General features: G+C 45.3%; 3 protein-coding genes, 1 long non-coding RNA gene and 2 other non-coding genes across 25 annotated transcripts in view; 5 read left to right on the forward strand and 1 right to left on the reverse strand.

Moving 5' to 3' along the window:
• Window positions 1–8,689: 8,689 nt before the first annotated feature.
• BRCA1 (BRCA1 DNA repair associated) lies at window positions 8,690–72,179 on the reverse strand. 6 transcript variants are annotated; one of them, XM_036095502.2, is made up of 23 exons: window positions 72,046–72,179; window positions 70,508–70,593; window positions 60,347–60,400; window positions 52,993–53,070; window positions 51,338–51,426; window positions 50,619–50,758; window positions 49,319–49,421; window positions 48,322–48,367; window positions 47,292–47,368; window positions 42,729–46,172; window positions 42,237–42,325; window positions 37,957–38,128; window positions 31,509–31,632; window positions 29,344–29,534; window positions 27,665–27,975; window positions 24,645–24,732; window positions 21,718–21,795; window positions 21,182–21,222; window positions 18,504–18,587; window positions 13,308–13,362; window positions 11,645–11,718; window positions 11,203–11,263; window positions 8,690–9,913 (listed from the first exon to the last, which is right to left on the reverse strand). In XM_036095502.2, the coding sequence occupies exons 1-23, from the start codon at window positions 72,118–72,120 to the stop codon at window positions 9,768–9,770; spliced, it is 5,706 nt and encodes a 1,901-aa protein (XP_035951395.2). In that variant the 5' UTR covers window positions 72,121–72,179; the 3' UTR covers window positions 8,690–9,767. The 6 variants fall into 6 exon arrangements, with proteins under 6 accessions (XP_035951395.2, XP_035951393.2, XP_035951403.2 ...); XM_036095500.2 differs by having other exon boundaries at window positions 31,509–31,635; XM_036095510.2 differs by having other exon boundaries at window positions 46,059–46,172; window positions 49,319–49,424.
• A 73-nt stretch (window positions 72,180–72,252) lies between these two features.
• Window positions 72,253–102,181, forward strand: NBR1 (NBR1 autophagy cargo receptor). Of its 6 annotated transcripts, none has more exons than XM_078065785.1 (21): window positions 72,253–72,392; window positions 76,645–76,755; window positions 79,519–79,581; window positions 80,306–80,324; window positions 81,552–81,574; window positions 86,018–86,191; window positions 86,630–86,752; window positions 87,228–87,442; window positions 87,953–88,120; window positions 88,402–88,611; window positions 90,179–90,338; window positions 90,429–90,719; window positions 91,427–91,576; window positions 92,055–92,130; window positions 92,769–92,879; window positions 93,123–93,287; window positions 94,824–95,229; window positions 95,865–95,959; window positions 96,635–96,692; window positions 97,537–97,645; window positions 100,414–102,181. In XM_078065785.1, the coding sequence occupies exons 2-21, from the start codon at window positions 76,654–76,656 to the stop codon at window positions 100,585–100,587; spliced, it is 2,892 nt and encodes a 963-aa protein (XP_077921911.1). In that variant the 5' UTR covers window positions 72,253–72,392; window positions 76,645–76,653; the 3' UTR covers window positions 100,588–102,181. The 6 variants fall into 6 exon arrangements, with proteins under 6 accessions (XP_077921911.1, XP_077921913.1, XP_077921910.1 ...); XM_078065784.1 differs by lacking the exon at window positions 72,253–72,392 and adding an exon at window positions 72,604–72,747; XM_036095511.2 differs by lacking the exon at window positions 72,253–72,392 and adding an exon at window positions 72,604–72,747 and having other exon boundaries at window positions 86,675–86,752.
• Window positions 102,182–102,316: 135 nt separating this feature from the next.
• Window positions 102,317–109,139, forward strand: TMEM106A (transmembrane protein 106A). Of its 7 annotated transcripts, none has more exons than XM_078065792.1 (8): window positions 102,317–103,531; window positions 103,687–103,913; window positions 104,454–104,517; window positions 105,646–105,799; window positions 106,325–106,465; window positions 106,573–106,616; window positions 107,123–107,176; window positions 107,540–109,139. In XM_078065792.1, the coding sequence occupies exons 2-8, from the start codon at window positions 103,703–103,705 to the stop codon at window positions 107,658–107,660; spliced, it is 789 nt and encodes a 262-aa protein (XP_077921918.1). In that variant the 5' UTR covers window positions 102,317–103,531; window positions 103,687–103,702; the 3' UTR covers window positions 107,661–109,139. The 7 variants fall into 7 exon arrangements, with proteins under 7 accessions (XP_077921918.1, XP_077921917.1, XP_077921920.1 ...); XM_078065791.1 differs by having other exon boundaries at window positions 102,317–102,870; window positions 103,467–103,913; XM_078065794.1 differs by having other exon boundaries at window positions 102,317–102,870.
• Window positions 109,140–129,447: 20,308 nt separating this feature from the next.
• Window positions 129,448–141,224, forward strand: part of LOC118537781 (uncharacterized) — a 24,778-nt gene continuing 13,001 nt past the window's right edge. For 2 of the 4 annotated variants that reach the window (XR_013445117.1, XR_013445114.1), the window contains exons 1-2: window positions 129,448–131,819; window positions 137,542–137,810. This is a non-coding gene — a long non-coding RNA (uncharacterized LOC118537781). The remainder of the gene's footprint in view (window positions 131,820–137,541; window positions 137,811–141,224) is intronic. The other 2 variants (XR_013445118.1, XR_013445115.1) reach the window with 2 other exon arrangements.
• Window positions 130,362–130,552, forward strand: LOC118537802 (U2 spliceosomal RNA). Its single transcript, XR_004918289.2, has one exon. It is a non-coding gene; the product is annotated as a U2 spliceosomal RNA (small nuclear RNA).
• On the forward strand, window positions 137,065–137,255 carry LOC144381223 (U2 spliceosomal RNA). Its single transcript, XR_013446117.1, has one exon. It is a non-coding gene; the product is annotated as a U2 spliceosomal RNA (small nuclear RNA).

Below are 141,224 nucleotides of genomic sequence, written 5' to 3' on the forward strand. Positions count from 1 at the left end.
GAGAACACCACGTTGCCATGGTGACCTCACCCCAGATAGGCTCAGACTGGTCCTGCAGGCTGAGGGAGGTGGGGGGAAGGGGTCATGTCCCTGAGGTTCCCAGTGGTCACCAGGACCCTAGCAGGCAATCCTGATAGAGCGGTCTCTGCCTCCACACTGGCTTCCCCAAGAAAGGGGTTTGGCTCTTCTGTGGTGTCCCCCCCTCCTTTTGCTCTCTGCCAACAGAAAAGTTCCTTCTACACAGTGCAGCCCCTCTCCCACCTTCCTCCTTCCAGCCGAGTCTGTCTCCTTCTCTAGTAAATCCCCGACGCCCTCTCCTCGTGGGTGGGAGTGAGGGTCAGAGAGAGGGGAGGCTCCCCAGCAGCTGCCCACCCCAGCAGCAGAAGGAACAAGGGGCCTGTGCGGGAGCGCCCCTCCCCCCACGAAAATGCCTTTGCTGTTGATTCCTAAATAACAGATGTCTGTCTGCATATTAATGAGATTGGACGAATAATTGGTGAGTTTTTCATTCAGTGTCAGAATGAACCCGGAGGCCTTATGTTCATGCACACAGACACCCACTCACACCCCCCGCCCCCCGCCCAACTCTCCCCTTCCCCCAGAGCACAATGAGACAGAAGCAGATGCTGGTGAGTTTGACCCACAAAGGGGAGGGGCAGACAGGGAGCTGGGGTGGCAGCAGGAGGGAGACCTCGAGGGCCTGGGGCTAGGCTTGTCAGTTTCTCCCTCTTGATCATGGTCTCCCCGGATCCCCCGGGGGCCTAAGCTTGCATTTGTGAGACTTCACCACCAGGCAAAAGGGGCCCATAAGAAGGTGGGAGCCAGAAGGTAGAGAGGGTTGTGGGGAAAGGCAGGTGCAGCCTGGGGGGGCAACGAAGCAAGGGGCCTCCTTCAGCGAGGTTGTGCCACCCAGGAGCCCAGAATCAGTGGGCCCCATACCCCGCTTTAGCCCCTATGCCAGCGTGTGGGGTGGAAGAGCAGGGACTCTTGAGTTAGCTATCATTTGCCTGCTGGGTGTTCTCCAGCGTGTTTCCCAACCTCTTTGAGCCTCTCCTACTCTCTCAGCTCCAAGAATACCTACCTGGCAAGACTGAAAAGATGAAATGAGATAAACTATGTCAAATGTCTGTCCTAGTGCCTGGTTTATAATAGGCCCAACACATAGCAGTTCTCCCCCCACTGATCCCCCAAACACACCAAGACAGTTTCAAAATCACTGCCTCTCGGGTGGCTCAGTTGGTTAAGCGACCTTTGGCTCAAGTCATGATCCTGGAGTCCCAGGATCGAATCCCGCATCGGGCTCCCTGCTCAGTGGGGAGTCTGCTTCACCCTCTGACCGTCTCCCCTCCCATGCTCTCTCAAATAAATAAATAAAATCTTAAAAAAAAAACAAAATCACTGTCTCTCCTGCCAACCCCACCCGCGTCAGGGCAGGGGTTAATTAGAAGTTTAGTAATTACCCCAGCTGCCTGGAAATCGGGAGGGAAAGAGACAAGACGGAGAGGGGCAGGAAGAGAGAGTCGAGATGGACAAGGGAGAGGGAACTGATGGAAGCCCAGGCGTGGAAGAGAAGGAAAGAGACCAGGGCGACCCTGAACCACCAGGTGGGGATGGCGCAGGTGCTGCAGGCAAGTGGGGTGAGCCCTTAACGAGAGGCTAGATTTCCAACCCCCAGTTCTGCCGTGAGCTCGGCCTCGGAAGTCTCCTCCCCTCCTACCACCTCAGTCTCCCCATCTGTAAAATGAGGGACTTGCTTACTCTCTAAGGTCCCTGCTCTGCGTGTGAGAGCGTGAGAGTCCCAGAGGCCCCAGGCAGCAGGGGAGGGGAGGCGGCTGCCCCCACACCTACCCCCTCTCTAGGGCCCAGCAGTCACTCTTGCTCGCCTCCTCTCTCCCTCGGTAAATGGATCTGCTGCACAGCACACAACTGTCCATTGTGTCCTAATGAGGGACGAGCAGAGAAAACCAATCACTTATGATGCAAATGAGCGGCGGCTGCAGCCTCCCGGCTCTCCCTGAGGGCCTCTCTTCTGCCCAGACCCTGGCGCTGCCCCCGTTGGGCCTTTCTCCCTAGCCCCCAGTTCCCATCTGGTCCTGGAGAACGGGGGTGGTGGGCAGACCGGCCTTCCCATGGTCGCTCACTGCCGCTCCCTGCAAGGAGCCTCAGCCCTCACGGCGGCCCAGCTTCTCTCCGTACCCCAGAGGGTAACCAGGGCAGCTCAGTTTTTGTTTTTAACTGGGGTGAAATGCATATAGCATACAATTAACCATTTCGAGGTGTACAATTCCATGGCATTGAGCGCAGTCACCAAGTTGTGCGGCCGCCACCTCTCTGGGCTCGGGTGTCGTCCCCCTCTGCCCCTCTCTGCTCCCCCGCCTCCAGGGGCACGGGGAAGCCGCTGAGGCCTCAGCGGAGTCCAGGAGTAATGGAGGCTGGTGTTGGGCTAAAGGCCGAGCAAAGCCCAGAGCCGGCCTGGGATTGAAGGGGGACAAGCCCTGTGCTTTAGGATGGAGCCAGAGAAGAAGACAGGAGAGATCGTCACTGCTTTCCCCCAGCACTGCCCTGGGACCCTATCTTTAGGAAATGGCCTCTTGAATTTAAAAAAAAAAAAAAAATTCTTTTTCTTCTTAATTTCTCTGGCATTTGGTTAGAAACCAGAGGAAGCTCTGGCACAAATCTTCGTTCCCATGACTTTCAGAGCCCCTGTGGGCTTGGGGATGATCCCACCAGCAGGCTTCTTACTTTGGCAGCTGCGGAGGGCCCTGAGACAGCCCCCAGGAGCCCTCAGCCCCCAGGAGAGGCCTCCCCTCCACCGGCCCCAGGGACAGGCTTCACCAAGGAAAGATTTTACACCTTTGTGGCCCAGTTTATCCCACAGACCTACAGCTTAACAGCTGGGAAGACTCCCAGAAGTTGCAGTTTGAGTTCCTCTTGCTAATATGCGCTACCATTTGCTTTTATGTCGTTTTCAGGAGAAGACAGCAAACATCTGCTTACCTGTGTGTCTGTGTTACCTTCAGATTCACCCTTCCCCCCCTTCCCTAATCTAGGACAGGTAGTCATGTTTTAAAACAAAACAGAACAAGATTCTTCTGGAATTAACCAGTGCCAACTGCCGCAGCATTGCAGAGAAACTTTACAGGGCCACAAACTTTCTTTTATCTTCTCCGGCCCCTGTCCCCATTCAACCGGGGTCCACACTCCCCCTCTCCCAAACAAACACAGCCCAGACAACATAATGAGGGTATTTTCATCTGTGTTCTAATGAATAGGGGGTCCCGGGCTAGTTAGTTCTGGCTCTGCCACCAATTCACTGGGTGACTTTTGACAAGGACCTCAGTTTTATCACCTATAAAGTGGGGATAACAATTTTTACCCTGGCCATCTCCCAGGGAACAAGTGAGAAATAATAGTTGTGCCGGTGCTTTGAACTTGCAAAGAGATTATCATGAACATCATAATTATCTCTCCAGTGACGGCGGCAGCCGTTTATCGGTCTTGAGTATCCAGCCTGGAGGGGGCCTTGCTGGAAGACACAGGGATAGGGGAAATGGATGTCCTCCATCTGTGTGGGTGTTGGCTTGATTAATCACAAAGGAGTAGGCTTCATGGCAGGCAAGAGGGAATCGAGGAGGAAATCTGTAGGTGTGGGCTGAGAAGAGGAAGTAATTCTTGGACACTTAGATCTCTTACGCTGTTTTTGGAGTAAATCAGGGCCCTAGAAAAGTGGGTGGGAAGGACTGAAGGGAATTGGCACTCCCAGGGGCAGAATGTGGCTGGTTTTCCAGGGACTAGTGTTCCTGGGGTGGGGTGGGGCAGTTGGATAAGCCCTTCACTCAGTGCGTCCATTCGTTCATCCTTGAACTCATCCATTCAACAAATCCTCATTGGGTACCCAACAAAGTATCTGTCAGGTACTGAGGCTGGGTTCCAAACAAAGATAAAATGATACTAATCCTGCCCCTAAAGACGTTCTGGTCAAATGGAGAAAAGAGAGTATACACACAAATAACTTATCGATGGAAGAAAGTGTCATTAAATAAAGCAAACTTCTGGGGTTCTGTCGGCGGGAGAGAGTCTGGCCTGGAAGACGGGTGTAGGTTCTCTGCAGGAGGTGTCGTGGGCAGGGCCTGTGGGGCTGGCAGAGCAGGATGCGCTGAGGACAAGTGTGAGCAAAACCTGCGGGTGCCCATGTTTGGTGGCCAGGGTGCCTGAGAGGACGCAGCAGGTGAGGCACTGGAGAGACAGGGTTTCAGCCTGGGATGGCCAGTTGGGGAACACCGGGGTGGGGGGGGAGCGGTCAGAGAAATGTATCTGCAGAAGACTTTCCCAACTCTTTCTGGATCAGGTGCTCCTTCCCCCAGTTCCCCCAGGTGCAGGGGTTCTCACTTGGGCCTTCTGGAATCTGCTGGCTTCCTTTTCACCAGCCAAATCCTACCCAAGCTCCAAGGGTCAGCTTGAGATGCTTCACCCAGAGGTGCCGCCCCACAGCCCCCAGAGGGCTTCTGGACCAGAAGGCACAACTCTGTAAGGGTTTCCCGTGGCTTTCTTGCCTCCCGCATTGAATAGTAAGCAATCTGAAGGCCAGAAATGGATCTTCTCTCCCTCCCTTTCACAACCGCGGCGCATACAAAGGCTACCAGGGACTGGGCATGTAGTCTCCCGCAATCACTAACCCGATTGTTACTCACCGCCTCCTAGGATTGGTTCCCAGCACAGTTTAGCCCCGCACAAATCTTTCCCCGAGCAAGGCTTTGCCACCTCCTTTTGTTGTGTGACCTCGGGCAAGTTGCTTGACCTCTCGAAGTGTCCTGTTCCTCATTTGTAGTTGGGAATAGTGCATTGCACTTAGTAGGAATGTGGCAAATGATAGTCATTAACGATTACTCTTGCTGTTGCCCCTGAGAGCTGGCAAGATCAGATGGTCCACGGAACCCAGGGCTGGCCTTCCATTTTTCTTCGCTTCTAATTTAGTCATCTTCTCCTCCCATCTGCCTCCTTCTGTTTTGTCCTCCTTGGGTCTTTCCTGTCCCCACTCATGAGTCTTGCCTGCCTTTCTCCCTCCAGGCCAGCTGTCTCTTCTCCCCTCAGAGAGCCCGCTGATGGCGGGTGGCGGCTCTCTCGCTAGGTGAGGGTTGTCTATTCGCCTTGCTCTCCATCAGTCAATAAAGATAAATTACAAAGTCATTTGTTTTATTTGTTCTTGTTACCTCGCGGGCTGTCTGAAATTGCCTTTCTTTAGAAAGCTCCATTTGCATATCTCTATGCTGGAGTCAAAGGCTGCAGCTGTGGTTTCCCTGCAATTTAAATATTAATAAAATCTCTAGCTGTTTTTTTAGGCAGTCTGGCCCTTCTGCTCCTAGGCTGCTAATATAATTTAATCTTTATCCTTTGCTTTGTATTTATTTAAAGGGCCATTTTAGTCAACTGAAACCAGCTGCTGCAATCTTGTAGATAAGAACCACTAACCAGCCCACAAACTTTAGTTTTCCTTAAGAGGTCCCAGAGCCACCTCTCCTGGAGACAAAATAGACCTCAGGTAACAGTTTATACCAATCAGCAGCCCCTTAGGCTAAGCCAGTGGTTCTCAAACATGAGCTTGCTTCGGCCCCCACTCCTGGTTTCAGATGCAGTATGTGGGGAGCGAGGCCCGGAATCTGCTTAGCTAAGTTCCTAGTGGTGGTGTTATTCCCCCCTCAGTCCCCATCAGGGGATCGTGGTTTGAGAATCCCTGCACTAAGCTACTTGTGAAACTACCTTATCATTCTGGGTCCCTGAAACTAGGTCTCCAAAGTTCATCTGTGCCAGTCCCCATAAGGTGGGGGGAGACTCTCCAGTTCTCCATTGCTCCAGACCCTCCCACCATTGCTTCGATTTTCCTGATCATTCGGACTCATCTCAGGACCCACCCCCCCCCAACCCAGCCACCCCCGCGCCGCATGTCCCCAAGCCCGGCTCTCTACAGGAGCTGGCTGTCTCCAGTTCTCCTTTTCTATTTGCCCAGATTCATTTCTTTAATTTTCTCCTTGTTATGGGCAGATTTACAGGCTGTCTGAGCATCACTGAAGTACGGTAAAGGGGCCTCCGGCTCAGCCAGTCTACAGCCTTTGATAAGCAAGCTCCCCGGGTCCCTGGCTAGCAAGCCCTATTCTCTTGGGTTTCTGTGGGGAGATCTGCCTGTCCCCCTCACGCTGCCCTTCTCCCGGTGCTGCCCGCCTCTGGGGCCCTCTTATCTGCTCCTCGCAGCCTTCACAGGATACATTCTGGGCAGCTCGGCTTCTTCCACTCCAACCACCCCAACACTGATTCCTTTCTTTTTCTTCTGCATGTTTCTGAGCCGATACTTTGTTGATGATTCTGGTTGCGTTTTTTAGGAGGGAGATAATCTACAGGGCTCTTCTCTAGGCCCCCCTCCCTGCACCTGCATGATAATCGCTCTTCTTCTGCCTTTCCAGCTCCTTTGCAGAAGTTCATTTGCCAGATAAGGACACACAGGAACTGGTTCCCCAAATGCTGCCGTGCCCAGAGGGCTAGACTGCAGGATGGAAAAGTGTGAGGACGTCTTAAAGCCGGAGGTCAAAGGAGCAAATAGATTTACTTCATCATCAGATAAGCCTCTAAAACCCAGCCAAGCATCATGAGGCCAGGGACAGAAGCTGACTTCCGGGAAGGGTTATGCAGAGCTCGAAAAATAGGGTGGATATTTGTTGGAAGACCTCGAGAGATAATTACAGAAACTTTATGTGTCTCAGTCATCCCCGCTTTCACCCAAGATTCCTGGGAAGGCTGAGGCCTGGCTCACCCCCAGGGGCCAGCAAGCCATGACTTGTCACTGTGCCCGAAGCACTTACTTCAAGCCCACCTGCCATTACTGTTCCCACCAAGACCCATGGACTCCTTGCTGGGTAGACAGTGGCCTGGCATGAGCCTGGGAGAGATGATGCCGTAGGCGAGGCTGAACTGGATTTTTTTTTTTTTAAAGATTTTATTATTTATTTGACAGCGAGAGAGACAGTGAGAGAGGGAACACAAGCAGGGGGAGTGGGAGAGGGGAGAGGCAGGCCTCCCGCTGAGCAGGGAGCCCGATGCGGGGCTCGATCCCAGGACCCCAGGATCATGACCTGAGCCGAAGGCAGACGCTTAACGACTGAGCCACCCAGGTGCCCCAGGATTTTTTTTTTTTTAAGAGTCTACTCTCAAGTAATCTCCATACCAAGCCTGGGGCTTGAACTCACAACCCGGAGATCAACAGGCGCATGCTCTGACTGAGCCCGCCAGGCGCCCCGGACTGGAAGGCTTTGATCTCTGAAAGATAAGCAACCATAATCCGGAGGCTGGATGGAGGTGGAAACCGGCAGCTGTGGGCCAATCCTGTCAGTCTGCTGAGGGCAAAGGAGGGCTGCTTTCCTCGGGGAGAGCTGCTGCTGGGAGGCAGGAACATTCTACTGCCTCCCACTGTGGCCCACAGAAGAGCCGAGAGTGCTAGTTCCCCTCACAACCCACTCCTCTCCCCACGTTCCCCTGAGGCTTGGGCCAGGGCCTCTGACCCGGGTCCGTGACCGATACGGGGGGGAAGCTCCGTGATGGGGCAGAAAGGGCGTGGGTTTAGATTTCCAGGTTGTCACTTACTAGCTGTGCAAACTCTGAGCAAAATCTCTTTCCCATTCTCCTTTATTCAAATGAGGTGCCAAATACCCACTGCCTAGGGCTGTGACGACGACCCCGAGACAAACGTGATGCCAGTTCCATTTTCTCCACTCTTCCCTCACCCACCCACCCTCCTTACAAACGTGGCAGCGCTGAATTGTGTGGGCATTTACTCCTCTTTGCCTCTAAGAGGACTCTAATCTCTGAACATGTGAAGACCAAAAAATGATGATACAGATTCTTATCTGTGGATTAAGTATGTTAAATGGGAGTGGTTGTCAGAAATCTCGAGATACCCTCCCCAGATTCTGTCCCCTGGTTATTCAATTAAACACTAATCTGGGTCCTGCTGCGAAGGGGCTCTGCAGCTGTAGTTCAGGTTATGGACGTTAGGACAGGGAGAGCACCCTGGATTACCTGGTGGGCACAGTCTAATCACCTGAGCCCTTAAAAACAGAAATTTCTCTGGCAGGAGCTAGATCCGGCAGTCAGAGAGATGAGGAAGGGGAAGTCAGAGAGACTCCGAACATGAGAAAAGCTTTTGACCAGGGTTGCTTGCTGCCTTTGAAGATGCAGCTAGGGGTTCATGAGCCTAGGAATGTGGGAGAGGCTAAGGATGACCTCTGGCCAACAGCCAGTAAGGAAACGGGGATTCTCAGGCCCACAACTGTGAGGAACAATCTGGCCAACAACATGAAATGAGCTTGGAAGCGGATTCATCCCCTGAGCCTGTGGAAAGGAACACAGCCCTGCGGCCTTGATTTTGGTCTTGTGAAACCCGACACAAAGAAACCACCAGTTGAGCCAACTTGGCCTTCTGACCTACAGAACTGTGAGATAATAAATGGATGTTGTTTTAAGCCATTAGGTTTGTGACAATTTGCTATGGCAGCAATAGCAAATCAAGGAGGTACTGAAGTCTCCTCGGTTAATGCTCGGAGTCGGTACTCTTGTTACCCCCATTTTACAGATGAGGAGACTGAAGTGCACTGAAAGGGTCTGAGCAGGTCTGCAGCTGTAAGCCCCAAGAAGCCATGCTCGGTGGAAGTGTTTGCTACCAAGTTTATTTGCAGGTGAACAGCACAACATTTACAAAACATTTTGTGCAATGAGGTCTGTACTGCCCTCACTCACTGGGGGACTAAGGAAGACCTAGTCCTTCCAACAGCTATAAGCAGTCCTGGGTAATGAGTTGATGAAAAACACTTTCTCTTCCTTCGGCAAACAAAATTATTTACGAAGCTCTACAGTTCAGCAAGAGGAGGCACAGAGAAAAACATTACCTCAAGGAGAGCAACAGCTCCTTTCCTGGTGGGATCCGTCATTTTACAGACATGAAATATCCATATCAGAGATCTTATGTTTCAAGAGGAATGGGTGACATATCAGAGCTACAACAACAAACGCTGTATTTATTTCTAAGGGGAATTAGAAGACTCTCTTTGGACACCAGTTCTTGAAGAGATTCTATTTCAGAGCACATCAGTGCTAAGAAATTCCTTAGAAATCCAGTGACTATAGCACAGACTTCTGGAGATCAGGGCCAGTGTGACTCCCCTCTCCTCTAACCGTCAGGGTTCATATTTACATCTATTACCTGCCTCTGAATCCCTCCGGCCCCCACCCCTGCTCCACTCCAACATTTGAGAGCCGCCCGAGGACTATTCTGATTTTAAGTCACGTCACAGATTCCCCAAGTACTCGCTTTCCACTGAAGGGTCTGACTCTGGGGTTTTAGAGGAGCAAACTCAGGGAGCCCAGCTACTCTCCGGAGGCCAGCGTCCTGTGCCTCCAGCTCTAAGCCAACATCCCCAGTATGAGGAATAGGGCTAATAAATAATGAATCAGCATCTTGCTAAATTGGTGGGGTTTAAATGGTTTTAAATTCTTTTCAAGTGAAAAATTAGGACAATTTTGTGCTCATGGTAGATTTCAAAGGGCGACTTGAAGCAGAAAATCTTTAAGGGACCCTTGCATAGCCAGAATTTCTTCTCAGGCTAATGTACATAAAATATTCAGTAACCGGGACTGTGGAAGGACTGAAGAAGAGCTCCTGGAGCCTGGAAAAAGGCTGCTTCTTAAGATCATTCTTGGGGTCCTATGGAGACAGGCTCCAGACGCTACACGCATGGCTGGCTGGAGTGAGTAGCAGCGCAGGGAATCTGTGGGATCAGGTAGGTGTCCAGCTCCTGGCACTGGTAGAGGGCTACACTGTCCAATACCCACTCTCGGGTCACCACAGGTGCCTCACACATCTGCCCAATCGCTGGGGACAGAGAACACAAGCAGAAATTAGTGTCACTTCACGTTTTCCCAGACCAGACTCCTGTCAATCTACTCCGGGGACCTGGTTGTAGGAGTTCAGAGGGTCACTTGGGTGAGTGCAAAACTGCTGATCTTAAATAATGCTTCAGGACACAGGACCTCATTCAGAAGCCTGAGGAGCGACTGCTGGTGAAAGCCTACAGCCTCTAGCAACTTTACTAATAGGAGCTCCAATCTGTTAAAGGAAAAGTCACCAGGGGCGCCTGGGTGGCTCAGTCGGTTGAGCAACCAACTCTTGGTTTCAGCTCAGATCGTGATCTCAGGATCCTGGGTTCCAGCCCTGCGTTGAGCCCTGTGCTCAGTGTGGAGTCTGCTGGAGATTATCTCTCTCTCCCTCTGCCCCTCCCCTGCTCTCTCTCTCAAATAAAAATAAATAAAATCTTAAAAAAAAAAAAAAAGTCACCAGAGAGCACAAAACAGCACTGCAATTTAATGATATTGCAACCTCTTAGGTGAGAAAGCAAAACAGTATGATGAGCGTGATCACATTTGTGTAAAATATATGCGTGTACATATATATGCACACATGCCTGGAAGAATTTTACCATCACCATCTCTAAGTGGTGGGATTACTAAAATTATTTCATTGTGTTTGTGCTCATTTATAATATATATATATTTTTAAAGACTTTATTTATTTCTTTGACAGAGAGAGACACAGCGAGAGAGGGAACACAAGCAGGGGGAGTGGGAGAGGGAGAAGCAGGCTTCCCACTGAGCAGGGAGCCTGATGCGGGGCTCTATCCCAGGACCCTGGGATCATGATCTGAGCCGAAGGCAGAAACCTAATGACTAAGCCACCCAGGTGTCCCTATGCTCATTTATATTTTATGTGATGAACATTAATTAATATTTAACCGCCACCAATGGAAATAACTCACGCATTTCTTTTATAAATGCAAAATGAGCAAACCACTGTTTTAAAAGGACATTTTAGCCATTCATTCATTCCTTCATTTATTCATTCAAATGTTCACTGAGCACCTAGAAGGTCATGAGAACTGTGTTAATCAAACACTGGGTGATCTGTGGTGAACCAAACTCATCACATAGGACCCCATATGTCACAGGCACATACCCATGGCCTTCTGAAGCCCCATACAGGTGCACCATCTACTCCAGTTGATTGAAACAGGACATTTAGGCCTAAAATCAGCACAGTCATCTACAGACTTCATCTGGGCCCTGCCACCCATACTTCTCTGGACAAAGGCTTACAGCAAGACTTACCATGGAAGCCACTGTCCTCTGCCCAGGCGTCCGGCTGCACGACCACCACTGGGTGAGTACCCTGCATCCCCAGGAAGGAAACAGCACGGAGGGCATCAGAGCTGGACTTCTGCAACAGTCACTTCACCATTTCCTGATGGTGTGCTGAAGCAGACTACTTTAGGTGCCACCACAGAAAGGAGGGCGAAGGGCACGAGGCAAAAAGGACGCGTTGGAGGGAGAACCTTCCCTTAATAAATTAAATACTTAGAGAACTCAAGTCCTTACTGACCCTCCGCACGTGGGAGTTCTCTGGCACTGCCACGTGATCAGAGAAGGCTCGGGCCAAGAGGGGCTTTTGAGGCCCCCTGGCAGGGTTCACAGGGACTGACGGGTACCAGCCTTGCTCAGTCATAGGACAGATTTCGTGTTGTCCCCCTCTGACAGGGCATCAAACACTTACCTCGCTGAGAGTGAATAACGAAGGCTCCTTCACCACAGAAGCCCCACAGAGGTGCACCATCCACTCCAGTTGATCTAAATAGCACAGAGAGACCTAAGATCACCACAGTACTCTACACACTTAACCTGGGCCCTCTACCCCACACTCCTCTGGATGAAGGCTTACAGCAAGACTTCAAAGTGGGAGAGTCTCTATCCCTGCTCCAAAAGGACAAAGAGGCCTTGAACTAGAATCTATACCAGGTATGGATTCTAAGTTTGCCACCGATATGCTACCTACCCTGGTTATCGGTCCCCAGAAGGCCCCTTGGTAGATAAGGTTTGACAGTCTCTCAAATAAAACACTTTGGAAGAAAAGAATCCAAGATCCAATTTCCCTAATTTGCTAAATTGCTGGCTAAGATACTGTGAAAAAAAACCCGCTTGCTTTCCCTCCCTCCCTGCCGAATTCCGTGTGGTAATTGATAATCACGGCCACTGAGGACACCATACTTGGTGGTAATTACTGTTAAGTGTCAAGAGACAGGAAGATAATTCATTCAGTCAAAAAAAATACACATCATCCTGAACGGAGACTCAGTACATCAGTGGGGAAGGGCTCCGTGCTCAGCTGGAATCGACACACTCAGGGGAACAGAAATCAAAAGGGACTGTAGAGATGTTCCACCTGCACCTGGAAAATCAGCAGAATGGACCAATGAATGGCTTCTGGGCCTCTCTGGGTGCTCTTTTTTCATCAGTCCGTTTCTGGGGATTGTGGAGGTGGCTCCTGTTTGTCTTAAAGAACTGAGATCAACTGACTCATCTCCAAAACGATACCTGTTAGAGACCTGGTTTTCATTACACCAAAGAACAAAAACACTGAGAAATCCCCAAGTGGCACTTGGAAATTTCATAAAAATCCAATCAATAACCAACAAAGAAGACAGAAGTAAAATTACTTTGCCGGGCTCTCTTGCTGCCACTCATCTGTCCCTGACCAGATGCCAAGGCCATCTTTTGAGGAGTAAGAGAACCTGATCCCTGGGGAGGAAGTGGGCGCAGAAGCAAAGGTGGGTGGACTTTGTTTCGAAAAGAACAAACCAAATCTATACACACGCCAGGGCCTCAGTGCCACACAACTCCAGAGTTGAGCCCCATAGCACTCCTAAACATAACATCACATTCAATGTCAGAGTTAATTAGAAAATGTTCATCAAGAGTCCTTCCCTGCTTGCTCTGGGCCTGTGTGGGGCCCCAGGCCCATAGGGCTTATGTAGCTGCCGTGCTTGTTTCTCAGTATCAAATGAAAATGATTTAGGAAGAGCAGAATTCTTTCTTAACATTTACAAACCTGAAAGGTATCTTCTCCCCACCTTATTCTTTCCCTCCTTTCTTAAACCAAAGGGCAGTAAGGGCAGCTCTACCCCATCTGAGCATAGAACACTGCATCCTAGAAGCTAAATTTTCACGGCCTTCTAGCTCTTGAGAAAGGGCACAGGGCTGGTTTTTTGACATAGGGTAACGTTTAGGTGCAGTTTTGTCTGACAGATGGTAGAGAAACAGAATGAGCTCTGGAGCACCTCACCAATCTGAGGAGCCCTGTTAAGACAGTCTCTCCTGTAACACTCCACCGTGTAAGAGAAAGGCTGGCGATGGACTCTGCACTTCTCCCAGTCTCTTACCTGTGGGCATGTTGGTAAAGGGCCCATAGCAACAGACTTCTAGGCCCCTGAAGATCTGGGAGAAGAGTGGGACAGAGGGACAGAGGGATGGAGAGAAAGAAACACTAATTATAAAAGAGTATGGATTTTATAAAAAACAATATAAACACACTCTCCAAAATGAAGTACTTTCTTTTTTCTTTACCACCTGATAATTTCTTTTCTTTTTTTATTTATTTGATAGAGAGACACAGCAAGAGAGGGAACACAAGCAGGAGGAGTGGGAGAGGGAGAAGCAGGCTTCCCACTGAGCAGGGAGCCCGATGCAGGGCTCGATCCCAGGACCCTGGGATCATGACCTGAGCTGAAGGCAGACGCTTAATGACTGAGCCACCCAGGCACCCCTACCACCTGATAATTTCTGCTACTTCCTGGAGACGATGAGTCCAATGTCAGAACACTGATGGATTTTAGAAGACTTCTAAAAAAAGTGAGTATGTAGTTGACCCACTCTACAGTCATTCTTTGTTATTCAGAGGCTGAGCATCTCGCTTTGCCACCAATCAGGCACAGGCTCCTTCCCAGTGACTTCACTTCTTGTTGAGACAAAAAAACCCCGGGCCTTCTTTATATTTAATAAGAGGTTTGGATGGCAAGAAATTCAAGCTATAGGCTGCAGTTTGTTTATCCAGACTTGGTACGTCAATCCTAACCATCACCCTAACTGGCAGAGAAGTCTATGTTGATTTTACATGCTCCTTTTCTCCTCTTTCCTCTGGCCTCCGGACATCTGTTCCTTCCTCCACACTGCTCTAAGACTGGCCCTTGTTCCTTCAGGCAACCTAAACTGTTTTTTGTTTTTGTTTTTAATCTAGAAGTTAATCTAATCTAGAAGTGAAGCCTGGTTCTGCCTCTTCTCATTGAGCTGACCTGACTGCCTGGTTTCCAGGAGACACAGATTATCCTGCACCTCCAAGGTGCCCCTTCCGCTTACATACACTGCTCGCTAGCACCGTCCACAAGAACTTTCTGGGGGCGCCTAGCTGGCTCAGTCGGTGGAGTATGCGGCTCTTGATCTCAGGGTCGTGGGTTTGAGCCCCATGTTGGGTGCAGAGATTACTTAAATAAGTAAATAAACTTTAAAAAACAAAAGAACTTTCTGTGATGACGGAAATGTTCTATATTGGTGTTAATAAGGTGGCCACAAGTCACATGCAGCTACCAAGCTCTTGAAATGTCGTTACGGTGAGTGAGGAACGAAACTTCATATTTCATTTAATTTAGTTATCTAGAATTTAAACAGCCTTGTGTGGCTCATGTTATAGGCAGATTCTTACACTGGTGCAGGTTCTTAGGCAAGCGCTAGGGAATCATTTTTATTTTTTTAAAGATTTATTTATTTATTTGAGAGAGAGAGAGAGCACACACACGCACATGCACAAGCACCAGTGGGGAGAGGGGCAGAGGGAGAGGGAGAGAGAACCTTTCAAGCAGACTCCCCGCTGAGTGCAGAGCCCAACGTGGGGCTTGATCCCACAATCCATGAGATCACGACCTGAGCCAAAACCAAGAGTCGGACGTTTAAACGACTGCGCCACCCAGGTGCCCCACTAGGGTACCATTTAAAAGAAATGTAAAGTTGTATAGTTGGCTGGATGTATATCATTTGGGTAACCATCATTCTCTTGATGCTCTTTCTCCCCATTCCACAAAAAAAGAAAATTGCCTAGGCCTGGAACTCACCTCCTTTCAAATAAGAGAAACTGGGGTACAGAAAAATCAGGAGCTAAAAACTCATAATGGCCTTTAGGAAATGAGCCTCCCCACTCTCATCTCAACTACAACCACAGGAATAAGAAAGAGCAGCAGGTTGGGGGGCCTGGGTGGCTCAGTTGGTTAAGTGTCTGCCTCTGGCTCAGGTTGTGGTCTCGGGGTCCTGGGAGAGAGCCCCACCTCAGGCTCCCTGCTTGGCAGGGAGCTCGCCTCTCCCTCTCCTCCCCTTTTGTGCTCCCTCTTGCCATCTCTCAATCTCGCTCTCAAATAAATAAAGTCTTTAAACAAAACAAAAAACAAAAACAAGAGCAGCAGAACAAGTCTGTTTCTGTTGTGGCAGCATCCATATATGCCATTCTTAGTATCTGTATGAATAAACTGCATCCCAACCTGTTGACAGGATCTAGATACTCATAATGCTAAAAGCTCTCCCCAGGCAGCTCGCTGGAGCCAAATGTTGCTGTGAAAAGTATAAAAGATTAGGAATTTTTATACCCAAGCTGACACTCACTGATGAGGATGTCTAGTTATGAGATAAGAAATCTGAAGTTTCAACTCTACAAATACATTTCTCTTCCACAGGAAAATACTATGGTGTCATTTAGTATCTTCAGAATGTCATTACTTTGACCAGGCACTTTGCATCATTGCCATCCCGAAACTGGGAAAAATCCCCAAACACTGGAATTTCCTTTGAAGGAGGAAGAATCTGGTGCTAATTCTGCCTTGCATACAGTGGAATAAAAACAAATGGCTGGCTCACACAGAACTCCCCTGGGGTGAAGGCAGAAGCAGAAAAAGGGCCAACAGCTTTTCTTGGCATCTGGAAGTTACTTGACAGGCTCAGAGGGTGGGGGTGGGCTGACCCCAAGGGTTCAGAGCTCTCCCAAAGCAGTTTTCTCTAGAAAATCACTTCTACTGGTTCTTGCTCAAGTTCTATAAAGGGACAGACAGTGCTCCGTATGGGACTGTTCTGAAATGCTCAGTGGTGCACATTTAAAAAAAGAAGAAACGCTGACTAGGCACATAAGTGCTCAGTCAGTGACCTGAGAAAGCAGCCAGTTCAGGCCTGACAGGAAGGTGTGAAATCTTGCCTGGACTTCTCCCTGAGAGGGCGACATTGCTTTGGCTCCATCATCTGCTACGGTATGACCTGGGGAAAATCACAGAGTCTTCCTGGGCCTCTAGTCCTTCATTTGTAAAGTTGTTAGAATAATCTACTTTTTTCCTCTGTGAAATCTTCTATACCTTTCCAAGAAACTATGGTATTACTATTATATTATTTTTAAATATTTTATTTATTAGAGAGAGAGACAGCGAGAGAGGGAACACAAGCAGGGGGAATGGGAGAGGGAGAAGCAGGCTTCCCGCTGAGCAGGGAGCCCGATATGGGGCTCGATCCCAGGACCCTGGGATCATGAGTTGAGCCGAAGTCAGATGCTCAATGACTGAGCCACCCAGGTGCCTGATGGTATTATTTTTTTAAGATTTTTTAATTAAAGTTTTAATTTATTTGAGTAATCTCTACACCCAACATGGGGCTCTAACTCACAACCCTAAGATAAAGAGTCGCATGCTCTTCTGAGTGAGCCAACCAGATGCCCCTAGTATTGTTTTGTTAAAATTTTTTTTTCTCAAGTAACCTCTACACCTGATGTGGGGCTCAAACCTACAACCCTGCGATCAAGAGTTGCATGCTCCACTGACTGAGCCAGCCATATGCCCTAAGAAACTCTGATATTGTTAAAAGCTCATATTCTGGAGCTTGACTACATGTGTTCAACTAGTCATGGGTTCCCAACTAGCTGTGTGAGCTTGGGCAATTTACTCAACCTCTCTGAGCTTTCATTTGCTCATCTATAAAATAGGTATAACTAGGGGCACCTGGGTGGCTCAGTCGGTTAAGTGTCTGACTTCAGCTCAGGTCGTGATCTCAGAATCCTGGAATCAAGCCCTATGTTGGGCTTCCCGCTCAGCAGGGAGTCCGCTTCTCCCTCTCCCTCTGCACCTACCCCCTCTCATGCTCTCTCTCTCTCAAATAAATAAATAAAATCTTAAAACTAAATAGGTATAATTATAGTACACACCTTATAGAGCTGCTGTAAAAAAATTTTTTTTAAAGATTTTATTTATTTGTAGGGTGCCTAGGTGGCTTAGTCAGTTAAGCGTTTGCTTTTGGCTCAGGTCATGATCCCAGGGTTCTGAGATAGAGCCCATGCCGGGCTCTCTACTCAGCAGGGAGCCTGCTTCTCCCTCTCCCTCTGCCTGTCGCTCCCCCTGCTTGTGCTTGCTCCCTCTCTCTGTCAAATAAATAGATACATAAATAATCTTTAAAAATTTTTTTTTATTTATTTGAGAGAGATACAGCACGAGGGAGCAGGGAGAGGCAGAGGGAGAGGGAGAGACAGACACCCCCTGAGCAGGGAGCCCAACGTGGGGCTTGATTCCAGGACCCTGAGATCATCACTTGAGCCAAAGGTAGACACTTAACTGACTGAGCCACCCAGGCACCCCAAGCTGCTGTAAAATTGTGAGTTAATATGATCGCGTGTTTAGAGCAGACCCTGGCATATAGTATACATTATAAAGATGTTCGCTGTTGATTTATCGATCACTTTCTCTTCTGTGCTTCCACAGACAGCACTGGGTACATCTCCCTCGCAGCAATGACCACACTACTTTACAGAAAGACGCCACGGTGAAGTGGAAACAGCAAAGGCCTTAGATTCACATCTGTTTCAAATCCTAGCTCTGCCACTTATCAGCTGAGATTTGAACCCCAGACTGGAGTCCAAAGTACATAGCTTCTCTACACCTCTAAGTTCCCTCATTCATAAAACGGAGAGAACACTTATTTACCTTGTTGGGCTAGGAGAACGAGAAAAGAACCTAGGGGTGCCTGGGTGGTGCAGTCAGTTAAGCGCCTGACACTTGGTTTTGGCTCAGGTTGTGATCTCAGGGTTGTGGGACTGAGCCCTATGTTGGGCTCCAGACTCAGAGCAGAGTCTGCTTGATATTCTCTCTTCCTCTCCCTCTGCCCCTCCTGCTCATGCTCTCTCTTCTAAAATAAATAAATAAATCTTTTTAAAAAATTTAAAAAGGGGCGCCTGGGTGGCTCAGTCGGTTAAGTGTCTGTGTTTGGCTCAGGTCATGATCTCAGAGTCCTGGGACTGAGCCCCGAGTTGGGCTCCCCACTTGGCGGGGAGTCTGCTTGTTCCTCTCCCTCTGCCCCTCCCCCTGCTTGTGTTTTGTCTCTCAAATAAATAAAACCTTAAAATAAACAAACAAACAAATAAATAAATAAGAACCTCTATGGAAGCACCCAGCTAGTGCTCTAGCAGTATGTGATGCCCCTTACAGGTGCATGAGACCATCTCCACGAAAGGGATTGGAATGCAGTGGGGCGGGTGGGGTTTTTGTCAACATGGCAGAGTGGGGCTTTACCTTTCTGTCGCGGGATTCTCTTGCTCGCTTCGGACCCTGGTGGTTTCTTCCATTCACAACATCTCCTCTGACTTCAAAATCATGCTGGAAGAAACCCAAGGCAAACCACAGGGATCAGAGAAAGAGAAGCCTCCTTCAATGGAAGTAGAGTAGATACATCCTATTAAAGAATTCAGTACTGCAGAGCAGAATTTTGACAACCCCACCCCTGCCCGAAAAAAATCATTCTTTTTGGTGGACTGAATGAAATGACCAGCATCTCAGCTGCTGAAATCAATTGACTGAAGCAAATCTTTGTGGGCAGAAATGAACAATTGGCTTTTCACCTCATCGGGACTTAATGTATTTTAATTTTCAACATCTGTCTCTTCTCAAAACATTCACTTAGCATTGAGATTAAACTGCTAATACTGTGCTGTTATAAAGGAAACTGGAGAATTCCTGATCTTTTAAATCAATTGTGTGTTACCATCTAAAGAAATAAGGGCTTCTCAGATTTCCATTGAGAGATTTACAATTAATGAGACCAAATGATAAAATATACATTTAACACATTAAAGAAAGTTAGAGCTTTTTCAAAATCACTGGTTCTGACTGGTCAAGGATGAGGAAATAAAGAATAATGGGATTGCGGAGATTAGAGCTTTTGGGAGAATTTTGGGGAAGAATGCTTAGAAACAATTCTGACCGAAATGTAGGGAGGACAGCGTCATGAATGTCAGACCACAGGCTGTTATTAGAGGAAAGAACACTTAACATTTCGTAGCCACTTGAGTGAGAAAAGTCTAGTGCTAAAAATGTCATCTGTTTGAAGCTGACCCTCAAATTCCTTGTTCTGATTATACCCCCGTGCCGACTTAAGCTCTCTACCTGAAAGTCTAATATAAATCCCCAAATTCACACATCTAAAACAGAGCTCTTGATTCTGCTCCTGCCTCCTGTTCTGCCCCCCTCTCAGGATGCTCCTCCTCTGTGTCTTCCTTACCTGATTTACTATTACTAACATCCACTATTGTTCAGGCCAAAAACCCAAGCCTTCTCTCCTCAATGCCTCCCTTTACCTCATCCTCCAAATTTAACCCTTTAGCAGGTCCTATCTCCAAACATAACTAACCAATTTCTTCTTACCATCTCCATGCCACCAATTACCCTAGAAATAAAATTCAAATTCCTTACCATGACTTCCACCAAATCCTACCTGATCTAGCCCTTGTCTGTGACCTTCTCCAACCCCTGGTCCAACCTCTGCTCCCTACATGTAATTCACCAATTACTACTCTCCAGCTACACTGGCCTATTTTTCTTTAATAAACCAAATTCATTCCTACCTCAAGACATTTATGCTTGCTGTTCTTCTGCCTGTTAACATTTGTTCCCTACATTTTTCTAGACCAATTCTGGGTCTTTTAGGTCTCAGCTCAAGGTTTTCAGAAAGCCTTCCCTGGTGTCCTTAAGTAGTCAATCTCTGTCCCCATTCAGTTGCTATTCTGTTCTGTGTATTTCTCCTCCACAGTTAAGTATGTATGTATTTATTTATTTTTAATTATCTGGCTACTATCATTCTTTTTTTTAAAGTTTTTATTCCATAGTATTTATTGGGTTTGGTTGGTTTTTTTAAGTAGGCTCTATGCTCAGTGTGGAGCTCAGCACGGGGCTCGAACTCATGACCCTGAGATCAAGACCTGAGCTGAGATCAAGACTCAGATTTTTTTTTTTAAGATTTTATTTATTTGACAGAGAGAGACACAGCGAGAGAGGGAACACAAACAGGGGGAGTAGGAGAGGGAGAAGCAGGCTTCCCCGTGGAGCAGGGAACCTGATGCGGGGCTCGATCCCAGGACTCTGGGATCATGACCTGAGCCGAAGGCAGATGCTTAACGACTGAGCCACCCAGGCGCCCCAAGACTCAGATGTTTAACTAACTGAGCCACCTGGGTGCCTCTATTTATTGGTATTTTAAATGCATCTTTATTTATTATATATCTCCCCTCAGTAGAACATGGATCCCAGCAGAGCAGGGACCCATCACTCTTACTTGCAGCAGTATTCCTGCTGCCCAGGACATAGTAGGCTCCCAATCATATTCAGTCACGGAATCAAAGTTAAAACCAACAAAAACATCATTTGATTAATTATGAATATGCTGAATAGCGCATAGTGGTTTAAAACTGCTTTTGCTAATTTTATTTTGCCTGATCTGTTGTCACTGGCAGCTCTTAGATGGCTCTGTTCTAAAATTATTCCTCCTCCTACACTCTGTCTTATTTACCTCACTGTTCTCAGGATCATAAAAGTAACATCTCTTTGAAGGCATCTGAGTTTTAAGCAGATACATTTGCATATTAATACGAAGGGTTTTTCTTCAAAGACAGTGGACAACCAGTTTTCTACAAAGGTCTATGCATGTGAGATCAGGTGGGCCTGTTTCTTAGGCTTATGAATCTTTTCTTTCTGCTTTATAAATTCCTTCTCCTTCCTCTGAGGAAAGATTGTCTCTACTGAAACTTGAACTGAGAACACAGAATTTCCTGGGTTGCTTTGCGCAATTCTTGATGATCCACATCACCAGGGAAAGTCTTTGGAAAGGAGTACAAACAAGGAAGCAGACAAGTGTTCAGTGATTTTGTGACTCAATGGCACCAAGTCTTTCTGATTCGTTTGTAACATCAAGTACCTACCTCATCTAGCATCTTTCTTTCTGTAATAGACTGGGTCACCCCTAAAGAGATGACAGAAAAGACAGGTCACACGAAGGCAGAAGAACGTGCTTTTTTCATGGAGGTGGATGGTGAAGCGATTCGTGTAACAGCGCAGAGGGCAGAACACTGAGTAGAGGTCCTCCCTCTATAAAGCCACGGCTCCCTAATAGATTTTCTTCTGGAGACACGGCAGTGGCTTAAATTAAACATTATAAAAGTGCCTGCTGCACATGGATTTCTGCCTGGTATTAAATAAATCCTTAGTTATATGCTAACTTTGCTAGAAGCAGATTAAGTCCTATTAGTTATAAAAAGAAATCCATTTTCCCCAACATCACCAGCTTATCCATACAAAGAGATACGCATTCAAGATAAAGCTAGTTTAGTGTTACCATTAAAGACCTTTTGGTAATTCAGATTCAGCATCAGCAAAAAACCTTAGGCGTTAAAAAAGTTAGGTGTTAAAATGCAATTCTGAGGTGTTAAAGGGAGGAGGGGAGACATATTGTACTTACAGAAATAGCTAACTACCCATTTTCCTCCTGCAATACCCAGAAAATATTTTAGTGTCCGTTCGCACACAAATTCAGCATCTGTAGGATGAAAAACATCCAAAGGATTAGAAGGGGAAAACAAAAATCAGGAAGTTCTGCTGTAAGAAGCTAAAGTGCCCCTAGCTCCTTATGCCACTTGAGATCAATCTGGATTGATGATTCCAACAGCCCTGGTGGTAGACTCAGAGGCTGGAATCATCCCTAATTATAACCAGCAGGTGTGCATCTTTGGAAGTCTGGAAGAGGCTGATACGAGGTTAAGACCACAGGAAAGGTCTGCTCTATCTTCTAGGTGCTCAAGATGTCTGTCACAGTGTTCAAGAAATTCCCCATGTGTACTGATACATGTGTACTGATACATGTGGATGGGGAAGGTCTATTTCACTGGATGGCAAAATGTGAAAGGACATGAATATGCGAAATGCTGAATTTGAAATGTCCATGTAAGCGACAAAGTTTCACCCCCAGAACGTCTCCCTGGGCAGTCCTAACCCCTTAATTCCTAATTCCCCTGAGAGGGCCAAGAAAATAGACTATATTCACAGCTTTTCTCTTTTCTATGTATTTCAGAAAGCAATAGCTGAAGAATCAGTTCTGGTTTTTCGTACTGTTTCAAAGGTCCCCTTTGAAGAACTAAGCAAAATGAGAAAAGAACACTTAGTTTTAAACAGGAGAAATGGGGGCGCCTGGGTGGCTCGGTTGGTTAAGCGACTGCCTTCGGCTCAGGTCATGATCCTGGAGTCCCGGGATCGAGTCCCACATCGGGCTCCCTGCTCAGCAGGGAGTCTGCTTCTCCCTCTGACCCTTCTCCCTCTCATGCTGTCTCTCATTCTCTCTCTCACAAATAAATAAAATCTTAAAAAAATAAATAACTAAATAAACAGAAGAAATGGATTTAACTAAATCCTAAACACAGTAGGCCATCTGCCAGTGGAACAACAGCCATTTTCTCTCCCAGAATTCTTCACAAATTAAAAAATGTTTTTCCTGGGGCGCCTGGGTGGCTCAGTCGGTTAAGCGGCTGCCTTCGGCTCAGGTCATGATCCCAGGGTCCTGGGATCAAGCCCCACATCAGGCTCCTTGCTCTGCGGGAAGCCTGCTTCTCCCTCTCCCTCTGCCTGCCGCTCCCCATGCTTGTGCTCTCTCTCTCTTACTATCTCTCTCTCTGAGGCAAATAAATAAATAAGTAATCTTTAAAAAAAAAAGTTTTTCTTTCTTCAATTTTTAAAGCTTTTTGAACTGTTGTAAAAGTTGATTGAGTAATAGGCTTTAAACTCAGAATTCTATTTTGGTTCATTTTTAGTTTAAAAGTAGCAAATGTTGTATTCCCTTTGTTTAAAGACCGAACTACTTTATTTAATTTTATTTTTTTAAAGATTTTATTTATTTGACAGAGAGAGACACAGAGAGAGGGAACACAAGCAAGGGGAGTGGGAGAGGGAGAAGCAGGCTTCCTGCAGAGCAGTGAGCCCAATGTGGGGCTCAATCCCAGGACCCTGGGATCATGACCTGAGCCGAAGGCAGACGCTTAACGACTGAGCCACCCAGGCGCCCCAAGACCGAACTACTTTAAATTTAATTTGCATTTTAAAGTTTTCTTTTCACCTTTCAGCAGCTCTGATCCAAAACTATAGCTTAAGTTATATTAAACTTTAATGACATTCATCTCTAAAATAGTACTTAGTTCAAAGTACCTTGTCCTGGCACCTGATTCCTGTAAGCATTATCCTCTGACCCTGTGGTACAGCCTCTGCACCTTAGAAACCTAAGATCTTTGAGGTTCTAAGGCACTGTGTCCCTGCCAAGGAGCCTGGACCCTTATGTTCAAGTGCCAACAGCTATACGACAGAAACATCCTGGAGAGGGCCACCATATTTCTAGAGTCACTTCTGTTCGGAAGGTTTCAAGACTTGACCTACAGTCTGCATCTTCTGGGTGCTGTGTGCACTGCTCTTTGCTTTCTGGAACCCAACAAGTGAGTTCATCTCCTCTTCCAGAAAGCAGCTCTATGAATATTGGAAGACAGCTGGCTTGTTGCCTTCAGTCTTTCCATTCTTTCCTCTGTTCTTCAAATAATACTGCTTTGTTTTCCTTTCCCCCATCCTCATCATCTACCTCTGGAGAAACACTCTAGGTGGTCAGTGACCAGCTTAAAAAGAAAGCATGGTGCTCGAAGCAGAGCACATTATCTTTCAGGCAGTCCCTCCCACAGAAGAGGCAGTGCAGGGGTCCGAATCTACACTTCACTTGCTCTGGACACGAGGCTTATGTTCATAAGGCCCAACTTCAAATGAGCTTTTTCAGCAGCGCTGAAATGTTTACTTAGATTTAGCTAAAAGCCTCTGAAGTCTCCGTTATCACACAAGCCATAATGAAGATTCAAAAAGAGGAAGGTGTAGGACAAGTGAATTTTCCCCTTCTCTTTTTCCTGGTTCATACGCTAGGCTACCTCAGAGCTGATAGTGGACTTGCTTCCTGAAAAACTGTCAAGCACACTCAATCCGGGTGTGTGAGTGGAGCTAGGACATGGAGTGGACACGGAGTGAGCGTTTCCAAATGCCCGGAGTTTGAGTGCGAACTCGCTTCATTCCTCTCTTTGCCCCACGTGTTCTTCCAGGACTTGGGCTCTGCCTTATCAGAGAGCCCCTCACACAGGGTGGTTGAGGCACGGTGGACAAGAAGTGGCTCACCGTTCTGGCTCACTACTCTCCAAATCTTAACCCAAACCAAAGGGGGTCAGGACAGAGCAAAACTATTATTTTTCTTTTATAAATAACTGATTGACTGATGGAAGACTGTCATCCATGCTTTTGCTTAAGAAATTCTCCCATTTTTTCATGTAGTTTTATGCAACAGATGCAACATGCTCTGTAAGGCTCTTGGTATACCTGTTTTCATGATGACATGAGTAGTCTCTTCAGAAATTTGATTAGTTAAAGTGATGTGGTGTTTTCTGGCAAACTTGTGCACAAGCATCTGAAATCAAATCAAATATTACATTATAATCAATTACCTCTAGTACACAGCTTAGACTGTTACCCTAGCTTTGACTCTCCATTTTCCTCACAAAAGGTACATCCCTTTTATTCGAACATGCCTGAAATCCCAAAATAAGTAGTAATTTAATAAAAATTATGTAGAAATCAGAGGAAAAAATTCTAAAATAGTCTGTGCTCACAGACACGGAATTACAACCCAGGATTCAAAATAATAATTTTTCCCTTTAATAGCAGATATCATTTGATTCCCTAAGACCGTTTCTCTGCCGAGTGATACTCTACTATAATTTAGGTTTATCAGCCTACACTTTATAAGTCAAGAGGTAACCAGCCTATTCAGAAAGTTATGCCACAGATATGTGGCTGAAAAACAAGGTTCAACCCTCTGATAGTTACAAAACATTCAAGTCAAGACGCTTCTAAAGGTCAGTGCAAAAGCTATCAATTCCTCTTCTTTTTTTTTTTAAAGATTTTATTTATTCATTAGAGACACAGAGATACGGAGAGAGAGAGAGCATGAGCAGGGGGGAGACAGAGGGAGAGGGAGAAGCAGGCTCCCTGCTGAGCAGAAAGCCCGATGCGGGGTTCGATCCCAGGACCCTGGAATCATGACCTGAGCCGAAGGCAGACGCCCAACCATCTGAGCCACCCAGGCGCCCCACTATCAATTCCTCTTAAGGATAAGGATTGGAGGAGACTCAGATGCTTCCCAAAAGAAAGCTCCAGCCTTCTAGCTATTATCTATCAACCAAATAAGAATCAATAGGCAGTAAAAGGGATTAACCAGTTCCATTGTGGACAGTTGACATAATCAGTAGCTACTGTTTGGTAAACAACTTTGCTTCCCAAAGGCCATCATGTACTAGTCATGGCCCCCCATGCCAATATTTCTGCGCTGTGCAATACTGCAACGGGAAGCAGGCATCTTTCTTTCAAGCTGCCTTGTTCCCTACTGCCACAGGCCACTGCAAAAGGGAGGCTAGAGAAGCTAATGACATCCTCCCCCTTTTGCCACTGCCCTCTGCCAGGTTCATTAGCAATTCTGAACTGATTAATTGCTGAAATCCCAGCCTTGAAACAGTGTTCAGTTAGAAGAGCAACTGCTGAAAAGATCATCTTAATATGGGCTTTGGAATTAATCATGTGTACTACAGTCAGCAGCTTTCATAATAAATTTACCACACTTCAGCAAGTCTGAATGGAGCTGAAAAGTTTTCTCCTTGGCTTGCCTAAAGACAACACGTACCCAAGTCACTTATAGTCTAATCTGCAGCTCCGAGCTGTCCATGGCAAGAAAAGATTAGATCATTTTAGCCTCTCTGAAAAGCTGAACTCACGAAACAAAGGAAAGGGGAATGCTAATTTTCAATGAATAAATGGGAATTCTAGATGTATAGGCAAATGATCAAGAGCAATATAAGCAGACAAAGGTATGAATTTTCAGAACAAACAGCTGATCTGGGCGCATGGTCTTGAGATGGGAATTCTAGCATTATTGATGAAAATTTATTTACTGTATCTACTAGGGCAGACACAGGTTACTCTGCCCTTTTAGTAGGGGGATACATTTGGCCCCTGAGCCACTACCTATAGAGAGGACAAGAAATGATTCTAGGAAGGCTATATTAAGAAAAGCTTAAAGGAAGCCTAGGAAGGATATATTAAGAAGGATACTTAAGAATGACCTGGTCATCTCTCAGAGTGCAATAAATGGCACCCGCTATTGCAACCATCTGATAAGCTGGTGTGTTATCTTATGATTTTAAAGAAATATTCATTCAGCTACTTTATTATGAAAGGATACCAATGGTGATTAATTACCAGGGAGGTCAATTTCCTATGATGTCTGAAATCTACACTCAGCCCAAGCAGAAACAAAATTTTTAGTGGTCTTAATATTTTAATGGATATTTTTCTCTATAATCTGAAACAATTCCTATTTCTGATACCAGGGGCCCAAGGACATGTCAAATCCTAACAGGGAAGGGGTGCTGTAGGGCAGAAATGAAAGAGCGGGGGGCGCCTGGGTGGCTCAGTCGTTAAGCGTCTGCCTTCGGCTCAGGTCATGATCCCAGGGTCCTGGGATCGAGCCCCGCATCAAGCTCCCGGCTCGGTGGGAAGCCTGCTTCTCCCTCTCCCACTCCCCCTGCTTGTGTTCCCTCTCTCGCTGTGTCTCTCTCTGTCAAATAAATAAACAAAATCTTAAAAAAAAAAAAAAAAAGAAATGAAAGAGTGGGCTATTGAATAACTGTATTACAAGCCAGGATAAAGACAAACACCGGAGAAATGCCACTATCTGTCCGTTTGCTTGGAAGTTGGATTTAGTTAATTATGCTCATAAGTTCACTCAGATATAACCAGGGTGTTTCCTCTGGGGATTAAAACTATACTTACTTGTGGGCGCCTGGGTGGCTCAGTTGGTTAAGCGACTGCCTTCGGCTCAGGTCATGATCCTGGAGTCCCGGAATCGAGTCCCACATCGGGCTCCCTGCTCAGCAGGGAGTCTGCTTCTCTCTCTGACCCTCCCCCCTCTCATGCTCTCTCTCTCTATCTCATTCTTTCTCTCAAATAAATAAATAAAATCTTTAAAAAATAAATAAATAAAACTATACTTACTTGTTTTTTTAGATAAAAAAAATTAAAATTAAAAAGCTCTATATTATACCCAAAACTATAACCTTTCTGCTAATACTTAATAATTATTTTCTTAAATATATACAAAATAGTCCATGCTACAGCTTTATCTAGGTCCCAATCTTCAGAAATTAGCAAGGGAAATTAGATTACATAGAATCGTTCTTGGTTCCTAGATTTCTCCCTATAGGTTATTCATTGCTAGTACCTATTTAAAACTATTTGCAATATGTTAAGAAGTCTCTGTCATTAGGGAGATATATAAATACACTCACAAATTCTTTTGGTGTTAAGCCTGATGCCACCATAGATATTCTTCTGTTGACTCTTTTTGTTGAAGATATAACTTTTGGCTTCTCCCTGTCCACACTGTCTTCCCTCTTATTATACCCAGCAGTATTAGCAGTATGGACAGTAGCTGTACTCTTGGCTGATTCTTCAGCTTGAAATTGGGGTAATTTCAATGCAGAGGTTGAAGTTGGCATGCTGCTGATATGAGCTGGCTCTGGGGCTCTGTCCGTAGAGGGATCAGACTCAGGGTCAGCAGAGAAGAGGCTGATTCCAGACTTGAGGTAAGGGGTTCCCTCTGAAAGGCACAGGGGAAGAAGTTTAACCCACATGATGATGAATCTTGAATTACAAATAGTCTTCATGATTCTGTATTTTAAAAATAAAAAGTTTAGGGGCGCCTGGGTGGCTCAGTCGGTTAAGCGACTGCCTTCGGCTCAGGTCATGATCCTGGAGTCCCGGGATCGAGTCCCGCATCAGGCTCCCTGCTCAGCGGGGAGTCTGCTTCTCCCTCTGACCCTCCTCCCTCTGGTGCTCTCTGTCTCTCATTCTCTCTCTCGCAATTAAATAAATAAAATCTTTAAAAAAATAAATAAATAAATAAAAAATAAAAATAAAAATAAAAAGTTTAAGTCAACTGACTAAAAAAATATGGCAGCATTTTATTGCTAATGACAGCAATACAAGTAACTTTAAATATTCTTTTCAAATTTTTTATTACCTATATTCTCCAACTTTTTAACAATGACCATAAAGAGCATGATACTTTTGTAAGGAAGGAGAACAATTTTGAAAAATTAGACAAATACTTGATTTTTCTTTATCCATTATATCATTGTCTTTCTGACCTAATAAATCATCAGATATCATTACCAAATTAAAAATAGAAGACCATTCCTGAAACGCTTCAGAAAATGTCACTCCATCAGGAAGTAAGCATAGCTAAAGAGAACACGTGAGATTCCTAAAATGACCTTAATGTACGTGGCCAAATACAACATTTAGGTGCCAAAGAGCACCTTTTATGATAATATGTTTTTGAGGACTAATTTAAAACTTTCTTTACTGATTAAAACTTTGATTTATAAGCCATAAAACACACCATTCATTTAAAGTGATTTATAAGGCATAAAATACATAATCATTTATATTCATTAATTCATAAAATAAGAGCTTACTTTGGAGATTTGACTCATTTTTCAATAAAGGACAGGCTGAAAACTTTTTTCTAGGGCCCTAGAATTCTTTATTTTTTTACCTTTTTTTTTCTTTTTAAGTAATCTCTATGCCCAGTGAGGGGCTCAAACTCACGATCCCAAGATCAAGAGTTGCATCCTCTACTGACTAAGCCAGCCAGGCACCCCTAGGGCCCTAGAATTCTTACTTAACAGTTGAAATAAAATACTTAGAGCACACAAGACTCCCATCCTCAAAACTGTTAGAGTTAAACCAATAAAGACAGATCAAGAGCTGCAATAATTTTCATGTCAATTTGGATAAATATTCAAGCTATTTTTCTAAAATGGGTTTAAGTATAAGAAAAGCATTCATTATAGATAGACTAGACATGCTAGACATCTGAAAAGTTCGTTAACCAAAATATCTTTAGGTCAGATTCAAAGTAAAACAGACGTTGTTTTCTCCATTAGAACAGATGAAACAGTACCCAGATCTGGTCTTGGCAAATCAGACTGCTCCATGAAATTTCGCGCCTCTGACTTGGTCAGTTGTTGCTCCTCCACACTGACAACCTTAACAAGCTCCTCTTGAGCAGGGCAGTTTGTGTTCTCAAGACTCCTTGGGTTGCTGTGCACATACCACTTAGTATCTAACAACCGGGATTGAGAAGGGGAAGACCTAGAAGGATGAAGGGAGAAACACACCACCACAGTTTGTGAAAGGACTCATCATACTTCCCGGGCAGCGGACACACAAGTGGAACAGCTCACTGTCAGGGAGATGGGGAATGACTAGCGAAAAAAGAACCCAAGTGACTGCCCAGAAGTCTAGATTCATGAAGCCTGCCAATGTGTCAGGGCTGACATATAACAGCTCCCCTTACGGCCTGGGCTGAGGCAGGGTATCTCTCAGCTGTTTAAAAGCGTGTCAGCAAATTTCACCAAATTCTCCACTCCCACTCACTCAATCAAATTCTATACGCTATTCCACTTGAGTCCAAATGGATGTATTAGAATCAGATCTCTCATGAAAATAGAAAGCTGATTAATCTTGACATTTCTACACTCATTCTTTCTACCCAATTTTAGCAGAATTCACAGAATCATCCCTACCTCCTGTCTTTTCAATGTCCAAAGCCATTCTCAAAACAAAAGCCAGCTATAAAGTACTGTGCACCCAGTGATTCTGTCCTCCACTCTTTCAGCTGCTTAGGGCTTTGCGGAATAAGATACTTAGCAACAGATTTAAACGATACTTAAGAGATTTGAGGAATTCATCCTCAAATGCATTATTAAGAGTTTCCTTTAAATAACTCTGGTTATTAAATAATCAAATAATAAAATTATTATAATATATAATCTATTATAATGGGTTATAGAAGATATTATAACATAATAATGTTAATAACTAAAATACATTAAATAATTGTCTATTAAACAGTTATTGGGTGTTTACTACAAGTCAGGCAATAAAAGTAGGCCTTGTGCATTAAAGATGAGCAAAACCCGAATTGCCGCTCTCAGGTACTCTAGTAGAGAGAGGACATTCAATCAATGTGTAGGTATTTTTTCTTTTTTTTCCATATATATATATGAAATATATATGAAATATATATTCAATATATGTTTTATGTAGGCTCCGCCCCAGCATGGAGCCCAATGTGGGGCTTGAACTCACAACCCTGAGATCAAGACCTGGGCTGAGATCAAGAATTGGACCCTTAACTGTCTAAGCCACCCAGGTGCCCCAATGCGTAGGTTCTTTAATAGAAGTCTCTGTAGGGTACACTGAGGAGGAGGAGGAGGTACAGGGATATTTAGTGTAAATATTAAATGGATGGTTAGCTCAATTGATTAAAACATGGCAATGAAGTCATTCCCTCTAAACATGGGCTAGCGCCTGTGGAGGCCAGATCTTTGCATTCTCTGTCACAGCCACAATGTCAGTCTCCCAGCCTCAAAAATATATCCTAGTTCAAGAGGCTTGAAAGATAGTATGATTAGATTATCGACAACTTGTCACTATTTTCAGGAAGACAAATAAAAAATAAAAGTATACTGACACACAGTAGGAACTCAATAAATATGAATTCCTTTTCCTTCCTAGAGTGGTAAGATGCAGGTTCTGTCCTGTACTATCAAATAGGAAGAACAGTCCCTACTTGTTCTTTTACCCTCACAGTATTGTAAAGATCCAATGAGGAAGCAGATATAGTACTTTTGAAAATATGAAGTGCTACACAGTCTTATCTCAATAATGATTTGCATAGACATCCCTGAAAGATATTCTGAATTTTTGTGGGGTAAATCAATAGCTAAACTTTTTCTAGAGAGGCCAAAACTTCAATCAGGGCCAAGGGCTGCTGGTCTACCTCAGCTCCCAGGCTTGTTTAGGTTTCAGTTCTATATTTTATTCTGCCCTTCAAAAGGAACAGATCTACTGTGCATTTCTGACCTCGTAGCTCATGCCCTGTATAGATCCAGAAAACCTACGTGCAATTAAACAAAAGAAGTGTCCTGGGGCAATGAGAGGTTAGAAATGGTTCTTTACAAAAAAACAGAAAAAGGATGGTGAAAAAAATTTAATAATAAGAGTTCAATATAAGTAAAGATGTTACTTAGATACTACAACTTGACATTTATTACTTCTTACCTTCTCGTTCCTGGTTCTTTATTTTTACTGGTGGAACTATCCAGAGATACTTGAAATTTGTCAGCAGAAAGGCTTTCGGGATTCTGGCTTATAGGATAGTCACTACTTTTCTCTGAAGTTAATACTGCTTTAAATGGAATGAGAAAACAAAGAAATCTACTTTACTGCTTTGTCCTGATGGTGGTAATTCAGGTGAGGATATCGATTTTTTCAAAAGCAGCAACCTGTGACAATCAAATTGGTTTTTAAACAAGTATATCAGACAGAATTTGTAAACGTAAGTGATGCAGCACCAGATGAAACTAAATGACTCAAAAATAGTAGGGACAATGAAAGGAAACACTTTAGGATGGAGTAAATGAAGATACCTGGCTGAGACGAGGCTGGAAAAAAACATACATTTTTTGGCCCTGAATGATAAGGAAACAAGAATAGGAAATTAATTTTTAATCTCTGCAGCAAAATAAATTATCCTGAAGTTTCCTTAGATAACAGGGAAGAGAAAGTACTGGAAAGCACAAAGCACATTCTCTACTGCCTCCACATCAAAGACTGTAGAGGATGAGGGTTTGAGCTTGTTTACTGTGGGTAAACAGGGGAGAGGTCGGAAGGAAAAAACAGGTGACATTTTGCTTCCCTTTTTCAATGACTAAGAAAAAAAGCAAACCAAAAAACCAACACACACAAAATCCAAGGTGCTGACTGATAAGGAACTTTGAAGTAATCTATGGAACTGCTGATGAAATGGCACAGGAAAAGGAAAACACACACAACAGACCCAAGGCAAAGTTCTGGCATCTTAGTGCGTCCTTTTTATTTATTAATTCCTCCAAATGTATTATTGTGCCACTGCTTTCTAGGAAATGCCTTCAAGGCAGAAATCTTTTAAAAAGCAAAAACAAACACTTAAAATTACAAATGTCTTCTACCCATTAAAAAATCACTGACGACTGTAATTTATTTTGAGCTTCTATTAGAAAAGCTCAAATACATAAATCAAGGTAGAAAAATTTAAACAAAAGGCTATATTTATTAAATTGTTTTTTTGTTTGTTTTTTAAAGATTTTATTTATTTGACACAAAGAGAGAGACAGCTAGAGAGGGAACACAAGCAGGGGGAGTGGGAGAGGGAGAAGCAGGCTCCCGACTGAGCAGGGAGCCCTATGCGGGGCTCGATCACAGGACCCTGGGATCATGACCTGAGCCGAAGGCAGATGCCCAACGACTGAGCCACCCAGGTGCCCCTAAATTGTTTTTTAAGTCACTGGGTAGCTTGGGGGGAAATAACCATTGATCTCCCAAGTTATTCCTCAAATGCATTATTTCTAGTTTGCTTTATGTCTATCTTTTCTGGACGTGTGCCTTTCTAGGAACACAGGAACTCCTAACTGCTGAAAGCAAGCAGTCTTACAGTGAACCAGCAGGTTTTTCTTTCAACTGTGTATCATTTCCCCCCAAATACAGGGTGATAATTGATAAAAGGTAATGTGTAGGGATGCCTGGGTGGCTCAGTCGTTAAGCGTCTGCCTTTGGCTCAGGTCATGATCCCAGGGTCCTGGGATGGAGCCCCACATCGGGCTCCCTGCTGAGCAGGGAGTCTGCTTCTCCCTCTCCCTGCTGCTTCCCCTGATTGTACACTGTCTCTGTCAAAAATAAATAAAATCTTTAAAAAAAAAAAAAAAGGGTCATGTGTAGTGTCTAAGGAATCACACCAAACAATTAAACACTGGAAAGGGTTAAAAAAAAAAAAAGTGAAAGGGTACGGGGGGTGGAGGGGAGAGCCTCAGACACAAACACAGATATTACAGTCATTCCATGGTCTAAACATTTGGCATATGAGTTGCTCTTTTTTTTCTTTTTAAGATTTATTTATTTGAGAGAGAGAGAGCATGCACAAGAACTCAAGAGCAGGGTTGGGGGCAGACAGGGAGGGAGAGAATCCCAAGCAGACTCCTAGCTGAGCACAGAGCCCCATGGAGCTCAATCCTAGGACCCTGAGGCCACAACCTGAACCGAAACCAAGTGTCAGACGCTTAACTGACTGAGCCACTCAGGTGCCCCACTCTTTTCAATACAATAAGGCTCAAACTACAAAGAAATTAAACTAACCTGAGTTGGATTCGATAACTCAATAGTATACAAAAAACCCAGGACAAAAGTTTTCTGCTCTTCTTCCTTAATCCTTATTTCATAAAGCAGAACCCAGAGCCTAAGTCCTGGAACAGTCTCTCTTAAATCACCCCCTCTTCTGGGGGTCTTAACCTATTATATTCTTCATGGGTAGGGAATATGGGCTAGACCAAACATTTAATAAACTTACTGCCTATTATGTACTAAGAATTATGCAAAGTATTGGGGGGGATCAAAGGAAAAAACATCAGGGAAGAATGAAAGATACTAAGAAATGATAAACTACAAAATACAGACCTAAAATGAAATTCAGTTCTAAGAAATGATAAACTAGGGCACCTGGGTGGCTCAGTTGTTAAGTGTCTGCCTTTGGCTCAGGTCATGATCCCAGGGTCCTGGGATTGAGTCCCACATCGGGCTCCCTGCTCCACAGGAAGCCTGCTTCTCCCTCTCCCACTCCCCCTGCTTGTGTTCCTGCTCTCACTATCTCTCTGTCAAATAAATAAATAAAATCTTAAAAAAAAAAAAAAGAAATGATAAACTTAGGGGCGCCTGGGTGGCTCAGTCGTTAAGCGCCTGCCTTCAGCTCAGGTCATGATCCCAGGGTCCTGGGATTGAGCCCCGCATCGGGCTCCCTGTTCCACGGGAAGCCTGCTTCTCCCTTTCCCACTCCCCCTGCTTGTGTTCCCTCTCTCCCGGTCTCTCTCTGTCAAATAAATAAATAAAATTAAAAAGAAAAAAAAAAAAAGAAATGATAAACTACAAAGTACAGGACCTACAATGAAATTCAGTTTTAAAACGTACATAACCCACCCACCCCAACTGATTCAGAATTTCCAGGGCAGAAGCCTGGGAATTTTTAACAAGTGCTTCCAGGAATGAACATACTGCGGGACAGAAAAGCTCAGATGCGTCTGAAAATCACTTCCACTGTAACGGACTGTGATCTTACAAATGCTAACGTTTGCTTCATGAATGACAGGTAATCCAGGAGGGAAAAAACCCAACAAAGTGCTTGATATGAAACAGCTTTACCTGTAGAGGGAAGTACACATAATTTATAATGGGTAAGGACACACATTTGCACAAAAATATGCAGGCTTGGGAATGACCCCTAGATAAACCCCAGGACAGATTTATGCTAAGGGCAGAACATTTGATGTAAAGACTCTAGTAAAAGGGCTTTCATCATTTTAAGAATATTGGATCGGGCACATGGGTGGCTCAGTTAGTTAAGCATCTGCCTTTGGCTCAGATCATGATCCCGAGGTCCTGGGATCCAGCCCCCGAGCCCTGCCCCCGCACCAGCAGGCTCCCTGCTCAGTGGGGACTCTGCTTCTGCCTCTGCCCCTCTCCCTGCTTGTGCTCTCTCTCAAATAATAAAATCTTTATTTTATTTTTTTTAAGATGGTATTTATTTGCCAGAGAGGGAGAGAGCACAAGCAGAGGGAGCATCAGGCAGAGGGCGAAGCAGGCTCTCCCCTGAGTAGGGAGCCCAATATGGGACTTGATCCCATGGCCCCAGGATAATGACCTGAGCCAAAGGCAGATGCTTAACCAACTGAGCTACCCAAGTGTCCTTCAAATAATAAAATCTTAAAAAAAAAGAAAAAAAGAATAATGGATCTTAAATACCCATAATCCTGCCATCCAGAGATTAAAAAATATATACATATAATTTATATTTATATATAGGATCTTAAATTATAGATTTTATATATAGATAAATATATAGGATCTTAAAAATAAAAACTGGTGAAATCCAAATAAGTCTACAGTTTTATTCGTTACTAGTAATGTACCAATGTTAGTTTTTTGGGTCTGACAAAAGCACCATGGTAATGTAGGATAATATTAGGGAAACCAAAACTAGATAAGGGGTAGAATTCCGGCAGGAACTCTCTGTACTAACATTGCTACTTTTCTGTAAATCTAAAATTATCCAAAAATAAAAGGCGCATTAAAAAATATGTCCATACAGCTGAAGGTAAACAAAACTACCCTTCCTAGATCAAGAAGTTTGCTTAAGGGGCGCCCGGGTGGCTCAGTCAGTTAAGCATCTGCCTTCGGCTCAGGTCATGATCCTGGGGCCATGGGATCAAGTCCCACATTAGGCTCCCTACTCAGGAGAAAGCCTGCTTCTCCCTCTGCTTCAACATTTACCCACCTACCTCAGAAATCTGAGGATGCTATAATTTCATGAGAAAGAAGACTGTGAATAAGTTTACTATAAAGGATAGAATAAAAGCTCCTGACAAAAATGTTACACAGAGATTCAGAAGAAATTTCCAAAAAGGTTTTCAAATCCGTAGTAAAGCATAATGTATAAAAATATAGCACTTATGAAATTTTAAAATGAAAGAAAGCCACAAGAAACACGTTGTCTGCAGATCTTCAGGAAAAAATAAATGTGCACACACAACACTCCAAAGAGGAGACAGTAGATTTATACACATATTCAAAGCCAGACAATAACATTTTCTATGTTGTGTATTAACATGGAAAGTCTAGTCTGTTTTTAGACTGAAGATGCTGAAAGCACCCCAAAGAAGAGAACTGTGCTGGGGACGAGACTTTGGGCTTCATTATCTGGGAGATGACTAAATGAAGGTACGGTTACAAAGAATGCATTTAAGGAAATACATTTTGAACCACTGCCATAGCAACAGAGTCCCCAGCTTCTCATGCATGAGCTACTGTTTCTCCCTGAACACAAAAATACTGCAAGGCACATTCTGGGACCAGGGCCACATTATTCTGGAGAATTAAGACTTGAATTCCTAGAAAGACGAAAAGGCAGGCCCTAAGGCCCCCAGCAGGGCTGTGGAAGGGAGCAACGAAGAAGGAACCTTCACACTAAGTTAGCTGGGTAGGTATCATGGAGACAGCAGTGAAGAACACTTTGGGAGGGCTCACCACACCTGCCTGTCCCTAAGCAGCAGCTCCCCTGTGGAATCCGTGCCTGTGCACAGCCTCTCACCCATGTGTCTGCTGATCTGCCCCTGTTTACAACCTGCCTGATGTGCTGTTTCCACAAGGGTCTGTCCAATTAAAGACTCAAACTTCTAGATCACTTTCCTTCATTTATGCCACGTTATTCCTCAGCTCAGTGCTTACTTTTTTTTTTTTTTAATTTTATTTATTTATTTGACTGAGAGACACAGCGAGAGAGGGAACACAAGCAGGGGGAGTGGGAGAGGGAGAAGCAGGCTTCCCGCCGAGCAGGGAGCCCAATGTGGGGCTCGATCCCAGGACCCTGGGATCATGACCTGAGCCAAAGGCAGGTGCTTAATGACAGAGCCACCCAGGTGCCCCCAGTGCTCACTTCTGATCAATTCCAAGCTGCCTGGTTACTCCAAATGCCTTCTCTCAGAGGTCCATCTGGTCTTGTTGATAACCACAATGCTGTTATAAAGCGCCTGCCTCTCCCGCATAACTGGACTTTTTGTGGATCATGGTGCAATTCCTGACACCTAGGACAGCTCTCTCTCAAAACCAGAACACACATTAAATAGGGCTTTCGGGGAGCCTGGGTGGCTCAGTCGTTGAGTGTCTGCCTTCGGCTCAGGTCATGGTCCCAGGGTCCTGGGATCGAGCCCCGCATTGGGCTCCCCGCTCAGCCGGAAGCCTGCTTCTCCCTCTCCCACTCCCCCTGCTTGTGTTCCCTCTCTCGCTGTCTCTCTCTCTGTCAAATAAATAAATAAAATCTTAAAAAAAAAAAAAAAATAGGGCTTTCGGACCTGACACCACTGTTAAAAGACTAAGTCTGAGTGTTGTTTTTTTCTAAGCTTTCTAGAATGAAGGGTTGTCTATTTCCAGTCTCCCCCATCACACTCACTTTCCTATGGGCTCCCCATAGCATCTCCTCATTGTGGGTACTCAGTCAGACGATGACATTTCGTGACTGTCTTGGTTACTCTATAAGGTAAATTAGGTGTGAGCAGGGACCAGAGGCAAGGCTCTAAATAAAATTACCCATAGAGTGACTCAGCAAACCTATGCTGAGCAAAGAACATAAAATGTTGGAGTTAGGCCCACACTTTTTTTTTTTTTTTTAAGATTTTATTTATTTATTTGAGAGAGCGAGAGCGAGACAGCGTGAGCATGAGCAGGGGGAGGAGCAGAAGGAGAGGGACAAGCGGACTCTGCGCTGAGCACGGAGCCAGCTGTGGGGCTTGATCCCAGGACCCTGAGCCGAAATCAAGAGTCAGATGCTTAACTGACTGAGCCCCCCAGGCCCACTCCTTTTAGAAAGATAAAGGCTTAGGGAGGAGAAGAATTCTGCTTAACATACCAGAGCTTGGCCAATATGACAAACCTCTTTCTGATGTGTTTTGTTCCGGATTGAGCAGCTCCTCGGGGGCACAAGAGTCTGCTAGGAGGGGAGGGGAGCTGTGAGAAGGCTGGCTCCCATGCTGCTCTAACACAGCTTCCAGTTCGGCCATTTCCTGCTGGAGCTTTATCAGGTTATCTTGCATGGTATCCCTCTGCTGTAAACACAAGAAATGACACCAGGAAAGTCACACTCTTTTAGCAACTTGCCAGAGAGCAAGAATATGTCACACCAATTAATTTTAGCACGGGAACCAAAACCACCTCATATGGAATTATGAGTTCTGGCTGAACACCTTTTAATCCAACCATATTCCTGCAATTAATGCCCATGAAATTATTTCAGAATAATGTTAGGGTGGGGAAAAAAAAAAAAAAACTCTTCAAACTCTCCCAAATAGACTTGGCTTTATTGTGATGTCCTTTCAAAGCTGGTTATTTTCTTTTCAAGCTAGGGAGCAAAAAAAAAAAAAACTACAATGAAGGTACTCAAACACGATATTTAAAATTAGCATGATTCTGTTAACATTTTACACAGGCTGTGTTTCACAGATTTGGGACAGTGGGACTCATAAGAGATTTGGATTAGTCCATATAATAACGTCTGATTTCTGGCTGCTGAGGACTCTTCTTCTGGGATTCTTTGACCATTTAGTTTCTAAAAGAGAGAGAGCAAAGAGCTAATCCACTGATTTATCTATTTGTTCAACAACTATTCGCTGACCATCTATTATATGCGAGGCACGTTCTAGTTCTGGGGATTATAGCCCTCATGGTGTTGCCGTTCTGCATCCGGAGAGGGTACCTAGAGATCACCTGCTGGAGGGAAGGATCTAGCAGAAAGAGCCCTGGGAAATCCTGTAAGGACAGTTATTGTTTTCAATTCAAGATAATGGGCTCTTCTTGCTTATGGGGCTTCTAATGTTTATTTCTCCATTTAAGGAAGAAATCTGCTAAGCCTTAGGTTTTTGGTAAGTAAAGAGCTTTCCAAAACATACATTTCTTCATCACTGTTAAAAGGAACATCAACGGTTGCCGGCGAACCCCAGGGAAACAGACTGTTTCACCCTCCGTTGCTTCTGATCCTTGCAAACGACTTTGCCCTCTACTAAAAACAAGCCATCTACTTTCTCCCACAACACTGAGTTCACAGTTTTCAGGTTTTCATGACCAGAAAACGTATTCCCAGCGTCACAAAGGCTTCTGCTGCTGCCCTGAGACCGCCCTGTGGCCAGCGTCTGCGGCAGCGCCATCGCCACCACGTGGTGCTTGTGGGTAGTTCTGTTGCTGATCACAGCCTGGCCCTGGAGCCGCCTCAGTAAATCTGGAAGGAAACCGAGTGCACAGCTATCTGATAAGCTTCTGAAGCCCTATTAGTCACTTCTGGCATGACCATCACATCTGAACCTCTCTGTGGCCATTAAATAGGTTAGAAAATCAGGAAAAATAGTAACAGGAGAACTGTAATTAGAGAACTTTCCTTTGGGTTTTCCCAAAGGAATTACTTTATAACCTAAATTCCCTTGCAGGTAATTGCCCAGATACATTTGGGAGACCAAAACCAAATTGCTTACTGAGGCTTTTTTTTTTTCTAATTCTTAAGTGTTTCTGGAATTGGCCCTATTCTTCTTTTCTATTCCCAACATGCTACTCTGATCTCTTTTAATACAGCTGCATTACTGTGGAAGTTCTTTAAAAGCCATGTTTATCATGTCTCTTTCTTCCATAAGGACCTTAGTGGTATACCACTGCTCAGGTAAGTTAATACTTTCTGAACACCATATAATTATTACTCATACTGCCCTCAGGATGAAGTCCAAATTCCTAAGCACAGCATTCAAAAGGCCTTTCACACCCTGATCTTTTATTTCTTCCCTAAACTACCCATGTGCCCTGTTTTCCAGTCACAGGAAAACTGTGCTTTCTGGACATTTCATGCCTCGGTGTCTTTGCCTCGATTGCTGCCTCCCTTCTCTTTCTACCTGGAAAAACTCTTCTCCTCTTGCGAGGTCCAGCTCAAATGGCTCCTTTGGAAGTCCCCACCATCTACATCTACTATCAGGAACGATCCCCCACTACCTCAGTCATACTGCTAATGCATTAGTATATCGAAGTGGAATACTGGACCCTTCCTGATGGGAGGAATCGTTCCTTAATCATTTTTGTGTTCCCGATGCCTAACAGGTAGTAAGTACTCAGTCAATGTTTAATGCAGAAATGAATGAATGAATGAATGAATGAATACAGTTAATCAGTCTTTGATTAAAAACAGATACTAATGGTACCAAATTAGGGTTTCTCTATCTCCTATATACTTCTCCTTAATTCAGTTTTTAAACAGATAGAGGGAAAAGATCCTGCTTCAATCATTTTGCCTGTCTGTGCTACTGTAGATTTAAGTTAGCCAGGAAATCTGACCTTAAGTCTGTTTTGGGGTAAATGCTTGATAAAAACACTTTGCAAAATGAATCTTGAAGAAATAGACATATCTCTGGGAATAAGATCGGGAATATGAAAAACAAGGAGGTTGGACAGAATCAGAAATTGAGACCTACAACCTTAAAACACAAGGGACAAAAAGGTGAAAGGCACTGGTGAAAGGTCAACAGAGCCCCAAATCCACACCCACAAAGGATCATAGGAGTTGCAGAGAAAAGGTCTGCTTAGTCTTTTTGTTCATTAGTCACCATGGCAATCCCGTAGACGGGGAGAACACTGGTGACAACTCAGTACGGAACAGGTTTCTTCCTGACTTCCTGACCAGGTTTAAATCCTAGAGGGATCTGCTCTGTACAGAAAACAGGCAAAGACAAGCCCTTTCTTTCTGTAGTCCTCACAGCAATGCCAAGAATTAGAAGATTTTAAAACCGGATACCACCTGTGTTGGCAAAGATACAGGGAAATGGGAATCATCAAGTACCACAGGGGCTGGAAGAATACACATTTGTTCAGTCCTTCTGAAGAACAATGTAACAATATGTATCAAAGACCAAACATTCCAGTCCTAGGAATTTATACTAAAGAAATCATTGGGAACATGGGCAAATATTTAGCTATCAAGATACTATTACAGGAGCGCCTGACTGGCTCAGTCAGTAGAGCACGCAACTCTTGATCTTGGGGTCGTGAGTTTAAGCCCCATGTTGGGTGTAGAGTTTACTTAAAAAATAAAAAATAAAAGATATTACCATAGTGCTGTACATAATAGCAAACTGTGCCTCTTACCCTGCAACCCTCATATTCAGCAACAGGTCGAATAAATCATGGCTTACCCAAAAGACAGAATACTCTATGTAATTAAAAATGAATCACTGAAGAAAACTTAATGACAGAAAAAACAACATTACAATGTAAGTACATGGAGTAGGATATAAATATTTTTTAAAGGTAAGGTGTACACATCCTCTTGTGCACATACAGAAAGAAGAATGAAGAATATGTATCAATAAGTTAATAATAATAATTACTGGGTAACCCACAGAATTTAGTATTTTAAATAACTAATGTACGCACATGGTATAAAACTCAAGGCACAAAAGGATATTCGGGGAAAAGTAGGGCTTCCTCCTCCTCCTCCCAGTCTTCTACTTCCCCGCTCCGAAGGCAACTACTATTACCTGTTCTGTGAAGATGATGGTGTTATCTTTAAACGCTGTGATAGAGTGCTTTTTCGAGACTGTTCTTTCTGTCATACTGGAACATTCATGTTATCAAATGCCGCAGATATGACAAGGCTCTTATCCCATTCATAAGTAACCCCAATATTGGTCTTGACCATGAGATACAGGAAGTAAAATTGTGTACTTTCTTTTTTAAAGAAAAAAGAGGACTTACAGGCACCAAAGAACAAACAACTACCAGATTAGAAGAGAAAGAACAAAAAGAAATCTCCACGAAACAACGAAAGGCTAGATCGTCTCTAACAGAAAGAGAATTCTGTAGGTTCCAATTTGGTCCCGAGAATAAACACACCCCTCTCTTTCATACAGTAGTGCTTTCATAGATATTTTTTCTATAGGGAGAATTCGTTTTGAAGGTTTAGCTTATTCATTAAATTCAGGATTGAGTGTTCTCAGCCAGCTAGTATATATGTGTGTGTGTACGAAACAAAAGGCAGCATGAGTTCCGTTCAGATGCTTACAATCTACTTTGAGGAGACAAGGTACCATGAATTCTAAAAGATGATACAAGCAAATGTCAGAATGTGGGATGCACGCTACCAAACGCTGAGGACACAACACACACACACCCACACAAGCTTTTTACCTGAGTGGTTAAAATATCACTCTGAGAGGACAACCCTGAATAGTCTTCAGAGAGGCTTGTTTCACTCTTGTACCCAGATGCCACTTCACCTTAAATGATGACAAAAATAGGCTCAGATGTAAAAACAGACAGCACATACTGCAACTTGCTGTACCCATGTCTTCCCATTGGCAGGACAAACTTCACTTTCGGGTTATGCAAAATGATTATTACACTCCTTGTTTTGGGACACCTGGATTTCCTCTTGGAAATCATAACAACGAAAACCAGAAACAAGTCCACCAACAATTAGATCTCACACAAAGAAGATGTGCTAGTTGGGTAAAGGACTTCTAAGGAAAGGCACCTTAGGAGGAACATGTGTAAAGTTTAAGAAGCAGTGACTTTAGTTGCACTTGGAAACTTGTAAAACGTGCTCCCCCACAAGGCATCAACAGTTAGCTCATTTCTAGAATACGGACGGGGGCAAACACAAAAACCTGGTTCCAATACCTAAGTCTGAATCCACACTCTGCTCTTCTTCGTGATTATCTTCTTCGAGGCCAAGTTCCCTTTCATCATCATCTGAAACCAATTCCTTGTCACTCAGAACGTCCAGGTTTTCAGACTGATGCCTCACTTGTTTGGAAGGAGGATCAAACATCAAGAAAGGATCCTGGGTATTTGTATTAACAGTCAAGTCTTCCAATGCACTGGACTGTGAAGAAAATAAGCTACCAGAACACCTCGCTTCCTCACTAAGGTGATGTTCCTGGGATGCCTTTGCTGATGGCACTTGGTTACTGAGGTCACTTAAACTACTCTTCAGTGAGTCTAGGTTCTCCTCTGTTTTCTTAGACAGACCCTCTGTGGCAACAGCATTGTGACTGGTAGACTGAGAAGGTGTGTTGGTTACTTTACCAAATAGTAAGTGTTGGAAGCAGGGAAGCTCTTCCTCCTCACTAGATGTGTTCTCTTCTGAGGACTCTAATTTCCTGGCCCCTCTTTGGTGACCCTGGGCCAAATGTGTATCATCTAAAGGGCTAGGGCTCCTTCTGAATTCTCCTTTCTGGACACTTTTGCTAAAGACAGCAGATCTTTCCTTAATGTCACTTTCAGCAAAGCTGATTTTTCCCTTTACTTTGTCACCATTTAATAGATCATCGGGTGTCTCCGAACAAACCTGAGAAGCACAACTACTTCCCATAGGTTGTTCGGGGTTATCTAAAATTAGACATGGAGAGAAATCTGCATTAACAGACAGAACTACGCCTTCATTTTCTCCTTGCCTTTTCATTTCCGGATGTTTACAGTTATTTACAGGAAGGCTTTGCTTATAGACTTCAGGTTGCATAAGACCTAATCTGAGCATAGCATTTAATTTAGGTCCTCGGTTTCCACCTAGCTCTGCCTGAATGTTTTCACCACTGGAACCTACTTCATTAATACTAGAGCCTACTTCATTAGTACTGGAACCTACTTCATTAACACTGCTTGAGCTGACTTCTTTAAAGGTGCTTTCTCTGATGTTATTTTGGCTAATTGTGCTCACTGTACTTTGAATGACGCTCTCATTTCCCATTGCTCTTTCAGGTGACATTGAATGTTGCTCAAACCTTTCCTCTGACGGGTTTTTCTTACATAGAGTTTTAACAGATGATCTGATGGGAGAAAGTGGTGGTATATGATAAGGGTTTTGGGAAATTCCATGGTTATTTGCAATAAGGAGTTCAGTTTCCTTGCCTCTGAACTGAGATGACTGACAAAGCCTAGCACCTCCTTTTATGCTACATTTGGCATCATTGCCTGGCTTCTTAGCTTTCTGACCAACTGCAGAAAAGCCTGCAGTTGCATGAACTGCCTGCACATACTTGATTTCAGACTCTTTCTTTCCCTGATTTTCTTCTCTCTGTCCACATTCAAGAGTGACTTTTGGACTTTGTTTCCTTAAGGCCCCAGAGTGGGCACAGACCGTTGCACAGTCCTTGTCTGGATCTCCTGGATTTGAAAACAGAGCAAATGACTGACGCTTTGAAACCCTGAACATATTGAGTACATACTGTACATCAAGTTCACTCTCTTCCATTTCTATGCTTGTCTCCTGAGTGTGGTTATCTTCGCATGTCAATGGATCTGCAAAACCCTCTGTGTCATTTCTAGCATCTTTAGAACAACCGTGGATAGGTTCCTTGGGGTTTTCAATTGCTGCGCACAGACTCGCACGTTGATTTGGTGCTGTTTTTGCCTTCCTTATTAGGGTGTCAGCTCCCAGTAACGAGATACTGTCCTGAGTGCTGTCATCAGTGTCAGGTACCAATGAAATATTGGTACTCTCTACAGATCTTTCAGTTTGCAAACCTCGTCCTCCACTCAATAGCAGCTCTTTGGGATCTCTGGTACTATCAGACACTTGAATCGTTCCTCGGCTCTCTTCTATTTCTTCTCTTCGAAGGCTAGGATTGACAAACTCTTGAGGTTTATTAGAACTTGAACAGTTAGGGAAAAACCCAGGTACGTTTGTTAAATTTAGCTCTGGAAAAGCATGACTGGCAAGTCTCTTATTTATCTGTTCACCTGGCTTACTACCCTTCTTGGCTCCAGTTGCAGGTTCTTTATCTTCCATGAGCTGAAGCGTTTTGCTGTGTCGGACTGGCATTTGGTCCAGATGTTGTTTCTTCATCTCTTCACTGCTAGAACAACTATCGATCTGTAGTTCGCTATGATCAGGTGGGCTTGGATTTCTATTGACTACGAATTCAAGCACACAAGCGTGCCTGGTGGAGGACTTCCTCCTCAGCCTGTTCTTCTTAGGGGCTTTCAAACTGGAGCTATTTAATTCCAGTTCCATAGTGCTTATACTGCTGCTTATCGGTTCAGCTTTGCTTCTAAAAGCAGATTCTTTTTCCAATGATTCTGTTGGGTTAGCATTTTTCTCATTCTGAACATAATCACCTTTTGTTTCATTCTCAGGACCATTATTTATAATATTCATCACATGACCATTTCGCTCGATTTGGTCAGTTCCCTCAACTAGCTCTTCAGGAGTCTTTGGAACAATGGCCAAATCTACTTTCTTGATAAAATCCTCAGGATGAAGGCCTGATGTAGTTCTCCTTTTACGCTTTACTTTATTCGTGAGGGGATGGGCTCGTGTTGTCTGAGGTTCTATAGCACATGCTCCTATAATTGGATCTTCATTCGTGTGGCTCACGTTAGGGAGGCTTGCCTTCCTCCGGTAGGTTTTCCCAAATATTTTATCTTCGATATTACTCTCTACTGACTTGGTGTGGACTCTTTCACTTTCACATATCAAAGCATCCTGAGGATCACTGGCCATTAAGTCTATTTTCTCAGAAGAACCAGAATATCCGTCCACTTCATTTGGAACTTCTATTGCACCAGCTACTTCACTATTCAATTCAGATCCCCCGTCATGTGAGTCATCGGGAGTTAACATTTCATCACTTCTGGAAAACCACTCATTAACTTTCTGTATGCTACTATTCAGTGTTATCCAAGGAACATCTTGGGAATCTCTAGGACTGTCAGAGCATGGAGGTTTCTGTTTCTTCAGTTCTTTTCTCCCACACAGGGGATCAGCATTCAGAAGTACCTTTTTCTCTGTGCTGGGAGTCTGCCTATCATTACATGTTTCCTTACTTTCAGCCCATCTGCTCTGTTGGCTCCTTCCTAAGCCAGGCTGTTTGTTTTTATTACAGAATTCAGCCTTCTCTACATTCATTCTGTCTTTAGTGAGTAATAAACTGCTGTTCCCATGCCATAATGAGCTGGCATGAGTATTTGTGCCACATGGCTCCACATGCAAGTTTGAAACAGAAATACCCTGATACTTTTCTGGATGCTTCTCAGTTGCATGCTTCTCAGTGGTGGTCAAATCTTTATTACCGGATTGATGATGTTCAATATTTGTTATGTCCTCAGAAATTTCACAAGCAGCTGAAAGTATACAAAAACAACAAGGTGCTTAAAAATTGCATTACCATGAAAAAATATGTACACTTAATATGTACACTTAATACAACTTGGAAATAAAGCACCTGGCTATTTTTAGAGAAACTAACCTCACAAACCACCAAGTATACTGAAGATGTAGCTCATGCACTTTCAGAGAATTCCTATTTATCTAGATTCTCATTATTTCCACTCATGATACTTAAAACTTTAACTTCAGAATTCTCCCTGTTCATAAACCACACCTCCTATTTCCCTAACCTCTGACAGTGAACTAAAAGCAGACTGGGTATCAGATATACAGTGCTCTGTTCTATCTTCCGACTCATACTCCCTATATTTAAATACCAGTGTACAGGAAGGGAAAAATGAAGGGGGGGAAATCGGAGGGGGAGATGAACCATGAGAGACTATGGACTCTGAGAAACAAACTGAGGATTCTAGAGGGGAGGGAGGTGGGGGGATGGGTTAGCCTGGTGATGGGTATTAAAGAGGGTACGTACTGCATGGAGCACTGGGTGTTACACACAATGAATCATGGAACACTACATCAAAAACTAATGATGTAGGGCGCCTGGGTGGCTCAGTTGGTTAAGCGACTGCCTTCAGCTCAGGTCATGATCCTGGAGTCCCGGGATCGAGTCCCGCATCGGGCTCCCTGCTCAGCAGGGAGTCTGCTTCTCCCTCTGACCCTCCTCCCTCTCATGCTCTCTGTCTCTCATTCTCTCCCTCGCAAATAAATAAAATCTTAAAAAAAAAAAAACAAAAAACTAATGATGTAATGTATGGTGATTAACATAACATAATAATTAAAAAAAATAAAAATAAAAGAATGCTAAAAAAAAAAAAAAAGATGAAACACAAACCCGTCAATTAAAAGGCAACAACCAGTTACATAGGGTACTATTATAATCACATCAGCCTCGTGCCATTGAAACAGATCAGCCTGTACCATGACATTTGAGAAAGAAGGACATTCGAACTCTGCAAAGAGATGTTGTGAATTATAAATGTCCCAAATGGTCTTCAGAATAATCTGATTACAGTACAGGATCTACCCATTCTCTCTTCAATGCCCGTTAAGTTGGGAAGACTTATCATTACCCTTTTTTGCAGAATTCAAACTGGCTTCAGCCCTGGCTCCTTGAGGGGTGATTTGTAACAACTCGTCACCTTCCACACTACAGAGAAAAGACAGAAGCCTTAATGAGAAACACTAGTTATATGCTCAAAGAGCTGTCAAATAAGCAAGATCAAGTATTTTAGCTCCTCTAGGTATGGTTGCAGTAAGCTGATCAATTTGATTCACTTTTTGAAGTTTGCACTCTGCTTTAGAAACTTCCAGTCAAAATGAAATGGTCAAAGACTGAGGAAAAACAGTCACAAAAATCAGAGTAGTCGCATAGATACATTGCTTTATGGACGGGCAAAAGAGAACTAAAATTTAAATGGTAGCCAAACAATACCCAAAGATAGTAAAGGAAAAAAAAAAAAAACCAACATAATTTAAAAGTATATCTTAATGAGAAAGCAAGAGCAAAGATACTTAAACAAAGGGCGCGCTGGGATAGAGCAGACATTCTAATAAAACACAACGCTGCCTCTGTGCTTCTCTTCCAGCTAAAAAACATTTTCTCCCAATGAGAGATTAGGAAAAAGTCATTTGCAAACAAGATCTGACTGGCAATGGTACCACCATAGTTCAGACAAGCCATCACAGATCTTAGGGTTAAGCAATAATTCCTAAGGAAAGCAATTTGACAGGTAACCCAGTTGGGGGGTGGTGGCTTGTAGATTATTGTATAATTCATATAGACAAAGCTTGAGAGATAGATGGAATTAAGGAACAAAAAAAGAATTGAAAATGAAGCCCTTTAATATTTTCATGAGCCAAAATGCTACTGTGCGTGAGGAACTAAGTCAGACACAACTGTCTGCTGGAAGCAAGTCTGAGCAGGATTCTGTTATTTTATACTCTTCTGGACTCCACTAAGAGGTTTTCTCACCTATAAAAAGTAAACTACCTTTAAGGTCTGTTCCAATGCCATGATTCTAACCTAAAAACCAATCCTTAATATTAATTAACTAAATACAAAAATGCCAACTACACAGACACAGGCTCTCTTTAACTCACCTGCAATAAGTTGCCTTATTAACTGTATCTTCAGAAGAATCAGATCCTAAAAAAATTCCCCAGATAACAAATCAATAAAAGGATTTTTATTGAAAGAGTTAATAAATGTACTCGTTGCACAACAGATATTCATTCAAGAAATATTACTGCACACTCACTATATATAAAATCTTCAGACATAATGAAACATATGGCAAGTCACACAGAAGTCCCAAGTCTGAATCACAGCTCTGCCACTTGCCAGCTTTGTTTTCTTGGCAAAATGTCTCAACCTCCGTGTGCCTTTTTTTGCTCATGTGTAAAGTAAGTATAATAACATTAACAACCTCATGGGTTTGCCAAGGATCTTAAATGAGTTTTGCAAGTAAGGCCCACTAGTGCCTGGACCGTGGTAAGTGCTCCTAAATATTCGCTATTATAGTTATTTTGATTATTTTTATGACACAACACCTGTTGTCTTGGGACTTATGATCTTTAAGAGGGGAAAAGACATACAGGTAATTTCAAAAGAATCTGGTAAGTGCTATGGTAGACATATGGTGGTGCTTGGGAACCCAAAGAGGGTCACTCTTTCCAATTATAAATACATTCTAAAAGATAAGACAATTAGAGAGACCTGTTTGAATGGAGCTCTGCTCTTCTTAAAAGTCTTCCTAGTCTAGTACAATGTATCCTGGATCCCTCCAAATGCTCTAGCCATCCCATCATGTTATTTCTTATCCCTACTCTCCATCTTCCCAAAGCGTGTTTACACATGCTATAATCAAGACAGCCTTCCTTTGTTCTCTTTATAAAATAAGGGTCTTATTTTATAAAAAGGTGAGCACTACATCTTTTACACTATCTGTAACACACCATAAGGCTAGAAAAATAAAATTATTTTATTTCCACTTCCCAAAGTTCCCTGTCATTGTATAAATTATGAGGCTTTTGGTATAACTGTAAGACAATAATACAGCAACTATTATTCTAAACTTACAAAATCTGTGTCTCTTACCCAATTCAATGTAGACAGACTTATTCTGAGGCTGTATCTGCTGCTTTGTCCTCAGAGATCTCACAAGTCCAAGGTCAGAGAGTTGAACACTAAGATTGGTTTCCTGCTAAGCAGTACAGTAAAGAATGATCAACTAATTATTGGCCGGTTCTGTGTTTCTTTTCTTGAAGAGAAACTCCAGGCCATGGACAAAACAGACCATCATAATTAGCTAAAATTTGACACCTGGAAAAAACACTTGGCAAACTACAAATCAAAATGTATGAGTTATATGTGGTTTGAATATTTTTTCCTCTCTCTGTTGTTTTAAGCTTTTCTAAACTGAATATGTATTATCTATGTAATTTTTTGAAGAAAAGCGTATTTTGAAGCTAATACTTTGTGTTATACTATAGAAAGGGAATGAAATTCATTTAGTACACATTTCCAATCACATCTGATAACAGGGTTATGAATAAAAACCCAGCAGTCCTAAAAACATTCAGTATAGGAAAGAATATTTAAAAATCCTACATTACTTTGATGAAACTTTCCTTCTTTTTGAGTCCTTCAACATCTACTGAAAAATGAATGCTGGTACGATGAGAACTATTATTTTTAAGATCTGCATTATTCATTCATATGCAAGTAACAACAGAGCAAATCACTGCATTTTCTTTGACAATTACACCTCTTAAGTTGAAGCAATTCTCAAATGGTAAAAACTGACTTTTTTCCCAGGCAACTTTTCAAAGAAAATAAATTAGAAGATACTTCCTCATGCCTGAAGAATTGCCGTGAGATGGTTATTTTAAAAACCAGCAAGCTCAAACCTTAAAGACATCAGTGACCTCATGGCTATTTTAGACAAGCATCAGAATGGATAAAGCACTAAAGCAGGGGATGGACCCAGGTCTCTCTTGCCCACACTAGGTACATGGACCTTCTCTCAGCTCTTCTAACTCTTGACCAACCACTTAATTTACTATCTTACCTTGTTTACTGCCTTTTTTTTAAAAAAGAAGTTTTTATTTTTTTAAAGATTTTATTTATTAGAGAGACAGCGATTGAGCAGGAGGGAGAGGGAAAGATAATCTGAAGCAGACTCTGCATTGAGCACAGAGCCCGATGTGGGGCTTGATCCCATGACCCCCAGATCATGACCTGAGCTGAAACCAAGAGTAGGATGCTTAACCGACTGAGCCACCCAGGTGCCCTATGTTTACTGACTTTTTACATAAAGCCATGAGCATCTAGCACCTTCACTAATTCACAATGCTCAATAAAGAGATGTTACCAAAATAAATGAAAATGGCTTTACCAAGGCAGGGTTTTCAGGTTCACTCTGTCGAAGTCTTTTGGCACGGTTTCGATAGCCCATACTTTGGATAATAGAAACTTCCTCCTTTAGATGCTCAGGAGAGTTATTTTCCTTTTTTGAAAAGTTATAGCTGTTTGCAACTATGAATCACAAAGGGAAATGTTATTGTTGTAGTTAGAAACAATATCGTAACTGTATCAAAGAACCAAACGAAATCCTGTGTATGCTCTCTCTGGTTTGTGAAGACAATGCATTAAAGCTTACCTAACATTTTTTTAATCTACCTTGGAAATTCTACTCCTAAGAAACACACAGACTGTCAAAGTTATTTCTAATCTTTTTTTTCCCCACCTCAATACTAACAAATTTGCCTATTAATACCATATTTCATTGAATCCAAGATATCAATGATGCAAGACGCACCATTATTTTCTACGCCACTTAGAGAGAAAACACACTAAATTAACAATGGCACGCCACAGGTGGTAAATTGCTCCCAATTTTGGAGATGCTAAAATGTGAAAAATGTGCATCTTAGGACCTATAAAATGAGGTGTGAGACCAGCGGGAATGATTTAAAAAATAAATCACAGAGAAAGAGTTAAAATTAGCATAGACCAAAAGGTGCTATTGCCTATTCACAGAATAACTGTGAAAACTTCCTGAGTTTTAGTGGCCAGCCGCTTGAGAGCTGGCCCCCGGGGCTATGCAACACTTACACTGCAATCCTGTGTCAAGCTCAAAAGCATGAATGATTTTCAACAGCTCTTCAACAAGTTGACTAAATCTTGTACTTTCTTGTAGGCTTCTGAAATTAAATTGTTTGAGAAACACTCAGCAAAGGATTATCAACTTTTTAAGGACACTAAAATAAGGAAAGATGTGTAGACAAAAAACAGATGTAGCAACAGTAAAAAAATTCTATTTAGAGAACAGAGCTATGAGTGGCATTAAATCAAAACATCATCAACATCAGAACAAACTGTGTGTCAGGATGGGTTGTTTTCATTTTTTTTTTTTTTTTTGCCATTCAAGCCTACCAAAAGCCTATTATCTAAAATAACAGTACTCTGAATCCATAGTAGATATAAATCCACTGCATAGAGAATTTACCATTCTTAACACCTGAACCCCATCCACCCAACCTCCTAATCTGAGCTCTCAGGGATTTCTGTGAAATGATGATTTTGTTACTTCAAAAGCAGATAGACTGATGTAGGAAAGATGTTAGGGTTCGAAGCCAAGAATTCTTGAGACGTCTTTGGTGCAAAAAGGTGGTTTTATTAAAGCACGGGGACTGGACCCGTGGGCAGGAAGAGCTACAATGGGGTCATGAGGAGTGGCCCATTATATACTTTCAAGTCGGGAGGGAGTTAGGGATAGCGTAAGTCTCTAAGGAATTTTGTAAGCAAGGTTTCCAGGACCTTGAGGGGGCTAGTTATTGTTAGGAAAAGGTCATTTATTCCTGTCTAATAAAACCTTAGTCATAGAATGGTGATTAACATAACATAATAAAATAAAAAATAAAAAAAAAACCTTAGTCATGAGACCCTTCAGATGTATATCGGTGGGTCATATGCTTGGGGGATGATTGCCAACATTATCTTGGGGGTTAGAGATAAAGGAATTTTTATACGTTAAAGTAGACTTACAAGATCCTGGAGGGTCAGGCTAAGATTGCCATTTGCCCTGGGCAAAGTGTCAACATGGAGGCAGTTGAGTCCCTAGAGGAATGTCACTCTGCCCGTTTCAAGGACTTGTCAATGGGCTGTAAGTAGTAAGGAAGTTTAATAATTTTTCTTCTGCCTTTGTTTCCCACATCATAGATGATAATGTCAAAAGAGAGATTTCGGTTTAGGAAAAGTTGTAGGACAATGTAATTCATTTATTCCTTTAAATATCTGAGTGAATACTATGTGCCAAACATTGAAAAAACAGCATTGACTGAGACAGAAAAAGCCAGTGCCCTAAGAGAACTTACGTCCTGGTGGGAGGGACCCACAATGTATAAACACGCTGTGTGTGTATAAATAATTACGTAGAAATAAGCGCAAGAAAGAAAAAGAAAAGCAGGACCTGAAGACAATGGGGGCAGAATGGTACAGTCCCACTTTAGATAAGACTGCACGTTTTTGCGCCATTCAGAAGCGTTAGAAAGAGGCAATGAATTGCTAATACCTTTATAAGACAGATCTACCATAAAACTTTCAAGAAAATGACTTCAGAAATAATTTACTCCGTTAGCCTAACACTCATTTATACATTTTTCTACTGATGAATAGTTTGAGAGGAACACCGGCTCTGTTATTAAGGAATTTCTACTTTTCCCTGCTGTTGATGTGTCCAACCTCCGATCACTACCCAAATTAGATACCTTTTGGTTATATCGTTCTTACACAAAGGACACTGTGAAGGTCCTTTCCTCTGGTTGAGAAGTTTCAGCATACAAAATCTATAAATTATAAAGAACGAAAAGAACAATTCAAGTTACTTTTTTTTTTGGTAGACAGTATTCAAAAGGCAAATAGCCATGAAAAGATAATCTCACGACTGCCCTTAAGAGCCATTTTAAACGTAATGGCAGGTGAATTACAACCAATGGCTTTAACTGTTTTTAGATGCTGCATAAGCAGAAAACCAAACTACATAAGCAATGATCTAAGAAAACTGAACTTACATGCATAGGGCTGACTGTTATGATCAAATAAAACTAATTAAAAAGTTAATATGGCATATTTAATGATATATTCATAATTATTTCACATTGCATAATCAGATATAAATGGTAAATAGTTTAAGTAAAACGATTATAATTAGTTTAAAAATTCAGCACGTCACTACAAAGCTATAGTAAATCAAGACAGTGTGGTGTTGGCATAAAGACAGACCTATACATCGACAAAACAGAACTGACAGTACAGAAAAACCCATATATCTAAAGGTCAGTTGATTTTATTTATTTATTTATTTATTTATTTATTTATTTATTTATTTTTAAAGATTTTATTTATTTATTTGAGAGAGAGAATGAGATAGAGACAGAGAGAGCATGAGAGGGGGGAGCGTCAGAGGGAGAAGCAGACTTCCTGCTGAGCAGGGAGCCCGATGTGGGACTCGATCCCGGGACTCCAGGATCATGACCTGAGCTGAAGGCAGTCGCTTAACCAACTGAGCCACCCAGGCGCCCGGTCAGTTGATTTTAAACAATGACACCAAGATAATTAAATAGAAAAAGAATAGTCTACCAACAAATAGTGTTGGGACAACCAAATGGTCACATGCAAAAAGAAGAAGCTAGAATCCTCACACAATCCAAAAAAGTTAACTCAAAATGGATCACAGAATTAAATGTGAGAACTAAAACTATAAACCTTTTGACCTTGGGTTAAGCAATGATTTCTTAAATACACAAACAACCAAAGAAAAAATAGATACATTGGTCTAAATCAAACTTAAGAACTTTTGTGCTACAAATAATACCATGAAGAAAGTGAACGGCCAGGGACACCTGGGTGGCTCAGTCGGTTAGTGTCTGCCTTCGGCTCAGATCATAATTTCACGGTCCTGGGATTGAGCCCTGTGTCAGGCTCCCTGCTCGGCGGGGAGTCTGCTCCCCCCCTCCCTCTGCTCCTCCCCACCTCCCTGACTCATGCTTGTTTGCTCTCTCTCTCTCAAATAAATAAAATCTTAAAGAAAGAAAGAAAGGGAAGGGCCAGTCCACAGAATGGGAGAGAACATTTGCAAATCATACACCTGGTAAGAGACTTGTATCCAGAATATATAAATAACTCTTACAACTCAATAATAAACAGAGAAATAAACCAACTAAAAAATAGGCAAAGGATTTGAATTTTCTCCAAAGGAGATATACAAATGGTCAATAAGCACATAAAAAGATGCTCAATATCATTAGCCATCAGGAAAATGCAAACCAAAGCCATGATGAGATGCTACTTTACATCTACTGGGATGGCCATAATTTAAAACATGTATTGCAGAAGATGTGGAGAAACTGAAATCCTCATTCATTGCTGGTGGGAATATAAAACAATGCAGCAACTTTGGAAAACAGTTTGGCAGCTCCTCAAAATGTTAAATACAGAGTTACCATATGACTCTGGAAGTCTGCTCCTAAAGTTAATGAAAACCTAAGTCCACACAAAACTTGTACACAAATGTTCATGGCAGCACTATCCATTACAGCCAAAAAGCAGAACAATCCAAACGTCCATCAACTACTGAATGAATAGACTAAATGTGGTATATCCACACAATGGAATATTATTCAGCCATAAAAAAGAACAAAGTATTGATATGCTACAATATGAACTTTGAAAACATCATGTTCAGTGAAAGAAATCAGACACAAAAGTCATACATTATATGATTCCACTTATATGAAATATCCAGAATAGACAAATCTATAGAGACAAAAAATAGATTTGTGGTTGCAAAACAGGAAATGGAGGGGAAATGGGGAGTAGCTGCTAATGGGTACAGGGTTTTTTTGGGGGGTGATGAAAATGTTCTAAACTTGGGGTGCCTGGATGGCTCAGTCAGTTAGATGTCTGCCTTTGGCTCAGGTCGTGATCCCAGAGTCCCAGGATCGAGCCCTGAGTCCAGCTGCTCGCTCAGTGGGGAGTCTGCTTCTCCCTCTGACCCTCCTCCCTTTCGTGCTCTCTCTCTCACTCTCTCTCAAATAAATAAAATCTTAAAAAAAAATTCTAAACTTAGATTGTAGTGATGGTTGCACAATTGTGAATATACTAAAAAACAACCCAAAAAAACAAAACAAAAAAAAAACCCTACAACCCTGAACTATACATTTAAAATGGGTGAATTTTATAGCATATAAATTATATTTCAATAAAAATGTTTAAAAAAAAAGCTCGGGGCGCCTGGGTGGCTCAGTTGGTTAAGCGACTGCCTTCAGCTCAGGTCATGATCCTGGAGTCCCTGGATCGAGTCCCGCATCGGGCTCCCTGCTCGGCGGGGAGTCTGCTTCTCCCTCTGACCCTCCCCCCTCTCATGTGCTCTCTCTGTCTCATTCTCTCTCTCTCTCAAATAAAAATAAATAAAATCTTTAAAAAAAAAAAAAATAAAAAAATAAAAAAAATAAAAAAAAAGCTCAAGGCAGGGAGAAAATGTACTCATTTTCATATTCACAGTGTGTGCTGTGATAGCTGGCATAACCAAGTCACTCACTAGAAGTCTAAGGAATGAAGAAGGTTCCACCCTTCTGGAACAGGTGGGCTTTTAGAGCATCTCTGGGTGGAGAACAATTTTGGTGGTTATCTCAGACAGCAAATATGCCTAAGAAGACATGAAGGACACATGCAACATATTCTAATAAGTCTGCTTCCTTAAAAAAAAAAAAAAATACTATTCCTACTGACTGGTGGTGTCTATAAAGATCAATGTTCCCTTAGGAAGAAGACAAAAGACTCTGAGAAAAGACAGGTAGAAAGGGAAAAAGGGAAGAGAGCAGTAGAGACAGCTGTGGAGACAATCATCATAAACAGGGATTCAGTCATACCACCAATCTTTACTACATGTCCAGTACTGTTCTAGATGCAGGGGATTCAGCGGAAAAGCAAAATAAAATCCCTGCCATCATAAAGAACAGAATATTCTGGCGAGGGAGGTGACTGGGGAAGGGAGCAGGGAGCGGACATTGGCAGTGAAAAGAACCACGAAAGAAAAGAGGGAGTTGAAAAGGCGGCGGGAATGGTGAGCCAGCAGACGCAGAGAGTACTTTTAACTGACCCAGTTCTCAAACACACAGTGCCCTCTCTTATTCTACACAACAACCCTGATGTATTTGTCTTCATTTTACAATACAGAGGGCCCCAGGGATGGTCAAGGAGACTAGAGTCCTTCTTCACCTATACAGATGCTCCATGACCATGCTGTACTCAACAACAGTTCTACAGTGTAGGGGACAGGGGTGTCAAAAAGCTACCTGCATTGTATATAATCCCCTTTAAAGAGCCACAGACGAGGCTACCACTCCTTGAGAAGACGCAAATCCTACCTATACTATACCATAATGGCCCTAGGAGGCACCAGTGCATTACACTGGCAAATGGTATAATTACACATTTCATAGGAGGGATAGGGAGGGAATCTCCTGAACAGAGCACTGCAGCATATAGTAGCTAAGCCACAGAGTGACAAGCTACATTACAGAGTGTTGTAGCCCATACAATAATTACACAAATAATGCAGGGGAGCTAGGTAAGTAGAAATCAACCAAGACATAGGTTCCAATCTTTCCTTATACTAGAAAAAGAACAGATGCCTCAAGGTTGTTAACTAAACTCAAAAGAGAAAATGAACTTGTACATCACTTGAAAAGACTAAGCTAAGGAACGTACCAACAGACCAACAGAACATTGGTATATCCTTCACGGCTGAGAAGAATTTGTTAAATTCTGTTTTAGAGCTCTGGGGAATCCATGTGATGCACCAATTAAATGAGAACACACATATATATAAGTTCTATACGAGGTTCTCAGTAAAAACGTGAGTCTTCTTTTTCTTAAGATTGTATTTTTTTTTTAAGATTTTATTTATTTATTTGTGAGAGAGAGAGAGAGAGCATGAGCAGGGGGAGCAGCAGGCAGAGGGAGAGGGAGAAGCAGGCTCCCCGCCGAGCAGGGAGCCCGATGCGGGACTTGATCCCAGGACCCTGGGATCATGACCTGAGCCGAAGGCAGACGCTTAACCAACTGAGCCACCCAGGCGTCCCTAAGATTGTATTTTTTTAGTAATCTCCACACCCAATGTGGGGCTCAAACTTACAACCCCGAGACCAAGAGTCACGTGCCAGCCAGGCACCCCAAGTTTTCAGCCTCTTCAATTTCTAAAGCCCAATGTTTAAGGAAAAACAATGTATTTTTTAAGCCAATGTAGTATGTTTTCTTAAGAGTGGTGTCAGATTTTTAAAGCTGATAAGAAACAGTAAAATCACAGTGACAAACTAATTTGGGGGGACTTTCAGAGTACTCATTTCTGGGCACGTCTATAATTAATAATGTTATGGAAACTCATTTAATTTTGAGCTGTTGGTCCAAATCTATCCCAGCAGGAAGCAATAAATTAATAGTTCTAAGTCTGGGCAAAATAAAGGCAGGATGACTTTTGGCTTCCTACAATTACACTGGGTGCACTTTGGATTCCTGCCAACAGATCATGAACCAATGCAGTCCCTAGTTAAAGGAAATAAAGACCTTGAGAGCTCCATAGCTTAGCACGTCAGTGTCCATTTGTGTTGCTGGTCCCACCACACCTTGTCAGTTTTGATAACAGGGCTCTTTCTTCTCGATCAAACCTCTTATTTGTACTTAGTCCCAATCATTAAGAATCTATCTTGAGCTCTTCATCTGGAAGATAGTGCCTAGGTTCCTTGCCCAGTATCCCAGTCCTGCGGTCAAAATTCTTGTCTCTTAGGGACAGGAATCTTTACCCTAGCCCTCAGCCTCCTATAGTTGGATCCCTGCCACATCTCTTCCCTTATAACCACCACCCTACACTTGTGTTCATTTTTGCTCCTAGACTCCTGAGAGACTATGTTCAATCTATTTGCTAGATTATCCTTGTCTTGCCTATTTCTACATCTCTGATGTACCAACCCAATCTGCTAAATTCCAGAATTCCCTGATATCATGATCTAATGTATCTAGCCATCAACCCTCCCTGACACTGACTCACCACTTACCTGGATTGCGGAGATCACAACCACAGTCAAAGTCAGGCACTTAACTGACTGAGCCACCCAGGCGCCCCCCAACACAACTCCTATATATGTATGCAGTTAGTTTCTTTTCCCTGGACAGTCTACTTTCTTCTCTTCATACCTTTGCTCATATTATTTACTCTGCCTGTAATTTCCTTCTTCCACAAGCTCTCAAAGCAACGAATGTTCACAATGCAATCTCTTCTTTACTCGCTATAATATTATGTATTCATTACTCAAGGTGACAGGAAAGCATACAGTACATTTCAGAAAGATTCTCATGAAGAAACAGTGAAAGTCCCAGCATTTAAAAGGTTAATTTTCATCTATCTATAACTTTTTAAATACTGGGACTTTTATTTATTTTTTAAGAGAGAGAGCAGAGCCAGAGAGAGAGAGAGAGAGAGAGCATGAGTGGGGGAAGGGGCAGAGGAAGAGGGAGAAGCAGGCTCCCTACTGAGCAGGGAGCAGGACGCAGGGCTTGATCCGAGGACCCCAGGATCATGATCTGAGCTGAAGGCAGACACTTAACCGACTGAGCCACCCAGGTGTCCCAATACTTGGACTTTTAAATTTTGTTTTACGAAAGTATCGATCTCAAAGAAACCAGTTCTATACCACAATAGTTTGAGAAGCTTCCCTCCAGGGGCCACAAAACTAAAAATTCTTAAAGCAGAGTGATAAAGCTGTGCTGCCTTGGCACCTGACAGGGAGAAGGGCCTCAGGAATCAGAAGGAAAGTTGTGGGAGCAGATCTAGGACCGTGAGGTGGCACGGGAAAGGGGTGAGAGGCAGTGGGAATGGGCTCTGGATCCTTGTTGGGACAGATGAATGGGAAGAATAAGGTAGAATTCAGAGGAAGTAAGGGTCCAGCTAGCTGGTAGACCTGCGTTCGGCTATCCCTCAGGAGGGAACAGGTTTCCTTCAGCTTCAACCAGGCTCATTATCCTTATCACAGAAGTCTTCATGTTTCTTAGGTTATGGAAACATTCTAAGAATCTGATGAAAATTATGGGCTTTCTTTCCCAGGAAACTGCACATGCCTATAGCTTTTAATACAATTAAATTTAAAACTGAATATAATTCTAGGACATTCATGAAAACCATTCACAGATCCCAACTTAAGAACTCCTGAATTAAAAATTCCTAAAAAAAAAAAAAAAAAAGTTCCTGAGGGAGCTCCTGGCTGGTTTAGTCAGTACAGCATGCGACTCTTGATCTCAGGGTTGTAAGTTTGAGCCCCACATTGGGTGTAGAGATGGAGGGAAGAGAAAGGCAGGGGTTGGAGGTAGAAGGGAAACATGCTCTGCATCATATAACCTTTTGTGCTAGTTAAACTCATTACCATAGACATGGCTTTCATTTCCGATTAAAAATATCTAAAAACAAATTAGTTGGCATTCAGGGCCAGTCTCAGTCACAGCTTTACATCAGGGAGGAGAGAACCCCCTTGTTCCACCAAATCACCTACCAAATGTTTTCCCAAATTCTTTCACCAAGAAACATTTTCAAAAGACAAGATCCTTAAAAATGTAAATATAACTTGAATCATTGGTATGAATGAATTTCACCCTAAACATAAACTGGTATCAGATCCTTTCCTATCTTCACAAGGATTATGAAGCATGCAAACATTGAACCTTAGAAGGGAGAAAGCAGAGTGATGAACAGAAATAACAGAAAGGAGAAACTGGGAAATTGCTTACTGCACAATTGCTTGTAACCTGCTTTCACCCAGGGACACAAAAACAAACAGCTATTCGGAATGATTTCATATCCCACTAGATAAATATGCCAACATTTTCCCAGGAACCATGGTTACAACCAACTTCCAAAGGTTTTGTAAGTACTCCGAGGCAGAATGAAACAGAGTTAGATTTTTCTTTTTCACTTAACTCAAGTAGCTAAAGCTTCTATAAAGTTATTTCCAATGTTGTGAAGAATAAGCACAAAAGCTAAACGATGGAGCCACATGAAACATTCAAACTTACTTGCAAAATATGTGATCACACTTTGTGGAAACAGGCTCTTTGATCAACTCCAGACTAGAAGGATAGAAAAAAAAAAAAAAAAAGAAAAGAAAAGAAAGAAAGAAGGCTCAATAATTCATTTCAATATAAATAAATTCTTGGTATAGAAGTACAACTTTAAGCTGCTGTAACTGAGTCATTTAAGTTATTAAATGCTTTAAGTTCATTTAATAAGTATTTATTAAATGTCTGTTGTGCTAGGAGCCAAAAATACAACAGAGAATTATGATCCTTACCTTCCTGAGCTTTCAGCTATCAAAACAATATATTACTCTTTTCAATACTGTTATCTTTAGCATTTAAAAGATTGGCTGACATTACTCCATTATTTATTAGTTTTCACTGATACATTTTTCAAGCTAAATTTGGGAGGAACATCCTGTATCTTAACTAAACTTTAAGCTCCATGAAGACAACAAACTTCTTGTATTTCTTTTGGATCCCCTCACAGCACTTTTTTTTTTGCATGTGACTGCCTTTTTATTTTTTATTTTATTTTATTTTTTTAAGATTTTATTTATTTATTTGACAGAGAGAGACACAGCAAGAGAGGGAACACAAGCAGGGGGAGTGGGAGAAGCAGGCTTCCCGTGGAGCAGGGAGCCTGATGCGGGGCTCGATCTGAGGACCCTGGGCTCATGACCTGAGCCGAAGGCAGATGCTTAACGACTGAGCCACCCAGGCACCCCTGCCTTTTTATTTTAAATTTCTTTTTCTTTTTTTTTTAAGTAATCAATACATCCAATGTGGGGATCGAACTCACCACCCTGAGATGAACAGTCACATGCTCAATGGACTGAGCAGCCAGGCATCCCTTAAATTTCTTTTTTTAATGTTTTTAATTTATTTTTATTTTTTATTTGACAGAGAGAGACACAGTGAGAGAGGGAACACAAGCAGGGGGAGTGGGAGAGGGAGAAGCAGGCTTCCTGCCAAGCAGGGAGCCCAACATGGGGCTCGATCCCACGACCCTGGGATCACAACCTGAGCCGAAGGCAGACACTTAATGACTGAGCCACCCAGGCACCCCTTAAATTTCCTAATATGGAAATTTTCAAGCATTTACACAAATAAAATAGTAAAATGAACTCCATGTACCACCACTCAGTTACAGTTATCAACTCAAAGCCAGTCTTACTACATCCATACGAACACCAACCCAAAGCCCAGATTATTTTAAAATAAATCCCAGGAGTCATTCATTTCATCTATAAATATTTCTGATATATTTAGAAGACAAAGATCTTTTTAGGGTGACCATGAAACCATTATTACTCTCAAAAAATAATTTTCTTTAGGGGCGCCTGGGTGGCACAGGTTAAATGTCTGATTCTTGGTTTCAGCTCAGGCCCTGATCTCAGGGTCATGAGATCGGGCCCCGCGTCAGGCTCTGTGCTCAGCGTGGAGTCTGCTTAAAACTCTTTCTCCCTCTGTCCCTCCCTGCCACATTCTCTCTCTCTCGAATAAATAAATGAATCTTTAAAAAACAGTAATTCCTTTATATCATCTAATATATAATATTCTAATTTCCCTGTCTCTTAAAATTTAATAATTCAATCTATTTAGGGGCACCTGGGTGGCTCAGTCGTTGAGCGTCTGCCTTCAGCTCAGGTCATGATCCCGGTGTCCTGGGATCGAGCCCAGCATCCGGCTCCCTGCTCTGCGGGAAGCCTGCTTCTCCCTCCCCCGCTTCCCCTGCTGTGTTCCTTCTCTCACTGTGTCTCTCTCTGTCAAATAAATAAATAAAATTTTAAAAAATAATAATAATAAAATCTATTTAGATCAGGATTCAAAGAAGATCCATGCATTGCATTTGGTTGATATGTCTCAGGTGTCTTTTAATCTATAGATTTCGCCTCCCTTTCCCCCCTTGTCATTTATTTTATTTATTTTTAAAGATTTTATTTATTTATTTGACAGAGAGAGATAGCGAGAGAGGGAACACAAGCAGGGGGAGTGGGAGAGGGAGAAGCAGGCTTCTGCTGAGCAGGATGCCCGATGCGGGGCTCGATCCCAGGACCCCGGGATCATGACCTGAGCCGAAGGCAGACGCTTAACACCTGAGCCACCCAGGCGCCCCTGTCATTTATTTTAAAAAGTAGGTCATTTGATCTGTACCATTTTTTATTTTTTTATTTATTTTTTATTTTTATTTATTTATTTTTAAAGATTTTATTTATATTTTGACAGACAGAGACACAGTGAGAGAGGGAACACAAGCAGGGGGAGTGGGAGAGGGAGAAGCAGGCTTCCCGCTGAGCAGGGAGCCCAACATGGGGCTCGATCCCAGGACCCTGGGATCATGACCTGAGCCGAAGGCAGGCGCTTAACGACTGAGCCACCCAGGCGCCCCTGATCTGTACCATTTTTTAAAAAAGATTTTATTTATTTATTTGAGAGAGAGAGAGCAGGGGGAGGGGCAGAGGGAAAGGGAGAAGCAGACTCCCCACTGAGCAGGGACCCCGATGCAGGGTTCGATCCCAAGACCCCAGGATCATGACCTGAGCTGAAGGCAGATGCTTAACCGATTGAGCCACCCAGGTGCCCCCAATCTGTACCATTTCCCATATTCTGGATTTTACTGATTGTAACCCTATAATGTGGTTTAACATGTTCCTCTAGCCTCTAGTTCCTATAAACTAGACCTACAGGCTCGATCAAATTCAGATTCCATTTTTTGGTAAGAACACTTTACTAGTGGTACTGTGTGCTAGGACTTTTATTATGTCACTTCAGGAGGTACATGATGCTTGGCTTGTGATTACTTTGTAAAAAACAACGTAATAAATACCAAAGAAAATATAGAAAATAAAAAAATAAAATAGAAAACTATTAATATTTTGAGAAAAGAAAATTCGTCACTCAAATTCCCATCCCTACCGGCCTATTCACAAAATCTTAGTATCTTCCTGAGATTATTTCATTTACTAATAGAACAAGGAATTATTGGGCAGCTCCTATACACAAGTACTGCTCCTGGAGATGGAGGCACAGCAGTAGACAAAACAAAGTCTGTCCTCACAGAACTTTCACTCTAGTTGCAGTAAGACAGTTAACTGAGAATTAAACAAGAACATATGGGAATAAGGGCTAAAAATAAAAATAAAGCCCGGTAACAGGGATGGAGAGTGCCGTGTGTGTGTGTGTGGGGGGTGTATACAGAAAGGCCTCACTGAGGGGACATTGGCAAACAGTGGCATAATGTGAGGAAATAGGCTGTGCAACAATTGGGGGAAGAACATTCCAGCAGAGGGAGCAGAGAAGGCAGACTGAGCAAGCCCCTGCTGGTGTTTCTGAGGGTCAGCGAGCAGGCCATGGGGGAAGCACTAGTAGAAGAGGTCAGACAGGCAGCTGGGAGCCTGAGCAGGTAGGAACCTATAGGCGATTTTAAGTCTTTATCTTTTATTCTGAAAGAGAGCTTCAGCAACGGATTTTTGGTACGGTTCAGCCAGGACATCAAACAGGCCACCTGTGTATGGCAGGAATGTGGGTCTTTTCTTTACGTGTTTCACTTTTTAAAAAGGATCCCAAGAGGGGAGCCTGGGTGGCTCAGTCAAGCGTCTGTCTTCGGCTCGGGTCATGGTCCCAGGGTCCTGGGATCGAGCCCCGCATCAAGCCCCGCATCGGGCCCCGCATCAGGCCCCGCACTTCTCCCTCTCCCGCTCCCCCTGCTTGTGTTCCCTCTCTCGCTATGTCTCTCTCTGTCAAATAAATAAATAAATAAATATAATCTTAAAAAAAAAAAAAAGGATCCCAAGAAAACCTGGGGGACAATAGCCTCGTTGTGAAAGGTTTGGTAACACAACTCTTATGATCACAGGGCTTCTGACGCAGCACAGGTAACAGAGAGGAAAATACCACACGAAGTCAGAAGGCCAGGTTTCTACTACCAGTTCTTTTTTATTAGCAGAGTGACGTCAGGCCAAGCCCTCAACCTGAACCCCGAGTTCCTTCTCCGTCACCCACTCTACCACTCTCTTCAGGTTATTGTCAGAATAAAATTAAATGTTACTTAAGAAAATGTTCACAACCTGAGATGACTTGTACAAATGAGAGAATTATTATCCGACTAGACCTAATGTGATTTTAAAAAGAAAAATCACCGAAAAAGAGAACTCTGATTTGCTACTAAATCACAATTCCTCAGATAAGCTACATATCAAAGAAATTCTCAGTAAAGGCAAAATTGGATTTAGCTATGATACCAGATGGCTTTCATTCTCACCACTGACTCAACTCTGAAATAATTATGTTTCAGTATGGTAATTATAAGCCGAGCTATACAAACATACTGTAAACACAAACTTTAAACGGATGAAAACTTCAATATGTAAAAAGGTAAGGACTGTTGAAAAAAAGCTTGAAGACAGAATGGGAAAAGGGGCGTCTGGGTGGCTCAGTTGCTTAAGCATCTGCCTTCGGCTCAGGTCATGATCCCAGGGTCCTGGGGTTAAGTGGGATTAAGTCCCGCATCGCATTGGGCTCCCTGCTCATCGGGAAGCCTGCTTCTCCCTCTGCCTGCTGCTCCCCACCCCACCCTGCCCCTGTTCTCTCACTCAAATAAATAAATAAAATCTTAAAAAAAAAAAAAAGAGGGAATGGGAATGAAAAAAGTTAGACAGTCCTCTTCTAGGTCCTGATGAAAGTAAATGTTCGCTGTGAAAGTGATTCAAATATTTTTTTTTTTTAAAGATTTTTTATTTATTTATCTGAGAGAGAGAATGGGAGACAGAGAGCATGAGAGGGGGAGGATCAGAGGGAGAAGCAGACTCCCCACTGAGCAGGGAGTCCGATGCGAGACTCGATCCCGGGACTCCAGGATCATGACCTGAGCCGAAGGCAGTTGCTTAACCAACTGAGCCACCCAGGCACCCCTTGATTCAAATATTTTAAATACTTTTTGGGTCAGGCAATATTTTAGACTTACTGTGTATTTGCATTTTGGGCTTCCAACATGGGTATAAGTGATTGGAAAGAGAAGCTGGGTTAGGTTTGAAAAACCACCACCACCTACCAGGATACACATTTTAGCAAACTCTTCTGAAAGTCAAAAATTTTATAGAGTCATGTGCAAAAAGTTAGAAAGAACTACCGATTATCAGAAATAAACACCAATGGTAATTTAAATAGAGGCAACAGAAGGTATTTTAGCTCAAGAGACCTCAAAGAAGCTGGAAGCCTACCCTCTAGCTACCGTAACACTGTTTCCAGTCATAATCAGGAATCATTTTTTAAGACACGATTGCAAATTATCTGGGCACTGTTTTTTTGTTTAAATTATTTATTTATTTATTTATTTGAGAGAGTGAGAGAGAGAGTTCGGGAGCACGAGTGGGGGGGAGGGGCAGAGGGAGAAACAGACTCCCCGCTGAGCAGGGACAAGGTCATTCCCATGACCCTGGGATCATGATCAGAGCAGATGTCAGATGCTCAACTGACTGAGCCACCCAGGCGACCCAAGGGGACTGTTAAACAAATAAACAAAAAGTAGAGTAGGTATGATCCCACCCTAGAACTTTCCATTTGAATGAGTTTAAGGTTTAGTAACGAAGAGAATGAAAAGTTGTAGTTTAAAAACTTAAGTCTAGGGGCGCCTGGGTGGCTCAGATGGTTAAGCATCTGCCTTCGGCTCAGGTCATGATCCCAGGGTCCTGGGATCGAGCCCCACATCAGGCTCCCTGCTTGGCGGGGAGCCTGCTTCTCCCTCACCCTCCTACTCTTCCCCCAGCTTGTGCTCTCTTGCTCTCTCTGTCAAATAAATAAATAAAATCTTAAAAAAAAAAAAAGACTTTCTTTTAAAAAAAATAAATAAAAACCTAAGTCTATTGTTAATAGAAAATAGATTTTAAAAAATTAGGGAGCTGGAAAACATACAACAGCTAACTGAAAATGAAAATTTAGCATTAACTTTCATTCTTGCATCTGCACTTTTTACGTATCTGTGTTTTTTAATTGATGGCTTAATTTGCCAGAATGAGAAAGAACATTACATTTTTATGACTGAGTCTTGTGGAAATGTAAAATAAATGGACCCCGATGCCACACTATTGAGGACTTTTTTTTTTTTTTTAAGATTTTATTTATTTGACAGAGAGAGACACAGTGAGAGAGGGAACGCAAGCAGGGGGAGTGGGAGAGGGAGAAGCAGGGAGCCGGATGTGGGGTTCGATCCCAGGACTCTGGGACCATGACCTGAGCCGAAGGCAGACACTCAACGACTGAGCCACCCAGGCGCCCCACTATTGAGGACTTTTTGATCACTCTTTGTAATTATCGCGAGTAAGTTTTATGCTGTTTCAAAAGCAATTTTTTTTTCCAGTTGTCATTTCCTGCTTCTTTGGCTCTGATGATTCATAAAGTAGGCTATAAATCTCATTTAGCTCTTGTTTTTATTTAGCTGAAATGTTGAGGGGCAAGGGAGAGGAAGGCTACGTATAAATCTTGTATCTCTCTGGAAACACAACTTGCATTTTCTTTAATCTTATTTACTTGACTCCAAATATGAAAAACAACTTTGAAGCACAAAGAGAAATTTACTTGAATTTACTCTCCTTTAGTGAAGGTAAGGGGCAATAGGCGCAGCTTTCTAATTTACTTTTTGAATATTACCCACCACTAACCATCACCATATTAAAAACCATTAAACTACGGAAGAACCAAATTAGCTTATTATTTAATACCTTCAACAAATGTTTAGTGAGTGGCTACTATGTCCCAGGTGCACTGCTCTAATTACTAAGGATACGGAAGTAAACAAAACAAATAAAAACCCCTGCCTTCATGGAGTTTAAATCCTGTAAGGGTAAAGAAAAAGAATAAACAAATTATACAGAATGTTAGATAATAATAAGACCTATGACGGAAAAAAAACAGGAAAGGGAAATAAAGAGTGTGTTGGGGGTAATGGTGTTATCATTTTAAATAGGGTTGTCTGGAAATGCCTCTTTGAAAAGACGGTATTTTAATCAAGATCTGTAAGCCATGCAATTATCAAGGGTAGAACATTCCAGGCAGAGGGAACAGCAAGCATAAAAGCTCAGAGGCAGAAGAATATGTTGTATGTCTGAAGAAGAATTAAGAGGCCAGAATGACCAAGGGTGCCTGGGTGGCTCAGTCAGGTAAGCATCCAACTCTTTTTTTTTTTTTAAGATTTTATTTATTTGTTTGAGAGAGAGAGAGCATGAGAAGGGGGGTGGGGGGAGAAGCAGAGGGAGAGAGAGAAGCAGATTCCCCACTGAGCAAGGAACCCGATGTGGGACTTGATCCCAGGACCCTGGCATCATGACCTGAGCTGAAGGCAGCCACTTAACCGACTGAGCCACCCAGGAGCCCAGCATCCCAACCCTTGATCTCAGCTCTTTTTTTTTCTTTTTTAAATATTTTATTTATTTGACAGAGAGAGACACAGCAAGAGAGGGAACACAAGCAGGGGGAGTGGGAGAAGCAGGCTTCCCGCGGAGCAGGGAGCCCGATGCGGGGCTCGATCCCAGGACCCTGGGACCATGACCTGATCCAAAGGCAGATGCTTAATGACTGAGCCACCCAGGCGCCCCTCAGCTCAGGTCTTGATCTCAGGGTTGTGAGTTAAAGCCCGGTACTGGGCTCCATGCTGGGTGTGGAGCCTACTTAAAAACAAACAAAAAACAAAAAAACCCAAGAGGCCAGATTGACCAGGGTAAAAGGAATAAGATGGAAGAGGACAGGCAACAATTCTTCTAAGGTTCCTTTCTGGCTTTTCACCAAGACATTCTGAGGTATAGTTTTTAATTATTTTGTAGATTTAGCAAATGCCATAGATATCACCTAGTGACTGCCTGAGGTTCATAACCTTTGTTGTGCCATAGACTCCCTTTGGCAGCTGGTGAAGCCCATAAACACCCTTCTCAGAGTAATGCTTTGAAGTGCATAAAATAAAAAATATAAAATTATACAAGAAACTAACTATATTGGGGCGCCTGGGTGGCTCAGTCGTTAAGGGTCTGCCTTCGGCTCAGGTCATGATCCCGGGGTCCTGGGATCGAGCCCCACATAGGGCTCCCTGCTCAGTGGGAAGCCTGTTTCTCCCTCTCCTCCATTTGTGTTCCCTCTCTCGCTGTGTCTCTGTCAAATAAATGAATAAAAGTTTTAAAAAAAAAAAAAAAAAGAGGGGCACCTGGGTGGCTCAGTCGTTAAGCGTCTGCCTTCGGCTCAGGTCATGATCCCAGGGTCCTGGGATCGAGCCCCGCATCGGGCTCCCTGCTCAGCGGGAAGCCTGCTTCTCTCTCTCCCACTCCCCCTGCTTGTGTTCCCTCTCTCACTGTGTCTCTCTCTGTCAAATAAATAAATAAAATCTTTAAAAAAAAAAAAAAGAAAAGAAAAGAAACTAATCATATTGAAATAAAGTTCTAGCCATAGGCCTCCAAGGGTCAAGGAGGGTCAGCAAATTAAGAGCTCCTGAATGAGAACTTCCTGGGGTGATAAAACTGTTATACATCTTGACTGGTTTACACAGATACATATATATATATACACTTGTCAAAACTCATTGACTTGCACACTTAAGATCTATGCATTTCACTGTACGTAAATTATGCCTCAAGGATTAAAAAAAAAAAAAAAATCCTTGAGGGGCCCCTGAGTGGCTTAGTCAGTTTAGCGGCTACCTTCAGCTCAGGTCATGATCCCAGGGTCCTGGGATCAAGCCCCGCATCGGGCTCCCCACTCAGTGGAGAGCCTGTTTCTCCCTCTCCCTCTGTCTCCCGGCTTGTGCTCTCACTCTCTCTCTCTGTCAAATAAATAAATAAAATCTTAAAAAACAACAACAACAACAACAAAAAGCTTGACTATTCTAGCCCCCTCTTTATAGATGAAGAAAAACAAAGGCTCACTCAAAAAGTCAGAGACTTGCCAGAGGTTTTGATGATTTGCAGTATTCCTTTTTTAAAAGATTTTATTTTTAAGTGATCTCTACACCCAATACGGAGCTCAAACTCACAACCCTGAGATCAAGAGTCACATGCTCTGCCAACTGAGCCAGGCAGGTGCCCCAGTATTCTTATTTATTTATTTTTTTTTTATTTTATTTTATTTTTTTTAATTTATTTATTTGAGAGAGAGAGAATGAGAGAGAGCAAGCACATGAGAGGGGGGAGGGTCAGAGGGAGAAGCAGACTCCCTGCCGAGCAGGGAGCCCGATGCGGGACTCGATCCAGGGACTCCAAGATCATGACCTGAGCCGAAGGCAGTCGCTTAACCAACTGAGCCACCCAGGCGCCCTCTTATTTATTTTTTTAAAGATTTTATTTATTTGAGAGAGAGAGAGAAAACACCAGTGGAGGGAGGGGCAGAGGGAGAGGGAAAAGCAGACTCCCCAGTGAGCAAGAAGCCCAGCTTGGGCCTTGATCCCAGGACCCCAGGATCATGACCTGAGTGGGAGGCAGATGCTAAACCAACTGAGCCACCCAGGCGCCCCCCCCCCAATACTCTTATTTAAATATACAGGGCTAGTTCAACCAAAGACCTAACCACACACATGCACAAATTATTTGATTTTATTTTGCCACTATTAACTCTGCCCATTCCAAGTGATTGAGCTGTTTTTAGAGCTTGGATGAAAAGGTCAATTACTCCAAACCAGATCTCTGCGGCAAAGTAGAATCAATCAAGACAGTCTGTGAGCTAGGAAAGATGGGGGGCTGAATATGTTAAGGGAGTAAAAAAGAAAGGGGAGAGGCAGAGTGGAGAAAAAGGAGTAATTTCCTATATTCCCAAAGCTCTTGAGTTAAGAAAAGCAGCAACTTTATTATTTTTTTTTAAAGATTTTATTTATTTATTTGACAGAGAGAGACACAGCAAGAGAGGGAACACAAGCAGGGGGAGTGGGAGGGAGAAGCAGGCTTCCCGTGGCGCAAGAAGGCCGATGCAGGGCTCGATCCCAGAACCCTGGGATCATGACCTGAGCCGAAGGCAGATGCTTAACGACTGAGCCACCCAGGCGCCCCAAGCAGCAACTTTAATAGTCTAATCTTAATAGTTATTATAACTTTTTCTTCTTAATATATGCAATGTCAATTCTACTTATTTGCATAGGATATAATCAAGTAAAGAAGAATCTCAAATTAATAAACTCTTCTGTCAACTTACCAGATTGGACACTCTAAGATTTTCTGCATAGCATTAAGGACATTTTGTACTTCTTCAACACGATCCGCAGGTAAATCCATTTCTTCCTGTTCCAATGAATTTTAAGGCATGAGCTTAAATATATATGTGTATATTTGTGTGCATACACACATGTTACTTTGAAAGGTTTATAAGAACAGCCTAGTTTCATTAAATGTCATTTTTAAATAAGAAATTTAAGATTGGAGTGCTCTAAAATTATACCAATCATAGAATTAATGACAAAAGCTTTATTTTTTTTTTATTTGAAAAGCTGGGTTTTTTGTAATTAAGACCATTTAAATTCCGTATTTTTTTTTCACATAAAGCCTCCAACCACTTTTGGTCTTTTCCTCTCTCCAGGAAAAAGAAAGCCACAGTGGGGTGACTGGGTGAGTGATGGTAGCCTCATATTTCTCCAATCATCCTGGCTCTTTTCTTTTTCTTGCTGAAAACTAACCTCAACAAAAACAAAACCAACGCTCCCCACCCCTGCTCTTCCCCAGTGTTTCCCACTGGTCTGCATTCATCTCAGGATCCTCTTTAGGCACGTCCATGACAATAGCATCTGTGACTACTGACGCCCCTCTACTTTCTTCTTGTCCCATCTCAGAAACGCGTATGAAGCCAGTTCTTTTTTAAGGGCTCTCCCTCCAACAAAATCCAGCATCCTCCTATTCTCAGACACATTCCTAGCCCCTTTCCCTCCTCAGGATCTCCTTCTCACATATACCAGCCGGTCTTTTTATACTATGATGCTCCCCTCAGGACACATTCCAGTTCCTGCCATCAGGATTCCCCCTCGGACACACCCTGCCCCCCTCCCTTATCCTCAGTGCCTCCCCTGCCCCGAGACCCACAAAGTGCCCCCGTCCCCACGATTTCCCCAGACTCAACGTCTTAGTCTTTTCAGGTTCCACCCTCTGCCTGTCCCTGCCAGATAACACCCATCTTGCTCTCCCACAGTCCACACCTGTTTCCTGTCCCTCGGAGCACCCCTTGGACCCTCTCCCTTCCCGTGGGCTCTCTCACCTTCACCCAGAGCAAAGCGTCCGGGCTTCCCGGGGCCAGGGGCCCACTTCCCTGAAAAACTCCCCGAATGCCCTCAATCCAGAAAGCCTTAGCGAGCTCACGTCGCGCAGTCGCACTTTCAATTTATCTGTAATTCCCGCGCTTTCCTGTTGCCAGGGAAACCGGCCGCAGCCACTGAGCGAGAACTTCTCAGAATACGAGATCGAAACACGTTACGGAAGAGCGGAGCAGAAAGAGCCGAGAGTCTCTCCGGGCTCCCGATTGGCCATCCATTCTTTCCCCGCGTTACGTAATTAGAAAGAGACGGAAGAGAAAGAATTCTCCGGGAGTTTTCTATTAGGCCCCTGCCCCCTCACCTCTACGCTTCCACTTACGGCTTATTACGTCACAGAGTTTGCTGGACTAGGGCCGGAATCACTACCTGAGGCCCGAATATGAGCGCAAGATAGTACCTGAAACAGTCGCAGAAAGGGGCCCTGTTCCCTCACCATTTCCGCCTCAATGGAAGTCTCCAGTTTCGGTAAATAAAAAGATTGTGTGGGAAAAACTACGATTTCCAGCATGCATTGCGGATCGAAAGGCCTTCGCCACAGTGCTCCTTGGAAACTGTAGTCTTATGGAGAGGCGATTCCGACACCGGAAGCGGGCGCGATTTTCATGGCAAGCCAGTTGATAGTTTGAGGAGCTCGGTGGGCCTACGCACGTCAATAGATATGGATTGGAGTGTTAGGTTTTCGTATCTTGAGAGCGGCGAATAGGCTAAAGAACCTACAAGTCCCAGGAAGACTACAATTCCCATCCAGCCCCGCGAGTCTCGGGCAAGGAGTCCACTAAGGTCAGTGACCTAAGGGAACGCGGAGGGCGCCGAATTTACCTGGGAAGGGGAAACGGCCTTTGGCCCACGACTGCGCACTCGTAGTTCCGCCCCTCTGCCTCAGTGTTTGTTATTGTTGTAGTGTTCTGGCAGCTCCTGCCCCGCCCCTGCCACGCATGATTGACCAATCAGTGGGATGGTAGTTTTGAGGGACAACTGGTAAGAGCCAATCACCTTGTCGAAAACTCAGAAACTGGGGCCTAGGCCCTATTTCTATCCGCCATGTTAGACTCACCCCGCAGGGATAGCAGCGGAGCTGGCAGGGAACGGTTCTTGCACTGGCCTCCGACAGGCGCCCCCCGGGGGCGGGGAGCTGGTAAGGAAGCAGCTGCGGTTACGGACGGGTGGGAGCACATCGCCACTAAGAGGGCTAGGGAAAGTTTAAGGAAGGGATCCTGCAAAAAAGAGGGGCTACTTTTTTCGTGTCTGGGGGGCAGCCAGTCTTGTCAGTGGCCGTATGAGGGAGCCGTTCGGGTCGAGCGGCCGAGGGGGCGGATACTGCCAGAGAGGTAGAGGGTCCGTGGCTTAGAACGTCGGCATCTGCTGATGGAAGGCCAAGACTCCCTGGCAGAAAGGGGGCCTAGGCAGAGAAAACGAGAGAGAGTCCTCAGAGGGTGGTGACACTGTCTTGGGGACGTGGAGTGCTAGGAAACGATAACTGGAAGACTAGGATAAAGTCTGCAAGGGAAAAAAAAATGACACTGCCCACACAGCCTCCCAACCCCATCCCTCTCCGCTTGTTGAGAACCTCATAAGAAGTCTCCTTGGTCGGGGACCTCTGGTATTGGAAAGACACCGTGTTTCCTTTTTGTCAAACACCCAGCTATAGGTCACACATTTTAACCCCCGGATAGCTTGTCAGGCCTTTGTCGGAGACAGTAATCAAAGCTCAGGTTTCCAGGTCTGCTTCATTAATGGGATTTTTGGTATTCCTGAAAAAACTGACGTAGAGGAAAAACTGATTTGTGCCAAGCAGAGGTGAGCCAGTGGCGTGAACTTATAATAATGCCGGTTTTGAAAGCTGAAGGCCTAGGCCCCAGCCATCTGACTGTACTGACTTTAAACCTACAAGGACAGATGGTGCTAACTATAGCTTTGGTATTTCCACACGTTCAAGATTAATGCTCTTGCTGAAAGATTTTCACATAAAAGCCAAACAGAAATAGGCAATTCTTTATGAAGACCTGGATTTGATCCAGCTTAGCTAGAATCCCCCCACTTCCTGTTTTCTCTCATCAGCCTACCAGCTGGATGAGCTCCAAAGTAACTATAATTGTGTAATTTGAGAAAAGGGGAGTTAGATTAGTTTCCTTCCTTCTGGATTCTCAAAAGTGTTGGAAGTTCCCAGTTTCTCGAAATTGAAAAGTGAGAATGTGTTTCAAAATATCCACTTTTTGGCTGACTGAATCAGTTACTTCATTTCCCTGATATTTTTTGCCCAAGAATCTGGGGAGTTGACAGGAATTCTGTCCAAATGTTAAGGACCCCAGGAATTGCATTCCATATAAATGAATACTAGATGTCGGCAGATTGGTGCTAGAAACTGGTATTTTTTTGGTAGTGAACTTGGCTCTAGGTAAAGAGGAAGAATGGAAAAAATTGGAGGGTAATTGTTTTGGGATTAAAAAATCCCTGATCCTCAGAGTTCAAGGTCCTTTTTAATGACAGCCTCAATTGTATTGTTTCACAGGGCAGTGCATTTTGGCTTCTAAAGACTAACTTATTGTAATCATTTTTATATTTGAGTAACGTTTTCAGAGAACTTGCACACACATTTTTATTTGACCTATTTTCAAACTAAGGAGCTGAAGCTTAGGGGTTAAATGACTTGCTCACCGTTACGTGGCTAGTAATGTGTCAGAGCTGTGTCTGGAGCCCAGCTCTCCTCAATCCTTTTGCTCCCTCCCCTGATACGCTGCAAACTCCTGAGACTTAGTCTTTTTCATCTCCTACCTCCTGTGCGTAGGGCAGAATCTGGTTCTTTGAAGAGATTTGTTAAAGATTTGTTGATGAATATGTTTAAAAGATGACCTTTTTCATTATAACTTAGGTTTAGATTTTAACAAACTTTTTTCATAAAGTCCTAAGAACAAACCAATCTAACAACTCATCGGTAAATAAAATCCTTAATTAAAAACAACTGACCAGAGGGGCGCCTTGCCAGCTCAGTTGGTAGAATGTGCAACTCTTGATCTTGGGGTTTTAGGTTCAAGCCCCATGTTGGCTGTAGAGACCACTTAAAAATAGAATTTTTAAAGGAAAAAAAAAACAAAAACTGACCAGAGAAGACATTCAGTTACAGAATTGTTAACTTCTTAGACATGATAATGGTATTATGGTTTTCAAAAAGCCTTTTTTTTTTTTAAGAGTTACATGCTCAATTTATGGACGAAGTAATGGCTGTCTGTCAGAATAATCCAATAGGGAACAGGTATTGCTATAATAAGATTAGTCCTGTGTTGATGATAATTATGGAAGATAACTGATGGGTCCTTAGGGGTTCATTGTATATTAATCCTTCTCTTTTGTATATGTTTAAATTTTCCCATAATAGTTTTTTTTAATTAGATTACTATAGTTAGGTTAAAACAGTTGACTACTGTCAGTCCATATAGGGGCAATTGGGTGGGGCAATTCAGAAGTATAGATGAAATGAGGGTAGCCTTGAGTTTTCTATTCTAATTATACGTCCATCACTCTCTACTTTTATGTATGAAATTCTCCATAAAAGAAAAAAGTAAAACTATTAAAAAAAAAAAAATCACATGAACTTGAATGAAAGGTGTTGACTGCTACCCCTGTGTAGTTTCTTGGCTAGTATTTTGTCCTCTAAATTGTTAAAACTGATCTAACAGAGAACCTGGGTTGCTCAAATTTAGGAAAAGGCTGCTTTTCCAAGAAGAAAAATGTAGAATGTCACTTTCAAGTTATGAGAATGTAAATTCCCTGAGGTTAGAGATCGATGGGTCTTATTCTTCTGTCCTGCTACTAGCAGATATTCAGTAGTATCTATTGAATTAACTAATCGTATAAAGTTCCAAAAAATCTAAAAGGATTTTACAAATGTTAGATGATTTCTGTGGGTGTGGCCAAAATTTACACTGTCTCAACAAGCATTTAACAGTGAGATTTGGGGGTACCTGGGTGGGCCTCTGACTCTTGATTTCAGCTCAGGTCATGGTCTTGGGGTCGTGGGATTGGTGGGGCTCCACGCTCAGCGGGGAGTCTGCTTCTCTTCCTCTGCCTCTTGCCTGCTTGTGTGCACTCTCTCTCTAAAATAAATAAATCTTTAAAAAAAACACACACACAAAGGGGCTCCTGGGTGCTCAGTTGGTCGAGCATCCGACTCTTGGTTTTGGCTTGGATCGTGATCTCGGGCTCCTGGGATCAAGCCCCGCATCAGGCTCTGTGCTCAGCACAGAGTCTGCTGCTTGTCTCTCTCCTTCTGCTCCTTCCCCCCTGCCCCCCGGCCCACACATTCTCTTGTTCTGTTTTTCTCTCAAGTAAATAAATAAATAAAAATCTTTAAAAAACAAAATTACATGTTAAAAAAAAAGAAGATAGCAGGAAGGGAAAAATGAAGGGGGGGAAATCGGAGGGGGAGACGAACCATGAGAGACTATGGACACTGAGAAACAAACTGAGGGTTCTAGAAGGGAGGGGGTGGGGGGATGGGTTAGCCTGATGATGGGTATTAAAGAGGGCACGTACTGAATGGAGCACTGGGTGTTATACGCAAACAATGAATCCTGGAACACTACATCAAAAACTAATGTAATGTATGGTGATTAACATAATAAAAAAAAATAGTACAAAATAAAAAAACAGTGAGTTTGTTTTAAGCCACCCACAGGTTATAAATAGGAGAAGAGGGTGCCTGGGTGGCTCAGTCGGTTAAGCGTCTGCCTTTGGCTCAGGTCATGATCTCAGGGTCCTGGGATTGAGCCCCACATCGGGCTCCCCACTCAGTGGGGATCCTGCTTCTCCCTCTCCCTCCTGCTCATGCTCTCTCTCTCTCTCTCTCTCTGGTAAATAAATAAAATCTTTTAAACAGATAGATAGCAAAAGAGCAGAGACACTGTTGTATTTACTGAGGTATCTTCCTAGCCTAGCCTGTATTAGGTCTTCACGAGCTTTTGTTGAATGCCTGTTTATGCAGTTTATAGAACTGGCTCTAATGTGTGTTCTCTCTCCCCCATCCTCTCAACTCTAGCCCCACAGCATGGAACCACAGGTTACTCTAAATGTGACTTTTAAAAATGAAACTCAAAGCTTTCTGGTTTCCGATCCAGAAAATACAACTTGGGCTGATGTCGAAGCTATGGTGAGTGTTACTTTTTTCTCCATCCTTTAAGTGTAATTTTTTCAAAGGTAGCTATTTTTAGCTGGTTGTTTTCATAGCTGTCATATTTGCCTTTTTTAGGCCTTTTGGAAAATTACCTTTGACAGGGGTTCAGTATTCATATAGATGTGCACCACCATCACCACCACCCCCCGGGGTACAAACAAATTATTTAATTTGCAGCTAGGACTTTTAAAAACTGTTTATTTTAGAAACAGCATGAGGAATGAATCGGTGTGGGCCTCACCCTAACCAGGCCCCAGCTAAATGTTCTGCCTGAGAGCAGATATGTTCCTGTGGTTTGTGAACCACCAAGGATATAACCTATGTTTTGCAAGCTAATCGTTTTTATTGCTAGGTCAGAGGTTGAGTATCTAAAAGTTGTGCAGTGGGGTACCTGGGTGGCTCAGCTGGTTAAGCATCTGACTCCTGATCTCAGCTTAGGTTTTGATCTCAGAGTAGTGAGTTCGAGCCCTGCATTGGGCTCCACACTGGGCCTGGATCCTACTTACAAAAAAAAAAAGTTGAGCAGAAAAACTCCCACAGGTGCTTAACTACTCATCTATTCTTGTGTTGTTAGTGCCTTTCCTCCTCTTGGTTTGCCCTTTGTACTCTTCTGTTTTAGTTTGGTTTGCAGTGGTGAATGTTTTACTTCCTACACAACTGTGTTTATCCAACGAAACTCTGGTAAAAACCTGCTTTTATTTGGTTATGTGGAATGATAACTAAAAAGGAAAAAAAACGGTGGGGAGACTTCACAAGATGATCTGATCTAGTTCTCTGTCTTCCAGCAATTATTTCTTTATACTGTTCTAAACAGGTGGTTATCCAGAAAGTTGGGTCTGTTTGTCAAATGATCTGAAAATTAAACACAGTTAGTGTTCTTTTTCTAGTAGTTAAATGAGTTGAACTTTTTTCTTTATTGTAAATTTTAAATTATAAAAGGGTAATACGTGCCCATTATAAGAAGTGAAACAATCCAAATATATATAAAGAAAAAGTTACTATCTTTCTACTCCTTCCTCCTTCCATCCACTATTCCCACCTCTTTGGGGTAACCAGTGTTAACAGCTCTGTATATACTTATCCACATTTTCCATGTTCATACACATTTCGTCCTAGGATCATACTATAAACATAATTCTGCAGCGTGCTCTTTTTCCCCAACTGTATATTACAGAGAGTTCTCGATCAATAGATAAGGATCTGAGCTCATCCTTTTTAAAGTTATGGATTGTCTACAATATTTTGGTATTGTCCTACCATAATTTAACCATTTCTTACTGAAAGATTGTATCTAGTTTTTTTTTAATTGAGGTATAATTGCCCTATAACATACAGGTTTCAGGTGTACAGCATAACAGTTCTATTCGTATAGATTGCAAAATGATCACAATAAGTCTAGCTAACATCTGTCACCACACATAGTTACAATTTTTTTCTTGTAATGAGAGCTTTTAAGATCTACTCTCTTAGCAATTTTCAGATATACAGCACAGTATTTTTTTTTTTTTAAAGATTTTATTTATTTGAGAGAGAGAGAATGAGAGAGAGCACATGAGAGGGGGGAGGGTCAGAGGGAGAAGCAGACTCCCTGCTGAGCAGGGAGCCCGATGTGGGACTCGATCCAGGGACTCCAGGATCATGACCTGAGCCGAAGGCAGTCACCCAACCAACTGAGCCACCCAGGCGCCCTACAGCACAGTATTATTAACTGTATTTACCATGCTGTACCTTACATCCCCAGGACTTGTTTTATAACTGAAGTTTGTACCTTTGACCACCTTCACCCATTTCATCCACCTCCCACCCCTGCCTCTGGCAACCACCAATGTGTTGTCTGTATCTATGAGTTCATTGTTATTTCACTTACTCAGTGCCCTCAAAAAAAGGGTTTTTTTGTTGTTGTTGTTTTGCTTTTTACCATTGTATAATAAACTACGGGAGAGATCTTTTTGTCTTTATAACTTATGCACTGTTCTGTAGGATAGTTTCCCAAAGAGAGATTAATGGGTCACAATGCCTGTAATTTTAAATTTTAATAGATACTGCCAGGTGCTTTGCAGAACAACTGTAGCACCTCATAGAAATGTATGACAAGGGGCACCTGGCTTTAGAGCTCCTGCCTTCCCCTTAGGTCATGATCCCAGGGTCCTCGGATCAAGTCCCACATCAGGCTCCTTGCTCAATAGGGAACCTGCTTCTCCCTCGGCCTGCTGCTACCCCTGCTTGTGCCGTCTCTCTCTCTCTCTCAAATAGAATCTTTAAAAAATAAAAGAAATGTATGACAATGCCCTGGATTTTTGACAACATTGGAAATTATGGCTTTAAAATTTTTTCACCATTCTGTTGAGATGACATCTCATTGCTTAAATTTACATTGTTCTGACTACCATTAAGGTTGAACATCTTTTCATATATTTGTTGGGCACAACTGTTTCTCTTGTATGAAATCTCTATACATTTTTGCCCCCTTTTACCTGGGTTGTGTTAATCTTAACAATTAGCAGTTTTGCAGATGGTCTTTGTGTATTGCAGATAATAACCCTTTGTTATGAGTTGTAAATACCCCCCCACTATTCTTTGTCTTTTGACTTTGTTCATGGTTTTTTTCTTTTATGCCATTTAAATGTTTGATTTTTACATAATGAAATATGCCCATCCTTTCTTTTATGACTTCTGGGTTTCTGTCACAACCTGCCTTTTTGATATATTGATCATACAGCATGTACATTTCATTTGCAGGTAAAAGTTTCATTTGATCTGACCACTATTCAAATAAAATACCTGGATGAGGAAAATGAAGAGGTAAAGTATATGACGGTACCCATGGCCAGGTATCCAGAATAGGGATCTTATTTCTCAAGAGTGATGGTGGATTGAAAAGTTCAGACTAGTGTTTTTTTCATTGTGTAGTGGTTTTTTTCATTGTGTAGTGGTTTAAATGTACTTGATAAATTGCATGTTCTGAGCCAACAGCGGCATCTGAGATGGAGTTAAGAAATAAGGAAGCAACATTGAAGAAGGAAATTTGAGAGATAACTTTTAAAACTATATAGTGATACAGTTCAAATATCTTACAAGCTGCCATTTAGTTTATAATAATAAAAATAATGGCAAACCTTTATTGAGTGGTTACATGTCAGACTAACAACACTACTATGTATTAGGTGTTATGTTATTATCTATCTTTTACCCATAAGGAAACTGAGGCCCAGAGAGGCTAAGTTACTTGCCCAGAAGCACAAAAGCTTGGAAATAGTAGAGTAGCGGTTCATTCCCTACCTTCTGGCTCCAGAGCCCAGGCTCTTAACCACTGTATTATGTTGCCTCTTAATGTACCTGAAATATAAGGAGGATACAGGAGTTAAGCAATAAAAGTCCTTAATTATTATTCACAATTAGTTCATGATAATGGAAAAGCTGACCCCCAATCTGAGATTGTGCATCTTATCTGTGAGGCTGGTCCTAGTAACAAAAATGTTCAACTGACAGGAAGTTTATATTCACTGTTGCTTTTGTCCTTTTACAGGTATCCATCAATAGTCAAGGTGAGTTCCTGAGAGAACCTGTTCAGCCATATTTAAAAGCTTTAGTCTGTTCATGAGTGTATACACTTCCACTCAGATCTTGCTGCAATATTTATTTTAGAGTGGAATTTAGTATGCAGCAAATTGACATCTGATTCACTCAGCCATCGGCATTAGATACATAGCGGATTTTTATTTTGTAGCAGTTTTTTGTATATAGATTAGTGCGTTTGATTGGACCCTAAGGACAGCTTTAATGGAAGGTTCTCTTATATTTAAGATGGTAATCTTCTGAAAATATGCCTCCCAGTTCAACACATACAACTCCGTTCTCCTGGTGTTGCCTTTGTCCCTGACTTGGTATATATATTACTGTCAACTTACAAACATATAAAGTGGTATTCCAGAATTTAATTATAAGATGGTTGGTTGTTCAGAGCTTGGAGCACCTTTTCCCACAGGAACAATGTTCTATTTGAAGAATAGGCTCCCAGGCTAGCCCCGCCAAAGCTTATTTTAACCAGCTCTAATTTTTTTTTTTTTTTTTTTTACAAATTGAAGGTTTATGGCAACCCTGCATCACTTTTTCCAACAGCATTTGCTCACTCTGTGTCGCATTTTGACAATTCTCTCAATATTTCGAACTTTTTCATTGTTAAATTATATATATTATAATGATCTGTGATCAGTAATTATGACTTGCTAAACACCCAGATCATGGTTAGCATTTTTTAGCAATAAAGTATTTTTTTAAATTAAGGTATGTACTTTTTTTTTTTCTAGGCATAATGCTGTTACACACTTAATAGATTGCAGATAGTATAAACATAATTTTTATATTCACTGGAAAACAGAAAAATTCATTTGACTTGCTTTTTTGCGATATTCACTATTGTAGTGGTCTGGAACCAAACCTGCAGTATGTTTGAGGCCTGCCTGTATTAACAATACGCATGAACTCTCTTGAGTCCTGAGCTTCCCTAAACCTAGTATGAGGCCGCTGGGTTGAGGTTTCAGTAGCTGGAAGGCTCCAGTAGCAGAAAGGGGGGAATTTAAGAGAGAGAACTAATCTACAAGTAGTTTCTATTTACAATGGGATCGGAAGGGAGTTTGTCAGCAAAAAGGTAGCAGCTGTTCATGTATAAGGATTGTAAGCAAAAAATCCTTAAAAGTAAGGATTGGCTGTACTTAAATAGAATCTTTGGGCTGGTGAAGAAATATCACAGTATATGTTCTTTGTCTTTTTAGGAGAGTATGAAGAAGCACTTAAGGTAACGATCATTGATCATTTCATCTTATTTTCAAATAATTTTAAAACTATTTACTGACTAGGTGTGCCTGGGGGGCTCAGTCGGTTAGGCAGCTGCCATCGGCTCAGGTCATGATCCCAGGGTCCTGGGATCAGGCTCTGCATCGGGCTCCCTGCTCAGCGGGGAGCCTGCTTCTCCCTCTGCGCCTCCCCCTGCTTGTGCTATCTCCCTCTCTTGTTTGTTGTTGCAAACAAACAAACAAATAAATAAAATCTTTTTTTAAAAATTTATTAAAACTAGAACCTGAATTCCAGTAGCCATGGGCAGACATTAATGAAACACAGCAGAACAGATTTTTTTTTTTTTTTTTTTAAGATTTTATTAATTTATTTGTCAGAGAGAGAGAGAGAAAGCACAACCAGGGGGAGCAGGAGACAGAGGAAGAAGCAGGCCCCCTGCTGAGCAAGGAGCCTGATACGGGACTCGATCCTAGGACCCTGGGATCATGACCTGAGCCGAAGGCAGACGCTTAACCAACTGAGCCACCCAGGCGTCCCAGCAGAACAGATTTTTAGAGAGAATATGATGAGTAGGGCTTACCACTCAGCCAGGCAGCTCCTGATATAAAGATTCTTTTCTAGTTATTGTTTCCTCTCATTTTTGGTCTTGGTATAACCATTGTAGCATTTAAAAATACAAAGAGGGGCTCCTGGGTGACTCATTCGGTTGAGCGTCTGACTCTTGATCTCAGCTCAGGTCTTGATCTTAGGGCCATGGATTCAGGCCCCTCACTGGGCTCCACGCTGGGTGTGGAGCCTACTTAAAAAAATAATAATAACTGAAATGATGCTTTCTGGTCCACACTTTTCGTCTTCCTTTACCTTGTTTCCTATAGAATGTTATAGGATAATGCAGGAGAATTTAAGGTACAAACTATTGAGTTCACCTCTTGTTTGTCAATAATGATTTAGAGCATTCCTCAAGGTCACTTCTTTAAGGTGTGCCCAGCTGTCCCTTCATTACCACCTTTGTAATTAAGATTTTTTCTTTAAAGTTTGACTATCCTTTATGAACTTCTAATCCACGACTAAACTCTTTTCCACAATCACTTTTGGTCTAGGGAGGGAAAGGGAAGATTCTCTTTTTTTTTAAAGATTTTATTTATTCATTTGACAGAGAGAGAGAGACAGGGAGAGAGGGAGCACAAGCAGGGGGAGTGGGAGAGGGAGAGGGAGAAGCAGGCTTCCCGCTGAGCAGGGAGCCTGATGCGGGACTCGATCCCAGGACCCTGGGATCATGACCTGAGCCAAAGGCAGACGTTTAATGACTAAGCCACCCAGGCGCCCCAAGATTCTCTTTTTTTAAGTAGGCTCCATCATGGAGTGCCCATTGTGGAGCCCAAGGTAGGGCTTGAACTCAAAATCCTGAGATCAAAAGTCTGATGCTTAACTGAGCCATCCAGGTGCCCCAAGGCAAGATTGTTTCAAATTGGGAGCTGGTTTAACCCTTTCTCTTGCCTGGTCGAAATCGCCATTGTGGGTGCCACTGGATTCAACAGTTTAGCCAGTCTTCTTGGTTTTTATTCAGAAATTCTTATTTACCAGCTGTCTCTTGGTTTTGGACATTCGGGCCCCACCCTGGTTTCTCTTAGTTGAGATACTCATCTCTGAGTAATCTCATGCTTCACAATTTCCTTCTTCCCAGTTTTCATGTGGTCTTCCTATTTCCTCTTTGCCTTTTTTTTTTTTTTTGAGAGAATGTACGGGGAGCGATGGGGTGGGGCAGAGGGAGAGAGAATTTTTTTTTTTTTAAGATTTTATTCATTTGAGACACAGAGAGAGAGAGAGCATGAGCAGAGAGGCAGAGGGAGAGGGAGAAGCAGGCTCCCCGCTGAGCCAGGAGCCTGATGTGGGGCTCGATCCCAAGACCCTGGGATCCTGACCTGAGCCGAAGGCAGATGCTTAACCATCTGAGCCACTCAGGCGTCCCGAGAGAGAGAATCTTAAGCAGGCTCCACACCCAGCGGGGAGCCCAACTTGGGGCTCGATCTCATGACCCTGAGATCACAACCTGAGCCAACCAAAATCAAGAGTCGGATGCTTAACTGACTGAGCCACCTAGCTACCCCATTTCCTTTTTGCTTTTAAGCTGTTGTAACATGCTGTCCCCCACACCCTTTCACCCCTTACCAACTCCTGGCTTTTCGCTTTCCCTATTCTCAGAAGCTACGGTAGTTTCACTCAAAAAAAGCCTGTGGGCTTCAAAACTCTTCTGTCTTTCCCATAATCGCTGTTTACCTGTTTAGTCAGAAATCTCAGACTTCGGGGGATGCCTGGGTGGTTCAGTCGGTTTAGTTTCTGCCTTCGGCTCAGGTCATAATCTCAGGGTGCTGGTATCGAGCCCCACATTGATGGCTGCAGAGCAGGGTGCCTGCTTGTCCCTCTCCCTCTGCTCCTCCTCCCCCCAACACTTGTGCTCCAGTGCACATGCTCGCGCGCTCTTTCTCAACTAAAATCTTTTTTTTTTTTTTTTTAAGATTTTATTTATTTGACAGAGACACAGCGAGAGAGGGAACACAAGCAGGGGGAGTGGGAGAGGGAGAAGCAGGCTTCCCGCAGAGCAGGGGGCCCGATGCGGGGCTCAATCCTAGGATACTGGGATCATGACCTGAGCCGAAGGCAGATGCTTAACGACTGAGCCACCCAGGCACCCCTCAACTAAAATCTTTTAAAAAAAAGAAAGAAAGAAATCTCAGACCTCGGGAGTCTAGATGTTGTTTAAGCCTGCCCTGTCTCAAGAAGCAAGACTTTTTATATACATTTTTACATAGTACTTGCTATAATAAGATCCCATGTTTATATTTTGACACATTTCATTATAGTCCTTTCTTGAGCAGTTTTTTTCCACAGACTATATAGATACATTTTACTACCAGCTTCTTGGTTTATGGTCTAGAATAGGGGCTGGCAAACTAGCCAGTGGGCCGGCCATATGTTTTTATAAATAAAGTTTTATTGGAATCCAGCCATTCCTATTACATATTGTCTGTGGCTGCTTTTGTGCAGACTTGAGAAGAAACCGTATGGCCTGCAAGCCTAAAAAAAATTTTTTTTTTTTTTTTAAGATTTTATTTTTTTGACAGAAACAGCAAGAGAGGGAACATAAGCACGGGGAGTGGGAGAGGGAAAAGCAGGCTTCCCGCAGAGCAGGGAGCCCGATGCAGGGCTCGATCCCAGGACCCTCAGATCATGACCTGAGCTGGAGGCAGACACTTAACAACTGAGCCACCCAGGCGCCCCTGCACGCCTAAAATATTTATTATGTGGCCCTTTAAGAAAATTTGCTGATCCCTGATCTTAAAATAATACCTTTCAAACTTTTTGACCATAGAATGCTATTTTTAAATGGAAGCTTAAGTCTTAATATGTAAAAATAGATTAAAAAATAGTTCTTGTCACTGGGTGACAAGTGGGGAGATCTAGAAACAGATGGACTTGACCCCTAATCTCTTCTTGGACACTGGAGTACCTTCATGGAACCTCAAATGTTCCCTGAAGTAGAGTTTTCAAAATAGGATTTTTAAGAAGATGCTCTTCAAAAAGAGGTAACCACCCAAGCATGTTTTCCGAAATACTATTCTTAATGGAAAAATAAATGCTTAATTATAGGATATAACTTTAAGTTTCTTGGGTTCTGGTAGTCTGGGATTGACTTTTTTGAAAAGTTGAGGTTAAAATCCATAAGTGGGATGGGGCACCTGGGTGGCTCAGTTGGTTAAGCATCTGCCTTCAGCTCAGGTTATGATCCCAGGGTCCTGGGATCAAGCCCCACGTCAGGCTCCCTGCTCAATGGTTTGTCTGTTTCTCTCTCTCCCTCAGCCCCCTCCCTGTTCATGCTCGCTCGCTCTCTCATAAATAAATAAAAACCCAGAAGTGGGATCATACATAAAAACCCAGTTCAACAGGGGCGCCTGGGTGGCTCAGTTGGTTAAGCGACTGCCTTCGGCTCAGGTCATGATCCTGGAGTCCCGGGATCGAGTCCCGCATCGGGCTCCCTGCTGAACAGGGAGCCTGCTTCTCCCTCTGACCCTCCCCCCTCTCATGCTCTCTCTATCTCATTCTCTCTCTCAAATAAATAAATAAAATCTTTAAAAAAAAAAAAAAAAAAACCAGTTCAACAGAAAAGTAGTAACCCAGTTAATGAGAACATCTCACCTAATAAAGTGCTGTCCTAAACCTACTTTTGTGTTTTTGATAATAAAACCATTCCTAGTTAACACTTCGGGCAAAAAAACAGCAGGATGACTATTAGCATAGTATATGCCATTAGATTTAATAAAATAAAGGTAAATTCTAATATTTTCAGCATAAATCATCATACCCCTTGTGTTCAGATGTCTTTGAGATTTCATTTGGGAAAGGAGAATCACATGGTATGTCTTTATTTCATAATGTATCCTCTCAGATGGCAGTGAAGCAGGGAAACCAACTGCAGATGCAAGTCCACGAAGCCCCGCCACCAGCTGTACCAGAAAAGCGGCCAGTCGTGAGGGCAGGGAAGAAGCCACTTGCACATTATTCGTCACTGGTGAGGGTCTTAGGATCAGACATGAAGACCCCAGAGGGGCCTACAGCCCAGGTATGAAGGGAATGGACCTGTCTCTACATAGTTTTTCTAGCCTTAGGTCTCATTGTCTCTGGTGTAACATTTGAGCTGTCCATCAAAGATTTGGGAGTTACTATGACCATCTCTGCCTGACTTTCTGAAACTGGTAACTGCTTACTTCTGGAGAAGGGGCAAGAGGGTGATAATAGAGACTTTGTTTTCCTTTTGTACCTTGTCATACTCTTTGTTGGGTTTTTTTGACCATACATTTCTGTTACCTGACAAAAGAAACTTCGAAGTATTGCATTTCAGGAAAATGATTTTAAACAAGGGCGCCTGGCTGTCTCAGTTGGTAGAACATGCGACTCTTGATCTCAGGGTTGTGAGTTCGAGCCCCATGTTAGGTGTAGAGATTACTTAAAAAAAAAAAAAAAATCAAAATCTTTTTGAAAAAATAATTATCTTAAACAGGAAAAAAAAGCAACCTCCAGGATCTTGGGTTGTGTTTCCTTGCAGCGGTTTCCACTTGCTCCCCGTGACGCAGACCAGCCTCAAGACAAGCCCCCAGACTGGTTCACAAGCTACCTGGAGACAGTGAGTGTTCTCTCTGGTGTGGGTTTTAGCAGCCTATTGGCACAGGTGGAGTGTGGGAGAAATAGAAAGCTGAACTCAGATGTCTGCTGCCTCTGGTGCAGAATAAGAAGGAGTAGCTAATCATTTCCAAACTAGAGCAGTACTAGTCCAGAAAGCTCCTAACTTCTACAGGGATGTATCGGAAAAAGAGGGAGCCTCATTCTAAGGATGAGGGAAAGGAACAAGTCTCTATGCTTGAGAAGGAAGAGGTTAGAAATTTACTCATCAAAACGATTTCTTGGTATCCCCTTTGAACCAGTATACATGTGGAAAGAATAGACTTTCTTTTGCTACATCTCTGTCCATTCATTCAGTAGCTACTAACTGTTTATGATGTTCTTATACCAGAGACAGTAAGGTATCTGGTCTATTTGATATCTTCAGGCTTTTTTCCAATGTTGGAACTGAGGCTTTTTTCCCATCTTCTGTATTCTAGTTCAGAGAACAAGTGGTTAAAGAAACAGTTGAGAAACTTGAACAGAAATTACACGAGAAGCTAGTCCTCCAGAACCCATCCTTGGGTTCCTGTCCATCAGAAGTCTCAGTGCCCATTTCAGAGGAAACACTGTTTTTGCCAGAAAACCAGTTCAACTGGCATATTGCTTGCAACAGCTGCCAAAGGAGGATCATCGGTGTGCGCTACCAGTGCAGGTGAGCAGTCCCTTCGGAACGCGGAGCTGTTAGAAGACCTCTGAACAGGCCTTCCTGGCATTCTGGAGAGGTAGAGGGAAATTGGGCATACTCTATCTCTGAGCATCACACATAGATAGAAGCTCTAGATTGGAAACAAGCCATTCGTCACCCACAAGAAATACTATTTAAAAGGTAACTATTCAGATTGTTGATGTGTTTGGATATACATTTGAACTAACAGAGCCAGATAAAGTTATGTTCCCCAAAACAAAATTATATCACCAGGGATTATCTTCTCCCTGTTGTTCCATATGCCTTCATGTCTTGTTTTCTCCCATAGATTTTCCTTTGAAATGGATACATATTAAGTGCTGTTACCTTCATTTTATTAATAAGGAAACTTGAGACAGGGCATGGCCAGGTGAGATGCTCAGGTTACCACTTAGCTAGGAATATAGCCAGTATGGAAGTCTGGTCTCCTCTCTCACTACGTCTGGTACTTCCCACTTGCCATGCTTTTCCCCACAGCCTGTGCCCATCCTACAATATCTGTGAAGATTGTGAATCGGGGCCATATGCCCATGACTCCAACCACATCCTGCTGAAGTTGCGGAGACCTGTGGTGGGTTCTTCTGAAGCGTTCTCTCATCCGAGGTTCCCTGCCCCTCGTCTCCCTGCTGCTCTGGAACAAGCCAGGTAAAACCATACGTACACGGGAGGCTTGTTTTCGGATGGGCATCTTGGTTGTGGTGATGGGGCATGAATCACAGAACTGCAGTCTCCTTAGTTCTTGGGCATTTCCAGTTGATGTGTGACAATGGGGACGATGAGCCGAAGCTAATGAGACAGAAATGAGAACTGTAGAAAGAAAGTTAAGCTAGAAGCTGGCACTGATGGAGGCTACAAGTGGCTCAAAATAGCTTCAAGATTTGTTTATGAGGTTTGTTTTCTAAGACTTTTCATTTGTTACCTCACAGGCTCCAGAAACAGGTTGACAAGAATTTTCTTAAAGCAGAAAAGCAAAGGTTGCGAGCTGAGAAGAAGCAGCGAAAGGCAGAGGTCAAGGAACTCAAAAAGCAGCTGAAACTCCATAGGAAGATTCATCTGTGGAGTTCCATCCATGGACTCCAGAGCCCCAGGTCCCCTTTGGGCCGGCCCGAGAGCCTGCTGCAGTCGAACACCCTGATGTAAGCCTGGGGCCAGGACGGGCACCAAGGCTGGAGGTTCAGCCTTCCAAATTGGAACTTCAGCCAGGTTTTCTCTTACTTATCGGCAGTTCCTAACACCCAAACTCTTAAAAGTTCCCATGCTAGGGGCGCCTGGGTGGCTCAGTCAAGTTAAGCATCCAACTTTGGCTCAGGTCATGATCACAGGGTCTTGAGATCAAGCCCCGTGTCAGTCCTCCAAACTCAGTGGGGAGTTTGCTGAAGTTTCTCTCTCCCTCTCCACATACTCACTAGCATGGACACGAGCTCGCTCTCTCACTCGAATAAATAAATTTTTTTTTTTTTTTAAAGATTTTATTTATTTATTTGACAGAGAGAGAGATAGCGAGAGCAGGAACACAAGCAGGGGAGTGGGAGAGGGAGAAGCAGGCTTCCTGCCGAGCAGGGAGCCCGATGTGGGGCTCGATCCCAGGACCCTGGGATCATGACCTGAGCTGAAGGCAGACGCTTAACGACAGCCACCCAGGCGCCCTCGAATAAATAAATCTTAAAAAAAATTAAAACTTCCCATTCTCTCATCCTCGCATTCGTAAAGGGTGGTTTGGTGGTCATTGTTGACTCTTAGAGCAGCCAGTAAGGTTCCAAACTGGATGGTATGACCTCTCTTCAGTGGAGGCAGTTGGGATTTGAAGAGCCTGACTCTCTAGTTCTTTTCTTTATGGATGCTTATCCTCACCAGAGCTTTTCAGTTCGGGAGTAAGATTTGTCTTGGTGGTGTTTATTGTTGTGTTGTTTAAGATTTTATTTTAACTAACCTTTACATCCAACATGGGGCTCAAACTTAACAACCCAGAGATCAAGAGTCGCATGCTCTACAAAATGAGCCAGCCAGGTGCCCCAAATCTGTCTTTTTATTTTTATTTATTTATTTATTAAGATTTATTTATTTATGGGGCGCCTGAGTGGCTCAGTCAGTTAAGCATCTGACTTGAGCTCAGGTCATGATCTTGGCGTACTGGGATTGAGCCCCATGTCGGGCTTTGTGTTAAGCAAGGTGTCTGCTTCTCCCTCTCCATTTGCCTCCTTCCCCCACCTGCTCGTGTGCACTCGCACACTCTTTCTCTCTCTATCTCAAATAAACAAATAAAATCAATTATTTATTTGAGAGAGTGAGAGTGTGGGAGGAGGGGTGGCGGGAGAGAATCTCCAGCAGACCCCCCATGGAGCACGGAGCTCAACACGGGGCTCAATCCCACAACCCTGAGATGACCCAAGCTGAAATCGAGACTTGGATGCCCAACCAACTGAACCACCCAGGTGCCCGTCTTGTTTTTGCAAAAATTTTATTAGTATTTTTTTTTTTAAAGGTTTTATAAGTAATCTGTACCCCCACATCGGGCTCAAACCTACAACTCCTAGATCAAGAGTCGCATGCTCCACTGACTGAGCCAGCCAGGCACCTCCATCAGTATTATTTTTAAGGCAAATGGATCAGTACATTGTGTCACTCTCAACCTCTTGAACCACAGTGTTAGGTATTCAGAAGCCATCGTACCCAACACAAGTGACTGTCTGAATTTCTGTTCAGGCTCCCTTTGCAGCCCTGTGCCCCGGTTATGCCGACCCTCAGTGCAGCATTTGTGGATGAGAATTTGCCTGATGGGACTCACCTTCAACCGGGAACCAAGTTTATCAAACACTGGAGGATGAAAAATACAGGAAATGTCAAATGGAGTGGAGACACAAAGGTATTTTTTTCCCCCACGGAATGAAGATGAGGTCATTTGAAGTGACAGAAAGCTGACAAGCTTTCTTTCTCTTATCCCTGTTGTTTTCAGCTCAAGTTCATGTGGGGAAACCTAACTTTGGCTTCTACAGAAAAGAAGGATGTTTTGGTTCCCTGCCTGAAGGCCGGCCATGTGGGGGTTGTGTCTGTGGAGTTCATCGCACCAGCCTTGGAGGGAACATACACTTCCCATTGGCGTCTTTCTCACAAAGGCCAGCAGTTTGGGCCTCGGATCTGGTGCAGTATCATAGTGGATCCTTTCCCCTCCACAGAGAGCCCTGAGAACATTGAAAAGGGCATGATTCGCTCAAGCAAAGCTAATGAGCTCACCTGCCAGCAAGAGGTGAGCATTGGAAGGGGAGACTAACGCTACAACAGCCCGCTCACAGCTGGTCGTTCCTCCAGAAATCAGGAAAGGGTAGCTCCTCCCGCTAACACGCCAGTATGCTTCCATTGGGCCCATTCCTTGGGCTTTGTTTGCATGTCCTTAGGATCTTGGTGCAGGCATTCCTCAGTGCTTTTGTATCTCTTTGTAATGAAGTTTGGCCTGCACGTGGGAAGACGGGGCTGCCTGGCCTGTTGAACGGCCGGACTGATGGCTTTGCTCCTTAACACTCCTCTCTCCTGAACATCCCATGCGTGTGTTCCCTAAATACTAAGGAAGTCTTGCCCTTGTTTTTAGTTGGTGCAGTTTTTTTAAGCAACTTCCCTTTATTACTGGGGCACTTTTTTTTTTCTTTCTCTCCCCCCCCCCCCACCCAGGCGGTGGAGCACTGTTTTTTAGAGCATTTTACTGCTTAGATTTAGTTAACCAAAGTTAACATCCTGCTTTTGACAGTTGTTACTATGGTTAATCTAACTCATCATTAAAGGAAGCTAGGTGAAGGGGATAGTAAGTGAACACACTGTATTATTTTTGCAACTTTTCCGTAAGTCTAAGATCTCGAAACAAGATGCAGCAGTGTTTTGGTTTTTAGGGAGGCAACTGTCAGTTTTCCTTTTGAGTTCAGTTGAGGGCCTAAAATTTGTCCCAATGGTTTGTCTGTATAGGAAACTTTTCTTCTGGCTAAAGAAGAAATGCAGCTTGATGAAGCGACTGAGCAGACCAAAGGGACAGGAACCTGCGTCACACAGAAGACAAAACATGTTGCCAGCGAGAGGGAGCTTTATATCCCATCCGTGGACCTTCTGACTGCCCAGGTGGAAGATTGAGCACTTTGGGGGGCAAGGGACAGAAGGCAGTGGAGGAAGTCCTTCCCCTGTTGAGAAGGTGGTGTAGCCACAGGCGGTGCCCAGGGAGTTAGAGATCTGCCCACTTGGATCGAGTCAGATGCATTGAGTGGCAGGGGGATCACCTGTGGAAGCAGGCCTCTAAATGTTTCTTCTGAATCAGGAACTCAATCTTGGGCTTCCCCACAGCTTCCCTTTAGTTGCCTCTGCGTTTCTGCTTTTCGGGTTCACTTTTCACCCCCACTGCGTTTTCTCTTTCCTGCCACTTGGTTATTTGGACGTCTAGTTCCCACTTCGTTCATCTTGATTTCACTTGACTGAGGTGTGAGGCATGAATTTGAACAGAGTCCAGGAAGGTGTGGAGCTCAATGGCCTACAAGTCCCCTCAGACAAAACCTGGCTCCAACATCCACTGCAAGTAGCCTAACGTTGCCCTTTTTGTCCTCAGGACCTGCTGTCCTTTGAGCTGTTGGATATAAACATTGTCCAAGAATTGGAGAGAGTGCCCCACAATACTCCCGTGGGTAAGAATGTCATTCAACCCATGTTGTTTATTTTATTAACAGACGCAAAAGTGCTACATCGTAGACCCTGGTAGTGAGAATCTTATTCCGAGGAAATACATGGCAAGGATTTCTCCTACAGCGTGACATTAAAACTGCACCCATGGGTCCATTTTCCTCCTTTTCCCTGTTGTCTGTCAGAGTCAGCAATACATGTTTGTGCAAGGCTTCTCCACCATAAAGGGACCCTTGAGGCACCTGGCTGGCTCATTCAGTGGAACGTATGGCTCTTGGTCTTGGGTTTGTGAGTTCGAGCCTCATGTTGGGTGTAGGGATTACTTAAAATCTTTGCGGGGGGGGGGGGTCTTCATTTTTCTCTAAATGTTATGTCCTTTTATTCCTTTACATTCCTGGTTCTGTGTCTTGGCCATGGTTTCTCAGGCCAGACGACTGTGACCCTTCTTGCATTCATTGATCTGAAATACTTCCACACCTAATGGTCTGGAGAAATTCTTTACAACAGACCTTGAAGCATACCTAGATTTATTTCAGCCCTGCAGGAGGCAAGAAGCCTGTGAGCTGTTGCTTCTAGACACCATTAATGATGTGTTGCTTTTTTTTTTTTTTTGGTTGATGGTTCTTCTGTCTTCATTCTCCAGATATGACTCCCTGCATGTCTCCTCTGCCGCATGACAATCCTTTAATAGAGAAGCCAGGCTTGGGGCAGATACAGGAAGAGAGCGAAGGGGCGGGATTTAAAGTGCTTCCCGGTAAGGGGTTAAATATTTGTCAAGTATATGCATTGTCCCCTCCCGTATTACACCATTTTCACACAAACTCCCTCCTACACTTACCTTAGCATCTCAGTGGGTTTTCTGTAGCTTCTCATTTTGTGAAGTCTCCTCACCTTCACATGGGCCGACAGCAGCTGTTCCTTGGCATGGGATCCGCATGGGTACGTAACTGGAGGAAGCTCCTCAACAGCAAGTACAGACAAGGCTCGTGTCTTTCAGATCCCACAGTGTCAGTGAAGAGGAAGGCTCCGAACATTGCCTCAGTGGAGGAAGCAGAAGATGACCTGAGTGGGACCCAATTCGTGTGTGAGACTGTAATCCGATCCCTTACCTTGGATGCTGCCCCGGATCACAACCCACCTTGCAGACAGAAGTCCCTGCACAGTGAGTGTCCCCGAGTTCCCCCAGCTAGCAGGGCGCTGTTTGAATTGTGACTGCCCGACCTGAGTAGGAAGAAGGGCTCTTCGTCACTGAGAGTGGCGGTTGGGTGATCTTTGTTAGAATTTGGATCATGGTGGTTTCTGTAAACTCCACACACTGTACCTGACTGTTGTAATTATAGCCTCAGAAGCAAAGCAGCCACCATACCCCAGCTTCACCCTCTCTCAGGGGCAGAACTACAGCAGCTGCTTCTGCTGCCTGAATTCTGCACTGAGGAGTCTTCCTGTAAGTTGACTGACCTCTTCAGCAGAGACCTGCACTGGCAGCTGTAGTTGTGTCCTTTCTCCAAGGACACAGTCCAGGAAACAGTGGGCAGAAGCATGAGTACCAAACTAAGTTTCCCAAGGTTAAATTCTGCTGTAATTAATTTCCTTTATAACAGAAACTTCTAGGTGTTGGATAGGTAGAGACCATACTATGTATTTCAAGAACTATCCAAAACTTCAAATTCTAGTGCATCAAAATAATATGGGAAAATTTCTGGTGTTTATTATAATAAAATTTGACCTCTACTTTTGCTTATTTTTTTTAAAGATTTTATTTATTTATTTGTCAGGGAGAGAGAGAGAGAGCACAAGCAGGGGGAGTGGCAGGCAGAGGGAGAGGCAGAAGCAGGCTCCCCACTGAGCAGGGAGCCCGATGTGGGACTCGATCCCAGAACCCTGGGATCATGACCTGAGCCCAAGGCAGACGCTTAACAGACTGAGCCACCCAGGCGTCCCAAGACCTATACTTTTTTTTTTTTTTTTTTTAAGATTTTATTTATCTATTCATGAGAGACAGAGAGAGAGAGAGAGAGAGAAGCAGAGGGAGAAGCAGGCTCCCAAGGAGCAGGGAGCCCGATGCGGGACTCGATCCCAGGACCCTGGGATCATGACCTGAGCCGAAGGCAGATGCTTAACCATCTGAGCCACCCAGGCGCCCCCAAGACCTATACTTTTAAATACGATTTGTCTCACTTCTGTTTAAAATACACACACTCATTTCCCCCTACCCCCCAGACTTATGTACAAATGCTTAACAAAAAATGTTTACAGTAGTTATGTCTGATAGGATTATAGGTATCTCTTTTTCCCTCATCCTTGTTTTGCTGATTTTCTGCCATGACTATCCCTTACCTAGCAAAGAAAGGGAGGAAAGTAGGCATATAGTCCTGCAGTACTCACCACCTAATGTTTTCTCTTGTTATAGCACCCTTAGCTAATATATCCGTTTTGATTAGTCTTTAAGATTCATGGTGCTTCTCAGAAGCCTTGGTGTTTCTCTGTACCTCGTGAGCTTCAGTTCTTTCTGGCTTTGCCTAGGCTTCAGACTTAGAATGTGGCCGTTAGTGGTTCACGGGCAGCCCTGCCCTCTGGCCATCCCTCTCCTCTGGCTTTCATGATTGTAGCTCATGGCCCACAAGGCTTTATCAGGTAAGGGTAGCACTGGGAGTTGCTTTTAGTTTATAGCTTAAAATGGATTGCTTTCATCCTTTAGTGAAATTTGCCTCCCCTGAAGAGGGACCACTTGGAGATGAGCGGGAGGTGGTTGTCCATAGCGCCAAAGAAGCTGTTGTGGAGGAGGAAGAGGAAGAGCAGGATGAACTCAAAGATGAAGTTCAGAGTCAGTCCTCTACTTCTTCAGAGGATTACATCATCATCCTGCCTGAGTGCTTTGACACCAGTCGCCCCCTGGGCGACTCCATGTACAGCTCTGCACTCTCACAGCCAGGCCTGGAGCGAGGGGCTGAAGGTGAACCTGGGGTTGAGGCTGGGGAGAGACTCACTGGAGGGGAGAACCAGCTGCAGGAGCAGAGCATCAGCGACATCCTCATGACCTCACAGACTCTGGACACAGTACCCCTCATCCCAGAGGTGGTGGGGCCTCCACCACAGCTGTCCAGGTACTGTCCACACCCTCCTCAGCTGGGCTGTTCTTCACAGGTGGAATAGGGAGAAAACCACTCCATCTCTTTTTTTTTTTTTTTTTTTTTTGTCAGCATGGGAAGAGACTTTTTCCCATAGGAAAGTCTGAATTTAGATGAATAAAAGTTGTATTTCCTTCCCCGCTCTATGGACTCATGGGTAAAGGCAGCAAAACTCATTCTCATGTTAACCCAAATAGGAAGTTTAAACTATTATGAAAAAAATGTATTCTAAAACCAGAGAACAATTATTTTTCATTATCTACTGATCTGTGTGTGTCATTGTTCTGTCATGGTATGGCAGCTGGTGCAGCCTGGACTAGGATTTAAACCACTCTCTCAGGGAGCTAGACATTTCCCTTAACTAGTACCACTTAATGGAGCAGGGAGCGACCCAGCTCAAGCCAGTCTCTCTAGCTTGACTATGGCTAAAGAGGAAAACCAGAAGTAGAATGAGGCCTTCCTGCCTGATCCCTACATTCAGACATGAGATCTGGATCAGAAAAGGGAAGCCTTTGTAGAGAATCTGCCACAGCTGTGCCACATGTACTGTTTCTCCAGCGTCCCCACAGGTGCCTTTTCAGCTGACTTTCGATATTGTGTCTTTCTGAAAGGAGCCCTCCTTGTGCACAGCCAGATGGTTCCCCAGGAGTGGATTTACCAGTTACCATACCAGAAGTTCCTTCAGTCCCTGATCAGATCAGAGGAGGTAACGACCAGCCTGAGCTTGATGTCTTTTTCTGTGCTCCTTTCTAACGAAACCAAGCATAAATAGGCACTCTGTCTTTGTGATTCTTGGCATTATTTGGAAACCTGCCCTTGTATTTTTTCTGTGGCCCTTCCTCACATTCTCTTCTGTCCTCTAGGTTCATATTTATTAAATGAGACCTCACAGAGGTGGGCATTGTGCTGCAGTGGAAAGAACACAGGCTTTGGAGCTAGACCAGTCTAGGTTCCAGGCCTGGCTTCCCCTTTCCTCACTGTGTGACCTTGAAGTGGTTCAGCACGGTCATAAAACCTGAGGGGCTGTTTTATCGAAAATAAGGAGAATAGCACCTTGAAGTTCTTAGTAGACCTTCAAAGTCACTTCCCACTCTTAATCAAAAAAACAAAACCTGAAAGTACTTAGAAACTAATAAATGGGTATGATAGGATTATATGCTTTGTTTTTCTGATTAAATAAACAGTCACCTTGCATTGCATTCCGGACAGTTCCTCCTTATCACTTAAAAACCACCTGCAAAATTTCCCGAATATTTTAAATAAATAAATAAATAAATGCTGTGATCAGATTGCTGCTTGCCTCTCAAAACTCGCCTCACTATGAGTTAAACACTAGGCACTTGTGGATGCCGCATCTAACCAATAGCTCTTTTGCTTTTAGAGCCCAGAGGCTCATCAGGACTTGTAAACAGCAGACAGAAGAGCTATGATCACTCAAGGTAACTGGACCCTGTGCAGCCTCTTCCGTCAGAAGCAGGTGGATATCCTAGTACTGCTTCTGCTTACACAAGCTTCTCAAAGCTCATGTGCCACCTCCAGAGGACAAAGAAGGAGCACCATCATTCCTTCTTGTTCTTATTTCTCCTGAAGCTTGTGAGCAACAGTGAACAGAGGGCTCCAGTTACATTTAAGAGTGTTCACATTCCAGGGGTGCCTGCCTGGCTCAGTCGGTGGAGCGTGTGACTCTTGATCTTGGGGTTGTGAGCTCGAGCCCCACATTGGGTGTAGAGATCGCTTAAAAAATAAAATCTTAAAAAAAAAAAGTGTTCACATTCCAGACCAGTACTCTCAAATTCACCTCACCTTAGTACCAAAGAAGGCAGGAAGGTCAGGCCTTGTGCATCTTAGTAATGGTTTCTTAGACACACCTGCATCTCTGTTCCCAATCATCTCAGATTAGTGGCAAGGTGCACTCCTCCCTTCAGTGCCCAGAAAATCGCATTTCCTTTGGAAGTGTATCCTCTGAGATGATAATTAAGCAGACAGACTGCTGATACCCCACTGTGCCCTTGACCGTGTAATTTTCAGCTGGGACAGAAGGCTGGCATACTAACCCGAGGGGTGTTTTCCTGCAGGCCTTATCTTGCAGCAGTAGATCTGGGGTCTACATCAAACCAAGCTTTATAGCTATAAAACTAGTAGGAAAATGATCACATTCTCTTTTTACATCTGACTTCTTTTCTCAGGGAAATCCATTTTCTTTCAAGGATTAGAGCCCAGATTAGCTTGTAGGAAGATAATGGTTTGTGTTTTTTAGGAAGATAATTTGGTTTTCTTCCCCAGGCACCACCACCATGGGAGCAGCATTGCTGGAGGACTGGTAAAGGGGGCTTTGTCCGTTGCTGCTTCTGCATACAAGGCCTTGTTTGCTGGGCCACCAGTCACTGCCCAGGTCAGTGTATGTTTCATTTTCCTGTACCAAAAGCCAAGTCACCGGTGAAAATGATGCTGCCTGTCTGGGTTGGAGAGTAGTATGGCATTCTGCCACTTTCTCGCTGTAGGACTTTAGCCAAGTTATTTAAGGGAAGAAAGGAAAAAAACCTAGTGTTTGTTGAGGACCTGTTACGTGTGGGGAGCTCTTGCAAGTACGTGCTACAAGGTGAAGAAGACAGTCCCTGCCCAAAGTGAGTGGGACGCAAGTGAGGTGAACAGTACAGTATAAGATCCTGCACCAGTGTTCTCGGGTGGAACACCTCAGCCTGCTGTGGGCCCCTGCACGGGGCCAGAGAAGGCTTCCTGGTGGATGATGCCTGAACTGAGTCCTTAAGGACAAAATAAGTATGTGCCAGGAAAGAGAAACAGCATTGTGACAGAGACTAGCCAGTAAAAAGAGTTGGAAATGTGAGCCTGAAAGGTGAATTTGGGCTGGGAAGAGAAAGAAGAGAAAAGCCCAATTTATGTAGGTGGGGTGCTGTATTAAGTGGTTTGGGTGTTATTTTAAGGCTAACTGGGGGGTTGAGGGGGAGGAGAGTGAATGGGTTTTAGGAAAATGATTAACATCAGATTTCTACCTAGTAAGATAATTCCACTATAGTGTGGAGGTTGGGGGAGCCCTAAAGAAATCATTTGAGAATCCATGTGTAGGTGGAAAAGAACTTGGGTAGAAGAGAAAGAGAAATGGCAGAACTTAGAGACCATGATTAAGAGGCTGGAAAGAAGTCAAGGCAGAATCCCGAGTTTCTGGCTTTGGGCAATGGATAGTACCATTCATTAAGAGAGGATGTGCAGCGGGGGCGCTTGGGTGGCTCAGATGGTTAAGCATCTGCCTTCATTTCTGGGTCCTGGGTCCCCAGCTCAGCGGGGAGTCTGCTTCTCCCTCTCCCTCTGCTCCTGCTGTGCTCTCTCTCTCTCAAATTAATAAATAAAAAATCTTTTAAAAGAGAGAGGATGTGCAGGAAGAAGGATATATTTGGGCAGGAGGAAAAGAAAATTACGTCCGTTTTGGATGGTGTGGAATTTGAGGCACATCCAAGTAGAGTTACCCACAGTGCAGGTGGGCATGTACCTGTGGCTCCCAGAGGAGTGATTTGGCCTGGAGGTCAAGTCACCTGTATACAGATTCTAGCGGGAACCATGTGATTGGGTGAGAGTTCCCAGGAAGAAGGGGTGTAAAGCAAGAAGCAGCCTTTAAGGATCCAGGAAAGAAGAAGGGCCTGCCCAGGAGCCTAAGAAGTAGGAGGAAGACGTGCTGGAGCTCAGGGAAGGGAGCTTGAGTGAGGAGGAGGTGCCAGTGGAGAGGACTCGGAGAGTGCACGTATGCTTCATTCTCAAGAGCGAGCTGGAGCACCAAGGGAAGGAGCGAAAGCTGGGCCGCAGAAGGCCGAGCGAGAGAAACGTTTCTAGAGCTGGCCGAGCCGGTAGCAAAGGAGGTTAACAGTCAGGGTGAGCGAGGGTAATTCACAGAAGAGATTTCTGAGGGGGTGAGAGATCATGAAATAGCAAGCAAAGGACATGTGCAAGGATTATCCAGGAAAGGAGGATGGATAGTTTCTTCTGAAATAAGAGGGAAGAAGGGAACAGTGGAGTTAGGTGTAGAGAGAAATGCCAGAGACTGTGCTCAACACGTACACACAGTCTTGTCTTAATCTTCTCAACAACCCTGCCAAACGAGGTATTTTGTCTCTCCGTTTTCCTACATAAGAGAGTTAATTGATAGTCAACACGGTAAGTAAGTGGTAAGAGGGTAATCCAAGAATGAAATCTTGCCATTTGCAACGACGTGGATGGAACTAGAGGGTATTATGCTAAGCGAAGTAAATCAGAGAAAGACAAATACCATATGATTTCACTCATATGTGGAATTTAAGAAACAGGAACATGGGGGAAGGGAAGGAAAACTAAAATAAGACAAAAACGGAGACAAACCATAAGAGACTCTTAACTCTAGGGAACAAACAGGGTTGCTGGAGGGGAGGTGGGGGGGATGGGGTAAATGGATGATGGGCATTAAGGAGGGCACATGATGGAATGAGCACTGGGTGTTATATGCAACTGATGAATCACTGACCTCTACTCCTGAAACTAATAATACACTATATGTTAATGTAAAAAAAAAAAAGGGTAATCCAAAGTGTTACGATTTAGGAAGGTTATGTGTCCACCACAGGGCTTGGCCCAAAGAGGGAGGTAAAGGAGTGTTAGCTCCCTCTTTTGTGGATTGCTTCTGTTCTTTAAAAAGGAAAAGGGAAAAAAATGCCAAGAAGGTCGCCCAAGATGTCATTTCGCAAGCAGTTTCTTGTTCAGCCCCTTCGCATAGCTGACTGAACTCTGCTGGTAACCGTCTCTGCCCCTGTGTCCACTGGCCCCGTCAGCACAGTTACCTTTATCTTCACGGTGTTTCCGGTGCTGGCTTGCATCTTTTCCTTCATCAGGCCAAAGAATGCTTCCTTCTGAAGCCTCCTCCTCCTAGTTCTGAGGACAGTTCATTAGTTGCCCGGTTTCGGGTACAAACATACAGAATCCAGAGCAGGGCATTCCCAGTGCTCCCTCAGGCGGCCTGATAGTGTCAGGTGGACAGGAGTTGGCCATAGCCTTGCATCCAATTCCCTAATATTTTAAACAGATCTTGGAAAGATTTGTATGATTTTCAAGATGATAACAATTTACAAGGCACATAAATGATACCAAAAACGTTGCTCTGCTTTTCTTGACTCTACACAGCCAATAGTTTCTGAAGATCAGACAGCAGCCCTGATGGCCCATCTCTTCGAAATGGGATTCTGTGACCGGCAGCTGAATCTCAGGCTGCTGAAGAAACACAATTACAACATCCTGCAGGTTGTGACAGAGTTGCTGCAGGTCCACAACAACGACTGGTACAGCCACCGCTACTAAGGAGGGGCCTCGTATTAAATCACTCTGCCTGCTTCTCATAGGTGATCTTTATTCTGTCCTTGGGCGTAGGGGAGGAAGCCCTGGCTTATTTTTTAATCTGATGAATCTATATAGAGCCCATTATTGAATTCTCAAGACAGTACCTGCATTACAGTATTTTCTGGAGCAAATCAAAGACCAGAACTGAAGCAGAAACATCGGATGGATGAATTGTAGGAAAACGGTTTTTCAGTTGATTTGGATAAAGCTCCTGTCTCCATTTTAGTGCATTGAAGAGCATAACTTGAACTTCCTATAGAACCGTTTTTCTTTCTGCTTGTATCAAAGTTGAGTATTTTTCTTTGGATGTTGTGGATGTTTCTATGGGGATATCTGTTGTCAGTTTTTAAAAGAAATTAACCTTGGAGGTTGTTTTCAAGAATTCTTGCAATTTTTCTAGCCTACCCCAAGCCTCATAGCTATGCTGTATTGAAATGACACCCAGAGCCCCAGAGAAATCTTGTTACTCTTCCTTGTTCAAAGACAAAGTCATTTCCCTGCAAGACTTAGTAATCAGCACTGTTGTTTTCTAAAGACCCCACTGGTACATTCAAGAAGATCACCTTCTGGGTCTCCACACTTCAGTGAAAGGAGGGAGTGTGCTCATTAACCCACCAGCACCTATTGAGCAGTGTTTACTGTAGTAATTTTGCATACATTTTTCTTTATTTAAGGGAACAAATTTAAGTAGATAGTGTGAAATATTTTGCTAATACTGTAGAGATGGAGAAAACTTCTATTAAAAAGAAAAGAAATGTAACAGTTACCTTTTTTTCTTAACGTCAGGGCAGAGGTTACTGGCAGATGTTAAGAGTCGAAAGGTGAAAAGTGAAAGGCAGGCTCCCTAGTTAATCTAGTAAAGTTAGTTCAGGGGTGGGCAAATAGGAAATGCTGATGCCTTCTTGAATGTTTGAAATCTGCTCAAAGGTACCTAGCCTTAGAGAGCCTAGAACAGGAAGAGGCTGTTTTGCAAAACTTGGATGGGGACAAACTCTGAAAAAGTTTTGAGTTAACCCCAAAATGAATGAGAAAGCTTGCTGCCAGGGGCCCAAGTCCTCATTCTGTTTACAGAAAGGAATCTTGGGTACAATGGGTGAAGGAAAAGGTAACAAAAAAAACACTAAAAGCTATTATTCATGAAAATGACTTCCAGAAAAAGAAGACTCTTAACCCTCATCCAGAAGGGGGAAGGATAGTAAACTAGTATTATTTAACCTGGTTGGTATTTATAATGAATGGTGATGTTAATTAATCATTAGTCATCATGATGTTTATTTACAGTATACTTCTTGACCGCTATTAAATAAACCAAGATTCAGACTGCAAGCCAACCAGGCTGTTCATTATTTAAAACGTTTTTATCCGGGCTTCTGGGTAGAGGCTGAGCGGCAGGGTGTGTGTAATTAATTGGGTTGATTTCGGGCGGGACCTGTTCTGACCTCCTGAGTCGTATTGTAGGGGTCCAGAGAGGACCCCGAGGTCCAGTCGTCCGTCCGGTTGTACTTGTACATAACCGCTTCAAGAATGGTGAAATAAAGGTTCTTTGAAAGTCCTACCTGGACTGGCTGGTGCTTGCAAAAGCAGCGTCCGGGCCCCGGGGTGGTCTTTGAAGAGTTGAGCTCTTCCCTCGCCGCTGTGTCGAGAGGGGGCGGGCCTGTGGGAGGGGGGCGGGTCCGGAGGAGCTGGGGCGGAGCCTCCGCAGGCACCGAGTCAAAGCTTGGGGCGAGCCCCTGGGTTCCCGCACTTTCGATTCTGCTTGTACCCGGTTCTGTCCTGCTGTCGCTCGGGGGTGGGGTAAGGTGCTTCCCAGATTTTACTTTCTTTCCCTTTGGGAGGCAAGGGTCGAGGGACCTTCAGTGCCTCCTAACCTCACGCAGGCACTCGCGGGTTAACAGACTCGACTAACGGCCTCGGGGTGTCTGGAGGGACTTGAAATTCTCCTTCAGTGAAATCCCAGCTTCTGCAGCTGCTCGGGCTGCCCCGCTCCTCGGGCCCCTAGCCGAGCCCAGGAGTAAAGGCTGGAAGCACCTTAGCCTTTCAGGGAGGCCGAGGTCGCTGCTCCCCACCCTATCCGACGCTGCATATTCGCTCCCCCAGGACTCTGCTGAAGGGGGCCAGTAGCCTGGCCAGCCCCAGTCGGTGGCCCCTCGGGTCACCCTGCCCTACAAGCCCTTCTCCCCAAAGACACATTCCAGAAACTGCACTCTTAGCTGACAGGAGCCCTGGATCCCAGCCCTGAAGCAGGTGAGGCTCTCTTGATTTTGGCCCAGTGAGGTCTGAGTGCGGTTCACCTTGCCCACTCATTCTGCTCCCAATCCTGAGCCTTTGGGGAAGAATCTGGATTTTTAGCCTTTACCATTCCTTAGTGAAGGATGGACCCTGACCATTGCTCCCACCCTTCCCCAGGCATTCTTGCCTACCACACAGAAAGCAGTGAGGAAGAGGTTTCTGCTCCCTTTCAGGGCTATTTTAAGGTTCTTAGGCACACCTGTGACCAGCCTAGCTGCCTTTCCCTTGTTTCAAACAATCCCTGCCTTCCTATTAGGCCAGCACTTGCAAGGGCTCAGGGATGGAAGCTTTCCTTCCACTCCCAGGCTGGGAGATCTCAGGCATTTCTGCCTGGGTGTTCTAGACACCTCTTCAGAGTCATCTTGTTGCAGAGGGTGAAGGGACTCTGGACTGCGGCCTCCCCCACCGCCCGCCAGCCCCGTCCACTTCCTTCCCTTGAAGCAAGTGACAGCTCAGCAACTTTCCCAAAAAATAAAGTGCTCGGCCATTCACTTGTGGAGGTCCCTTCTAGGGAAATAACTTCTGCTTTTCTTTTCTCTTCCCTCTTGTAGGCAGATTGAGCTCCCCTGCAGTAATGAAAGGAAACGCACTGAGATTTCTGATCCCAGAGTCCCGTGTAACTGCTCAGTTTTCCATATCCTAGCTTCCTTGGGCTGGAGCTTGCTGAAATTGGGGTGGCGCTCCTTGCGAATCTTGAGAACCCAAAACCAGAGTGACATCCGGTGTCCGTGCTAACAAGCTTAGCACTGAATTCTGGTTTTTTCTCATTAGCGAAAACTCCCCCTGAATGATGGGTGAGACGTTCTCCCAGTTGGGCTCTCGGGAGGAGGAGAACAAGTCAATCCTGCCCCCCAGCCCGGCATTTGGCAGCAAGGCTGCCTGCTACTCCAGCACCCGAAGCAGCAAGTCTTTATGTTCCCGCGTGCCTTGTGACGGGGCTGCCAGTGCCAGCTTTGTGACTTGTCCCACCTGCCAGGGCAGCGGGGAGATCCCGCAAGGTGAGTGGCCCAAGGCTTAGGCAAGAGCCTGGAATCCAGAACAAGCCCTTAGCAGCCAGCTGGTCAGGCCCCCTGAGCCTCCTGGAATGGGGTTGGGTCTCCCAGCTCTTGGTCCCCCAGCTGCAGGCGGGCCAGCGAGATGTTCACTTGCCCTGCGCTCGCTGCAGAGACACCCCAACCCCTCCTGCCCTGGTGGTTCTCCCCAGCCTGGGGGGTCTCCAGCCTCCCTGCTCCCTTAGCAACACTGTTTCTTAGGATTCAGGAAGTTACAAATGACCTCTGCAGAGAAGCTAGACTTCTCTCATTTACTGGTGCTTTCCGGAAATTCACACCCGTTAATGAAAATCTCACTTCCATTGCAGAGCTGACATAGTTGAGCTGCTGTCATCTGCCCAGCGTTCCCAGTCCTGCTCTGGGGCAGAGGTGGCATGCTTCTGACTCGACTCTGTGGGGCGGAGGGGTGCTTCTGGGAGGCTGGCGCAGGAAACCTTTGCCATGCATACTTCTTAGCCCTCTCTCTTACCTTCTTTCTCTCTACAGAGCTAGAGAAGCAGCTAGTGGCCCTCATCCCCTATGGGGACCAGAGGCTGAAGCCCAGGCGCACGTAAGCCCACAAGCCGTCACCTCTGGGGGCTGTTCTCTTTGTCTCCCCCATTCTGCCTCCCAACCCCCTGCAATTCTTCTCCATTGGAAGCCTTGCTGAATTCGTATATACTAGCTCCATTTCCAGGGTTTTTCCTGGTTTAAGAAGTCTGGGGCACAGCAGATGCCACCTGAGGGCACTCGGTGTCCTGAGCTTCGCTGCTTCCAAGAAGCATGGCTCCCTTGTGGAAACAGGATCTCTTGACTCTGCAAGGCCTTTCTGGAGGGAGGGAGTGGCCCTGGATGTGGTCAGTTTGGGGAAGGTATTTTTCCTGCGAGCTTTCCTCTCTGTGGCACCTCAGACCTGCTCGTTCTCTTCCCGGTTGAGATGGAAAACTAGCTGCTCCCTGTTCTGAGATACTTCAGAGCCTCAGAGGCAGCCCCGAGTTTCCCGGGACGGGGTCGTGACCCTGTTTGTCATCTGGGTCTCTTGGACGTGAATCCCTGCCACCTCCTCCCAAGGTGCTCAGCTGCAGTCTGCGAGCCACCAGCCTGCCCTCCCGGACCCCTGCACCAGAATCTGAGGCTGCCTGTGCCCCTCATAAATACTAACGAGGTGCTGTCTCTTTCATGCCTAGCTCAGTTTTGAGTTAGAGGGACGGATGATGTCCTGTTCTGAATATTAATTTTAAAATTCAGAACTCTCAAATTCATGTGGACATTTCTTCCGGCAATGATAGCTAGCATTCATTGAGCTTTGGTTATGTGCCGGGAGCTGGCATCCGTGCCTTTTCATGCGTTAGCCCATAACAAATTCTGTGAGGTAGGTATAGTTCTCTCCGTTTACAGACAAAGAAACTGAGGCCTAGGGAGCTTAAGTGGGTCGCTTAGAGCTACTGGGCCAGTGGGTACAGAGAGCTGGGAATAGAAGCCAGGCTGCCTGCCTCCCGATCCTGTGCTCCGACTCACTTTGGGCCACATCTGTACTTGGGCCGGTCCTCCACATCTGGGGAGGTAAAAGCACAGTTGGGAGGGGGCTGGTGCAGGGGAGAGCCTTGTACAGGGAGAGGAGTGTCCCTCTCTGCCCAAGGTTCCGTCGTGTTCAGACTTCTCCCCTCCTCTACCCCGGGTCCTGCTTTCTTTCCCACAGGAAGCTCTTCGTGTTCCTGGCAGTGTTCATCTGCCTTGTGACCTCCTCCCTCATCATCTTTTTCCTGTTTCCCCGGTCCATCACCGTGCAGCCCGCGGGCCTCAACTCCTCCACGGTGGCCTTTGACGAGGCTGACATCCACCTCAACATAACGGTGGGTGGGTGCCCACACCCTTGAGCCCCACACCGCCTTGCCGGCAGCTCTTCTCTGTAGCCCTTGCCCAGCGTTGCCATCCCGGGCTCGGGTAGCCAGGGGTACTATGCCAGGCCAGAGGGTATCAAAGCCTGGGGAGAAGCAGGCACAACCGTGAGCCCCACAGCGGATTGTGCAGGATTAGGACTGTACGCAGCGAGGGGTCAGAATCTGGACGAGAGAAATAAAACACAGGGTGTGGTTGGGGGGCATGCCTGAGACTCCCTGGGTGGGCGGAACTGAACAGAGAGAAGCCTCGCAGAATGAGCCTGGGTCCTGGGCCAGCTTCGTGTCTTACAGTGACCCCTTTGCCATTAAGAGCCCCTCCAAGGGGCTCCTGGCGCTGGGCTTCGGCAGCTGAGGCCCATAGTGGGAGTGGGGATCAGTCAGGCAGGGGGCTGGAGGGGGGGTTTGGGAAGCTATTTGACTTCTCCTTTTCAAGGATGGTCACCTTCCCACTTCCCTTTCCCTTGTCTTCGTCCTTAGAATATCTTAAACATCTCCAATAGCAATTACTACCCCATCACTGTGACCCAGCTGACCATCGAGGTTCTGCACCTGTCCCTCGTGGTGGGGCAGGTCACCAACAGCCTCCTCCTCCACATCGGCCCTTTGGCCAGCGAACAGGTGACTCCCTCTCCCTGGCCAGCTCTGCCCACAGAGGTGTGGACATGTGTGGGGGTCGGAAGGGGCAGCTGGGGTTGGGGCTCACCGTGTGCCCATTTGGTTGACAGATGTTTTATGCAGTGGCCAACAAAATCTGGGATGAAAACACATAGTAAGTATCCCTTGATCTCTTCTCCCTTAGCCTCTTTCCCTGGTTGGAAACCCAGTGTTCATCTCTACCAGATTTCCTGGCTGCTTAGCAAACCCTGCAGCCAGCATTTGGCCTTCATTCTCGTGGCCAAGACTGCAATCTGCAAGGGATTCAGGGTCCCCAGCCCTCTGCCTGTTTGGACTTAGGTTGGAATGAAAAAAGGCCAGAATTGGGTTAATTCTTACACTCTGTGACCTTGGGCTCTTCAGCCTGAGTCGCTGAGAAAGATGAATGTCTTGTTTTCTGTTGAGGGAGGGGCTAGCACACACCTGGGCCAAGCCTGTGGGGCTTGGAGGAACAATATTGCAGCAAGGGTGACATGCTCACCTTAGAGGGAGAGACAAAGAGTGGGAGTGGCATTTGGTGTCCCTGATGGAAAAGAGCCCAGAAGCCTGGGACCTGCAGGTCTCCTCTCAGTTGCCATGCTGCTCAGTGTGAAACATGGTCCCGTGTTCTTTCTCTCTCAGCAAAATCTGTTCCTGGATGAAAATCAAAGTCCACCATGTGCTTTTGCACATCCAGTAAGTAGGGCTTGGAGCCCGGGTGCCCCCCCTCGCCCACTTCTGACCTCTGGCTCTCCTCTGCTCCACCTTGTGGGAGGAGTCATCCAAAGCTAACTCCGTGGATCTTTGTTGGCTCTTGGGAAAGCAGGTCCGGCCCCTTCCCTAGATCCTGCCTTGCTTATAAGCCATCGGTGGGACAGCCACAGACAGAGCTGTCTGGATCACAGGTGGGACAGCTGTCCCAGGTGCGTTGGCAGAGTAGGGAGCAGAAGGAAGAGTGTGCAGTGTTTAAGGGAGCCCCCCCCTCCCCAGACAGCAGAGCAGGGCCAAAGCTTTCCTCTTTGCCCCCAGACACAGCAACAAAGCCTGCTTCCTCTCCAGGGGCACCCTGACCTGTTCCTGCCTGAGCCATTCAGAGCAGCTAGTCTTCCAGAGCTATGAATACGTGGACTGCCGGGGAAACACGTCGGTGCCCCACTTGCTGGTCCCTCACCCGCCGTGACCTGTCCGCTGTTCCCGAGCCCCAGGCCCCCGCCAGGTTGGGCTGTGTCTCCCTGAGCCCAAGGAAGGACTACAGTGACTTTGCCAAAGGAAAAGCCCTGCTTTATTCTACCTCCTCCCCACCACACACACCCTCAGCACAGGAAGCCCTACGTGAAAGTTACCTTTACACACACACATGCACGCACGCACGCCTCTCACGTCCTCTGACTTCCACAGGAAAAGAATTCTGGTTCTTCTAGGGCCCAGCGCCAGGCTTTCCCCTCGGTCTGTCCTGAGGAGAGTCTGACCTGATGTGTATTCAGAGCTGCCTTAGAGTCCCTGGAGTGGCATCTGCTTTCTGTACTGAGCACCGTGGTTCCCTAGCCCCTCTGGGGCTGGCCTTCCTCCCACCTGAAGAGAGAAATCTTTCCTTTTATCTGGCTTTTAAAACCTGGATCTTTCTCACGTTCTCCACCCAGTGGTGGGAAAGTGACTTGAGGGACATCCATGCTGTCTCATGCTTTCCTGCTTGGTCATGTGACAGAGTGGTGGTGCTGGTCGGCTTCTCTCCTGGTAACTTGGGCCCTGACAGTGAGGTTGGCTAAGGCCCTTTGGCTCGGCAGCCTCCCTGGTTAAAGACTGTCCCAGTTCCTAGGAAGACAGAGCTGTTCTCTGGCTAAAGCTTCTCTCCATAAAAATCGTTTTCTTATTCTCATCACAGCAGGAGTGAACGTAGTAGCGGGGGGAGAGAGGCATCTGGCACCCCCTCCGCCTCTCCAGGAAAAACAGAGATGAAGCCAGAGTCATTCGGGAAGGTATTTATTGAAGTTAGGCTTCTGGCTGGTGGTCGGCCCACAACGCTGAGCCCGTGTGAGTGGACACAGGTCGGTCAGACGGGGTGTCAGCTGCCGCCCGGTGACGGCCTGCAGAGGTGAAGCTGTCAGGATTCGGCCAAGCTGCTGGCGCTCTAGCATCCCCAGCATAGCTCCAGGGCCCATCCTCTGCTCCCAGAGGCCTCTGCTTTCCTTCGGGCATGCACAGGCTGGAACCGCACATCAGTAGGGACCGGTCTTGACCTCTCCTCTTTGCTGTCACTCAGATGCAGAAGCGAAGTCCTAGATAATGCAGGTTCCCACTGGGCTCCAGATGGAGGCGGTCTGTGGTGTCGCTGAGCAGGAATGGTAATTGCTCACTAAAGGGAGCTGTGGTTTTTCTCAGGCCGGGAGGTGAACTTAGGTGGTGGGGCAAGCTGAATGCGAAGTTGGATGGATGGAGAGGGGGCAGTGGGGATAGCACCTGGCTAGCTGGCTGGGGGGACAAGGGGAAGGAAGGAGGTTGTCCTGTCTCCGCGCTTTCGTGCCTGAGTAATTGGAGTCAAGAAGATGCTAGCAGGAGCACAGAAGTCCAGAAAGGCCAGGCTGGAGTTTCCGCTGTGTGTTGGTTGCCAAATGTCAAGCATTTATATCGTCTTCAATAAACTATACTTCACAATGTTAAAGAGTAAACAAAGAGTCTCCTGTGAGTTGGGAGGAGAGCTGGACGACACTCCCGGCCTGTTTCTGGGTGGCCGAGTGGGTGCCAAGCTCTCTTCCCCAGGCCCAGAGCCCCTCTGCTCTTCTGGTTGCTGAGAGAGCGCTCCTGGGAGCTCACTCTCTCCCTTCCTCCCACTGTGTGTCTCTCAAGTTCCCTCCCTACTTTAATATTCCTGTTCTGCGCCCCACCCCAGGTCCCCCGGCTGCCCCCCTCAGGAAACACTGCCCTGAGGGGTCCCTTCAGCCTGTGGGCTTCCGTGAAAGGCCCAGGCATCCCCTCACTGGCACCAGGTGGAAAAGGGGACAGGCTGTGGGAGGGACCCCGGGTGTCAGCTTCAGGAAGTGGTGAGGGGGTGAAGCCTGACTCCGGGAAAGGCTGAGGTGGGGGAAGGAAGAGGCCTGTGGGGTTCTGTGGGCCAGTACCCCTCCCCTTCCCAAGATCAGGTGTCCTGTACTTGAGGCTACAGCCCCCCTTTCCTCTGAGCTCTTTCCACCCCTGCCTCCCATCATCCATGCCACAGCTCAGCGCCCACTATGGGCCAGGCATTACACTGGACCTGGGGGGGCCCCACCTGCCACCTCTAATGCTGCTCCAGGCCTGTTCTGGTGTGGTGCAACCCCTCCTTCCCCAGTTGTGTCTCAGTAAGCACCGGCCAGTGGGGAGGGGTGATGGCTCCAGTGAGAGTCCTCAACCTAGAGCCCCCAACAGGGGTGTCTGGGGGGCTCAGTCGGTTAAGCATCCACCTTGATTCTTTTTTTTTTTTTATTTGACAGACATAGCGAGAGAGGGAACATGAGCAGGGAGAGTGAGAGGGAGAAGCAGGCTTCCCGCGGAGCAGGGAGAAGCAGGCTTCCCGCGGAGCAGGGAGCCCGATGTGGGGCTTGATCCCAGGACGCTGGGATCATGACCTGAGCCGAAGGCAGACGCTTAAAGACTGAGCCACCCAGGCATCCCCCACCTTGATTCTTGATTTCGGCTCGGGTCATGATGTCAGGGTTGCAGGATGGAGCCCTATGTCCGGCCCTGTGCTCAGCAAGAAGTCTGCTTGTCCCTCTCCCTCTGCTCCTCCCCTCACTTGCTCAAGCACACACATGGGCTTGTGTGCTCTCTCTCTCTCAAATAAATAAAATCTTTGAAGCCCCCAACAGACCTATCCTTGCTAAATAAGGGCCAGCAATGGAGCTGTATAGACTTGGGAAGGCCAAGACCAAGTTCTCCCATTGGCTTTTCCTCCAGAAGCATGGACTCAGCCTACTTTCTTCTCCCACCCACTCCATCCGCTTCATGGGTCCTCATTCCCCTTTCCCTTCATCCCAGTCTCACAGAGCTGACCAGTCTCTTGATTCTTTTTAGGAGGAAATCACATTTTATTCCCGGCTAGCTCCTCTTCTAGAGTGGATCAGGAGGGGGTGACTTGGAGTGGAGATGCTGGGGGTGAGAAAGAAGTCATCTGTTTTTTTGCTGATGGCCAGTGGGGTTGAGGGTCTCTCTCTGGGTCACCACTGCTGTGTGTAATTCATTGACTGAGAAGAGGGAGAGACAGGAGGCAAACCGGGTTAGTTAGCCATTTCTGGGCCTGCTGTTCCAGAACGTTGTATCAAGCCCTTTGAGGCCAGAGAAATAAAAGTAAAATGGATCGGCCCAGTCCTCATCCTAACAGGGCTGGCATCAGGCTCTCTCATCCTTTGCACCTGAGCCAGAGAAACCTCCTTTCCAAAGCTTGTACTGTGTTACGTCCTTCTCATCAAGAGTGACCACTCCGGGTTTGAAGGCCTGGATTGAGCCAGGTCCTAAGCTAAGGGCTTGTGATGCTTTCTCTTTCAATGGCCACATTCAGTGGTCCGACACCTCTGTTAAGGAGGTGGTATTAGCACTCTCATCTTATGGATGGGGCAGATGAGGCTCAGAGATGCAGTCACGCTGCTGGGGACTGGCGATCCCGAGACTCACAGCCTGTGACTTCATGTCTTGCCCTCCTCCGGCTCCAGCTGCCTCCGCCCCAATCAGCACTTAAAACAGCCCCTCTGTTTTGCTTCTCTGGCACCTGGCCCGTCTTTTTGAATAGACTGTCAACCCCTCCGTTTCTGCTGAGTGCCGAGCAACAGGCCACAAATGGGCCATTCAGCAGTGACTATATAATTGCATATAAAGGCTTTATGTAATTGACTTTATAAAATATAAATAATTGCAGCCCCTCCCGCCAAGGAAGCCTCTCTAGATTCCACACACAAACACACACACACACACACACACACACACACACGCAGCCAGAGTCGACCTGCCTTTCACACTGTCTCACCGTGAATCGTGAGTGCTCGGTGTATTTATCTGGATTTGACTGGAATGAGTTCCTGAAACCTGATGGTGAAACAAGCATACATTATTCATCTGACAGTTCCTGAAAATGGAACACGGCAGAGCTGGACTCTCTACTATGTGTCTGGGGGGCAGGCGGCAGCCCCTATCTAGGGCAAGGCACAGACAGAGCCCACCCGGAAAACTCATACCCGGGAAGCTACACCGTGATTCCTGTTCCAGACTTCCCAGGGCTCAGCTCGTCTCTTGTTAAGCCCACCCTCACTCCCTCTGACACCCTCGCCCCGGAGGAGGGGCTGCCACCCTCTGCAAAAGTCAGCAGCCTCCTTTGCACCCCCAGAGTGATGCAAACGTCCCCGGGGGGGGTGTGGCCCCCAAGTAAAGACCAAGGATGCCTGGGAGAGTCCGAGACAGTGGGAGGACGGAGGTGCATTCTGGACTATAGGGCTGGGGGTGGGAGCAGGGAGCTCTCTCCTCACCACCTGCCCTCCCAGGCATCTCACTTACTAGGGCCTTGAGGGGGTTTTGTTCCTCCCGGGAATCCGTTAAAGTCGGATTGCCCTCCAGCTTGATGGGTCCCTACTGAGCCAAGCTGGGGACCTGGCTTTTGGGAATCCTGCAGAATGTGCACAGACGTGCACTGAGTCAGAGGGTCGTGGGCGTTCTGTTGCCTTGGCTGAGGCGGCAGTGGCGGCGCGGGTGGGGTCTGTGACTGCTCCGGGAGCTGCGGTCGGGGAGGCTGCGGTGGGGCGGGGGGCGCCTGCAGCTCTGGTGACGCTCCTGGTGGCCTCGGCGGCAGTGACAACTGCTGCTCCTGTTGAGACCCCCGAGGGGGCTGGGGTCTTTTCTCGGATTGGCCTTCCTCCTCTTGGAGTTTCTTCAGTTCCTGGCAAGAAGCCCCCCACAAGTGGCATCCTCCTCCCTCCCCACCCCGTCACCCATCTGCTGGGGACACTGCGGGGAGCAAGGCAAGCCATCAGTGGAGAGGCAGAGGTGGCTGGAAGGTCTCTGTTCCCTGGACATGGAGGCTGGGCTCCCTTCACCCACCGCAACACCCGAGAACTGTGTCTTTGGTGACAGTGCCCCCCTGGCACAGCCCCGGCCCAGGAAACAGCAGTCTCCGGGCACCTGCCTCCTACCTTGGGAGCTGTGCACTGAAAACAGTTTGCAGTGGGGGAAGAATAAAGAATACTTTCTTGCAAACCCTGGGAGACAGCACTGTCCAATAGAAATATAATGCATGCAACCAGTAATTTTAAAATCTTCTAGTAGCCACATAAAAAAGCAAGAAGAAAACAGGTGAAACTGGGGCGCCTGGGTGGCTCAGTCGTTAAGCGTCTGCCTTCGGCTCAGGTCATGATCCCAGGGTCCTGAGATCGAGCCCCCACATCGGGCTCCCTGCTCGGTGGGAAGCCTGCTTCTCCCTCTCCCACTTCCCCTGCTTGTGTTCCCTCTCTCGCTGTGTCTCTCTCTGTCAAATAAATAAATAAAATATTTTAAAAAATAAATAAAGTAACACTATAAAAAAAACAGGTGAAACTAATTTAATATATTTTGGTTAACCCAATACCTCCAAAACCTGTAATCAATATAAAAAAAAATTAATGGGATAGTTTATATTCTCTGTTTTCGTACTAAGTGCAAAACACAGCATTTATTTTATATTTAACAGCACATCTTAATTTCGATACTACATTTTGATCAAAAATAATTGCCTTAGATTTAGATTTTATAAAATTTACAGTTGAAAAAGATTTACATATCCAAGTTGTTCTAAACATACTTCAAAGTTTTCCAATACATAAAAAGTATTTGTTTTTTAATGCAGATTTAAATTAATTAAATGTATATGAGATTTTAAATTCAGTTCCTCAGGCTCACTAGCCACATTTCAAGGGCTCAGCAGCACACAGGCTGGTGGCCACCGTATTGGACAGTGCAGCTTTAAAATCTCTCAGGCCAGGGCTCCTGGGTGGCTCAGTTGTTGGGCATCTGCCTTTGGCTCAGGTCATGATCCCAGGGTCCTGGGATCAAGCCCCACATCGGGCTCCCTGCTGGGTGGGGAGCCTGCTTCTTCCTCTCCCTCTGCTTGCCACTCCCCCTGCTTGTGCTCTCTCTCTCTCTGTGTCAAATAAATAAAATCTTTAAAAATAAAAATATAAATAAATAAATAAATAAAATCTCTCAGGCCTGACCCTCCCTGGATCCCCCACTAAGCCTCAGCCTAGTACAACAGCAAAGTTGAGTTACCCTAACACACACACACACACACACACACACACACACACACACACACAGAGTCCATCCAAGAGACTATCAAAGGAACCTTACTTTCTTCCTACCCCCAGCAAAAAACATTGGCCAGATAATAGCTTCCTAGGGATCTGTCTCCCCTCCGCATTCCCTTCCAGCCCCCTGGAAGGACCCCGATGAGCCTGGACCTTCTCATGCACCTGCTCCTGCTGCTGCTGCTGTTTGGCCATCAGCCACCTCCTCCGGTCCAAAGCCATCTGCCTGCGCCGGGCCTCCCAGTGGTAAGCACTGCCCATGATGGTGGGGGTGACAGAAGGCCTCAGAAGGGGGTGGGGGCAGACAGGGCCCAGGATGCTGCCCCCACCGCCTCTGTTTCCTCTCACCCCCACCCCACTGCCTGTAACCAGAACCACCTCACAATGGGAGGAGGGAGGACATCTTCCTAAGTTGCCTAGGGAATGCCTGTACACTACATTTCTCTCCAAGGCCCCGTGAAGGTAAAAGACACCTTTCCACCTTAGCTTTGAGTTTCCATGGGCCCCAGGGACAATTTCCAAGTCAGCTGGCTCTTCTCTCTGATTTCTTTCTCCCACCCTTCCCAGGATTCCAGCATCCTCATTTGGCCCTCTGCAGACCCCCATCTCCCCACCACCAAAGTTCTCTGGAGTTACCTTTCCCTCAGTCCTCCGTCTCCTCCTGCTGTACTGAGTCAAGAGGAAAGAAAATAGCGGCGCCTGGGTGGCTTAGTCGTTAAGCGTCTGCCTTCGGCTCGGGTCATGATCTCAGGGTCCTGGGATTGAGCCCCGCATCGGGCTCCCTGCGCAGTGGGAGGCTGCTTCTCCCTCTCCCACTCCCCCTGCTTGCGTTCCCTCTCTCACTGTGTCTCTCTCTGTCAAGTGAATAAATAAAATCTTTAAAAAAAAAAAAAAAAGAGGAAAGAAAATATAAAATCCAATGAACCCTCACTGGGGTGTGAGCCTCTGTGAAGACAGGGTGGCTAATTTGCCTGGGGATTCACAATGCTGGGCTCAAGCCTAGGGTGTATCTCTTCCTCTAACCTTGGAGACCCTACATAACCTCTCTGGGCCTCAGTCTCCTTGCCTGTAGAATGGGAAGGGTATTACTTGTTATCTCCTCCACAGGACTGGCATCAGGACCAAGTGGATTAATGGATGAGAAATGTACAAGACAAAGCAGAAAATCATCCAGCTGCAGGTTGATATTTTTTATTCTCCTACCTGATTTTCATCCCAGGTAGGTGGAATGGCCAGGGGAGGGGATCATTTCCTGCAACCCAGGAAGGCTTCTGGGGGCAGGGACTGGGTGGGCTATTGACTGCTAGGCTCCCTCCTACACCCACATGCCCTTACCCACAGATAACAATCTTTCTAGAAGCAGCAGAGCCTGAGTCCAGCTTCAGGTGTGGGGGCAGGGAAAGGGCATGGGTGAAAAAGGTCTTCAAAGCCAGTCACAGCTTCAAACACTGTGCTGGTGGAAAGCAGGGTGCCGTGGGAAGGTGACAGTGGAGAGCAGCCCTTGTGCCAGAGAACACAAGGAGACAGGTTCCTGGAGAACCTGTCAATCTGGTCAGCTGCTTTAGTGGACGGAACCCGGGCTGTGGAGTCCAACACACTCGGGCTGAATCATGCTCGTGCCACCATTAGCTGGTGGTCCTTAGGTAGGTCACTCAGTGTCTCCGAGCCTTTCCGGTGACACTGTTTGTGTAGAGGCCGCTTTTAGGCAACAGGCTTGAGCAATGGAATGTAGAAAGGGCCGGTGGCCAGCCACCACCAAAGTGAATACCGACAGGCTCCTTGGGCAACCCACCTCAAACTCTCCATAGGCCCTACCTAACCGATCAGGCACAGTTACCAAAACATGGAAAATTCCATATGTCCCCATACCTCCTCACCTTCCCTCTTTAAATACAGCCCCACCCACTACCTCGTGGCAGACCAGACCGGCTCTCTTCTGCTCTCCTGCCCACGGCTCCCTGGCAGTATATTCAATCTCTTCTATCTCCTTTGTTCTGCCTGAGGTGAATCCTGTCACTGCCCGTGCCATCAGCCCCCACCCGATGGGGACGCCCCACAGTTAGGGGCCCCCATCCGATCGATAGGGAGAGAAGCCACATTTTGGAAGACGCCATGGGATGCTTGGAAAATGCCTGCCCTCACAGTGAGCGTGAGCCAATCCTCATGCCAGAGGAGGGATTTTCAAGGTGAATCGTGCCCTCCCCGTCCCTTGCTCACACTGCCTCTCCCAACCCCCACCTCAGAATCTTTGTTGTGGAAGAAACAACAGTATATTTAGAAGCACGGGCCAGGTAAGTCCTGTGAAATACCAGCTGTATTATTTATTACATGTACAAATGTGGCCTAGTCGCTCTCTCTCTGATCAGTTTCCTCACCTGCAAAGTAGAGATAATAATACCTCTATTCAGAAAGTGTTGTGATAATTAAAGGAAATAATCCATGTCAGGCACAGGATTCAATAAATAGAAGCTTTTACATCCCAATAAACCCATCGTAAGTTGAAAAAAATCTAGGTTGAAAATGCATTTAATACACCAGCCTATGAAACATCATAGTGTTACAGAACAATCTATCATAGCTGCTAATTCCAGAAACAAACGGGTGAGCCCTGACGCTCTGTCGCGGCCAACTGCTCCGTCCTGGGGAAGCTGGATGGGGCTGGACAGATCAAAAGCATAGCTCCTGGCTGGGTTTCCCGACACTGCTACCAAGCAAAGTCAGATAAATTCTGCTGCTGCTCAAAAAGCCAATAACTCGAGAGAGGAGGGTTTGGAAAAGAGAAAGGGAAAGATTTATTTCAGGTGGCAGCAGCTAAGGAAGGTGACAGGCTCAAGCCTTAACAATCGACCTCTCCAATGGCAAGATGGACAACTAGAGTTGTATAGAGGTTCAGGAGGGTACATGCAAGAGAAAAGGCAGGGAGCATATGATCATGGGGGGTTGGTATGTGTTCAGCCCATGATTATGGGCAGGGAAGGGAATGTGTGAAGTGTGGTCTTCTAGACATTCCATTGCCATCAGGGCTTCTGGTCCAGCGATGGGAACGTTCCAGTCATTGTCAATGCCTTAAGAAAATGCAATAAGAGGGCGCCTGGGTGGCTCAGTTGGTTAAGCGACTGCCTTCGGCTCAGGTCATGATCCTGGAGTCCCGGGATCGAGTCCCGCATCGGGCTACCTGCTCAGCAGGGAGTCTGCTTCTCCCTCTCCCGCTCTCCCCTCTTGTGCTCTTTCTCTCTCTCACTCTCTCTCTCAAATAAATAAATAAAATCTTAAAAAAAAAAAAAGAAAATGCGATAAGAAATAACCATTGGGGTCTGTGGTTGAGCAAGAGGGTTTGCTGACAATAGCTTAGCCTAGCCTACCTTAAATGTACTCAGAATGTTAGCTAGGATGCAAAGGAAACTTATTCAAATAAAGAGGCTGAAAGCCATCGGCAAAAAGGAGGAGGGGAAGAGACAAAAGCAGGGAAGGGATATGTTTTGTTTTGCAAGTCCAGAAGTTCCTGCCAAGGAGACACTTAGCCAGGTGTTTCACCTGATAGCCCCTTATGTGAGCCAGTTTGAGCTGGAATGGAGCTGACAACCTGGGAAGAAACCTCCCTGTCCTGAAGTTCCCGTTAGCTCATTTTAATAGTAAGATCTCCTCCTATGGGTGGAGTTCTCTGCCATTTTTTTAATATACCGTGTATGTACTAACATGCTGATGTGCTAGGCACGCACAATTGAACTAAAGTGCTTACGTGAGGTCCCTGCCCCAGCCCCCTAATACACTGAATAAAAGCTTCCTAACAACCAACAAAACTAAAAGGCAGCCTACGGAATGGGAGAAGATATTTGCAAACAACATATGTGATAAAGGGTCAGTATCCAAAATCTACAAAGAACTTATCAAACCCAACGCCCAAAAAACAAATAACCCAGTTAAGAAATGGGCAGAAGACCTGAATAGACACTTTTCCAGAAAAGACATCCAGATGGCTAACAGACACACGAAAAATGCTCAACATCACTCATCATCAGGGAAATACAAATCGAAACCACGATGAGATACCATCTCACACCTGTCAGGATGGCTAAAATTAATAACACAAGAAGCAACAGGTGTCAGTGAGGATGAGGGAAAAGGGGAACCCTCTTGCACTGGTAGGAATGCAAACTGGTGCAGCCACTCTGGAGAACAGTATGGAGGTTCCTCACAATGTTAAAAATAGAACTACCTTACAATCCAGCAATTGCACTACTAGGTATTTACTCAAAGGATACAAAAATACAGATTCGAAGGGATACATGCACCCTGATGTTTATAGCAGCATTATCAATAATAACCAAACTATGGAGAGAGCCCAAATGTCCATCAACTGATGAATGGATACAGAAGATATGGTACACACACACACACACACACACACACACACACACTGGAATATTATTCAGCCGTCAAGAAGAATGAAGTATTGCCATATGCAACGACATGGATGGAGCTAGAATGTATTATGTTAAGTGAAATGTCAGAGAAAGAAAAGTGAGATATGAGTGAGATCATATGTGGAATTTAAGAAAGAAAATAAATGAACATACAGGAAGGGGGAAAACAAAAAAGGAGAGAGGGAAACAAGCCATAAGAGACTCTTTGGATTTCTTTTTTTGTATTATTTATTTATTTATAAGAATTTATTTATTTATTTATTTATTTATTTATTTATTTGACAGATTGAGAGAGATCGCGAGAGCAGGAACACAAGCAGGGGGAGTGGGAGAGGGAGAAGCAGGCTCCCTGCTCAGCAGGGAGCCCGAGGCGGGACTCGATCCCAGGACCCTGGGATCATGACCTGAGCTGAAGGCAGACGCTTAACGACTGAGCCAGGCGCCCCTCTTTGTTTTTTGTTTTTTTTTTTAAGATTTTATTTATTTGAGAGAGAGACAGAGAGAGAGAGCATGAGCAGGGGGAGGGGCAGAGGGAGAAGCAGACTCCTCACTGAGTGGGGAGCCTGACATGGGGCTCGATCCCAGGATCCCGGGATCATGACCCGAGCTGAAGGCAGACGGTTAACCGACTGAGCCACACAGGCGCCCAGGAGACTCTTAATGATAAAGAATAAACTGAGGGTTGATGGAGGGAGGTGGGTGGAGGATGGGCTAGATGAGTGGTGGGTATTAAGGAGGGGGCACTTGTTATGATAAGCGCTGGGTGTTACATGTAAGTGATGAATCACTGAATTCTACTCCAGAAACCAATATTGCACTGTATGTCAACTACCTAAAATTTAAATTAAAAAAATAATAATAAAAATTTAGGGCACCTGCGTGGCTTAGTCGGTTAAGCATCTGCCTTCAGTTCAGGTCATGATCTCAAGGTCCTGGGATAGAGTCCCACACTGGGCTTCCTGCGCAGCGGGAGTCTGCTTCTCTCCGTCCCTCTGCCCCTCCCTCTCTCTCTCTCAAATAAATAAAATATGTATTTTTTAAAGATTATATTTATTTATTTGACAGAGACACAGCGAGAAAGGGAACACAAGCATTAGTCTACAGTTGGGCAAAATCATCTAACAGAAAGCCCATTTGATCATAAAGTGTTGAATATCTCGTGTAATTTATTGAATACTGTACTTAAAGTGAGAAGCAGGATGGTCATACAGGAACAGAATGGTTGTCAGTTGTTTACCTTCAAGATCCCGTGGTTAACTAGGGGCTGTGGCTGCCTCTGCCCAGCATCATGAGAGAGAATTGTATCATATATTGCTGGCCCAAGGAAAGATCCAAATTCAAAATTCAAAGTACAATTTCTACTGAATGCCTGCCATTTCACACCATGGTAAAGTCAAGAAAATGTAAATTGTACCATCATAAGTTGGGGACCGTCTGTGTAGTATTTCATAAATTTAAGATGTTATCAATTGAGATTTTATGGACTTGGGAAGGGAAGAAAGAAAAAAAGATGTGCAGCCATGTGTGAAAGAAAGAAAGAAGGAAGGAAGGAAGGGAAAGAAAAAGAAAGAAAGGCACCTGGGTGACTCAAGAAAGAAAGAAAGAGAAAGAAAGAAAGAAAGAAAAAGAAAGAAAGGAAGAAAGAAAGAAAGAAAAAAAGAAAGAAAGGCACCTGGGTGGCTCAAGAACAGGAAAGAAAGAAAGAAAAGGAAAGGAAGAAAGGAGAAAGAAAGAAAGAAAGAAAGAAAGAAAGAAAGAAAGAAAGAAAGAAAGAAAGAAAAAGAAAAGAAGGAAAGAAGAAAGAAAAAGAAAGAAAGGCACCTGGGTGGCTCAAGAAAGAAAGAAAGAAAGAAAGAAAGAAAGAAAGAAAGAAAGAAAGAAAGAAAGAAAGAAAGAAAAGAAAGAAAGAAAAGAAAGAAAGAAAGAAAGAAAGAAAGAGAAAAAGAAAGGCACCTGGGTGGCTCAGATGGTCAGATGGTTGGGTGTCTGCCTTTTGCTCAGGTCATAAGCCCATCCTGGGATCGAGCCCCACGTCGGGCTCCCAGCTTGGCGGGGAGTCTGCTTCTCCCTCTCCCTCTGCCTCTCCCCCTGCTTGTGCTCTCTCTGTCTCTCGCAAATGAATAAATAAAATCTTAAAAAAAAAAGAAAAAGAAAAAGAAAGGAAAGGAAAGGAAAAGAAAAGAAAAAGAAAGGTAAAAGAAGGATGCCTGGCTGGCTCAGTTAAAAGAGCATGCCATTCTTTGTTCCAGAGTCGTGAGTTTGAGCCCCACATTGGGTGCAGAGATTACTTAAGTAAAGGAGGAAAGAAGGAAGGAAGGAAGGAAGGAAGGAAGGAAGGAAGGAAGGAAGGAAGGAAAGAAAGAAGGAAGGAAGGAAAGAAAGAAGGGAGGAAGGGAAGAAGGAAGGGAGGAAGGGAGAGGAAGGGAAGAAGGAAGGGTCCAAAATGGAGTCGCTTGCCCCCAAGACAGCAAATCAAGATTTAATTGCAGGAATGTGACTTTTAACCAGTCAGTCTGGAATTTTCTGATCAGCACCAGTAAGGTAGTCTTCATGATAGACCTCCAGCCTTTCCCCTCAAAGGAAGGTGACCATGCCTGAAACAATCCTTTCTTTTCTTTTGCTGATAACTTCCTTGTCCAGCCCCATTTCTGCCTATGAAAGTCTTCCATTTTATACAGCTCCTCAGAGCCCCTTTCTACTTGGCCAGATGGGCTGCTACCTAACTCATGAATCAGTGAATAAGGCCAATTAGGTCTTCAAATTTACTCCATTGAATTTTTTTTTTTAAACACGTTTAGTGCCAGTGACAGAATCCAAGCAAACTTCAGACAGCATTTGGCGATGAGAAACAGGTGTGGTACCCTGTGAAGCTGGTGCGTTCGTTCTCTTTCTGGCCGGTTCTGAGGGCCGTGGGTAAATTCTAAGTCTGAACTCCACTCTCTTTGCATCAAGCCCTGACCTAACTGACTTTGCACAGATCCTTCTTTGGTTGGAAATCTTTGTCATTGGTTTTGTCCCAGATTCCATGCTGGGAACCGCTTGGTGACAGCTACAATTCCCCATTTAGAATCAGTCTGCAGCCCCCATTCTCTGGGTCTGCTGGCTCAGTCCTTTCCCCAGTCCCCAGATTCCTCACTGGGAACTGTTGATGGTTACCAGCTGGAGTCAGATTGGGTCCAACTTAAACTGAACTGGGTCCAGTAAGTAAAAGCTCTTGGTAATGGGAAACTTGGAAGCCAAAAGAGCCACAGACGGAGGGCATGGGTCGAGAATTTAAAAGCTGTTAGGGGGCGCCTTGGGTGGCTCAGTTGGTGGAGCATGCAACTCTTGATCTCGGGGTTGTAAGTTCGAGCCCCACGTTGGATGTAGAGATTACTTAAAATCTTTATTATTTTCTTTAAAGATTTTATTTATTTATTTGAGAGAGAGAGAGCACATGGGAGGGTCAGAGGGAGAAGCAGACTCCCTGCCGAGCAGGGAGCCCGATGTGGGACTCGATCCAGGGACTCCAGGATCATGACCTGAGCCGAAGGCAGTCGCTTAACCAACTGAGCCACCCAGGCGCCTGAGATTACTTAAAATCCTTAAAAAATAAAATAAAAGACTCCCAGGTTAAGATAAGTTGGTCATGGAATGGGTTAGATGGACACTAGGTCACCCACAAACCCCAAGGCGATTTCTGTGCAGAGTAAAACAGCATGCGTTCCCCAGGCCTGTAGCACATCACTCTTAGGTGTTAATCTGGCTCCAAGAGACCCAAAAAGACTTAATTAAAAGAAATAGAATATTTTATTTATTTATTTATTATTTATTTTAAGGTTTTTATTTAAATTCCAGTTAGTTAACAAAATAGTATCTTTTAAGTCTAAAGAGTTAAGTATGCCATCTTCCAGCACACCTGCTTATTTTTTGTCTAACAACTATAGTCCTGGAAGCTATAGATACCTACAAAAATGGCAAAAATCTTACAAAAAAGCTAGAATTACAGTGGCCATTATAGGGATCATTCCAATCAAACAAGATCATTTATTTAAGAAATGCACTTGATGGGGTGCCTGGGTGGCTCAGTCGGTTAAGCATCTGCCTTCAGCTCAGGTCATGATCCCAGGGTCCTGGGATTGAGCCTGAGTTGGGTTCTCTGCTCAGCAGGGAGTCGGCTTCTCCCTCTCTGTCTGCGCCTCCCCCTGCTCATGCTCTCTCTCTCTCTTTCTCTCTCAAATAAATAAATAAAAACTTAAAACAAAACAAAAAACAAAAGGCCAATGAAAAATTAAAGACCCAAGAGGTACCTAAAATAAAATACAATGAGATGAACATGACTCCTACTGCTGAGATCTTGCTTGCTTTACTGGCTAAACTGCCTTTCTACTCTGAAGAGACTATTAAAGTTACCTTTTAAAATAAAATTACTCAGGGGCGCCTGGGTGGCTCAGTCGTCAAGCGTCTGCCTTTGGCTCGGGCTATGATCCCAGTGTCCTGGGATCGAGCCCCACGTCGGGCTCCCTGCTTGGTGGGAAGCCTGCTTCTCCCTCTCCCACTCCTCCTGCTTGTGTTCCCTCTCTCGCCGTATCTCTTTCTGTCAAATAAATAAATAAAATCTTAAAAAAAAAAAAACTACCCAGGGTGCCTCGGTGGCTCAGTTGGTTAAGCTCAGGTCATGATCTCAGGTCCACCTTGGCTCCGCGCTCAGTGGGGTTTCTGCCTGAGATCCTCTCCCTCTGCACCCCCCCTTGTGTTCCTACATTCTCTCTCTCAAATAAATAAAAATGAAATGAAACTACCCAAAGTGGCAGAAGATCTTCCTCAGCATCTGTCACTCCTTAGTCAAAGGTTGAACTTAGGGTCATAGTTAAAGAATTTCCAAAGCCTAGGGAGGACCCCCACAAGTTTTTTGAAGAATTTTTTCGGGGCGCCTGGGTGGCTCAGTCATTGGGCATCTGCCTTCGGCTCGGGTCATGATCCCAGAGTTCTGGGATCAAGCCCCACATCGGGCTCCCTGCTCAGCGGGAAGCCTGCTTCTCCCTCTCCCACTCCCCCTGCTTGTGTTCTCTCTCTCGCTGTGTCTCTCTCTGTCAAATAAATAAATAAATAAAAATCTTAAAAAAAGGGCGCCTGGGTGGCTCAGATGGTTAAGCGTCTGCCTTCTGCTCAGGTCATGATCCCAGGGTCCTGGGATCGAGTCCCACATCGGGCTCCCTGCTCAGCAGGAAGCCTGCTTCTCCCACTTGCCCTGCTTGTGTTCCTTCTCTCGCTTTGTCTCTCTCTGTCAAATAAATAAATAAAATCTTTAAAAAAAAAAAAAAAATCTTAAAAAAAAAAAAAAAAGAAGAATTTTTTCATTATTGGGGCCTCTGACCCTAGGCTGCCAGGTACTTATCCCTTATGTACTTGTTGGTAGGACCCAGGTAAAGGCCAAAACTGGATGCAGGAAGCAAAATGGCAAAACCCCAAGGATGGTATTCAAGATCCTCAATCTTCAATATGTTCTCATAGATAGAAAAACTTGCGGGGCGCCTGGGTGGCTCAGTCGGTTAAGCGACTGCCTTCGGCTCGGGTCATGATCCTGGAGTCCCGGGATCGAGTCCCGCATCGGGCTCCCTGCTCAGTGGGGAGTCTGCTTCTCCCTCTGACCCTCCTCCCTCTCGTGCTCTCTGTCTCTCATTCTCTCTCACGCAAATAAATAAATAAAATCTTTAAAAAAAAAAAAAAAAAGGAAAACTTGCAAAATAGCAACTGATCTTTGACAAGCCATTCCTAGAGTCTTCCCTGTTTGCACTGATGAGCCAATTATTCAAATATGCAAACATTGGCAACCAGCTGGCTCAGTCAGTGGAGCATCCAGACTCTTGATCTTGGGATTGTAGGTTTGAGCCTCACATTAGGTGTAGAGATTACTTAAAAAATATAAAATCTTAAAACAACAAATATGTGAACCAAAGAAAGAGGAATCTGTGGCCGACTTTAAAGCTGGTTTGGAAGCTCTCTTCCTAAGGTCACTCAACCTGCTCTAGTTGCCCTATTTGTAAGTGGATTATCTCCTGAGATTAGTGGATTGCTAAAAAGGCAGAATATATCATGGGAGGGCACCAATCTGACCAAACTCGTGACCATAACTGAGCATGTTGAAATAACTTTGGAACAAGACTGTAAACCAAGGCCCACCATGGTATTCACTTTACAGCTACAACAGCTCCAAGGCCAGGCATGCAAAATAACACCTTATCCTCCACCATGACACCCTCCTAGGACTCCACCATCAAAACACAGGCCCAAAGATTGATATCTCAGTTGTAATCAACTGGGATACTAGAAGAGATTGTCCTCAAAGGCCCTTTACAAATTCTGTAACATCAACTCAAATGCCCCTACATTTACCCTCAGACGAGGGCCCCCCATGAGCCCCTGCCAAAGTTGATGGGATTCTGAGGGATTCTCTATAAATTGCTATGTTACTCCCTTAAACAGCTAAGGGGAAACTATAATTAATTAATGGCGTTGTGCCATACGGTCTGAAATATTTACTGCTTATCCTCGCTGAAACCTGACAAGATATTTGAAAGGATTCAATAACACTATGATCAGAAATTTGGCCATATTGCAAGCCAATATTCAAAGCCTGATAGGAATTTTTTTTTTTAAGATTTTATTTATTTATTTGAGAGAGAAAGAATGAGACAGAGAGAGAGCATGAGAGGGGGAGGGTCAGAGGGAGAAGCAGACTCCCTGATGAGCAGGGAGCCCGAGGCGGGACTCGATCCAAGGACTCCAGGATCATGACCTGAGCTGAAGGCAGTCACCCAACCAACTGAGCCACCCAGGCACCCCTGATAGGAATTTTTTTAAGACCTTCTCCTCTAAGCTAAATGTACCCAGAGGGAAGAAAAACCTTCTAACAGTTGATAATCATTTAGGTGGCAACCTGTTCTTTAAGGAATTAAAGATAGCTGTCCTTGCTTTACAAATCTAGTCTTTACAGGCTAGTTGCTAGATGGCTCCGGATGTTTCCAGAATTGATATTCAAAGTCCAGATTTAGCTCAAAAGGTATGTGATTTAGCTCAAAAGGTATGTAGGAGCTTGCATTTTTTTCCCTCTTTGCCTTTGAGATGTAAATGTTCTACCAGAGTAGACCATCTTCCTGATCTGCAAACTTCAGGGAGGTAATTCTTATCAAAAGAAAAAAAGGAGGAAAGGTCATTTGGAACTTGCTTTGTGAAGGACAAATATAAATCCTCAATGTCTTCCCCACAAATATTAATAGAAAAAGTCCTTGTCACCTGAGGAGGTAACCTTAACTTCTTCCATTTATCAGAAAAACAACTTTAATCTGACTTTTATGCATTGTAATTTTTTTTTTTTACTCTCTCCAGCTCAACATTTTTGTTTTTTTTTTAAGTAAACTCTACCCCCAACCTGGGACTTGAAAAAAAATGACCCCAAGATCAAGAGTCACATGCTCTACCAACTGAGCCAGCAAGGTACCCCATGGCAGGAATTTTAAAAGATTTTATTTATTTATTTATTTATTTGAGAGACAGAGAGCAGGAGGAGGGGAGGAGCAGAGGAAGAGGGACAAGCAGACTCTGTGCCAAACATGGACCCTGACCTGAGCTGAAATCAAGACACGGAGGCTTAACTGACTGAGCCACCCCAGCCCCCCATGGCAATAATTTTTAAATGCAAATTATAAGGTCTCTGTTTATATCTTTCTGTATATGTGTGTGTGTGTGTGTGTGTGTGTGTGTGTGTGTGTGTTATAGACGTGTGGTATTTTCCACCTCCGGGTGATACTGCCAAAATTAATTTGTAAAAGATCTCTATTAAATTGGATTAAAGAAAGTTAAATTCTGGGGTGCCAGGCTGGTGCAGTTGGAGGAGCGTGTGGTTCTTGATCTCGGGGTCGTGAGTGCTAGTCCCACATTGTGTGTAGAGATCACTTAAACAAATAAACTCAAAAAAGGAATAATAAAGAGGGGCGCCTGGGTGGCTCAGTCGGTTAAGTGTCTGCCTTCGGCTCAGGTCGTGATCATAGGGTCCTGGGATCGAGTCCTGTATCCTGCTCCCTGCTCAGCGGGGAGCCTGCTTCTCCCTCTGCCTGCCACTCCCCCTGCTTGTGCTCTCCCTCCCTCTCTCTCTCTTTCTCTGACAAATAAATAAATAAAATCTTAAAAGAAAATTATTTGTTAGAGGGGGGAGGGGCAGAGGGAGAGAGAAACTTAAGTAGACTCTGCACTGAGCACAGAGCCGGCTTTGGGGCTCTATCTCATGACCCTGAGATTGAGTAAGGGACAAGTGGAGCTAGGTAGGGAGAGATAGATAGGGGGCTATGTGATCAGACTCACAGAAATCCCAAAAATCTGGAGGTGTACGGAAAACCAGAGATAAGGGAACAAACTGGACCACCTTGCCCTAGGACCACCCTACCTAGGCCTGGGGGGTGGGTGTCTTTTTTATGATAATCACCTGTGACCAACAAAAAATAACCAGACCCTAAAGAGGAGGTAAGCCATTGAAGCTATTATCACTAGTCCTTGCTCAATGGTTATCAACAGAGATGTTAAAAGGATTTAAGTTCCCTGGTTAGCTTTCTATAAAAGACCAACCGTAAAGGCCCTCCGTTGGCAACCCTGTCAGCACCTTTCTCACTCTTGAGACCTTTTTCTGTATCTTCACTTAATAAACTTCTATCCCTTTACTCACTCTCTTTTGTCCTCAAGATTCATTCTTCGACTCCATGAGACAAGAATCTAGCTCTCCCACTTCAGAATGAGCATTGGGTATTATATAAGACTGATGATTCACTGACCTCTTCCTCTGAAATGAGTAATACATTGTATTAATTACTTGAATTTATGTTTAAAAAATGAGAAAAAAAATGGGGGGGTTAGCTGGCACACAGTGGGTGCTAAATAATGGCAGGCAAGTTTTGAAGCCCCATCCTCGGTTGAGTCGAACTAGTTTTACGGATCTGGTCTAGCTGGACACGCAACTTGCTCTCCAGCACACAAACCCTTATATTTTAGCCCCAGGAGCCTGAACACATTTGGGGTGGGAGGTTGGGGGGCAGGCACTCCGCTGGCCCACATGCATTGCCTCGATCATCTGTAACTCTGGGGTAGTCCTACGTCCAAGGTTTTCAGGCTTGGAGTAACACCCACCCGTGTCAGAGAAATACAGTGGAACAGCTCCACGCTTCTTTGTTCACGTCTCTCAGGGAACGTTCAAGTGCATCTAATTAATGACCCTGAGTTTTTCCTGTGCTTTTTTATTATCTCCTCCCCAGTTCTTGGAGGCTCCCCAGTCACTGACAACCTAAAAAGATAAACGAAACATTTAGCTCGTGTGTTATGGGCACCCTCCTTTTCTCTGTCTCACCACCAGAAGATTCTAGAAACTGCTTTGCAGACTCTCCTTAGGGACTTAGAAGGTAAGGGTGAGAGAAGAATGGTGAGGAATTGGGTTGCGTATATTGGTAGTGAGAGTGGAGGTCCGGAAAACTGTGTTTGCTGCTTCTCTCTGTCTCTCTCCCTCAGCCATCAGGTCCCATCGCAGAACACTTCGTGCATTCCAGGAGAGTCTTGTTAAAAAGCCTGTGGTTCTGCATCTCCAACATGCTCACGGGACCCCGGTGCTGCTGGTCTGGGGACGACACTTTGAGCAGCGAGACTGTGGCAAACTGTCCCACCTCAAGTCATTTTTATTTATTTTAGGTTTTATTTATTTATTTGACAGAGAGAGACACAGCGAGAGAGGGAACACAAGCAGGGGGAGCAGGAGAGGGAGAAGCAGGCTTCCCGCCAAACAGGGAGCCCGATGCGGGGCTCGATCCCAGGACCCTGGGATCATGACCTGAGCCGAAGGCAGACACTTAACGACTGAGCCACCCAGGCGCCCCTCATTCAACAAATATTTATCAGGCGCCAAATATGTGCTGAGCACTGTCTGAGGTGCTGGGGATAGAGTAGCAACAAAACCCCTACCAAGGTGAGAAGGAATTAAACCAATAATATGTGTATATTCATGAATATATCTAAATAAATTCTCTTAAAATATTATTTTTTTAAAGATTTTATTTATTTATTTATTTGACAGAGAGAGCAAGCACAAGCAGGGGGAGCAGCTGAGGGAGAGGGAGAAGCAGGCTCCCAACTGAGCAGGGAGCCCCCTTTGGGACTGGATACCAGGACCCTGGGATCATGACTTGAGCCAAAGGCAGACGCTCAACCCACTGAGCCACACAGGCATCCCCTATCTTAAAATATTATTAATTTAATTGTTCTTTATTAATTATTAAGAGTTTTTGGGGGGACATTCTCTTAAATCGCCCCCCCAAGGAGGGGGTCTCATTGGCCTCACCACAATCCTGGCCCTGGATAATTACAATAATATCCACCTTGTAGGGTTGTCGAGTGAATTAAGTGAGGTAATACATAGAGCACTCGGCCCAGGGGCTGGCAACACCTGAGAACAGGCTCTCCATCCTGCAGGGTGAAGTGACTGACTGGGTTTCCGTCTTACATCCATGATACCTTCTAGTTTGTCTGAGATCAAATGAAAGAAATATTAACCACCCCAAGTAAACTGAAGTTCTCTAGGGGCGCCTGGGTGGCTCAGTTGGTTAAGTGACTGCCTTCGGCTCAGGTCATGATCCTGGAGTCCCGGGATCGAGTCCCGCGTCGGGCTCCCTGCTCAGCAGGGAGTCTGCTTCTCCCTCTGACCCTCCTCCCTCTCATGCTCTCTGTCTCTCATTCTCTCTCTCGCAAATAAATAAAATCTTAAAAAAAAACAAACTGAAGTTCTCTAGGAAGGAGAATATGAAAGGTAAATGCTGACTGAGCAGCCAGCTGCAGTCCTTGCCACAAGGAAACGTCAGGGGAGGGGGTTTAGGAATTGATTGGCCTTGATACCCAGAGCATCCCTGACAGTCATCTCTCCTCTGTCGTGTGCCACCACCCCTGACCAGATCTTCCAGCCCCATCACCCCTGGACCAGGCCAGTAGCCTCCTAATTGCCTCTCTGATTCAGTCTGACCTGGGGATCATTTCTTCACTCAACAAACGTTTGCTGACCACCTACTACCTGCCAAGCACTAAGCTAGTGATGGGATAGAGATAAATACTGATGAGGGTCACCTCCCTCAATGATCTCAGATTTCAAGTGGGGGAGATCAAGGATTGCCCGAAAAGGTAGTGAGTGGTGTACCTGAAACGAATTAGCAGGTGGGATGAAATGCATGAGGACGCTAATCAGACCGGAGGTAGGGTATAGAAGGGTCTTTAAAGAAGGCTTCCAGGGGGAGGTGACACCCAAGCGGAATCCAGATATCTGCATAAGCAGCCAAGTGAGGAAGACGTGAAGGCAAACGATGTCCCAGGCGCAGGGAGCTTTACGTACGAAGCCCGAGATACGATTCATTCTCCCAGAAGCACGGATCGACCCCGGTACTGGAGTTTGAGAAAATCCCTCCAGCGGCCCAGCCCGGCCTCCCGATGTGACACGCCTCCTCTCTCCGCACTTTCTATGATCTGCCTTCCGCCTTGCAGGGAGGCTACCCTCCCCGCTCCGGGAAGCCCCTCCTCCAGACCTTCCGCTCCCCTAACTCAGAACGAGCCCCTCAACTGGCAGGTACGAGAATCGTCTTTCCGCCGGCGTAGGACCGACTTAATACGATACAGTCCAAGCGTTTCTAGTGACTACGTCTTGCGACTCTTCTTCAGGGCGAACTCCGCCAACAGCTCCCTTCCACGGGCCCCTATTGCCGTCACCCCCAACCCTCTCTGGTCCTGTCTTTTCTCTCCGTCTGTACCCAAGTTGAGACCGAGCCCCCGCATCCCGGATCCAATGCCCCGCCCTGACGGTCAGCCCGCTGTGGCCACGCCTCCCGGGGCGGGGAAAAGGCGGGCCATTCAAATTAGATATGGCGTTACAGAGAGAGAGAGAGAGAGAGAGAGAGAGAGAAAGAGACAGACAGACAGACGTAGCAACGACAGACGCACCAATCTTAAAATGTAGAGAACTAAAAACTCTGCACCAGGGCGGTGACTGCCACAGCACTGTCCGAGAAGCGAGGGAAGCGAGCGGTGGGATGAGCGCGACTGGGCTCACCGTGAGTGCGATATGGCTGGCGACGGGGCGGTGGCGGCGAGGGCGGGGCGTCGGGCATCGCTTCTCGGCCTTTTGGCTAAGATCAAGTGTAGTATCTGTTCTTATCGGTTTAATATCTGATACGTCCTCTACCCGAGGACAATATATTAAATGGATTTTTGGAGCCGGGAGATGGCCTAGGAGCTTGCTCCGTCCACTCCGCGCATCGACCTGGTATTGCAGTATTTCCGGGAACGGTGCACCCCCTCGGGGGTTAAATATACAGTAGCCAATATCAGTGTTAGCGTGTTATAGCGGGCTTTTGGGTTTTTATTTTGTTTGTTTTTTTCTCCTAGTGTGTTCGCTTAGCCTTTTCCGGGGTTTTGAACTACCCCGTTGCTCGGTGTTCTGTAGGTCCCCTCTTCGGTAGTGCGTTTTGGGAGGAGACGTTTGGATAGAAAACCTGCCGGGAAACGTGACTCTTAAACTGAACAGGATTTTCTGTTTTTCGCTCCCAGGCTGAACCCGGAAGGAGCTACACCTTTTTCTAGTGGTTGGTGTAGGGACAAACTGACAAGGTCTCCTTTCTTATCTCCCGCCTCCTTCCTCTTTCTTTCTCTTTCTCTCTCCTCTTTCCGCTCTCCTCTCTCTTCTCTCCTTTCTCTTCTATCCAGCCCAGCGCTACACCTGAGTCTGTCCCCAAGTCTAGTTAGCTGGAAGCTCCTTCTAAAGCTCAGTTTTCTCATCTGTTGAACAGGGATCGGTTTGATCCATTTTATCACAGTGTGCATGGGAATAAGGACCCACCAATAACGACATGTAAAACCACCAGCCAAGAGTAAGGGTCCCCTTATACTGGTGGAGGAAGAAGAGGAAGAAACCCGAAGAAGTTGAGAGGTGGGCCTTGGCAGCCTTAGTTTCTTCAGATGTAAAATACCATAAATAACACCTTCTCTTTGGGATTGTTGAAAGACCAAAAAGAAAATGTGGGGGTTAGCTGGCACACAGTGGGTGCTAAATAATGGCAGGCAAGTTTTGAAGCCCCATCCTCGGTTGAGTCGAACTAGTTTTACGGATCTGGTCTAGCTGGACACGCAACTTGCTCTCCAGCACACAAACCCTTATATTTTAGCCCCAGGAGCCTGAACACATTTGGGGTGGGAGGTTGGGGGCAGGCACTCCGCTGGCCCACATGCATTGCCTCAATCATCTGTAACTCTGGGGTAGTCCTACGTCCAAGGTTTTCAGGCTTGGAGTAACACCCACCCGTGTCAGAGGAATACAGTGGAACAGCTCCACGCTTCTTTGTTCACGTCTCTCAGGGAACGTTCAAGTGCATCTAATTAATGACCCTGAGTTTTTCCTGTGCTTTTTTATTATCTCCTCCCCAGTTCTTGGAGGCTCCCCAGTCACTGACAACCTAAAAAGATAAACGAAACATTTAGCTCGTGTGTTATGGGCACTCTCCTTTTCTCCGTCTCACTGCCAGAAGATTCTAGAAACTGCTTTGCAGACTCTCCTCAGGGACTTAGAAGGTAAGGGTGAGAGAAGAATGGTGAGGAATTAATTGGGTTGCGTATATTGGTAGTGAGAGTGGAGGTCCGGAAAACTGTGTTTGCTGCTTCTCTCTGTCTCTCTCCCTCAGCCATCAGGTCCCATCGCAGAACACTTCGTGCATTCCAGGAGAGTCTTGTTAAAAAGCCTGTGGTTCTGCATCTCCAACATGCTCCCGGGACCCCGGTGCTGCTGGTCTGGGGATGACACTTTGAGCAGCGAGACTGTGGCAAACTGTCCCACCTCGAGTCATTTTTATTCATTTATTTATTTTAGGTTTTATTTATTTATTGGACAGAGAGAGACACAGTGAGAGAGGGAACACCAGCAGGGGGAGCGGGAGAGGGAGAAGCAGGCTTCCTGCGGAGCACGGAGCCCGATGCGGGGCTCGATTTCAGGACCCGGGGATCATGACCTGAGCCAAAGGCAGACACTTAACGTGTGAGCCACCCAGACACCCCTCGAGTCATTTTTAACACAGGTATATGTGGCCCCAACTTAGCCGGCTGTTGCTAGAAAAAACAATCTCCTTTCCCCACTGCAAAGTCTGACCGACTGACCCGGTGGTTCTGATGCCAGTCGTAGAAGTAAAAGCTTTTGTTTGTAACTGGGGAAAAGGAGAAGGGGAGAAGGACTGAGGGGGAGAGGGAAGGGTCAGAGAGAAGGACGAGGAAGTCCGAGGAAACAAAACGGTCGGTCTCTCCAACCAGGTCTCTTCAAGTAGGTATGAAAGCTGAGGTGATGGAAAGAACCTGATGGAGCTGTGTAAGAGGACAGTGGGGACACTGAAATGAAGGCAGGGCCGCCGCAGGACCAGGCAGAGCGGGTGCGGTGGGGCCCGGACTTGAGGATGCTGGCAGGGACCCAACAGCCCTCTGGAGCCCGAGGACGGAACACTTGGCACCTGGAGTTGGCAGCCTTGGCACGGGCAGTCGTTCTCTGGTTGTGCATAGGCTTCCCCAACAGCTCTGTGAGGAGCGGATGGGGTTGAAGGGCAGCAGGAGAGGACTGGGAGAGCATGGCAGATGCCCCTGGCTGACCACAGGGACAAGGGCACGTTCACCTGTGTGATCCCAGGGCCCACGCGGTGACACGTGCAGAGCAGGTGTGACACCAAAGAATCAGTTGAATCAAAAATTTGTGGGGCGCCAGACGAACCATGAGAGACGATGGACTCTGAAAAACAAACTGAGGGTTCTAGAGGGGAGGGGGTGGGAGGATGGGTTAGCCTGGTGATGGGTATTGAGGAGGGCACGTTCTGCATGGAGCACTGGGTGTTATGCACAAACAATGAATCATGGAACACTACATCTAAAACTAATGATGTAATGTATGGTGATTAACATAGCAATAAAAAATTTTAAAAAATTTGGGGGGGCCTGGGTGGCTCAGTCATTAAGCATCTGCCTTCGGCTCAGGTCATGATCCCGGGGTGCTGGGATCGAGCCCCGCGTCGGGCTCCCTGCTCAGCGGGAAGCCTGCTTCTCCCTCTCCCTCTCCCCCTGCTTGTGTACCCTCTCTCCCTGTGCCTCTCTCTGTCAAATAAATAAACAAAATCTTTAAAAAAAAAAAACTTTAAAATTAATTTACGATTCTATTTAAAGATTTATTTGAGAGAGAGAGAGAGCGCACGCGAGTGAGAGGGCAGAGGGAGAAGGAGAGAGAATCTCAGACTCCGCCGAGCTGAGCACTGAGCAAGGATGCTGGGACCCTGCGATCATGACCTGAGCCGAAACCAGTGTCAGACACTTAACTGACTGTGCCATCCAGGAGCCCCTGAATCAAAATTTTTAAAAACAGGTTATCAGGGGCGCCTGGGTGGCTCAGTCGTTAAGCATCTGCCTTCGGCTCAGGTCATGATCCCAGGGTCCTGGGATCAAGCCCCGCATCGGGCTCCCTGCTCGGCCAGGAGCGGGCTTCTCCCTCTCCCACTCTCTCAGCTTGTGTTCCCTCTCTCACTGTGTCTCTCTGTCAAATAAGTAAATAAAATCTTTAAAAAAAAATAAAAATAAAAATAAAAAAACCCCAGGTTATCAGAAGGTTTTTCAAAACAAAAATCCAGAGGCGGCCTGGCTGGCTCAGTCGGTAGAGCGTGCGACTCTTGATCTCAGAGTTGGAGGATATAGAGATTACTGAAACATAAGATCCTAGAAAAGAAAAAAGAAAAAAAAAAAAGCAAAGAAACATCCAGAAATAGATGTAAATATATATGAGGACTTTTTTTTATATGATACAGGTGGCATCTGAAAGCGATGATTAGATGGGCCATTCCATATATGATGCTGGGACAACTGGGTAGCCATCCAGAAAAAAAGTCCGATTTATACGGGAACTCATATACTAGGACAAATAGGAAGTGAGCTAGAGGTGGGAATGCAAACAAGATCAACAATTCAAAGGACAATGGGCAAAGACTATGAACACTCGGTTCACAGAAAACAATAGCGGATCTTAACCACACGGAAAGATGAACAACCTTGCTGGTAAAGATACAACTGGATATTATATTACGCAAGAGTCTGATAACAGGACGGCTGGGCAAGGCTGTGGGAAACAGGCGCCGGCCGAGAAAGCTAGCTGTGCTCTTCGAGTCTCTGTCCCCGGTTTATCATTCCCAACTCCCCTGAAGCGACAGTCGGGGGTCCCTGGGGGGTTTGCAGGACATTTGGACAAGGGCCTGACCGTCACATCTTGGTGTGGCCCTGACTTTGCCAGCACTTTGGTCTGTGCCCATCGATGTGAGCTGGCTAAGGGACACCCACGTGACCCAAACTCACAAGGAGCCGGTGCAGGAACTAGGACGGGAAATCATTTTTAAAGATATTTTATTTATTCATCTTTAAGTAGGCTCCACACCCAACATGGGGCTTGAACTCAGACCCTGAGATCAAGAGTCCCGTGCTCCACCGACTGAGCCAACCAGGCGCCCCCTAGAATGGGAAATCATGACTTTACCATGGGAAATACTCCTTTGCCATGACAGAACACGCAGCTCTGCAATCCGAAGCACCTCATTCTAAAGATCAAAACGCCCGCAAAGTTAACTTAGTGAGCACACGATGGCCTCGTAAGCGTGAGAGCGAGCAGAACTGTAGTAGAACACAGCGAAGGTTCTAAGTGTCACAAGCCACAAGAGGTTTGCTAATCCCTTTGTATATGTACGGATCACACGATATACTATTTATTCATTCATTTATTCGACTAAATAGACTAAGCGTCCGGGTGCTGTTCAAAGCGCCGGAGATGTAAATGTGGACAACACAGACCAAGATCCCTGCTCTAGAGCTTACACGCCGTTGAGCTAAAAGGCAATAGACACGTGTTTAAACGTGGAGGGATCCCGTGCTACGGAATACAAGAAAGCCAGGTAAGGGAGAAGCCGGGGCCCTGGGTGGAGGAGGGAAGATGAAGCCCAGGAGTCTATGCCGGCTGTTCATATTCTCACTTTCTACATGAGGAGGCTGCAGAGAAGTGACTTGCCTGAGATACTTTCCCTGTGTTTGGCTCTCCCAGATGTACTATATCCCAACCATGTCTCGTCATTCCCAATAATGATGTGCACTAATTTCTCATGTCATCATCTCCCAGTTTAGAGATAACGGGTGGAAGGGGGAGGGTGAATCGAGGAGGCCAAGGAACACACTAGGTCACACTAGGTGAACCGGGCTTAGAGGCCAGGTATTCGGAGCCGATGCTCTTAGGTGCTGCAGCCGACGGCGGCTTGCGGCCCGTCTGCGGGAAGGAGACCTGTGTGTCAGGCTCAGCAACACTTAGTCTCCTCGGGGGCTGCGCACACGAGAATCACTCTTCTCGGGGCGCCTGGGTGGCGCAGTCGTTAAGCATCTGCCTTCCGCTCGGGTCATGATCCCAGGGTCCTGGGATCGAGTCCTGCATCGGGCTCCCTGCCCAGCGGGGAGCCTGCTTCACCCTCTCCCCCCCCACCCCCCACCCCCCGCTGTGTTCCCTCTCTCGCTGTCGCGCTCTGTCAAATAAATAAATAAAACCTTTAAAAAAAAGAATCGCTCTTCTCCTTTCTTGGTGCCCTTTCTAGGCCCTGTGCTCTCGGCTTCCCAGGCCCAGCCGGCCTCTTCCACTAAGCCAACGGTGTGGTCCTGGGTGAGCTGCTCCACCTCTGTGCCTCAGCTGCTCCATCTGTAGGTAAACTTTGCAAGTTTGACCTGAAGAAAGCACTGAGCACGGGTGTGACCCAAACAAGAAGCGTGTCTATTTTATTGCGTACATCGCTCCATCTCTTCAGTGCCACAGCCGTGACCTCTTCACTGGTGCCCCGTGGGACCCAGGACCCATATTCTATTTTTTTTTTTAAAGATTTTATTTATTTATTTGACAGAGAGATAGACAGAAGAGCACAAGCAGAGGGAGTGGCAGAGGGAGAGGGAGAAGCAGGCTCTGCACTGAGCAGGGAACCCAATGTGGGACTCGATCCCAGGACCCTGAGATCATGACCTGAGCCGAAGGCAGATGCTTAACCATCTGAGCCACCCAGGCGCCCCAGGACCCATATTCTAGATGACTGACACCAAGGTCACCTCATTAGCTACGTCTGCGTTCCCTAAATCCCTCTAAGGGAGGTACGAAGGTTACCACTTCTCCACTGGGGAAACGGAGGCTCAGGAGGTGAGGTAGTTTGCCCACGGGCCCTGCTGATGGGGCAGGGTGGCCACCCTGTCAGGGCCCCGTCTCGGGTCCCAACTTGACTCTGGAGCCCTTTCCAGGTGACCCCACCGGGCGCTTCTGGGTTGGTTCCCAGCGGCCTGGACCCAGGAAGCCTGTAGGGTCCTACCGTGATGACCCGACGAGTGTCCTGGAAACGCGGGCCACTCTGCCCCAGGCCCTTCCACAGCCCCCCTCTCCAGACACATCCCCAATTCCCTTGGTCTCCCCTCAGGCCAGCAAAAGCTTTACACCGAGGAGGGAGCTGGGCCGCCGCCCAGGTTCCTCTCCGGCGCGGCCACGCCTCCCTGGGCGGAAGGGGCGGGGCATTCAAATTAGAAATGGCGCTCCGGGGCGAGCGACGGAGCAACGCCAGACGCACCGTTCCTCTTTTAAAATGTAGAGAACTAAAAACTCTGCACCAGGGCGGTGACTGCCACGGCACTGTCCGGGAAGCGAGGGAAGCGAGCGGTGGGATGAGCGCGACTTGGCTCACCGTGAGTGCGATATGGCTGGCGACGGGGCGTTGGCGGCGAGGGCGGGGCGTCGGGTATCGCTTCTCGGCCTTTTGGCTAAGATCAAGTGTAGTATCTGTTCTTATCAGTTTAATATCTGATACGTCCTCTACCCGAGGACAGTATATTAAATGGATTTTTGGACCCGGGAGATGGCCTAGGAGCTTGCTCCGTCCACTCCGCGCATCGACCTGGTATTGCAGTGCTTCCGGGAACGGTGCACTCTTCGGGGGTTAGATGCTTGGTATCTAATGACAGGTTGTTGTTGTTGTTTCACCTAATTTTTTTTTTTTTTTTTTTGGTGTGTTGAGTTGGTTTTTCTAAGGTGGTTTGTTCGCTGCTGCTGAGGTTGTAAATCCTATTTTAGCTAAAGCTTACTTAGGGACTTGTTTCTTGCTGTGTTTTGTGTTTTTTTTCTCGCTTTTGGGTTACAGTCGGAAGGAGTTGTGTCTTTTTCTATCGGCTGGTGAAGAGACGGAACTGGTCAGGATCCCCTTTTCTTTTTTTTTTTTAGGAGTTTATTTATTTGACACAGACAGACAGCGAGAGAGAAGCAGGCCTCCCGCCGAGCGGGGACCCCGATCCCAGGACCATGACCCGAGCCGAAGGCAGACGCTCAACGACTGAGCCACCCAGGATACCATCGATCTCTCGTCTTGCTCCTGCCTTTGGGGTTGAAGCAGTTTACTTCGTTAAACCGCGGTTACTTTTAAATGCGATGTAGGAGCGCACACAGGCCACCCATCTTCCCCTTCACCGTGCTTTTCAAAATCCTGCACGAAGGTAAAAAGTTTCATTACCCTCCGAGTTAATGGGGCGGCATACTGTCTCTCTACAGGGCCAGATAGTAAATGGTTTTTAGGCTTCAAGGGCCCCAAAAGGTCTCTGTGACCTATTCTTCTACAACCCTTTAAAAATGTAAAATGCGTTGTGGGCTCTCAGCATACCAGAACGCGCCTGGCCAGGCGCCTGGGTGGCTCAGTGGGTTAAGCATCTGCCTTCGGCTCAGGTCATCATGATCCCAGGGTCCTGGGATCGAGCCCCTCTCGGGCTCCCTGCTCAGCGGGGAGCCTGCCTCTCCCTCCCTCTGCCTGCTGCTCCTCCAGCTTGTGCTCTCTGTCAAATAGATGAATAAAATCTTAAAAAACAAAAACAAAAACAACACAAACAAGCCTGGGCAAATTTGCTGGCCGGCTGTAGCTTGCGGACACCTGGTATAAACATACCGACTTTGTGTCTCGTCCCAGAGACAACGGCCCCCTTCAGGCTTTTTGATAGTCCTCTGCCTGAATGCCAGAAAGGCCTGACTGACGATTGCACGTGGCTTTGTGACCACAGTAGAAACGGAGAGTTCCTGCTCACCTGTGACTCTCCTGGTTTTTCCAGTCACCTTGAAGACGTTTGTTGAGCACTCACAATGTACTCTTGATTAAATACCTTTCTGTTGTCAGAGATTTCCAGCGATTCTTCCTTAAACGCATGGTTCCTGCAGATTCTCTCAACCTGTAACCATCGGGTCTTTTTTACACTCCTATAAATTCTAGGGCAGATTAGGGTTAAAATCTCCAGGAGGACTCATGATTACGGAAACTGAATCTAGCTAACGATGAGAATCCAGAATCCTTCCACCCAGTGCGCATCCTTCTTCAAAACCGCAGCCCACATGGGGAGGAAACTGTGACTGTCTCGACTTTATTACAAGAGACTTCTTTTCCTCCCATAGGCTGAAACTTAAAAACAGACAGACACTCAAATCTAGAACATCCACCCCAGAATCTCTTCTCGTTTTCCTGGTTTGTTGCCCTGTGTCGTGATGCAACACGGTCCTTTGATCGGTCCCTTCAGGTGCCAACAGAAATAGCCACGTGTCACCTCTCCGTGCCTCATCCCCACGAGACTCTGAACATCACCTTTCCTACTCATTTCTTTTCCTTCTCCCCAACTCCTAGCAGGTTTGAGCAACTTTGGGATCCGATGGTTGGAACATTTAATTAGGTTCCTGGGGTGACTGAGGGCGGGGGGCGGGGAGGGAGGCTATGAGTGTTACAGATCAGGGTTTATCCATAGTTCAAGAAATATTTCTTGAATGACTGCTATGTGCCAAGACCGAATGACAGGTGTGCCTCCTACCCCGAGAAACCTTATGGTCTCCGGTAGAAAAACGGAGCAACAAATCGTCCTGGGTCTAGGATCGTTTCCTGAACTGAAATTTCTACAAACCCTGCAAAGGATTTCTTCTCATGGGTTGCCCACCCTCCTTTGCCAGCAGAGCGTCCCCTCGACCGACTGAAGCAAGGCATCCGTTTCTGTTTATCCTATCCACTGATCTAATGAGATATCCTAGGAACTGATACCAAACAGTTGAACACGCAACAGAAAATGGACAAAGGATAGGGGTGCCTCGGTGGCTCAGTCGTTAAGCGTCTGCCTTCTGCTCAGGTCATGATCCCGGGGTCCTGGGATCGAGGCCCGCATCGGGCTCCCTGCTCAGCGGGAAGCCTGCTTCTCCCTCTCCCACTCCGCCTGCTTGTGTTCCCTCTCTCGCTGTGTCTCTCTCTGTCAAAATATAAATAAAATCTTTTTTAAAAAAGGACAAAGGATAGACAGTCCTCAGGGGGGAGAAAAGAAAAACACAGGTATACGCTGACATCTGGCCCCCAGGGAACATTTCCCCCACCCCCCCCCTCCCCTCATGTCTCTGGACCAAAGGGCCTGGGTCACCCGCTCATGCCACGGACCCTAGGATTGATCCATTCCCTCTGTTGCATCACACTGATGGGGCAGGATGAGTTGGGGGGTGGGGGGCAGGCCCACCAGAGGCCATCAAGAGACACACACTCCCCCTCGCCCGCCCCCCGCCCCCCCCCCCCGTCGGAGAGGGAGGTAAACCCTACAGTGATACAGCACAATGTTTAAGAGATCCTATTGTCGGGGCGGGCAGGGACATCCCCTCCAAAGCCCAGAAAATTGCTTCCTCTTTATACCGGAGACTACTGAGAAAGAAGGAAGCCCAGGGCCCGGTGGGCCTCTTTGCGTTCTGGAAGCAACACATTTCACACCCAGACACCCTGTTTGGGCTCACGCAGCGAGCGATGGGGCAGACCCTCAGGTCAGAGGCTGGCCCGGAGCTGAAAAGGGCTCTCAAGCCCTGGGAGGGGAGCGGGGGGTGGGGGGCAGCCCTGCGGTTTGGGCCACAGGATCCTGCGGACCCCATCGTGCTGACGACAGTGGGCGGGTCCCTGAAGGAAAGAGATGCAGTGTGGAGTTTATGGCAAGCCAGGGCGGTGGAGGATCACAACGGGGGGCCCTCTCTGCGGGTTCTGGAGCCAGGCCGCCGGGCCACCGACGGCAGAGACTTCCCCTTCTGAAAAGCAGCTCCTGGCACACTGGTGGGCCTTTGGGGAGACGGCTGTTTAACGGGGGACCGTTGGAGCCCAGGGCCCCGACTGTCCATCAGACCTGTGGGTCCTGACGTCAGGCGGGCCAGCAGCAGCGGGCCACCCTGAGATAAATGTGGGGTATCAGAGTCGAGCCTGAGCAGGAATAAGAGACACTGGACAGCCGACTGACCCAACAGCCCCGCTGGCCTTTGTTGGCCACCCCAGACCTGGCACGGTGGACATGTGAAAAGTGGGGACACAGGGGTGGCCGTGGAGGCCCCACACTGGTCAGCATTCGGTGGGGGTACTGGGGCCAGGCCATTTCTACTGTGGGGATGCGGGGCTCCTCTAGCCGGCCGTCTTTGTTTCCAGAAACCTCTCTTTGACTGGCCCAAGCTTTGTCAGGTGCCACAGGGCTTGAGGCTCTCCCAGCCCACACCTGCCTCCTCCTTCTATCTTTCAAAGCATTAATCCACCCCCCTCACCACCACCACCACCACCGAAATAAACCTCTTACGGTCCTCGCTCTGTCCCTGCAACTTCTTCCCAGAGGACCCAACTGCCACCTAGGACTCAGACTCCAGTGGTCAACTTTACAAAACATTGGTCAATTTGAATATGTAACGCTCATGTCTGTTCAGTTAAAAGAGAAGAAAGAGAGAGAGAGAAAGAAAGAAAGAAAGAAAGAAAGAAAGAAAGAAAGAAAGAAAGAAAGAGAAAAGAAAGAAAGGAAGGAAGGAAAGAAGGAAGGAAGGAAGGTAGAAAAGAAGGAAGGAAGGAAAGAAAGAAAAAGAAAGAAAGAAAAAGAGAGAAAAAG

Source organism: Halichoerus grypus, chromosome 2 (genome assembly GCF_964656455.1).
Source record: "Halichoerus grypus chromosome 2, mHalGry1.hap1.1, whole genome shotgun sequence".
Classification (NCBI taxonomy): Eukaryota; Metazoa; Chordata; class Mammalia; order Carnivora; family Phocidae; genus Halichoerus; species Halichoerus grypus.

What these genes read in the sequence shown, in the direction of transcription:
- TMEM106A (XM_036095521.2), top strand. Translation starts at nt 103,703, where the DNA reads ATGATGGGTGAGACGTTCTCCCAGTTGGGCTCTCGGGAGGAGGAGAAC. An exon ending in CAGCGGGGAGATCCCGCAAG is followed by an intron (nt 103,914 to 104,453) that starts GTGAGTGGCCCA and finishes TTCTCTCTACAG; the next exon opens with AGCTAGAGAAGCAGCTAGTG. An exon ending in ACATCCACCTCAACATAACG is followed by an intron (nt 105,800 to 106,324) that starts GTGGGTGGGTGC and finishes CTTCGTCCTTAG; the next exon opens with AATATCTTAAACATCTCCAA.
- BRCA1 (XM_036095499.2), bottom strand. Translation starts at nt 72,120, where the DNA reads ATGCTGGAAATCGTAGTTTTTCCCACACAATCTTTTTATTTACCGAAA. An exon ending in TTTGAATTCTGCAAAAAAGG is followed by an intron (nt 46,173 to 47,291) that starts GTAATGATAAGT and finishes GTATACTTTCAG; the next exon opens with CTGCTTGTGAAATTTCTGAG. An exon ending in CGTTATTCACTCTCAGCGAG is followed by an intron (nt 11,264 to 11,644) that starts GTAAGTGTTTGA and finishes CTGGGGATGCAG; the next exon opens with GGTACTCACCCAGTGGTGGT.
- NBR1 (XM_078065785.1), top strand. Translation starts at nt 76,654, where the DNA reads ATGGAACCACAGGTTACTCTAAATGTGACTTTTAAAAATGAAACTCAA. An exon ending in AATGGAGTGGAGACACAAAG is followed by an intron (nt 90,339 to 90,428) that starts GTATTTTTTTCC and finishes TGTTGTTTTCAG; the next exon opens with CTCAAGTTCATGTGGGGAAA. An exon ending in CCCTGATCAGATCAGAGGAG is followed by an intron (nt 95,960 to 96,634) that starts GTAACGACCAGC and finishes TTTTGCTTTTAG; the next exon opens with AGCCCAGAGGCTCATCAGGA.